Below are 144,179 nucleotides of genomic sequence, written 5' to 3'. Positions count from 1 at the left end.
GTGGTTGGGGAGGGCGTTCCAGAGGGACGGGGCTGCTGCGGCTGAAAAGGTCCCATCACCCCAGGTCCGGACTCCGGAGCTTGTGCCACTAGGCTGTGTCGGCAGCACAATCTGACTCTCACCCTCCTTGCCCAACTTCTCCCCCATACACCAGAACAGGGTTGTCACTAAATATTCACCACAAAATGTGACAACATTGAACAATAGAACCCAACTAGGAGCATAACGATGATCGAAACACACACCCAGTGTCCAAAACTCTCAACTCACTTAGGGTGTGTTCTCACTAGAACATTTGCTTCACTTGAATCAGAGTTTAGGATCAAATTCGCTTTGCTCTGCGTCGTTTGGAGCTGTGAGAACGCGCATTCGAAGTCGCTCCCGGAGCAAACAAGCAACGCATGCTCCGCTTGAAAAGGGTGGTTTCGCTCCGGTTAGAAACGACGCATCGAGGCTGTCTATAGGAAAACAACAGCGCATGCGTGTGGATCTGGATAAGAGCGGGACGAACAGGCAATCTTCAATTTTTCAGACCAATCAACTATCACTGTCTATTGCTTCGAAAGAAATAATTTGTGCAACAATGTTGCAAACTCATCCACTTGCTTCGGGTCCTGATTCAGACTTTCATGTGAGAACGACCTTACTCACAGTACATTCAGGGGAACCAACTAAATCACACGTCCTCTCTGCTCGTTGAGCAGCACAATGCTGCTCTCTGGGAGAACCACTAGAGTGGGGCGGCTGTGTCTCAGGAGGTAGAGGCTGTGTCTCAGGAGTTAGAGGCTGTGTCTCAGGAGGTAGAGGCTGTGGCTCAGGAGGTAGAGGCTGTGTCTCAGGAGGTAGAGGCTGTGGCTCAGGAGGTAGAGGCTGTGGCTCAGGAGGTAGAGGCTGGTGGAGGTAGAGGCTGTGTCTCAGGAGGTAGAGGCTGTGTCACAGGAGGTAGAGGCTGTGTCTCAGGAGGTAGAGCCGGCGTCTAATGATCGCAAGGTCGGCAGATCGGCGGTTCGAGCCCCGGCTGGCCACATGTCGAAGTGTCCTTGGGCAAGACACTCAACCCCCAAATTGCTCCCAATGAGCGGGCCGGCCGGCGCCTTGCATGGTAGCTTGCCTACCTCGCCATTGGTGTGTGAATGTGTGTGTGAACGGGTGAATGAGAGGCCGTTGTAAAGCAGCTTTGGAATAAGGCGTAGCTATATAAGTGCAGTCCATTTACTAGCATAATACCAGCTGGGGAGCAGGTCGGAGCGCAACAAACTCTGATCTGACATAATTAACACGGTAGAGGAGACGGGAGGCTGTAAGTTAATTGAGTGGGGTTAACTCCACTTTGGCAGCAGGTAAACCCACTCCCAGGGCAGGCGTACAGGTGGGCACCGTGCCCTGAGGAGGGACAGAGGCGGGTCTGTCTGGGGGGCCTGAGCAGGTCACTGGCTGGCAGGGAAGACTCAGACGGAGGCGGTCTTAGAGGCGAGGCACAGAGAGCACTCTGTCTCCCTACACTCACCTGTCTCCCTACACTCACCTGTCTCCCTACAACCATCTGGAATGCAGTACTCTCACTACACCCTGCACCTTATCAGTAGGTGTGTGTGTGTAGGTGTGTGTGTGTGTGTAGGTGTGTGTGTGTGTGTGTGTGTGTGTGTGTGTGTAGGTGTGTGTGTGTGTGTGTGTGTAGGTGTTAGTGTGTGTGTGTGTGTGTGTGTAGGTGTGTGTGTGTGTGTGTGTAGGTGTGTGTGTGTGTGTGTGTGTGTGTGTGTGTGTGTAGGTGTTAGTGTGTGTGTGTGTGTGTGTGTAGGTGTGTGTGTGTGTGTGTAGGTGTGTGCGTGTAGGTGTGTGTGTGTGTGTGTGTGTAGGTGTGTGTGTGTGTGTGTGTAGGTGTGTGTGTGTGTGTGTGTGTGTAGGTGTGTGCGTGTAGGTGTGTGTGTGTGTGTAGGTGTGTGTGTGTGTGTTTGTAGATGTGTGTGTAGGTGTGTGCGTGTGTGTGTAGGTGTGTGTGTGTGTGTGTGTAGGTGTAGGTGTGTGTATGCGTGTAGGTGTGTGTTTGTGTGTGTGTGTGTGTGTGTGTGTGTGTGTCTATCTAATAATATACTTGGAATTGCAAGGGAATGGAGTACTGTAGGATGTAGGATGAGAATGCGGGTCTTTTTGAACATTCGAATCTTAACTGATTCAGCACAGAAGCATCAGTCTCTAATGAAGCAATATCACACTGGAGGTCGTGCTGTTATACTGAATATCAGCACGGCTGTGATTGGGTCGTACCAGAGGAGATGGTGTGCTGTAAATCATGGGCAGATCCGTTTTCTCCAAACGTTCCTAGAATCTCTACTTTGACCCCATAATTATCAATTAGTAAATTGATTAATAACAGTAATTGTTTCATTTCCAAGGCCAGTATAGATCTAAAAGAAGACTAAATGTTTCCTCTCTCCGATACTGATGGACGTCCTCTGGTAATAAAATAATCCATGTCAGCACAGTGTGGTTCTGGTTGGCCCAGTGTGGTTCTGGTTGGCCCAGTGTGGTTCTGGTTGGTACAGTAAGGTTCTGGTTGGCCCAGTATGGTTCTGGTTGACCCAGTGTGGTTCTGGTTGGTACAGTATGGTTCTGGTTGACCCAGTATGGTTCTGGTTGGCACAGTGAGGGGTAGTGGTGGTCTAGTGGATAGTGAGTTGGACTTGTGATCGGAAGGTTGTGAGTTCAAATCCCGCCTGAAGCCACACCACTACTAGTGTGCCCTTGGGTAAGGCACTTAGCCCTCAGTTACTCCAGGGGGAATGTCCCTGTAATTCGTAATTGTAAGTCGCTTTGGATAAAAGCGTCTGCTAAATGGCAAAATTTAAAATTTAAAATTAATTAATTAATTAAAATTAATTAGTAAGGGAAGGATGTATAGTGGATCTGTATTTGTCACTTAGCCGTGGGCTCAGCAGATGTTCTGTCCTGCAGGTCCCTGTGGAGCATACCATCGCCCCATCCCCACCAGCCCCCCCATCCCCCCCACCCCCACCAGCCCCCCCAACCCCCACCAGCCCCCCCATCCCCCCCACCCCCACCAGCCCCCCCATCGCCCCCCAGCCCCTGGTATGGAGTAATGAGCGGGGAGCGGTGGGGTCACACTGGGATTTCAGGGTGCCAGAGGCATCTGCCCTCACTGTAGCCGTGCCAGGAGCCAGACAGTCCCAGGCTTAGGGCAGGGCGGGCGGGGTGCTGACTGACACGGCCCTGGCACCTTGCCACCACCATCACTGCCACTGGGTCAGTGTGTGTGAGGTATGCACAAACGCCTCCACGCCTCCAAGTCCAGGATTTCAAGTATTTGGTCATCCAGACCTACCGTAGCCAGCTAGCATAGCTAGCATAACTCTGGACCCTGCAATTATTCAGTAACTTTTTGTTTTTTTGTACCTTTATTTAACCAGGCGGGGCCAATATGAACTAGCCTAATTCTTCAGGCCATCAGCCACTGGAACACACTGGCCCTAGGACAAATCTACTGTCATTTACTGGGTTTTACAGGGTGGAACTCTTTAGCCAAGCATGTTAGTAAAACTAATTCTAGAGGCACTTTCAAGAAAACAATAAAAGAGCTGCTTAATACAATTAACTCTACTGAATGAACAGTAGATGATTTATCTACTGTTCATTATCTACTGTTCACAGATCTCTGATCTGTTATTTCATTTATTTATTTATTTATTTATTTTCTTGTATTCCTTTCTTTGTTATTATGATGTATGTATATAATGTTGACAATTGTCCAAGTATGATTGTTGTGTCGGACCCCAGGAAGACTAGCTAATGTCGTGGCGTTAGCTAATGGGGATCCTAATAAACAAACAAACAAACAAACACTAGCCATAAAATAAGAGGCTCCAATCACTTTAAACATTTTTTTAAACACAAATTTAATTAGATGACTGATAGAAATCCGGTGTGTAACCATGAATAGCTACCCCAGCTATCTCAGTTATCAAGTTTGTATCTTGTTGATTTATATTGATGTGTAAAACTGATATGTTGATTAATGTGTGCAGTACCTGTCAACTAAATTCTGAAATAACATTTAAAAAAAATACATTCTTAAGATTGTTGTGTTGCCTATACACCTTAGAGAGAGGGAACACATGGAAGGATTGGCCCCGTTCAGATGACAACACTGTAGATCTGAGAGGATTTCATAGATTTAAGCAATGTGGCGATAAATTCCCCAGAGCCTTTCATAGAGCATTGTGGCGTGAGCCCCGCTCATACCTACAAGTGCTTAGGGGGTAGCGCAAGGTCTCTGTTTCTACCCTGCCTGTGGCACACTTGGTGTAGCACGCCATCTTGTGGTAGGAAATGAGAACGTGTAAATAATTTTAATAATTTTGCCATTTAGCGGACGCTTTTATCCAAAGCGACTTACAATTACGAATTACAGGGACATTCCCCCTGGAGTAACTGAGGGCTATGATGTGTTGACACCAGTAGACCCACGCTGTTCTATGAACTCACCCGTAGAGGCGGGAGGGAGGGAGGGAGGGAGGGAGGGAGGGAGGGAGGGAGGGAGGGAGGGAGGGAGGGAGGGAGAGAGAGAGGGAGGGAGGGAGGGAGGGAGAGAGAGAGAGAGGGAGGGAGGGAGGGAGGGAGGAAGGGAGGGAGGGAGGGAGAGAGGGAGGGAGGGAGGGAGAGAGAGAGAGAGGGAGGGAGGGAGGGAGGAAGGGAGGGAGGGAGGGAGGGAGGGAGGGAGAGAGGGAGGGAGGGAGAGAGGGAGGGAGAGAGAGAGAGAGAGGGAGGGAGGGAGGGAGGGAGGGAGAGAGGGAGGGAGGGAGGGAGGGAGAGAGGGAGGGAGGACGGGCTCAGAGGAATGTGTTACGTCCGTAGTGTGTTTGTGTTAAAGTTCTAGTCTGTCACTGTGTGTTCTACTATAGTATATTTCTGTGTGTTCTACTAGTTAGCTTAAGCTACCACCATAGTGTGCTGTGTGGTGCTTGCTTATTAGCTTAAGCTACTGGTTGGTTTAGTCACTGTGTTGCTATTACTTAAGCGGGGTACACACATAAGGATTTTCTGGCCGATTTTGGCTTGATTTTCTCCCTTCCGACCAAAGACAGAAAACGCCCGATTATCAGATGGATCTAAAGATTTTCCTATAACAAAATCCTGTGGTGTGAGGTGTGTTAAGAGTCAATCTCTCCCGACAACCTGCTCGGAAAATGGTTGTGGCCGGCAATCGTAAATGTCAAATGTGTTCAATACTTAAGCGGGGTACACACATAAGGATTTTCTGGCCGATTTTCGGATGGCTGAAAACGACAGAAAACGCCCGATTATCAGATGGCTCTTAACATTTTCCTATAACAAAATCCTGTGGTGTGAGGTGTGTTAAGAGTCAATCAATTGTCAATTGTCAATTGTCTCTCCCGACAACCTGCTCGGAAAATGGGCGTGGCCGGCAATCGTAAATGTCAAATGTGTTCAATACTTATGACCAGAAATCATAGGGTTGCCAGATTTTTGGGTGGAATTAGCGGTTTTAGACTGTGGTTAGGGTGGAAAATGTCATTTCCATCTGGCAACCCTGCTCGCGAATCCAACTATAACGTAGCCAATCAAGAAGCGAGCTGACTTCTTCTTTTCGTTATTCGGCACTTTATTTGCCCTTTCGCACATGGTTGTCTCGTACAGGTCAGTCAGGGTACTACGTTAGATAATAATAATAACTTTATTTGTATAGCGCTTTTCCTGCAAACGTTGCGGCTCAAAGTGCTTTAATCATTATATAATCTTAATTAAATTATTTTGTAACTTAAAGGCAATATTAAAAGGATGGGTTCACGCGAGATTTCTGGCTTGGGGAACGACACTCTAGAGAGTCTGGAGTCTGTCGTAACGAAAATCTTTATGTGTGTGGGGTGCTGAAATGGGAAAATCGCCGCACACCACACACAATACGATCAAGGCTGTTCAATCCAAGATTTTGTATCTTCATGTGTGGGGTCTGTCTCAGATAAGAAATCGGTTAAGATTTTGAAAATCCTTATGTGTGTACCCCGCACTAGACCAGAAATCCTAGGGTTGCCACGATTTTTGGGTGGAATTAGCGGTTTTAGACTGTGGTTATCGTGTAAAATGTCATTCCCATCTGGCAACCCTGCTCGCGAGTCCGACTATGACGTGGATGGAATGTAGCCAATCAAGAAGCGAGCTGACTTCTTCTTTTCGTTATTCGGCACTTTATTTGCCCTGTCGCACATGGTTGTCTCGTACAGGTCAGTCAGGGTACTACGTTAGATAATAATAATAATAACTTTATTTGTATAGCGCTTTTCCTGCAAACGTTGCGGCTCAAAGTGCTTTAATCATTATATAATCTTAATTTTATTATTTTGTAATTTAAAGGCAATATTAAAAGGATGGGTTCATGCGACACTAGAGTGTCTGGAGTCTGTCGTAACAAAAATCTTTATGTCTATGGGGTGCTGAAATGGGAAAATCGCCGCACACCACACACAATACGACCAAGGCTGTTCAATCCAAGATGTTTTATCTTCATGTGTGGGGTCTGTCTCAGATAAGATTTTGGTTAAGATTTTGAAAATCCTTATGTGTGTACCCCGCTTAAGTGTGTGTGATTTTTAACGGAGGGAGTGTGTTTGTTAGCCTTGTGTTTTGAGTCACTTTAAGTTTCACTCTTCTTGTTTCATTGTTAACTGTTTATTACTTGGCTAGCTTTCTAATTTACCGTACTTCATCCTTTATTATATACATTAGATTCAATCGCTGTTCTTTTTATAAAGTACTTTACTTGTCAGTTAAAGTGTTTCACGGAAACCTGTTTTGTTGTCCTAATACAATAAATCTTGTTTTATTTATATTCTCCCATCTCCTCTGGTTCTTGTCCCCCTGGCTTTATCGTATTGTTACATCCCGTATCCCCTCGGTTGTCTGACGTCAAAACGTGACGTTTAGCAATTTCCGGGTCCAAACCAGAAATTCCCTGCACCAGAGTACCAGTGTACTAAAGCACCAGAGTACCAGTGTACTAAAGCACCAGAGTACCAGTGTAGTAAAGCACCAGAGTACCAGTGTACTACAGCACCAGAGTACCAGTGTACTAAAGCACCAGAGTACCAGTGTACTAAAGCACCAGAGTACCAGTGTACTAAAGCACCAGAGTACCAGTGTACTAAAGCACCAGAGTACCAGTGTACTAAAGCACCAGAGTACCAGTGTACTACAGCGGTAGAATGACAGTTCAATTGTTAGACTGGGATCTATTCATACAACAAGGGACACAGCAGCACTTTCCTGTTTTCCCCATATTTGTCAGCATCTTTGAGCCTCGGAAAAGCGCTATACAAATATAATGAATTATTATTATTACTGCAGCATTTCGAAGAGAGCGCCTCAGCCAACGTTGGACCCGGAAACACGTCACGACTTAACAACCGAATATGGGGTCATAACAGTCCAGGATAAGGAATGAGCCCATCCTCCAATTTCCAGTCCAGAGGGCCAGATTGCAAAAATACACAAACTATGAACACTTAACTATGAACACTTAACTAACTTCAGGGGAGAGAGAGAAAGCTTTGTCACCCATAGTGTTGAGTCTGGTTCTGAACAGGTGGAGCAGTATGGCGTGGGCAGCCCAGACAGAGTCATGTAGAGCCTTGTGTAAGTGAGGAGCAGGACATTGAAGTCAATCCTTTGATGGGACAGGTAGCCAATAAATTACACACTGACCCCACTAGAGGGCAGCAGAGTCATTTAGAATAACCGCTCATCTGCAATGCATTAGCCACGCTGTCATCAGGCCCACAGTTGTTCAGAACCTTTAATCAGAATGATCTTGATTCGTTTTTGCTATCCAGGATCAGCTGATTTTGAGTTAGGGTATAGGGGAAATCAGCCAGCTCGATCTGATCCTGGAAAGGATAAAAATAATCAGGGTCATTCTAATCCAGATTTAGAGTGTGTTCTCACTACAACATTTGCTTCACTTGAAACGGAGTTTAGGATAAAGTTTGCTTTGCTCTGCGTCGTTTGGAGCTGTGAGAACGCACATTCGAAGTCGCTCCCGGAGCAAATACCCGTCGGATGCTCCGTTTGAAAAGGGTGGTTTCGCTCCGGTTAGAAACGACGCATCGAGGCAGTCCATAGGAAAACAACAGCGCAGGCGTGTTGATCTGGATAAGAGAGGGACGAACATTTTCTATTTTTCTGACCAATCAACTACCACGTCTGTTGCTTCGATTGCGTATGTTACATGTGTCGTATATTTTTACACATTAATAGCCTTCTTATATAACGTATATCTTACACATATATTCACGTATATTTTACACATATTACACGTATATTTTTATTACTTCATATATACTTTATTAATACTTTATTATTTCATTACAAATGATCGCGGGGAGATTTTCAATTGTCGCACATGCGCAGACACACACACACGCACATGCACGCCCCCGAGGGTCTAGGCCAATCAGAGGCCTAGAAGGAAGGATCACGATTGGCCAAGAACATACTGTGATGTGATTGGCTGAGGGCCGCTATAAAACCCTGTGCTGAGGAGGGAGCTCAGTCTGTTCGTCTGTCTACCTCTCCCCACGTCGTGAATGTTTTGTGTGCCTGTAATCTGAGGACCCGATCTTTTTTGAATAAATACTCTTACACTTTGGCCAGGAGTTTTTACCTCTTCTTTGATCACTGAAACAGAGAAAATATTCTACATAAGTGGCGAGCCAGCCAGGAGAATCCATAGCTTTGGATGACCGGCCGTTTTGCAACTCTTCAAGTCAACAAAGGGTAAGTCTCTGCTGAATTCGCCAGGACAAGGCGGAGCTGTGCAAAATAGACTGTGTATATCAAATAAGCTATATTTAAAACGAATCTTGAAGTATATAACTGGGTAGAGGTTAGACAGAGAGAGCCGGGTTGTAAAACCTGTATTGGGAAAAGCGTTTTAATTGTACGATTTTTATCGTGTGTGTGGTATTGTAATTGTGGTACAGCAGAGAAGGAGCTGCTGTAGGCTTGTTTTGGGAACAAGGTATTAGCACAAAAGCTGAGGGAGAGACGTTTTTCTCAGCGGGCTAATAAATGTGGTTTGTATCAGACAATAGTCTGATGGAGTGTAAAAGAATGAGAATTCTTGGTTAATGTGGTTTGTAAGTAAGAGTTTAGTCCGTGTTTGTCAGGAGATAGCTCTATTTGATGGTATGGAATCTGAATTCCTAGTTTGAAAGAGCAGAGTCCGTGTTAGTGAGCAGAAAATAGCGCTATTTTAAAGATATACATTGTTAATTTACTTGAGAGCACGGAGGAAAAACGTGGCTTTAGTAGAAAGGGCGCCATTTTTTTCTTTGTCTGAAACGCATGTCAGACCCGCGGACACAGGCCGCTAGTTGAAAGGGCGCCATTTTTTTCTTTGTGTGAAAGCATGTCAGACACGTGGAGACAAGGCCTCTAGTTGAAAGGACGCCATCTTTTCCTTTGTGTGAATGCATGTAGACGCGCGGACACACAGAGCCTCTACTAGAAAGCATACGCCATTTTAGGAGTATTTGAATAAGATTATCTTGGCAAATAATACGTTTAACTGCCTTGGAAGATATTCTTGAAATTGCTGTGTCGTGGAATAATAATAATTATTGTGGAAAAGCAATGTTGTGTTGTGAAGATTAATCTTACAGTCCACAGCGGTTTGGTAAGTAGAACAAAGGAGTGTTGGGTGGCCTCTTCCCCCCCTTGACATCCATTTTTTCAAATACACACGCGCGGGTTTGATAGATTTCAGTACTCATCTCTTAAAAGATAACGATAAAACCATACACATAGACTAGTATCAGGGACGCGGGAAGGGGGGTGCTGAGGGTGCTGCAGCACCCCCTAGCGGCAGGCAGAAGGAGCTCCTCCTGCCTGAATTTAAAAAATAAAAATATTATTCAAACAATAATTTAAAACAATATAATAACTATTGTTGCTTTTGGGAATAAAAATAAATGTGTTTTTTGTAATAAATGTAAAAATGTGTTTGTTAGTTTTAATGTTAGTGATCACATGGTCATATCTTGCTAGGGAATCTCTGAGTTCTTTAGCAAAAATGCTAAATCAGCCAGAACAATTGAAGTGGAGTTGGAAGAAGATGCTGATGCAGTTGCTTGCTTCGCTTAACAACACTCCCATTAATGCTCTACTGTCGGACGTTGTTGAGAAAGAGCAACAGACGGCCAGAAACGTATTAGAACTGATATTCAGATCCATCCGATTCTTCGGCAGCGAAGGGCTTCCGTTAAGAGGCAATAACAATCGACATGGAGTGCTGTCTGTAATAATGGTCAACATCATGTTTGTGGACATTGTGGGACACTGTGAGCTGAGTGGAAATTACTGTAAATTCCAACACATTGTTGGTAAAATATTTAACGTTACGTCTTTGTAGTGTGTGGGTGCGTGCGTGCTTAACTATTATTGCGCGTGCATTTGGGGCCCGTCGTTATGCCACTGTGTGCGTGTGAGCGAACGAGCAATCAGCGAGAGGGAGGGAGGGAGGGAGGGAGAGAAATCGTTATAATTTTTTCCCTGGCAATTTTTTCCCCTGTAGCGTATATAGACAGCACCTCAGCACCCCCAGTCAAAATACCTTCCCGCGTGCCTGACTAGTATTGATAAAAATAGAGATATAGTGAATTGATCTCGGGGTATTTCAAATAAGTTTAAAGGTACGGTTACTCGGAAAACAGGAGTTTACACGGGGCCAGCACATTTCAAACACAGAGAGAGCACGCGGAGCGAATAGGCCCGCTTACAGAATATTGGTGAAAGAATCTAAAAGGTTAATGCATAGATTGATGTTGTGAATGACTTTTCAGTATTACATTGATTTAATTAATTACTTATCAGTTGAATTAATTATTCAGATCATTCATTTTCTGTTTCCCAAAACAATTGATTGATTCCATAAGTTTTAAATCAATGTATATGATGATATAGTGAATAATTCTAACTAATCATTCATTCCTTTCACTTAACAATTGATTTATGTATAGATTGTAAAAGTAAAAAAGATAGATTGTGAGTTTTAGGTAAGATATAGTCATTCTGTAAGACATTTTCAGTGTGGCGCCCTCTACTGGTCAAAACACGATAAGACGTTTTTAATTATTTACTGCCATCTAGTGGAAAACACGATAAGACGTTTTTAATTATTTACTGCCATCTAGTGGAAGAAACACGATAAGACATTTTTAATTATTTACTGCCCTCTAGTGGACGAAACACGATAAGACATTTTTTAAATTGTTTGCTGCCCTCCAGTGGACGGAATACGATAAGACACTTTGGAACACTGGTCCTCCATCAGTGCATCCGCCTGAGGTCGACGAAATAGTCTTTTACAATAATAAATGGATGGTTACTTCAATTAATTTAAGTAATTACAAATTAATTGAATTAATTATTCAGATTATTTCATTTTCAGTTTTTACAAAACTTTGATCAATTGGTTTATAGTAGTCTAGGGATGACGTTTTCTTTCACAGGATTACATCAATGAAGTGTAAATGACTAAGTCTAGTTGATTGTGCATTCCTTCCGAGTAGCAGGTCGATTTCTTTACAGATTGTAATTGATAATTGATCATTTTGTTCCTTTCAAATAACAAGTCGATTTCCTTACAGATTGTAATTAATAATTAATCATTTTATTCCTTCCAAATGACAAGTCGATTTCTTTACAGGTTGTAATTAATATTCGTGTTTTACATCTTTTTATTTGAAGTTAAGTTCTTTTTTCACAGTTCTGGATTAAAGAATAGCAGAACAGTTTCTATCTGAGGATTGATCAATCAAGGGGTTGTGGATCAGAAAGACTTAGAGCGTGACCTGCTTTTGTAATTTGATAATTGTGTTGAACAGCCTTTGTAGTTTAATAATTAAGTTGACCTGAACTATAATTAATATTGATTGAGCAATTAAGTGACACACATTCATACATAATAAGGGAAAAAACATTTAGATTAAAACACACACACATAGATTACATTTAAGTCAATAATACACAATACCACTGAAACAATCCGTTGTTCCGGAGTTGTAGTGTTCTGTGTGGACAGTTGACACAGTTAAGAGTTGGACTAGCATCTGTTTAGCAGATACAGCAACAGAAGGTGGGTTGTAAGAAAAGTACACCTTATAGCATATTTTCAGCATATTAAGCAGTATAAATATTTCAGACATGGGAGCCAAACCCAGTAACATTGTGAGGGCTGTTAATACAGACAAGGGAATATTAGCAAATTCATCCCCTGTGGCTATAGTGGAAAAAATGAATCCTCTTGTTAAGGAGATTAGCAAAATATCAACGAAATGGAATATTCGTTGGGCAGACATTGAACAACCATGGCCAGCAGAGGGCACCTTTGACTTACAATTAATTGCAACATTGGAGATACTTATCAATGCACATAAGGCGCATCAAAAAGGAAAGATTAGATCAGAGAAACGCAGGTTAGAGTTAGCTATTTTAGACCTCTTCAAGGTAGAGGGGCAGAAAGTAGCATTAGCTTGGAATGAGAAAACAGCTCACATGGATCCAGAAAAAAGAGATGAATTGGCCAAAGCAATGGAAGAGAAAGTGAACATTCCATTCTCACACACAGCTCCAATCTCCAGTCCTCCTCCCTATGCCAAGAGACTGGAGGACAATTCTCAGCGGATCTACCCTCAGGTCCCTGTCCTAAGTACGAGCGGAACCTTCACTATCCAAGATAAGGATGAAAATGTACTAGAGAGGGGAAGAGCGAGAGTGACCGTGGACTTCGAACCAGAGAACAGGTCAGGTGCCAAACAGAAAAAGAAGGAGGAGCCGAGGGGAAAAGGGGACGACAGGAGGGACAAGACGGATGACGGTGAAGATGGCAGTGGAGGTGATAGCAAAGATTCCAGTGATGACAGCAATGCACAAGGAGGCTACAGTGCTCCGATAAGAAAACTACTAGCCAGGGCCGAAAAGCAGGGAGGGAAAATACGCTATAAGAAGGGAAAAGAAGAAAATAGTTCTGAAGATGAGCAGAAGTCTCTGAAGGTAGGGAAGAGAAGAGAGAGCTTAAAGCAAAAGAAGAAGAAGCTGCAGGAAGACAGGGAGGAAGAGGAGGGAGAAAGGAGGGCAAGAAAACTCCGTGCGAAAATCCTAAGAAACGAAGAAGACTACAGACAACAGCTGCAGGACCTAGACGTAGAGAGAGAAACGTATCGTCAATCTCAAGCGGCAGCATCACCTGCATCCCGGTTGAACTCCCCAAGGTCCGGAGCGACACCAAGGCGGGAAGTAAAAACGGAGCCACAAGTAAGCGATTATGAAACAGCATCGGAAGAAGAGGAAACTCAGGGGAACTTCCCAGTGCTGATTCGAGGTAACCAGATGGAATATCGTCCTTGGAATCATACAGATCTGTCAGAAGTGATAGAAAAACTCCCAGTCCTGGAAGATGGTGGCCACCCCTGGACGACGCAAGTCGACGTGAGATTGACAGGAACGCACGCTGCTATGGGAGACTTGAAAAGACTCTTAGCTACCATTACAGGATTGGACACCATGCAGGAAATATTGATGAAGGCGGGACTTCATAGATATATCGATACATCCGTTTATGATCCAGAACTCTTCGCAGCAAACAGAGGCAAGCTGTGGAAGGCAATCAGAGAAACATACCCTACTCACATTCACCCAGACAATGTCATTGTGAAGCCACTGGGGGGAGATGAAAATCCCCGGGGGTTTGTTGCCCGTGTGCACTCTCAATGGAGAAGTGTGACAGGGAAGGATGCCGAAGATAACCCGTTAGAAAAAGCCATAATCAGGGAAAAGATTCAACAAGGTCTCCCTACCCCAGTTAAGAACAAGTTAGCAGAAGTGGTGGGGCTACGACACATGAGCAAGGCTGTTTATATAGACAACATAGCACACCAAGTAGAATTATTTAGAAAGAAGATTCAGACACAGAAGGCACAAGACGAGGACTCACTCAGAAAACTAACTCAAGTGCAATTGACAGAAGGCAAGAAAACCAGAGAGAGAGAGCAGACTATAGCCCTACAGGTCCCATCTCAGCCACAGCAACTGCAAATTGTCCCTCCCCAGTCATACCCACAGGGGCCACAAGGGGGGAATCCATACCCACAGGGGCCACCAGGGGTGCAAGTGGTTCCATACCAGCCATACAACCAGCCTGGCCAAGGACCACCACAAGAGGGATGGACCACAGCACCGAGGAAGATGCTAGGACCATGTTTCCTATGCGGCCAGTATGGACACTTAAAACGTACCTGCTTTAAGAAGAACCAGGGGGGCGCAGGGGGGAAACAGAAAGGAGGATATAGGCCCCCTGCTGCACCGGCTCCAGGAGTGGTGAACCCCTATGGAGGCCCAGCAGCTGCGATATAGGGGTGCCCAGAAGATCCGAAAGGGGGGTGCCAGCTGGTGGTGACAAACAGGCCTGAAGATGAACCTACAATATGGGTGTCGGTCAACCAACGTCCATTAGAATTGATGGTGGACAGTGGAGCAGCCTACACTTGTCTGAAGCCTGAAGACGCCACGCACCTTCCTATGTCTGGGAAATATGTGAAGACAATCGGATTCGAGGGAATTAAACAGCTGATCCCTACCACTGAGCTTGTAAGCTTAGAGTACAAAGGACAGAGAGCAGATCTGTCAATACTTGTATCAGAACACACGCCAATAGGGCTACTAGGGAGAGATGCACTATGTCAGTTAAATTGTACCGTGAAATGCACACCTGACGGCTGTCAGGTGACAGTGCCACAAGAGAACAGACAGCTGTCTGTCATGATGGACAACCACGCATCTATGGTATATTGGGTGGGAGGGCTTAGCCCAGACCTAATGGAACCAGCAAGGATGTGGGACAATTATATCCTGGCACACATGGCAGAGGCCAGAAGGCCTACTGATCCATTGCATTGTACACTCCAGTATTTTAGAGAAGTTGCAGATGCAACCCCAGATGAGTGGCTGAAGCATCAGCCAAAACAGGTACAGCTTAGTGCAAGTTGTATAATCCTAGGCCCTCAGGGAGTGGCTATGAAGATAAACAGTGACATTTATCTAGATCAGGAGCATAAGATTGAGGGTAGCATCCCTCATGTGACACTTATGATATCTGAACACTATAAACAGAAGCATTTAGGGGCAATGATGGCAGACTCAGAAAAAGCCAGATTTGTAACGACAAAAGAAAACCCTGCTATCTGGAGGAGCATTGATGGACAGTTCACAAAACTGATGATCTCTGCTCAAGGAATAGGACATCCGCAGACTGTGAAGCTAATGAACCAGCTAATCCTTCCTGTACAAGCTGACAGAGACCTCAGAGAAGAAATGATGCAGAATGTGCCAGCCGACCTGTGGGCAAAGAACAGTACAGACATTGGATTTGTGAAATCAGCTCGTCCATTGAGAGTTGAACTCATACCGGGTGCAGAACCCCCTTGGAAAAACCAATACCCATTGAAACAGGAAGCAATTGATGGAATTGAGCCACAGATCAAAGGACTGTTAGAGGCAGGAGTCCTGAAGATAACTCAATATCCGTTAAGCAATACACCTCTTCTGCCAGTGACGAAACCTGATGGTTCATATCGTCTGGTACATGACCTACGGGCTGTGAATGAGGTAGTTGTCAGCTATCCAGCTGAAGTTCCTGATCCTCATGTGCTGTTGACTCAGATTCCATCTACAGCCAAAGTGTTTACAGTGATTGATTTATGCGGGGCTTTCTTTTCTATACCTCTTAGTGTAGAAAGTCAAGGGTTATTTGGGTTTACCTACAAAGGTCAGCATTATCAATATACCAGAATGCCACAGGGGTACAAACACAGTCCTCATGTTTTTAATCAGGTCTTAAGGGAGGACTTAGACGGGTTAGAACAGATGATAAGTAGTACTGCCATTCAGTACATGGATGACATACTCCTTTGTGCCCCAGATGAAGAAACATGTCACAGGGATTCCGTTAAACTGTTAAAGGTTTTGGCGGAGAAGGGACACAAGGTGTCTAAAAAAAAGCTACAGTATTGTCAGGAAAAGGTAACTTACTTAGGACAATCCATTACACAGGGACATCGCAGCGTCACTAATGAACATTTGGAAGCTATTCAGAAGGCTCCAAAACCACGAACGGTTAGGGAAATGATGATGTTTTTGGGCATTACTGGGTATAGTTCAGCATGGGTGGAGGATTACACTAGACTAGTCGCTCCATTGAGGGGAATGATTAAGGAAACAGGTAGTGATAACCTCCAATCTTGCATTACTTGGACAAGGGAAGCTGATTTGGCGTTTGAGACAATTAAACACAAATTGCAAGAAGCGCCAGCTTTAGCGCTTCGAGATTATTCCAAAGAATTTGGATTGTATGTTTCTTCTTCAGCCGAGGGGAAGTATGCCTGCGCTGTTCTCACGCAACCAACAGGCATTGGACCTAGTCCACAGCCCATAGCCTATTACTCTGTCGCATATTCAGAGGTAGAAATGGGTTTCGCGCCATGCTACAGAGCAATGGCCGGGGCTTATCTTATGTACGAGAAGGCAACAACCTTAACAATGGGGTACCCAATTACCATTCTCTGCCACCACAGTCTAAGGAACCTCTTGAATCAAGGCAAGTACACTTTGACGATGCCTAGGATTAGGGATTATTACAGGATGTTGGAAAGGGAAGATGTAACATTACTAAGATGTAACACACTTAACCCAGCAGAGACCTTGCCAACCCCAGAAGATGGGGAACCACACGATTGTGTGAAGGAAGCTACGAGGTACTCTAAGCTTAGAGCAGATCTACTAGCTTTGCCTTTAAAGGAAGCTGACGTTGAGTATTGGACTGATGGATCTTGTTACCGGGTAGGAGAAAATTTACGTGCCGGGTATGCCATAGTCCGATCCCAAAATTCGGAGTTCATTGTGGAACAAGCCGAGGCTGTTCCTCAGCCTTGTTCAGCTCAGTTGGCTGAATTGATTGCCCTCACAGAAGCATGCAATTTGGGAACCGGACAAAGAGTGACAGTATACACCGACTCTGCCTATGCCCACAATGTGTGTCATTTACATGGAGCTGTATGGAAGGGACGGGGTTTTAAGAAAACTGATGGTTCGCCTATTCAGCACCACGCTCAAATCATGAAGCTGTTACAAGCCATGATGAAACCAAGGGAATTAGCCATAGTGAAGTGTGCCGCACACAGATCTGACTCATCACATGTCACACAAGGTAACAGGGCTGCAGATGATGCAGCCAAAGCTATTACAGGAGCAGACAAAGCAGGTAAAGTTCTGCTGGTCACACATGAAGTACAGTTACAGGGCATGGTCACGCTTGAGGATTTGTTGATGTTACAGAGTGAGGCAAATGCGCTAGACAAAAACCTATGGTTAACAAGGGGAGCTAGTCAGGATGACACAGGTCTATGGAGAAATCATGAGGGACTGGTTGTGGCACCCCCAGATTTATTAGGCTTACTGATACAGGAAGCCCATGGATTAGCACATGTGTCCAGGGGGGAGGTAAGACGCAAGATCACCAAGGAATATGGTTTTTGGGCTCCATATTTGTTGGAACAAATAGACCATATCCTTGGTCAATGTGTGGTCTGTTTGAAGAACAATATCAGACCTGGAATACCAGTGGGAACTGGGCATATCCCTACCCCAAACGGGCCAATGAAACATTTAGTGATTGACTATGTGGACATGATTCGTCCTGTTGCAGGATACAGGTACATGCTAGTTGTAGTAGACAGGTTCAGCAGATGGGTAGAAGCTTGCCCCACTCGAAGAAAGGATGCTCAGTCTGTAGCAAAGTTCCTATGCAGGGAAGTCATGCCTAGGTTTGGAATTCCAGATAGGATATCGTCAGACAATGGTAAGGAATTTGTGGATAAGACGGTAAAGCTTATACTACAAAAGTTGCGAATCAAGCAGAGACTTGGGTGTATTTACTCACCTCAAAGCCAGGGGATAGTAGAGAGGATGAACGGGGTCCTTAAGAACCGTCTTTCTAAGGTCTGTAAGCATACAGGTCTTAATTGGTTGGAAGGACTCCCTCTTGCATTGATGGCCTGTCGTTCCAGTGAAATTCGAGGGCTGCACTTGACTCCCCATGAACTGGTAATGGGGAGGATAATGACAGCTCCCTGTGTACGAACCAGTGGGAAAGGGCCAAGTTTGGCTCTCCTGGAGAGTGACATGAAAGCCTATGTACAGTACATGACTAACCGGCAAAAGAGTATCTCTTCTTATGTGCTCCACAAACAGGAACGTGAAGAGGAGGTGAACGCACAGGAGAGGAAGGACGCGTTGCAACCGGGTGACAAAGTATACGTGAAGGTCTACAGACGGAAGTGGCATGAGGCTCGACGGGAAGGACCATACGAGGTCGTTCGGTGCACTGGGACTGCCCTCCAAATCAAGGGGTCCCCCACCTGGTATCACGTTCATCACTGCATCAAGGCACCCAATGAGGACGATGAGGGAGAACCTCAGCAGGATGGTGAGGAGACCCCTGGGGACGAGGAAGTCCACAGCTTGGACATCCAGGCTGACGAAGATGTTGGTGAGTATCTGCGCCATGATGCAGATGATGCCGGGGGCCTCGTCCCAGACCCTGTCCAGCCCACTGATGAGTGGGCCAACGGAGACCGTGAAGGATCCAGTGACTGCGACACCCCTCTTGGGGGTTCTACCAAGCCTGGTGTTGCCCCTGTTGTCACCCCTTCCGACCCTGACAATGCTCCAGACGGAGATGTCAGCAACCCGGGCGGCTGCCCGGACCGAGGTACCATTGAGAGACACAGACCTGTCAGTGATACACCTCAACCAGACAGACCCCGTAAAACACCAAGGCCAATTAGGAGGAAACTCAAGCCATGCCGTTTCAGAGACTAATATACCCCTTAGTGTTCCTACCCCATTGACTTCTTTGGACAATGTTACACTTTACTCACACACTGTTATGCCTGGACGTCAAAGAAGAATGATCATAGCAGGTAGAGCTTTTGTTTGCCCACATTCACGTTGTACTGTTGATGATTGTTTGATCTATACCGCCGAAGGGAACGAGTGGTATTTATTGGATACTACATATGTTACACTTGATCAACACTCAAGCAACACGCAAGAAACTCGTGTGACATTAACTAATGTTGACCAGGGGTTGAACTCGTATTGGTGTGCTAGACGTGATATCGGTGAACAGGTGTCTAGTAAATCCAACAATTTCAAGGACAAAGTTTGTAGGACCAAGCCTGACTTTCCACACCACTATAGGTTGGACTGTGAGAAATTGGTGCATAAATATGTTCACGATGAGTTACCAGGAAAGGTTGAAAATGTTGCTGTGAAGGCTCCTACGAAGGCGATTGTAGTCGCTACTGACGAGTATTTGTTGTATGATTCTAATCACCTGGGGACACGGTCCCACCCTAATTCTGCCACTAGTATCATGAAAGATTTTGCTTCAAAAATGAATTATTCTGATTGCTGGATTTGTCAACAGGTCCCTGTAAGTGCGTCTGCTCCTATGTTTTTCCCCATACCGTTAACTAAAGCAGAATGGCTTCATTATAATTGGCAGGGTTTAGCCCCATTTGTTTTACAGGGCAAGAACCAGAGCTCTTCTTGTCAGCCCAGCACGATTCTGGTTCCTTTAAATTCTTCCTATGCAGGTGTGGATATTGGTGTGTTGGAACGTCTGACAGCAGCGGTTAACAAACACCATAGGCCTAGCGGTGTGGGGAAGGTTATTATTGATAGGCTTACACATTTGTCACAACCAACAGGTCCGAAGAAGATATATATTATCCAAGCTATGTTCGCTCAATTAAATGGTACTGCATTGAGTCCTCATCTGTCATGTTCTGGGAGTGTGACTTCTACACGGTGGAGGGGTTCAGTTGTTATTTCTGGATTGAAATGTAAAGTTGTTGATTGTGCTATGGTGCCTCAAATGAAATTACATGATACCAATACTACCAGACGGCAGAAAGGCACCACGCAGCTTAAAGTCATGCCTCTCGTAAATATTACAACCTGTATTGACATTCAAGTACGGCCCAAGAGCAGCGCGGTTCGTCAGTTAGGGGCCGCGTCTTGTATAGGTGGAACCATGTTCTTGTATCCTGGTACGGAGCTTCAACTCCCGGAACATGTGTTTCTTGTGTGTGATAATGATGCATTCTCTAAGCTTCCTGCTTTGATTGAGGGTGTTTGTTATTTGGCTCATCTGATACCTTTGATTAGGAAAGTTACTCGGGAGGAGATGTCTGTACTTCACAAACAAGCAACCCATCGTAGTCGTAGGGCGTTGTCTACCGCTCAGAAGTTTTTTGGCCTAATATTCCCAAGTTATGGTGTCTACAACTCTCAGACTGAATTAAGTGCCCTATCATCCGTTCTTGAGAAACACATTAATGCTTCGGATGCTGTAGTGTCTGCCCTGGCCACTGAATTGACTGAAACTAAGAATGTAGCTCTCCAAAATAGAATGGCTTTGGACATTATTTTGGCCAGTCAGGGTGGTACTTGTGCTTTGATAGGCGGTGAATGCTGCAGTTATATTTCGGATTCTGATAACGCTTTGTATGATTTTCATGAATCTAACAAGAAGGGTGTAGAGGATTTACATAAAGAACACGGTTGGAATATGTTAGATTTCTTTGATTCTGCTTTTTCAGGTATTGGTAATATGATCAGGTCCGTCGCTATTATTTTTGTTGTCATTATCATCTGTATTATGTTACTTGGTATTTTGATCAAATGTTGTGGAAAGTGTATTTCTGATGTTCCTATTAATGCTTTAATGTTGACCAACGTAGCTGATGAGCAAAAGCTGGATTCTGTTTTGCTTTCTGATTTTGTTTCCTCCTTTGATGATTTGTTTATTAAGTGATGTTTTATGATTATTTGCTTCGATTACTGTTTGTTTCTTTCTATATCATGTGATTGATGTCAGTTGAGTAGTGGTGTGGTGGTTATGCAAAGATAGGAAAGCGGTTCTGTTCCTAGCACAACGAAGAAAACGCTCTTGACTGGGAAAGGATATCAATCTGAGACAGCGGTAAAGGCTGTTCTCCAACTGGGTTCATGTGCTAGTAACCTCTGTCCCTGGCGCTTCAAGGACAAAGAAAACATCGGTCGTTGGAAGTTTCTATATTAATTTGTGCATGATGGACTGTGTTTAGTTTAATTGTGATTGTTATTTTCAAGATTCTTTTTATTGTTGGTTGGTTTCTATTTTTTGCATGATGTCTTTGGGTTCTTAATAGTTATTTTTTATTTTTTTATTTTTTATTTTTTTTTATATATATTTTCTTAGCTGTGATATGTGAGATTTGTGTTTTTGTTTTGGTTTTTGTGATCATTTAGTTTCGGAACACCCTCTGGGTGGTCCGAGGGGGGATGTGTCGTATATTTTTACACATTAATAGCCTTCTTATATAACGTATATCTTACACATATATTCACGTATATTTTACACATATTACACGTATATTTTTATTACTTCATATATACTTTATTAATACTTTATTATTTCATTACAAATGATCGCGGGGAGATTTTCAATTGTCGCACATGCGCAGACACACACACACGCACATGCACGCCCCCGAGGGTCTAGGCCAATCAGAGGCCTAGAAGGAAGGATCACGATTGGCCAAGAACATACTGTGATGTGATTGGCTGAGGGCCGCTATAAAACCCTGTGCTGAGGAGGGAGCTCAGTCTGTTCGTCTGTCTACCTCTCCCCACGTCGTGAATGTTTTGTGTGCCTGTAATCTGAGGACCCGATCTTTTTTGAATAAATACTCTTACACTTTGGCCAGGAGTTTTTACCTCTTCTTTGATCACTGAAACAGAGAAAATATTCTACACTTCGTTTACATGAAGGGCTGTGAGAACGCGAATCAGAGAAATAATTCATGCAACAATGTTGCGAACTCATCCACTTGCTCCGGGTCCTGATTCGGACCTTCATGTGAGAACATGACTATGACATCAGAGCCCTCTCTATGACATCATGTGAGAACATGACCTAAAGGTTTTGAACAACTGGGCCCAGAGGTTGTGCTTCTACCACGGATGACTGACTGTCAGCCATGCAGAGAGGCAATCAACAACAGCAGAGACACTCATCGACTGCTTCCAACTCATCTTTTCCTCATAAGACGCTAGAGGCTACGGCTGTCACTTCCTTAGGCGCCTCCGTTGTCTGAGTCATGTTTTTATTGTTTGTGTCAGCTACTCCGTTGGGCCGTGACTAAATATTCCGTTAAAACCTTTTCAATAGATCCTTTTCACCGTCGTCATGATGACTGAGAGTGATGTGTGGTGTGTGATGTGCTTGCCAAAGGGATTTGACTAATAACAATGGTATTTGTTTTTCTGCAAATCTTTCCCGGACCTATTGAATGTGACCGTGGCTGTGTGTGTGTGTGTGTGTGTGTGTTTGACTTGTACAGGGCTGAGTGTGGGAAGCTTAACCTGGACAGAAGTACCTGTACCTGTACTTAACCTGTACTTAACCTGTACTTAACCTGGACAGTGTCCTGTAACTGTACTTAAACTGTACTTAACCTGGACAGTGTCCTGTAACTTATTACACAACTTCATTTACATATGGACTAAAATGTTTAGATTTTTTGTCTGGATTGTTTGAGTTTGTACCAAAGTCTGGTGCAAATTTCACTTGAATAGGCTCATTGGAACATGACATTTACTGGACAAAATGTTGATGTGTTCAATACTTATTTCCCCCACTGTAAAAGACAAAGCAGCCCCTGTAGCGCTGAGGTCTTAGAAGCTCTTAGCTGTGTTTGGTTTGGACATGAATCACCTTGACTGCTTGTTAACACGACTTGGCCTCAGTTTAGTTTGCCTGTTCAATAGACGGCATCTGTTTGGCAGTATGCTACTGTGAGGAAGCTTTGCAATGGTAAATCATTCTATAGATTTAGATTTATAAGGCCACTTCATCTCTGTTCAGAAAATATAGTTATGACGTTTGTGTTTCTATCTGTGTTGTAATTGCAATTTCCACTCATTGCCACAGGGGGGCCACATTTCACGTGTAGCTCTTTTAACAGTACAGTAATATCAGTCTCTAACTAGTATAAGTTTGCCTCAGTGCCAACAACATCACTGACCTCCTTATCAGAGGGTAATGTTAACTGTTACATTAAAGGGAAACAACATGGGGACAGAAATGTAATGTGTTGTAGTGCCTAAAACTCACTACTGTCGGTCACAGGTCACACCTTCTCCTTTAAGAGCCAAACAAGAGCCCCGAAACATCAACAAAAGAAATATATATATATATATATATATATATATATATATATATATATATATATATATGCCCTCCTTCCGGCTGTAATAAACAATCTATGAGATATCAGTTTGAAATATAGTGTTAATTAAACTGTGTGTGGTTCTTGTTTTTTGAAACTGTCTTGATACGAATGCAGGGAATCAAACTAAAGCGCGGTCTGTGAAGTGAAGTCGCCCCAGTTTCCTAACTAAACAGAACAGTAGCCTAATCCCTCCTCATCACAACAGAGCCTCTCTGTCTCTCATCCCCCTCTCGTGCTTCGGTGCTCACATACATAGACAATTAAGTAGTGGCCGCCTCCCCCGCCTCATAGGCCCAAATCTGTGTTTACTCTGCTTTTGTCTTGTTAACGGCCTGAGATAAGCTTGTGGACATACAAACCTGACCCACCGCACAGCTGGTTCAAACTGACGAGTCAACACTGAGACGCAGCTCCTTGTCAAGGACCCCAATTACTTACTTACTTACTTACCTCTTCCTTGACTTTGGGAGAAGTGAAGACATACAGTATAATAATAATAAAAGTAAGCACCAATGTGCCATTTTGTTACTGATATCCAAGTGATTTATGGCAAGCTTTGAAACTCACATTCAAATGTGATACAGTAGTGATTTCTTGAAGATAATATCTGCCAAAATGCCATATCCTAATTTAGCAACAAAAACAGTCAAGCAGCCCATTGAAACTACAAGCAGGAGAGGCCCCAGATGTTGTCTGTTGCAAGAGAGGAACAATACTTGGGAACTCGCTGTTGGGAAGTGATGTTGTAATCGCTCCACTGATAGTGACTATAGTCTGTTGGAAGTGATGTTGTAATCGCTCCACTGATAGTGACTATAGTCTGTTGAGGGCAGATGACAGTTGGGCAGATACAGCCTAGATCTTCCTGTCTCCCTCCACCATGTCATTATGCATCTGCCAAATCAAACAAGCTCAAGTAGTAGGAAACTTTACAAGTTAACAGTGATATGATGGCCTCATCGAAGGAGTGAACTGTCATTCCCATTCACATTACTCTGCTAATGTCACTTTGCTAAATTCAAAGACACTCCAGGAACAACAAAACGCCACAAACGAACAACAGAAAATCCATATATATATATATATATATATATATATATATATATATATATATATATATATATATATATATATTGCTCTGGTAAAAACCCATTTTGGAACCTAAGGCTGATGCACATCTTCAGTGCATTGTCAGTGGAATATGTGCCGAAACAGATTTCTGTAAAAGGCCAATATTGGCAGATAATATTGGTGCTAGAGCCCTGTGATGGTCCAGTGGTCTAGCACTGCGGTCTACAGTGCACACATATGCCCATGTCTACAGTGCTCACATATGCCCATGTCTAGAGTGCTCACATATGCCCATGTCGGCATGGGTTCAGATCCTGCCCATGCTCTGCTGACATGCCCTCTCTCCTTTCCATCCCTTCACTATTATTCCCTTTTTAAAAAATGATTGGTATGATTGGTACTGCCCCCAAAAAATAACCTTTAAAAAAAAAATGATAATATTGGTATATTGGTATATTGGTGCTAATATTGGTATATTGGTATATTGGTGCTAATATTGGTATATTGGTGCTAATATTGGTATATTGGTATATTGGTGCTAATATTGGTATATGTGTCGGACTCTGGTCCAGACCATGTTCTACTGCCACCAACCTCCTCAAGACCCCCAGGACCAAGCTCCGCACCATGGGGGATCGGGCCTTCTGCTCGGCTGCTCGCAGGCTGTGGATTGCTCTCCCTGACCAGTGACCACCTAAGGGCACCACAGTCTGTGGATGCTTTTAAACGAGGCCTTAAAACCCGCCTTCTTAATAGAGCCTTTTTTTTTGCCTTTTAATTGAAAATGTTTATTGTTTTATCTTCTTATTTTTAATTGTAGCACTTTGAGATTTCTTATGTAAAGTGCTTTTATAAATAAAATGTATTATTATTAAACAGTGCAGCGTGCACTGGACAAAGGGTGTTCATACGCTCCTGTTCTGGGGAGGAAGATGACCTTGGCTATGGATGAACGTAGATTAGCTCAGCTATCCTTCCTCTCTCTCTGGAACCACCAAGTACCAGCTATAGAAGCCCATAGGGAGTTGCGCCCTTGGCTTTCCTCGTAGGATGATCTGGGTTGTGTCCCTGTGTGTAGCTGATTACACCTCCCCCCTTTGCCGTATACTTGCCGTATCTTGTACAGTGTCAGTGCAAAGCCTAACATATCTTGTGTTGTTTTTTTTTAAAGGGAAAAAAGGGGGCCATTGAAACCGACTGCTTTAGCGGTGCATGCCATGTATGCTATGTTGTGTTATGTGAATTCACCAAGCACATGTGTTTACAGATGTTGGTGTTGTTACTGTGCAGCTGTTCAAATATTTGTCTCCCAGAGGAACCAAACGACCAATCTGGCCGTTTTCCCTGTGCATGCCTAGCGTGATACGGAGCAGATGCTGCCCCACCGGTGATGACTTAGCAAGCTGGGGGAAAAGCTTTTCAAACTACCAACAGGATCACGTTGAAGGTGTTTATACACATGTCTGATACACCTGTGAGTCAGAGGGGAGGGAAGAGAGGAAGAGTTGAGTGTGGTCTGCATAGCAGTGGCAGGAGAAACCACGTGTGGAAATTACAGAGCCAAGAGATTTGCTGATAGAACATACTGATAGAACATCAACATGCTAAAAACACATACGTAACTACACATAATTATATGATCACACAGTCCTTGCTTTTGAACACGTCCTAAAACATACAGTACGTTTGTTTACAAGCCATGTACCACTAACCCACTAGCCTGAAGCAGGACGGCAGACGTCAGACGATACAGTGAATCCAATTCACAAATGATGAAGTATTTAGTGATCCTAAGACTGTTGTTTGTAATATTGAGTGGGCTCTTCAACACCTAAACCTTCGTAATCCTTCACCAGACCTGTCACTGTTAACCCAACAGACCCTGAGTGTGTTTAGAGCGTTAGAAGTAGGGTAAGAGAAGAACTACATATGACATGACGGCTTCATAAACACATGGAGGTCTTAACTGTTCGTGCTTCACCCCTTAATGCTAAAGGTTAGAGAGAGAGAGACAGAGAGGGTTAGTGTGTGTGTGTGTGTGTGTGTGTGTGTGTGTGTGTGTGTGTCTATGTCTATGTCTATGTCTATGTCTATGTCTATGTCTGTGTCTGTGTCTGTGTGTGTGTCTGTGTGCGTGTGTGTGTGTGTGTGTGTGTCTGTGTGTGTGTCTGTGTCTGTGTGTGTGTGTCTGTGTCTGTGTGTGTGTGTCTGTGTGTGTCTGTGTCTCTGTGTGCGTGTGTGTGTGCGTGTGTGTGTGTGTTTGCTGATATTGAAAGGAGCTATACAAACATACCACCATCATCTTCCCGCATGCTTTCCTTCAAACCTCGAGAACACATTCTGCATTTATTGGTGAGTTTAGAGTGTTTGGACATGCTCTCCACCTAAACCCTCCCATACGTATTGAAACCAAAGGCTGTGCTGTCCTCTGTATGCCTTGTGGTTCGGATAGGATTCAATTGAATCCTTAGAAAAACACGCACAAGCAAAGCCTCGCCCGGATCTTGTGCTAGACGTATTGCTTGAGATTACTTCAGATTACTTTCTTTAGACTCTTGTGTAGACTCTTTAGACACCCTGTATCCATTTCCATCAACAACAGAACAGGGCTTGGCCCTGACAACAGCCTGTTTTACCTCCGTAACAGTCTCACGTGTCACATCAGCAGCAGTGACTCACCTCTGCCCTTTATTATGTGGTTGGAAAACTAGGTTAGGTGTGAATACCTTCCTCTGAGATGATCTCTATACAGGTGGGAAAATAACAGACAAATGCTGATTCCCCCCCCCGAGGAATAGAAGTAACTGAATGTCCCGTAAAAGTCCTCAATTGAGAACACCACCAGCTCTTCATCAGGTCTCAAGTTTCAAGTTTTTATTGTTACGACACATTATACAGGTGTAAGAGAGTAACATCCTTAGGGGCGGTTTTATACCTCAGCAGAGCGTGTGCGTTTCATTTCGGCGTCCATGTTAACAGGTTAGAGCAGCCATACAGCCCATGTTAACAGGTTAGAGCAGCCATACAGCCCATGTTAACAGGTTAGAGCAGCCATACAGCCCATGTTAACAGGTTAGAGCAGCCACACAGCCCATGTTAACAGGTTAGAGCAGCCACACAGCCCATGTTAACAGGTTAGAGCAGCCATACAGCCCATGTTAACAGGTTAGAGCAGCCATACAGCCCATGTTAACAGGTTAGAGCAGCCATACAGCCCATGTTAACAGGTTAGAGCAGCCACACAGCCCATGTTAACAGGTTAGAGCAGCCACACAGCCCATGTTAACAGGTTAGAGCAGCCATACAGCCCATGTTAACAGGTTAGAGCAGCCACACAGCCCATGTTAACAGGTTAGAGCAGCCATACAGCCCATGTTAACAGGTTAGAGCAGCCACACAGCCCATGTTAACAGGTTAGAGCAGCCATACAGCCCATGTTAACAGGTTAGAGCAGCCACACAGCCCATGTTAACAGGTTAGAGCAGCCATACAGCCCATGTTAACAGGTTAGAGCAGCCACACAGCCCATGTTAACAGGTTAGAGCAGCCACACAGCCCATGTTAACAGGTTAGAGCAGCCATACAGCCCATGTTAACAGGTTAGAGCAGCCATACAGCCCATGGTAACAGGTTAGAGCAGCCATACAGCCCATGTTAACAGGTTAGAGCAGCCATACAGCCCATGTTAACAGGTTAGAGCAGCCATACAGCCCATGTTAACAGGTTAGAGCAGCCACACAGCCCATGTTAACAGGTTAGAACAGCCACACAGCCCATGTTAACAGGTTAGAGCAGCCATACAGTCCATGTTAACAGGTTAGAGCAGCCATACAGCCCATGTTAACAGGTTAGAGCAGCCATACAGCCCATGTTAACAGGTTAGAGCAGCCATACAGCCCATGTTAACAGGTTAGAGCAGCCATACAGCCCATGTTAACAGGTCAGAGCAGCCATACAGCCCATGTTAACAGGTTAGAGCAGCCATACAGCCCATGTTAACAGGTTAGAGCAGCCATACAGCCCATGTTAACAGGTTAGAGCAGCCACACAGCCCATGTTAACAGGTTAGAGCAGCCACACAGCCCATGTTAACAGGTTAGAGCAGCCATACAGCCCATGTTAACAGGTCAGAGCAGCCACACAGCCCATGTTAACAGGTTAGAGCAGCCATACAGCCCATGTTAACAGGTTAGAGCAGCCATGTTAACAGGTTAGAACAGCCACACAGCCCATGTTAACAGGTTAGAGCAGCCATACAGCCCATGTTAACAGGTTAGAGCAGCCATACAGCCCATGTTAACAGGTTAGAGCAGCCACACAGCCCATGTTAACAGGTTAGAGCAGCCACACAGCCCATGTTAACAGGTTAGAGCAGCCACACAGCCCATGTTAACAGGTTAGAGCAGCCACACAGCCCATGTTAACAGGTTAGAGCAGCCATACAGCCCATGTTAACAGGTTAGAGCAGCCACACAGCCCATGTTAACAGGTTAGAGCAGCCACACAGTGTGCGTGAGACGCACGTCAGCGGCACACCAGCTAGAGTCGGACTCCCGCCTATTCTTTCTGCGTGCCACGTGTGCTGCACGCAAAACTATGTGTACAAAGTACACAAAGTGTAGATGTACAAAGACAGGTGCTGGCAGTAGCAGCTTCAAAGTTAGAGCCACAGAAGACACGCAGCCAGGAGGGAAGCCTCAAGCATGGGAGCCACAGTGATTCCACCATGCACGCGTACACAGGCACACGCGTGTTCGGGGCGGCTGTGTCTCGGGAGGTAGAGCTGCTGTCTAATGATCGCAAGGTTGGCAGATCGGCGGTTCGAGCCCCGGCTGGCCACATGTCGAAGTGTCCTTGGGCAAGACACTGAACCCCAAAATTGCTCCCAGTGAGCGGGCCGGCGCCTTGCATGGCAGCTTGTCGCCATCGGTGTGTGAATGGGTTGTAAAGCGCTTTGGAGCAGCAAAAAAGGCGCTAAATAAGTGCAGTCCATTTACCATTTTCAAGGCTTTAACCCTCTCCCCCTCCGCTCCCCATGTGTCCCCAGCAGTACCTTAATTAGGCCCCTATACTTTCTTTTATTTATTTTTGGTTTCTTTTATTTTTACTACTCGAGTTTGTAAAGCGTCTTTGAGTGTCTAGAAAAGCGCTATATAAGTCTAATGTATTATTATTATTATTATTATTAATACAATTATTAAGGCTTTAGGCTTCAGTTCCTGACATTGCAGCACAAGACGATAAGGCAAAAGGCAAGATAAAATAAAGTGATAATCGTACAAGACATAAGTGAGACAATAGTCTAATCAAGTAGAATGTCATGAGTATTAATCTCGGTATATAGCATATAAGTGATGGACACAAAACAGAGCAGGGGTGTGTGTGTGTGTGGGGGGGGGGCTGGGTGGGTTGTTTGCCCTGCTGGTTAGCAGCAGGCCTGATGACTTCCCCGTCTGGTTCTGAGGTTTGTGTGTCTGAGGTTGCGTGGAAGAGGTAGTATTGAGTAAAGTGACTGTGTGCTTAAGGGTAGGTAGTCTGTATGAATGAATGGTCTTTATTGTCATTGCTATAGTACAGGTACCAAACAACGAAATTTGGGAGGGGGGGGCTCCCGTGGTGCTAGGAAAGAAAAAAAAACTAAAAAAACAAGAAGGGAAAGGAGCTGGTTTACATAAATAAAGGCTATGTACACTATCCACTATACTATACTGTACAGATAAAACGACTAGAGTTGTCATATTGCACATAGTGTTATTGTATACATGGGGTGTGCTTGGGGATGATAGTCAGTTGTCTACAGTGGGCTTGTTCATGAGCCTGATGGTCTGGGGAAGTAGCTGTTGGTTAGCCTGGGTTAGCCTGGGGGAAGTAGCTGTTGGTTTGCCTGGGGGAAGTAGCTGTTGGTTAGCCTGGGTTAGCCTGGGGGAAGTGGCTGTTGGTTAGCCTGGGTTAGCCTTGGGGAAGTGGCTGTTGGTTAGCCTGGGTTAGCCTTGGGGAAGTGGCTGTTGGTTAGCCTCTGAGTTTTGGCCCTGAGGCTCCGGTAGAGGACATTGACATTGTTGAAGAAATGTTTGCATTTGAGCACATTGAGTGTCATAGCATTTACATTTACATTTACATTTTTGGCATTTAGCAGATGCCTTATTCCAAAGCGACTTACAATCAATACATTTGAATACTAAGCATGTGAATCAGCAATCCACCATTCGTTGCAGGAAGAGTAATCTAGCTCAGGCCCGGGGCCACTGATAGAAGGAAAAACCTTCTCCCTATCGTCTTCTACTAAAACTTATTTTTATTTTATTTTTTTTTCTGGAGAAACGGAGAAACAGTACAAGGGGGGCAATAGAAGTTCTTAGGGACACAGTAGAGGGGAAAGCGGGTGTCTTTAGGAGACGTAGTGGTGAGGGTCAGAAGATGTCTCAGGAGGAGCAGTTAAGATGTAACCTGAAGAGATGGGTCTTCAGTCTACAACGGAAGATGGGTAGTGACTCAGCCGTTCTGACGGCCGTGGGGAGCTCATTCCACCAGCGGGGAGCCAGTGTTGTGAAGAGACGTGATCGGGCAGCCCGACTGCTGTGTAGAGGAGGTGGGGCCAGTCGGCCAGCCGAGGTGGAGGAGCGGAGTGAGCGGGCAGGGGTTTGGGGGGTTACCATTTCCTTCAGGTAGGCAGGGGCTGTCCCTTTAGCTGCCTGGTATGCAAGCACCAGGGTCTTGAATCTGATGCGAGCTGCAATCGGGAGCCAGTGCAGGGTGCGAAGGAGAGGGGTGACATGCGAGTATTTGGGGAGGTTGAATACAAGCCGGGCAGCAGCATTCTGGATGAGCTGCAGAGGTCTAATGGCTGAAGCGGGGAGCCCAGCCAGGAGTACATTGCAGTAATTCAGGCGGGAGATGACCAGTGCCTGGGTCAAGAGTTGCGCTGCCTCTCTGGTAAGGAATGGTCGTATCCTTCTGATGTTGTAGAGGAAGAATCTGCAGGAGCAAGCCGTTGCTGCAATGTTCTCTGCACAGGAAAGTCGGTTATCCAGGATCACTCCAAGGTTCTTGGCTGTCAGGGAGGGGGTTACAGTAGAGTTCTCCAGTGTGATGGAGAAGACTTGGAGAGGGCAGGCTTTCCCGGGGATGAAGAGGAGCTCGGTCTTGTTAAGATTGAGCTTGAGATGGTGGTCAGCCATCCAAGTTGAAATGTCAGCGAGACATGCTGAGATACGGGTTGCCACGTGTACATCAAACGGGGGGAAGGACAGGAAGAGTTGAGTGTCGTCTGCGTAGCTGTGATAGGAGAGCCCATGTGAAGAGATTACCGAGCCAAGAGACTTGGTGTAGAGGGAGAAAAGTAGGGGCCCTAGGACAGAACCCTGGGGTACTCCAGTGGAGAGGGTTCGTGGAGAAGATAGCGATTCTCTCCAGGTCACCTGGTAGGAGCGGCCCGCCAGGTAGGAAGAAAACCAGGAGTGTCTTCTTTCGTGTAACGTCAGAGGTCCAACTCGGTGTCGCGTAGCCATGCCCGCATCTCTGGTTCTAGGTCGAAGAGGCTGGCTTCTGAGGGTGGTCTATATAAGGGGCAGATGGTGATTATGTGGTCGGCGGTCTGCTCTGGGTCACCGCACTCGCATGCCGCACTGTCCGCCAGGCCCCACGCCTTCATTGATGTTTTAAAGCGACCGACACCAGTTCGTAGACGGTTCAGTGTGGTCCATTGCCGGCGTGGTAGGTCGTCTCCTCCAATGGCGCCATCTCCTGGGTCCCAGATGTAGCGGTGGATTCGGGAGGGCCCGGCTGACTCCCACTCCTGCTTCCAAGCTGCTGCCAAGAGTGTGCGGTGTCAGAGATGCCCAGGTCTGAGAGGATGGAGAGAAGGATCTGGTGATTGACTGTGTCGAAGGCAGCAGACAGGTCAAGGAGAATGAGAACAGAGGAGAGGGAGGAAGCTTGGGCAGAGTGGAGGGCTTCCGTGACAGCAGGGAGCGCAGTCTCAGTGGAATGCCCAGCCTTGAAGCCGGATTGGTGTAGGTGATCCATCCACCAAGTGATCCATCTTCCGGAGATAGTCAGTCAGTTGTTTAGATGCCGCGCGTTCAAGGGTTTTGGAAGGGAAGGAGAGAAGGGATACAGGTCTGTAATTGTGGACAGATGATGGGTCAAGGGTAGGTTTCTTGAGGAGAGGCTTGACTCTGGCTATTTTGAAGGCCGCTGGGACAGATCCTGTGGATAGGGAGGAGTTGATTAGGGTGGTAAGGTAAGGAAGGATGTCGGCGGAAATGGATTGGAGAAGGGGGGAAGGGATGGGATCAAGAGGGCATGTGGTTGCCCGCTTTGATGTGATAAGTGTGAGAATCTCATCGGGGGAGAGGGGGGAAAAAGATGACAATCCAGAGACCGAGTGTCGAGGAGAGAGTTTGGAAGGGGTGTTAGCATTGTTAGTGGGAGGAGGGAGAGGTGGGGGGGAAAAGGTGCTGCTGATGTCGTCCACCTTTTTTTCAAAGTAGGTGACAAAGTCATCGGCGGACAGGGAGGAAGGAGGAGGGGGAGGAGGTGGATTAAGGAGTGAAGAGAAAGTGGAGAACAGTTTTCTAGGATTAGAGGCAGAAGAATGTATTTTGGAATGATAGTAGGATGCTTTAGCAGCTGATGCCGAGGAGGCGTAGTTGGCAAGGAGAGAGTGATAGAGGTTAAGGTCATCAGAAAGGCCAGTTTTTCTCCATTTCCTCTCAGCTGCTCTGAGCTCTAGTCTACAAGCATGTAGCGTTTCAGAGAGCCAGGGAGCTCGAGGAGAGGATCGAGCTGGCTTCAGGGTTAGTGGACAGAGGGTGTCGAAGGATGAGGTGAGAGCGGACAGGAGGGTTGAGGATGCCGCATCAGTGGATAGAAGGGAGAGGGATTCGACAGAGGGTAGGGAGGATAGGACAGAAGAAGAGAGGGTGATGGGGGACAGGGTATGTAGGTTACGACGAGAGGGTCTTAAGTGGTTAGAGGCTGAGAGGGAAGAGGACGTTTTGAGGGGAAGGGAGAAGGATATAAAGTCTGAATAGCAAAGAGTCTGAATGCTTATGCAAATTAGGTATTTCTAATTAGCAAAAATGTAACATCATTAGGGTTAGGGTTATACATTGCGGTATTGTGTGTTTAATCAATTTTAAATTGAGTGTATAACACAACAAAATATGTAAAATGTGTAAAATGCCACTGTACAGTTATGAATGCAGCCAGGGTTTGGGCAATGCGTGTCGACCTAAGCCAGATTTTCACCTTCCATTTTTCATTTGACATTTTTTGCATTTTTTGGCATTTAGCAGACGCCTTATTCCTAAGCGATTTACAATCAATACATTTGGATACTAAGCAAGTGAATCATCAGTTCACCAGTCGTAGCAGGAAGAGTAATCCAGCTCAGGCCCGGGGCCACTGATAGAAGGAAAAACCTTCTTCTATCACCTTCTTCTAAACCTAGGTCAACCGAACTTAAACGATACAAACAAAAGTTGGAGGTAGTTTGGGTTTAGTCTCCCAAAAAATCCTAATAGTATGATAGCATTTACACAAGCTCAGGAACAGTCAATCAATGCATAACTTCCTATACGGCGAGGAACGTTACGACTCTGACACATAGTACTCACGTAGGACAAGTGAACAACCGACACAGAGGGAAAAAAAAAACACAGGGGGATATAAACAGACCAAGACAATCACTCACAGCTGTTAACAATCACAGACATTAGGACAGACAGAGAAACAAATACACAACAAAGGGGGCGCCAAAGGGTCGCTCAACAGTAGAGCGATCCCCATCCTGACACAACCCAGGTCCTCTGGTCCGACTCCTGCCTGGGGTGTCCTCGTCGTTGAGCTTGACGGTTCCTTGGGAGGATGCCATCGACGAGGCAGAGGAAAGGGAAAGGATGAGGTATGCCAACCTGGCAGCTTAAGCAGAGGAGCAATGCTGGAATGCGAAGGCGTGTCCAGTCTCCTCTGGTGATGCTCTACCATGCCTCTGATGTAGCCATCTTCAGCTGTTGTTCTACTGAAAACAAGACATGTTGAAGCTTGTTGAAGGCAACAGGCATGTAACACTGAGCCAAACAACATGTGGACAAGCCAGTGAACTACTGGGAACTCCTTGAGTTTGATGTTTCCGGATGTTTGTTTCTGCTGTCTGAGCTCTACGTATGCTGTGATATTTCGTGAGCTTAGAATGATAAGGTTCCATCTCCGTCTAGGGTAGTTTAGAATGATAAGGTTCTATCTCCGTCTAGGGTAGTTTAGAATGATAAGGTTCTATCTCCGTCTAGGGTAGTTTAGAATGATAAGGTTCTATCTTCGTTTAGGGTAGTTCAGAGATATTGAGCGTCAAAGTTTTTACATTCCATTATGTTTTGTGAGATGGAACCTTTGTATTTTATGAATTACTAACTCAAAAATGTCAACATTTTAAAAAATAACACCACACAGGCATTAATAAACACCTAATGGACCAGATTATGTAAAAAACTAAATTTTGACAAAAATGGAGATAGAACCTGATAATTCTAACGCCACGAAGTTCCGTTTTTTTTCTCCAGAAACTCTCACACCCTTTGTTTCTCAGTCCAATTGCATGACATCATTTCCAGTCCGCTGACACTCTGAGACATCCAGAATATTCCAAGCATACTGTCTCCCATCTCTCTTTATGCCTGGACTGGTTGGTGGTGCTCACTAGCCCCTGGGGGTCCTGGGGGTCTTGAGGAGGTTGGTGGCAGTAGAACGGAGGGTGCGTGAGGAGGTCTGAGGGGTATGGAGGAGTTCCTTGAGGTAGGGGGGGGGGGCAGTTCCATGAATGCACTGGTGGGTGAGGAGAGAGACCTTGAATTCGATTCTGAGGGAGACGGGGAGCCAGTGAAGTGATTTGAGGATGGGGGTGATGTGATTTGCGCACCCTCATCAGGATCCTAGCAGCCCATCCCTTCCTCAGGCGCAGTCTGACCCCATTTCATTAGTCCACCTCCTCCACCTCCACCTCCTCCTCCTCCTCCTCCACCTCCTCCTCCACCTCCTCCTCCTCTTCCACCTCCTCCTTCTCCTCCACCTCCTCCTCCTCCTCCACCTCCTCCTCCTCCTCCTCCACCTCCTCCTCCTCCTCCTCCACCTCCTCCTCCTCCTCCACCTCCTCCTCCACCTCCTCCTCCACCTCCTCCTTCTCCTCCACCTCCTCCTCCTCCACCTCCTCCTCCACCTCCTCCTCCTCCTCCTCCTCCACCTCCTCCTCCACCTCCTCCTCCTCCTCCACCTCCTCCTCCACCTCCTCCTTCTCCTCCACCTCCTCCTCCTCCACCTCCTCCTCCACCTCCTCCTCCTCTTCCACCTCCTCCTTCTCCTCCACCTCCTCCTCCTCCACCTCCTCCTCCTCCACCTCCACCTCCTCCTCCACCTCCACCTCCTCCTCCACCTCCTCCTTCACCCCTCTCCTCCTCCACCTCCTCCTTCCCCTCCTCCTTCTCCTCCTCCTCCACCTCCTCCTTCTCCTCCACCACCTCCTCCTCCTCCTCTTCCTCCACCTCCTCCACTTCCTCCTCCACCTCCACCTCCTCCTCCACCTCCTACTCCTCCTCTTCCACCTCCTCCTCCTCTTCCACCTCCTCCTTCTCCTCCACCTCCTCCTCCTCCACCTCCTCCTCCTCCTCCTCCACCTCCACCACCTCCACCTCCTCCACCTCCTCCTCCTCCACCTCCTCCACCTCCAATCCTCATCGCCAAAGTCCATTTTGGCCCCTCCCCCTCCCCAGACATCAGTCCAGACAAGTTCTACTTGTACACACATCTGGACCCATACCCATACACAGACACACACACACACACACACACACACACACACACACACACACAGATACCCATACCGTGCATACCACCATGATGTGATTGCAGTAAAAGGCGGCGGTGGTGTTCAGTTCCACTCACCCTCTAATTACGTTAAGTAGATGCGAAACCACAAACTGATCTGTTTCATGCTCGTTTGCGGGAAGACGAGGACACGGGAGAGGTGTTTCATCTGCAGCACGTGGACCTTTGACACCTGCACAGTTCACTTCCATAGTTCACTTTCACTCTTTCATAAAACATTTTTTAAAAGATTCTAGAACCAAAATGTGTTCTTCGTCTGTTGTTTACACGCGGGAGGTTGTTACATAATAATAATAATAATAATAATAATAATAATACATTTTATTTATAAAAGCACTTTACATAGGAAATCTCAGAGTGCTACAAAAAACAGGAAGATAAAACAATAAAACATTTTCAATTAAAAAGGCCAATAAAAGGCTCTATTAAAAAGGTGGGTTTTAAGGCCTCGTTTAAAAGCATCCACAGACTGTGGTGCCCTTAGGTGGTCAGGGAGAGCATTCCACAGCCTGGGAGCAGCCCAGCAGAAGGCCCGATCCCCCATGGTGCGGAGCTTGGTCCTGGGGGTCTTGAGGAGGTTGGTGGCAGTAGAACGGAGGGTGCGTGAGGAGGTCTGAGGGGTATGGAGGAGTTCCTTGAGGTAGGGGGGGGGGGCAGTTCCATGAATGCACTGGTGGGTGAGGAACGCCTGGATCTCACACGTTTCTACAACTCGTGACGTTAGAGTTATAAGGTTCTATCTCCATTTTTGTCAAAATTTAGTTTTTTACATAATCTGATCCATTAGGTGTTTATTAATGCCTGTGTGGTGTTATTTTTAAAATGTTGACATTTTTGAGTTAGTAATTCATAAAATACAAAGGTTCCATCTCACAAAACATAATGGGATGTAAAAACTTTGACGCTCAATATCTCTGAACCACCCTAGACGGAGATAGAACCTTATAGTTCTAAACTCACAAACTATCTCGCAGCTGTTTACTGAAGCAGGGGGAAACGTGTGGTATGAATCGTATGCAGCATTCCTCTGACGAGGAAACAGCTGTTTCTGTTGGTTTCAGACCATAAATCATGACTGACAAATTGCATCATTATCTGTGTGGGCCGCCCGTGTTTTTATGAATCTGCATTTCCGTAATCAACATGTCATGCTCACAGTTAGGGTTTAAGCATGGTGACTGTTTGAATGTTAATATAAACACCCACTAGTGTTTTTCTCCAAGTCATCCGGGCAGAATGCCTTGTTTGTTCTGGGCCCAGCCCAGTTCTGCTAAGCTGGGTCGTTCTGTCTTGAAAGTCCCAGACTAAATACCAGACTCTCCCTCAGTAAATGCATATGACTGACAGAGGAGTGTTTTGGCCCACTGGAAGAAAAACTACTTATAATGCCTTGTCATCCATTCATTTTAGCAATTGTTTTATTGGGATTAGTTAAATGGACTGACTTATATAGCGGCCTTATTCCAAAACACTTTACAACGGCCTCTCATTCACACATTCACACACACATTCACACACCAATGGCGGCAAGCTACCATGCAAGGCGCCGGCCCGCTCATTGGGAGCAATTTGGGGTTCAGTGTCTTGCCCAAAGACACCTTGACATGTGGCCAGCCGGGGTTCGAACCACCGATCTGGCGACCTTGTGACCATTAGACACTGGCTCTATCTCCTGCGCCACAGCCGCCCCATTAGTTAGTTAGTTATAGCTTTGTTATGCCTACCATTGAAAATGCCATTTCGTAGGTCTGCTCACCGACATGTTTACATATCCCCTGAATATTGTAACAATTAGCAGAGCCATTTTCATTTAGCAGGTACCGTAACAGATTAGCATACAAATTCAGAGATTAAGTTAGTAGGTTACAGTTCTTATTCAATTCATACAATATCAAATTCACATGCCCATAGATGATGTATGGTGAAGACCAAAATGCTAACTTGATGTTTTGATGAATGCTTATAATGACATTATCATCACTAACAGCCCCCACCATTGGCATCATCATCACAGCTAAAGTTTAGCTTTAGCCTAGAGGACCATACAGTATGTAAGTGAAAGCTAGGCATATCATCACAATGACATTTCTGAAAGGAGTGCCTTTTCTGGGATAACGATGTGTGCAGTAATATTAATTTATGCCTGATAAACCAGAAATCCAGCTTGCTATTCGTGCTAGCGTGTAATTGTTCATTTGTCATATCGTCCTCCCAGCTCCTGGAGTACAGCCCCCTAATGTGTCTCGTCACTCTGACGAGTATGAATCAGAGCCTACTGTATGTGTGTTTGAGCATGTACGGCATTTGTAGGCCCATGTCTTATGAATGAATGAATGAATGAATGAATGGTCTTTATTGTCATTGCTATAGTACAGGTACCAAACAACGAAATTTAGCAGGGGTGGCTCCCCTGGTGTTAGGAAAGAAAAACGTTAAAAAAATGTTGGTGTCAGCTTGGTGTCAGCTGTTTTGGTTGGGTCTTAATTTAGTTTGTAGTATGTGTGGTGAGCCTGTAGTATAGCTATAAGTTCATGTAATTCTATGGTCTTTATAGCCATAGTAAATGTAACTTTTTTTTACGTGTAAAGTGGAAGTAGGGGGGCACTTAAATGGTAAATGGACTAGCTTATATAGCGGCCTTATTCCAAAGCGCTTTACAACGGCCTCTCATTCACCCATTCACACACACATTCACACACCAATGGCGGCAAGCTACCATGCAAGGCGCCGGCCGGCCCGCTCACTGGGAGCAATTTGGGGTTCAGTGTCTTGCCCAAGGACACTTCGACATGTGGCCAGCCGGGGCTCGAACCGCCGATCTGCCAACCTTGCGATCATTAGACGGCGGCTCTACCTCCTGAGACACAGCCGGCACTTCAAGCGTGGTCACCTGAGGGCACCACACTGGGTTAATTGGGGCGTGACTAACACTGCGTAGGCCTAGTGTGTGCCGCCTTGACTGGGCTTGCTCTGCCGAATCTTCACCCACACAGTATCTGTGCCTAGCAGTGATCCTCTTGTCAGGACAGGCCCTTTGATAAAGGAGCTCATTCCAGGTAAACAAGAAGCTCCAGGTCCTCAAGGCTCCGTTCTGACGTCCGTTGGGTTTGACAGTAAGTAGCTCTGACGACCTCTTTGTCAGGGCTGAAGGGTTGAGTCTACGGCAAACATACAGAGGTGAAGGGGGAGGTGACTCACTAGTCTTTCCTACCACACCATCCTAGGATACCACATTGTCAGAGGCTGCATTTTTTTGCTCACGTTTTTTTGTCATGTGGCACAGATGGGATATGTAACATGTAGGTAGGTGTAAGCAGTAAAAAAAAAAGCACATTGAATCTGATATTCTCAGATCCAATTCAGGCCTCAATATCATGCCGACCTCAATCAGATACGAATCTGATATGTGTCACTTCGACTGCGGTCTAAGCGAACAGGTAGGCAGGCAGGCAGGGGTAGAGCAGGTAGGCAGGCAGTCAGACAGGCAGGGGTAGAGCAGGTAGGCAGGTAACTAACTGACCAACCAGCCAGATCCAGCCTGCAGTCGTCTGCTATCTGGGAAGTACTGTCCATCTGTTCTAGTGGGGCTCCGGATGGATCATTAACTTAGAGAAGGAGAACTCAAAGAGTTGAATACGGCGGCTCTTAAGTAACACAATGAAGTTAACACCAGGGCAGCTGCCTTTCAAAGACATCTATAAACACAACTATAAACTCTACCACTTGACATTTGACTTGTTGCTAGCTGGAGATGTGGGACACTATGAACAATGTTGAATAGTCTCCTGTGCAATCTGTCAGGATTGACCTGACGCCCCAAGCGTTATATATCAAAGAGAGGTTCAAAGTTTCAAAGTTTCAAAGTTCGAAGTTCAAGTTAATTTTTTATTCAGAAATGTAAAATATATTTAAGTACAATTTAAAGCTATATGTTTCTTAGGGTTATATAGGGTTATGGAGTATAATATATGCACTTGCATAGGTTTCAGAAAAATACCAATAATTAATAATTAATAATTATTAAAATGAAATGAAAATAGTGAATGACTATAACAACAGTTTTTTATTTATTTTTTATAATTCAACTTAAATGTTTTATAAGCCCAGTTGATTAGATACACAGAGTTACACAGACACACATACTGTAAGTTCCACTCTGAAAATCTCTATTTCATCAAGTGAAAATCATCAATTTGGGCTTTCAGCACAACAACACCTAATATATTAGATTATTATATAATAATCGATTGAATTTCTAGTAAAACTAAGATATTTTATCTACTTCATTAGTACAGCTAATTATTGCATCTGAAGGTGAAAAATTACCATGAAAAGGACCAATTACTGAATTACCATGTCTCGTTACACTGAATTACATACAGCATGTTTTATCATGGCATTGTAGTGCCAAATAAATGGTAAACGGACTGCACTTATATAGCGCCTTTATCCAAAGCGCTTTACAATGGCCTCTCATTCACCCATTCACACACACATTCACACACACAGTGCCGAGCTACCATGCAAGGTGTCAGCCCGCTCACTGGGAGCAATTTGGGGTTCAGTGTCTCGCCCAAGGACACTTCGACATGTGGCCAGCCGGGGCTCGAACCGCTGATCTGCCGACCTTGCGATCATTAGACATTCACATTCTAGTCATATTAAGTCAGGGGGGAGAACAGCTTGTTTATTTCTGTGTTTTATGTTTCATTTCCACATCAGTATTAAATGCACATGAATAACAGAGAGAACAGTCTGACTAAATGAATTCCAAAAACACATCCAAGTTAAATCTGGGCTTGACATCGAAAAACAACATTTGGAAACATTGACTATAAACTATTACACATTCAACAGATTAAATACAGCATGTTACGGTTCTCCACCTCTCCTCGCCATTTCTAGTGTGGAGCTCTGCATCTCTCTGATTAAGGGATGGATGATCTGTCTGGCCATCCTGTCTTCTTCTTGGTAGCTAAACCAAAAAATGATATGATCAGAATACAATGCAGGCTATGAAAACCTCCCATAAGACTGGTGCCTAACTAGTGGCTATGCATGCACTCACCCTGGACCGTGTGGTCTCTCCTTAGCAGTGGCATCTAGAAAGATACATTTATCTTTTAGCATCAACATTTGAGGATATAGTACGCATACATAGATAACAAATGTATTGAATGCTTTGTCTGTTGGAGACAGACATGTGGTAACAGCAGAATGGGAGGCAGGCGTTGATGGGGGTCAAGCTGATGACCTTTCCCGAGGATTCAGGGTCCTGAACGTACTCTAATCCCCTTTGTCAAACCCTCCTTTCCTCTTTGTTGTGTTCAAGCCCAACCCCCCCTCTCTAATGGGGGGCGGGGGGATAGTGTCAATAGGCTCTCTCATGTCCAAGGTCAGTATAAGCCTTCAGGGTGTGACCAATGGGAAGAAAGAAGACAACTAGAAAAGGAATTTCCTGAAGAAAATCTGTTGGGTTGCTTCAGCTGTCATTTCTATGTCGGTAGAACAAGTGCAATATTTACTGGTGTAAAGCAGAAGTAGTAGTGACTGCAGTCGTAGTAGTAGTAGCAGTAGTAGTAGTAGTAGTAGTAGTAGTAGTAGTAGTAGTAGTAGTAGTAGTAGTAGTAGTAGTAGTAGTAGTAGTAGCAGTACTACTAGTAGTAGTAGTAGTAGTAGTAGTAGTAGTAGTAGTAGTAGTAGTAGTAGTAGTAGTAGTAGTAGTAGTAGTAGTAGTGGCTTTAGTTGTGGTAATAGTGTAGTTAGTGGTAGTATTTGTAATAACAGTAGTGGTAACTCTAGTAGACGGTGGGGGTAGATAGTTGTTGTATAATTGGTTAGTTTGTGAGTGTAGGATTCCTAAATGAGTCGGGATAGCATAGAAATAATACAGTAATATCTGGCCCTCTCCATTGCTACAGGCTACATGTTAATTGTGATATCGATATCAAAGGAGCACATCGTAGCCTGCATGCAGTATGCTGCTTAAATGCGGTTGCATCATCTTGTGTAAATCTGTGTTTGTATCTGGTCACCTCCCCTCTAACACTGCATGAGTAGTGTTCTAGTCCCAGCACTGAGACACTGACACCCACTCAGTCCTACACCAGATGGTAAGCATCAACATTTCCACACAGGCAAAGCCGGTCGCATTCCTTTTTTCCGAGGCATTTGAGTAATCTGAGCAGCCTGGGACTCTGTCTGTATTGCTGAGATAGCTGATGCTATAGGTAAACTAGCAAGGTAGCTAAAGCTAAAGTTTGGATTAGATTAGATTAGATTCAAATGCATTGTCACTGCATCATTGAGTACAAACAAAATGTGGTTTGGCATCTAACCAGATATTATTAGTGCAAGAAGATTAGTTAACAAGAAGCAGTGCATCAGTGAAGATACTGGCACCCAATTCATAGAAATTATGTCAACTACTCCCAGCCTCACATCTGCCCCAGTAAATTAGATTTTACATGAGTTTTTCCACAAAAGCTATCGCTATACTTAATGACATTGCACCCGTCAAAATCAAATTAATCTCTGGTAAAGAAAGAGCTCCTTGAAGAAATGCTTGGAAAGAGCTAGACATGCTAGAAAAGAGTGTCGCAGAGCAGAACGCGAAGCAAAACTACACTTTGTGTTCACCTTGAGCTGTACAAATAACAACTGCATTCTTTTTTTCCAGATTTTATCCCTTTTTCACCCAATTTGGTATCCAATTGAACCCAACCTAGCATCCAATTATCCCCTGCCTATTGCGAAGGATCCGCCGCACGACCCTGTGGCCGGCAGTCCCAGAGGAGGCCGCCAGGCAGACTAGCTGACTGGCTCCTCGAGCCCAGCACCGTTATTCCGGCACCCCGGGGGCGCTGTTGCGCGACGGATCCTTGTCCGGAAATACTCCTATACCGCCCTCGGGAGCGGCCGCCCAATATGCCGCTCCCCGTGTGTGCCCCAGCCATATCCGGATCTGGCGAGCTGGGATTCGATCCCAGTCCCCGGTGGGCAGCTTGCACTAGTGGCCAGTGCTTAGACCGCTACACCACCGCGGGGCGTACAACTGCATTCTTATAACATTGAGTTGAATCGCGCCAGAACGTCCTTCTTCTCTAATCTCATCATTAGCAGGGATGTTAATAACACATGAGATCATAGATCAACAGGGGTAGTGGTGGTCTAGTGGATAGTGAGTTGGACTTGTGATCGGAAGGTTGTGAGTTCAAATCCCGCTTGAAACCACACCACTACTAGTGTGCCCTTGAGTAAGGCACTTAGCCCTCAGTTACTCCAGGGGTAATGTCCCTGTAATTTGTAATAGTCGCTTTGGATTAAAAGCGTCTGCAAAATTAAAATGAGATCATTTTGCCACTTTCGCTAGACTAACTAAACCCAAGGCTCAATTAGCGCCAAGCCATTCCACTGAAAATTCCACAGTTTTTTTGTAACAAAATAAAAACAATTAGACAATATATCATGACAAAAGCAGTATCACTAAAATGTCATATTTTAAAACCATGGATCTCAGGGCTCTTTAACACCTGTTAAAACCTCCACCTGTTACCTGTATTCACTACCCACAACCTTTTTCAAAATTAGCTATCTTGCGGTGGATTTATTGCAAATTGTAAATAGTTCTCTTGCATCGGGCACTTTTCCAAAAACATTGAAAACTGCCGTGGTCAAACTGCTATTAAAAAAGAGTAGCTTAGACTCCTATGTAATGTTTAAGTACAGGCCCATTTCTAACCTGCCATTCAAGTAATTGAGAAAATGGTCTATAAACATCTTAATGAATTCCTGACTTCTTGTAGCCTTCTCCATCACTGTCAATCTGTGTTTAGGCCTAATCACAGCACTGAGACGGCTCTTATTAAGGTTTTAAATGACATTAACCACAGCACTGAGACGGCTGTTATTAAGGTTTTAAATGACATTAACCACAGCACTGAGACGGCTCTTATTAAGGTTTTAAATGACATTAACTATAGCACTGAGACGGCTGTTATTAAGGTTTTAAATGACATTAACCACAGCACTGAGACGGCTGTTATTAAGGTTTTAAATGACATTAACTATAGCACTGAGACGGCTGTTATTAAGGTTTTAAATGACATTAACCACACCACTGATGCGGGGAAAGTCTCAGTTCTAGTGCTATTGGACCTTAGTGCAGCGTTTGATACTGTTGATCATGATAAACTCCTAGACAGGCTGGAACACTGGGTGGGCTCACCTGCCAGTCTTACAGTGGTTCAGGTCCTGTCTACCTGCTGTCTGTCTGTCTGTCTCTGTCTGTCTGTCTGTCTGTCTGTCTGTCTCTCTGTCTGTCTGTCTGTCTATCTGTCTGTCTGTCTGTCTGTCTGTCTGTCTATCTGTCTGTCTGTCTGTCTGTCTGTTAACACCTGTCTGTCTGTCTGCCTGTCTGTCTGCCTGTCTGTCTGTCTGTCTGTCTCTCTGTCTGTCTGTCTGTCTGTCTGTCTACCTGCTGTCTGTCTGTCTGTCTGTCTGTCTACCTGCTGTCTGTCTGTCTGTCTGTCTGTCTGTCTCTGTCTGTCTGTCTGTCTGTCTGTCTCTGTCTGTCTGTCTGTCTGTCTGGTGTACTGTCTGTCTGTCTGTCTGTCTGCCTGTCTATCTACCTGTCTATCTACCTGTCTGTCTGTCTGCCTGTCTGTCTGTCTGTCTGCCTGTCTGTGTGTGTGTGTGTGTCTGTCTGTCTGTCTGTCTGTCTGTCTGTCTGTCTACAGGACAGGGACTACTTTGTCTCAGGCGGTAACTATGGTAACTATACATCTGACCGCTCAAGCATGACGTGTGGAGTTCTCCAAGGTTGCATTCTGGGGCCTCTTTTAGTGAAGTTATACATGCTCCCGCTCCTGTCATCCCATTCAGGATAACAAAGTGTCTTTGTTGTATGTACATATGCTGATGACACACACATTTGTGTAGCTCTTTCTCAAGATGATTTTGCACCAATAGACTCCCTTATGGACTGCATTGATCGAGTTAATGACTGGACGTGTCAGAATTTCAATTAAACAATTAAACCAAAGACAAAACTTTATATTTGGAGCCAAAAAGACGAGACTTGTGGTTGATGCTCATCTAGAATCTCTTTCCAGACATTGTGAAGATCAGGTTAGAAGTCTTGGTGTCATTTTAGATTTAGACTTAAGTTTTAACTCCCACATTAAGTCAACAACAAAAACAGCTTATTATCGTTTAAAAAATATAGCGATAATTAGCGGTTACATGTCCAAGCAGGATCTTGACAATTACAACTTATTCAAAATGCTGCTGCAAGAGTCCTGACTAAAAACTAGGAAGTTTGATCACATTTCTCCCATTCTTAGATCACTACACTGACTCTCTCTATCTCACAGAATAGATTTTAAAATTATGCTCCTGGTCTACAAGTTTCTGAATGGTTTAGGGCCAAAACACCTCTTTAATATATGAATGCCTTATGAACCTGCTAGATCCCTAAGATCATCTGAGACTGGCCTTTTAACTGTGGATTAGCACCAAAAACTGGAGAGGCAGCATTTGAGCTAATGCTTCCCACGGCCCAATCCGGAACAGTGCTTTCCTGAGTCACGTATTCATATTCGGGTACATCCTTATTCGGTTGTTAAGTCGTGACGTGTTTCCGGGTCCAAAGTTGGCTGAGGCGCTGTCTTGGAAATGCCTCAGTAATAATAATAATTCATTATATTTATATATGGGAAAAAATATGGGGAAAAACGGGAAAGTGCTGTGTCCCTTGTTGTATGAATAGATCCGAGTCTAAAAAACGATTGAACTGTCATTCTACCGCTGTAGTACACTGGTACTCTGGTGGAGGGAATTTCTGGTTTGGACGGGTTCAGACAATTCATAAAAGTTAGTTTTAGTTTATTTTAAAAAAAAGAGAAAGAGATAAAACGTGCAGTATGAGAAACTATAAATACATTTCATAATTATATGCTAATATGAAATCTATTTGATGCTTTTTAAAGGCACAAAAAGAAAATATTTGGTTAGAGACTAGAACAAACCACGCCCACTTCCGGTCTTCTATTCGAATACAGATCATTGTTTTGGTTGAACGGATACAGATAATGACGTCTCTGACTCTGGTGACGTCGTAACTGACTTAGAAACATTCTATTTTATTTGGAAATTGCTAAACGTCACGTTTGACGTCAGACTTAACAACCGAATTGCTTAGGCATGAGGGGGAGGGACTATCCAGATGCTAGCTGCTGGAGGAACCCCCCCCCCAACACACACACACACACACACACACTCACACACACACACACACACACACACACACACACACACACACACACACACACACACTCACTCCCAGGCAGACTGTTTTGATACTTGATACTGTTTGCCATGCCCTCAGTTACTCAGACACAGGGCTTTAGTTCGTCACACACTCTCAGTCTTGACCCCTGTGCCGTTGTGCGCCGTAAAAACACCGTCTGACAGCAGTGAGTGTGGAGTGTGTGGATGACAAGTTGCTTCAAATCACTGATACAGGGGTGAGACTCTGAGGGTTTCATCCACTAAATGGTTAGAATTAGGATCGCAGAGAAATAGGGCCAAAATCAGTAGAGCAGGGTCGAGTGTAAAAAGTGTCATCTGACGTACCTTAACGTGGTACGAGAGACGCAGCTTTACGCGGAACGACGATAGAGTTCAACATCCAGGCGTCGTGGACATGGATTGGGACTAGAAATACACATGAACACTGAAGGATTCTGGGTAAACCTCCCCTTTAAGCTCATCTCCTCAGATCTCATCAGCATCAGTATTCCCCACTGTATCCTCCCCCTGCCAACATGGCTGCCAAATGTCCGTCGCATTAATGACTCACAGTGTTTATGACTCTCTGTTTTGGCACAGTCATGCTGACTTCACTGGAGCAGCGCACTACTAGACTACACACAGGGGAGTCAGAGGAACGGTCAGTTTCATCCTGGCCGGGGAGGATAAGGGGGAAGTTTACCCAGAATCCTTCAGTGTTCATGTGTATTTCTAGTCCTAATCCATGTCCACGATGCCTGGATGTTGAACTCTATCGTCATTTCGCGTAAAGCTGCATCATCATAGCTATCGAAATGCTCGAAGGTCTGTGATCACTTCGTAAAGACGTCTCTCATACCGCGTCAAAGTACGTCAGGTGACAGTTTTTGCACTCGACCCTGCTCTACTGATTTGGGCCCTATTTCCCCCCCTTCCGACCAAGGACAGCAAACGCCCCGATTATCGGATGGCTCTAAAGATTATCCTACAAGATTATCCTGTAGCGTGAAGTGTGTTAAGAGTCATGAAACCGACCCTTCCTCTGACTCCCCTGTGTGTAGTCTAGTAGTGCACTGCTCCAGTGAAGGGTAGTGGTGGTCTAGTGGATAGTGAGTTGGACTTGTGATCGGAAGGTTGTGAGTTCAAATCCCGCCTGAAACCGTACCAATACTAGTGTGCCCTTGAGTAAGGCACTTAGCCCTCAGTTACTCCAGGGGGAATGTCCCTGTAATTCGTAATTGTAAATCGCTTTGGATTAAAATGTTAAAGGGTCAGTTTCATGGCGAGAGTGACAGAGCATTGGGTTGAACCCAGGTGCAAGCAGCTGCTGTGTTAAGTTACACGTTGAAAGTGTTGATGGTAAAATGTTTGGGATGATGTTTTTGGATGTTCGTAGTATTTTACATTCACATTTTTGGCATTTAGCAGACGCCTTATTATATCCGAAGCGACTTACAATCGATACATTCGACTAAGTAAGTGAATCGTCAATCCACCAGTCGTAGCAGGGAGAGTAATCTAGCTCAGGCTAGAGGCCATTGGCAGTCTCCGTGATGGAAAATAATGTTTAAAAAAAAAAAAGATAGACACTGGAGAAACAGTACAAGGGGGGTAGTAGATGTCTCAGGAGAAACAGTATAGGGGGGGAAGCAGGTGTCTCTGGAGACACAGTGCTGGGGGGTAGTAGATGTCTCAGGAAACACAGTGCTGGGGGGTAGTAGATGTCTCAGGAGACACAGTGCTGGGGGGTAGTAGATGTCTCAGGAGACACAGTGCTGGGGGTAGTAGATGTCTCAGGAGACACAGTGCTGGGGGGTAGTAGATGTCTCAGGAGACACAGTGCTGGGGGGTAGTAGATGTCTCAGGAGACACAGTGCTGGGGGTAGTAGATGTCTCAGGAGACACAGTGCTGGGGGGTAGTAGATGTCTCAGGAGACACAGTGCTGGGGGGTAGTAGATGTCTCAGGAGACACAGTGCTGGGGGTAGTAGATGTCTCAGGAGACACAGTGCTGGGGGGTAGTAGATGTCTCAGGAGACACAGTGCAGGGGGATAGTAGATGTCTCAGCAGTTAAGGTGTAGCCTGAAGAGATGGGTCTTCAGTCTCTGACGGAAGATGGGTAGTGACTCTGCAGTTCTGACAGTCGTGGGAAGCTCATTCCACCAGCGGGGAGCCAGTGTGGTGAAGAGACGTGACCAAGCAGCGTGACTGCCGTGTTGGTGTAGAGGTGGTGGGGCCAGTCTGCCAGCAGAGGTGGAGGAGCGGAGTGAATGGGCTGGAGTTTGGGGGGTGACCATTGCCTGCAGGTAGGCAGGGGCCTGTTCCCTTTTGCCGGCCGGTAGGCGAGCCACAGGGTCTTGAATCTGATGCAAGCTGCTATCGGGAGCCAGTGAAGGGTGTGAAGGAGGGGTAGAACACTGTTACCCTGTTTTGTCTCCTGAGCCGAATTTGAGGCTATTCCACTCTAGACTGATTTTTAAAAATATTTTCAACCAGTGCTTGATTTGCATTTGCATTTGCTTGCCATACTGGAAATCCAAATCATACCAAATCAACCAAATCATCTAAACAAATTGAAAGAAAACAAATACTCTTTTGGGCAGGGTTATGTGTTAATGAAACTGCTCTCTCATGCTGCTTTGTCGAGAAGCTTAGTTTAAGTTGACATAATATATTCTAAATTAGAACTGTTAATGCACTCTTTGAAAGGCGATAATGTATAACAAGCCACACAGAAGCTTGTTTAGGAGGGAAACCTCTAGACATAATCGTCTTTGCGAGCCGTCATTTCAACCAGACCCCCAGACCACCCTCACCACCTCCAACCATCTGTTGTTCTGTGGGGTAGAACCGTATCCATGGCAACCCTGCACCCCTCCTTAATGGGTGGGGGGGATCTTTTGTGAATCCCGCGCACCCTATTATGACTGTAACCTGACCACTCTCAAGGATTGTGTGTGTGTGTGGGGGGGGGGGGGGGGCACAGTGGGACCTGTGCTGCCGCCCCCCCCACCCCCCCTGCTGTGCCTAATTCCCCCTCCCCCCCGCCAAATAAGGTAGCCACACAAAACCCGCCCACCCATCCCCCCCCTAAACCCCAACCTGCCCAGCCAGCCTGTCCTTGACCCTGTTGAATTTCATAGAAGTCTAGAAGTCAGTCACACGCTTCCTGAACAGCAAGTCGGAGGAGAGCTTTTAGTCCATGGGCCAGACCAGATTCTGGTGCCTCTCAAGGCGGCAAAACATGCTTATATTTTTTTTAAAGATACATGTCTGTAGATGATATTTTGGTATGATAACAATCCCTGAGAGGCAGCTGAGTCACAGTTATCAGCTCATGAAGTTAACCACCTCCCCTATGGTAAATTGCATTTTAGACGCAGGTGCCTGTCCTGGTTTAGACTCATGGTAAAGACATTTCTCAATATTTTATAATATAGTGTTTGGTATCATTTTAAAGGGGACCTTTTTAGCTTTCATTCAAGACCAGTTATGAATCTTTCTGACAAATATAGAGGTCACTGGAGCTCTTCAAAATGTCAATGACACACAGGAACATCAGAGACACAAAACAGAACATCTGAAATTTTGGTCTGGCCTATGGACTATTGTCTCCACTTGAATTCACGCGATTGTTTTTAGCTGAAACAACAAGGACAGCTCCCTTCAATAAGATACAGTTTTACATCGCTAGAGAGAAACATCTCCAATATCAACACCAGAATAAAAAAGACTCTGATGTAACACAGCATATCGATGGCCGAAACGCAAAACCTCCTATCTGCAAATGTTCTTTTGAGAGTTGCGGTGTTCACTTTGAATGACGACAACAAGGAAGGGTGCACATGAATCGGTCTGTCTGCAAAAAAAATAGGGAATTCTGCAAAAATACATTTAAATGGACTGACTTATACAGCGCCTTTATCCAAAGCTCTTTACAACGGCCTCTCATTCACACATTCACACTCCAATGGTGGCAAGCTGCCATGCAAGGCGCCGGCCGGCCCACTCACTGGGAGCAATTTGGGGGTGCAGTGTCTTGCCCAAGGACACTTCGACACGTGGATAGCCGGGACTCGAACTGCTGATCTGCCAACCTCGTGATCATTAGACGCCGGCTCTACCTCCTGCGCCCTAAATACATTTCTACCCAAAATAATAATTACTGTGCAACAACCACTGCTTTCATTTTGACAATGCAAACTGTTTGTTAGCGTTCCTCAGCAGTAACCACAATGCAGCTCTTTGAAGCAGATGAACTTCCAGTTTAGAGTCTAAGGGTGTGTTCTCACTAGAACATTTGCTTCACTTGGAATCAGAGTTTAGGAAAAAACTCGCTTTGCTCTGCGTCGTTTGGAGCTGTGAGAACGCGCATTCGAAAGTCGCTCCCGGAGCAAACAACCGACGCATGCTCCGCTTGAAAAGGGTGGTTTCGCTCCGGTTAGAAACGACGCATCGAGGCTGTCCATAGGAAAACAACAGCGCATGCGTGTCGGATTTGAATGAGAGCGAGACGAACGGGCAATTTTCACATTTTCTGACCAATCAACTACCACGTCTGTTGCTTCGATTGCATATGTTACTTCGTTAACATAAAGAGCTGTGAGAACGCAAATCAGAGAAATAATTTATGCAACAATGTTGCAAACTCATCCACTTGCTCCGGTTCCTGATTCTGACCTTCATGTGAGAAGCCTGCCTAAAACAGTAAAGGCCCGCCACAGGCTCAGTTTTTTCCCCTCAGCCGCCAGGCTGCTAAATGACTCTGGCTTCCCCCTCCCCCCCGCCCCCAAGTCTGCCCAGGACTGAATATGCACTGGACCTTTGAAAAAAACTCTGCACTGCACTTTATATATATATACCACTATCCAATGCACTGTTGTCTGTCCTGTGTTGTCCTGTTTTTGCATTTGTATTTGTTTTTGTTCATGTATACATGTGGAAAAAAAAGCATAAATGCACCTACTGTAATGCCAAAACAAATTCCTATATGTGTCAAGCATAATGGCAATAAACGTTATCTGAATCTGAATCTGAATCTGAATCTGAGAACATGACCTGACAGCTGTTCCCCTCAGGCAGCTGGGCGTCGACACAGGTGAAGAGCCCAAGTCTTCCTTTACTACCCAGGAATGCTCTGCTAAATGGAATGAGCATTTCTGCTTAATTGTCAGTTGGTCTAAAATAGACCTGCAGCAGGGCTAAAATCCAACCCAAACTGGGTTTGACCCCAGGTCTCCTTCCAGGAAGGGAAAGTGAAGTGAAACGTTATTTACATAGCGCCTTTCAGACATGGATGCAACTCAAAGCACCAGGAAGACACAAGCATCAGCCATTTCCCAGACAGACACACGTGATTTGTATTTAAGTCGTTTCACTACATAGAAACTAGCAACTAGCAACATAGATGTAGCATTGTTGTATATATTTATATACAATATATGCAACCATATCATTAAGATAAAGAGTGACCAAGAGTTGATGTCTCCTGGTACTCACTCAGACAGAGTTGAATGCGGCTGGCGAGCTGGTTCCTGCAACCAGACAGAAGGAAGATATTATTATAAGATATTATTATATTACTTTATATTATTATTATTATTATTATATTATATTATTATTATATTATTATTATATTATTGTTAGTATTATTATTATTATTATTATTATAATAATTATATTATAAGATAGAAGGAAGACTAGAAGGAGGATATTTCTATGTCTTATCAAGAGACCCAGGCAACGGTTGTCAGTTTTATTAAAGCACATGTACTGTACATTATATAAACATCACATGACTGTGAAAAAGAAAAACCAACCATCATACAAAAACATGAGGATTTCGTCCTCATATTCACATTTAATGCGGACTGTTGCAAGTTAGCCACAGCTACCCATTTAGCTACAAAATACACTGTGTAATATTAGGCAATTAGTTATAGTTAACCTCGATGAGAACAAACTGGTGAAGTCCTTTGCATAAAGTAGCTACAAAGGGGGTGGAAACAGACTTGTGAAGACGTGGCTCATAGAATGACCTGGCAGGGTATCACAGTAGCCTATTCAAGCTTCAGGTTTCAGGTTTGTGGTTCCGTCACATTACACAAGCGTAAGAGAGTGTAACAGACATTACACAAGCGTAAGAGAGTAACATTCTTAGGCTTTGGTTCCTGACATGGCAGCACAAAGACAGACAAGGCAACAAGCAGATAAAGATAAATCAACTGGCGATAGTTATGAATGAATGAATGAATGAATGAATGGTCTTTATTGTCATTGCTACAGTACAGGTACCAAACAACGAAATTTAGGAGGGGTGGCTCCCCTGGTGTTAGGAAAGAAAAAAAACTAAAAAAAACACAAGAAGGGAAGGAGCTGGTTTACATAAATTAAGGCTATGTACACTATCCACTATACTATACTGTACAGATAGACGACTAAGGGTTGTCATATTGCACATAGTGTTATTGCACATTCATTTGAAGTGTCGCAGTTTGCAGGCTAGAGAGGCTCAGGCTTATGAGACATAAGTGAGACGATTGGACAAAGTGACAAGTTGTAGGAGGACAAATAAGACAAATAAGACAGGACAGGAGTTGAGCAGTACAAACAGTTAAACAAATAATAATAGTACAAAGTAGAAATGTCATGAGTATTGCAGTTGGTGGCAGTGGGTGGAAGAGGTAGTATTGAGTAAAGTGACTGTGTGCTTAAGGTTAGGTAGTCAACATGGGCTGTGCTTGGGGATGATAGTCAATTGTTTTCAGTAGGCTTATTTATGAGCCTGATGGCCTGGGGGAAGTAGCTGTTGGTTAGCCTGGGTTAGCCTGGGGGATGTAGCTTTTAGCGGTTAGCCTCTGAGTTTTTTACATTTTACATTTTTGTCATTTAGCAGACGCCTTATTCCAAAGCGACTTACAATCAATACATTTAACTAAGCATGTGATTCATCAATCCACCAGTCGTAGCAGGAAGAGTAATCCAGCTCAGGCCCGGGGCCATTGATAGAAGGAAAAACCTTCTTCTATCACCTTCTTCTAAACCTAGGTTTTTTGTTGTTGTTGTTATATAGACACTGGAGAAACAGAGAAACAGAGAAACAGTACAAGGGGGGGGGGGGCAGTAGAAGTTTTTAGGGGACACAGTAGAGACATACCTTGCATGGTAGCTTGGCCGCCATTGGTGTGTGAATGGGTGTGTGAATGGGTGAATGAGAGGCCGTTGTAAAGCGCTTTTCTATAAGGCGCTATAGACAATAAGTCAGTCCATTTATTTTACCAGAGCTCCAAAAAACTGAATTCAGTTTTTCCTTCAGGTTTTCTTCCATTTGCTTCCATGTTGCAGCAACTCTCTGCCAGTAGTCCGACTCTGTCAGAAAAGATGATCATTTAAAAAAGAAAAGACACACATTACAACAAGCAACCATTCTACAGGCATGCGGGGCGGGGGGGGAGCGTGCGGGGCGGGGCGGGGGGGGGGAGCGTGCGGGGCGGGGCGGGGGGGGGGAGCGTGTTTGTAATGTAACGTCACATTGCGAGGAGTAAAGTATCCTTAAGTATCATTCCCAACAGAGGACAAGGTGTGAGACACATTACAATCGCAAAGGAATTCACAAATGACTAGGATGCAATTTCTTCAGGATGTTCCGCCAGGCATGTTCATTCAACTGCAAATAGGTATAATACACATTTAAATCTTGTCCATCTACAGCAGTGGAGGCTCCTCCATAGAGGTGGAGGAGGCCTGGCCTCCCCAATACTTTGAGAGAAGAGAGAGAGATTTAAAAAAGCAATAATTATATTTATTCTATTTATTTATTTATGTATTTAACAAAAAACTAAAATATATTAATATTATTTCCGTTTTGTTCATAAATCTGAATTTTTCCATGGCTTTGCAATTGTAAAGCACCTACAGGCCAGAATCCCTATCTGTTTGTATTGAGGGAGGCCAGGCCTCCCCAGGAAAGTGGTTTCTCATAGGAGTCAATGTAATGCAATTTTTTTCATGGCAATATGTGATTGGCCAAATCACTGAAAATGGGTGGGCAAGGGAGGCCTGGCCTCACCATGCATTGAGTCCATGGCTGAAAGATTGACATTTTGAAATCACGCAAGCTCTATTTAGAAGACATAAAAGAAGAAAAAAATTGGGGGAAAAAAACAAAACCAAATCATTAATCACAATTACAAATAACTAATTTAGCAGGATGACTTCTGTCCACCGCAAGCATATTGAAACCATTTCTGGAATTCGTGTACAATGACAAACGCTAAGGCTTATAACAGTGGAGGAAATAAGGATTCAGAAGGTTGGAAATTGGCCCAAATCTTAAGAAGTCGGTCTTCAAGGTTATCTGTATGTTGTATCTGTATCTGTGTGTTGGCATGGCGATCATCTCAAGAATGTCCCAGAAACATTAGAACCAGTGGGGGAGAATGTGCCAGACTCAACTGTCACACAAAGCACTCCGGCATGACTAAGGGCTTGGTCTGTGTGTGTGTGTGTGTGTGTGTGTGTGTGTGTGTGTGTGTGTGTGTGTGTGTGTGTGTGTGCGCGCGTGCGCGCGCGCGTGTGTGTGTGTGTGCGTGTGTGTGTGTGTGTGTGTGTGTGCGTGCGTGTGACTGTGTGTGTGTGTGTGTGTGACTGTGTGTGTGTGGTGTGTGTGTGCGTGTGCGTGCATGTGGACTTCCTCTGGTGTTTTGAAGAATGGAATGCAATTCCAAGTGAACGGATTTGTTGCCTTGTTACCTAGTTACCATCCCAGACAACTTTTAACACGGGCACGTTATAGAAAAGACGTTGTTGTTGACGTCACACAGATTCCGAGTTGAAGTGACGTACACTAGTAAAACACTGCAATGACACTAAACTACCACCACCACAGTGAAAACAGTGTTATCACATTAAAATATTTAAGAACCGAGAACTGAAAACTCCCTCATTTCAAGTTGCTTAGTTTGTTCACAACGACATCCTTTGTGCTTTGCTCATAATTCTTTATGTGGAGGTCGACTCCTCTAGACCATATTTCTCCTGTGTTGTTGTGGGGGCCCCCCTCTTCAGCTCTTCACCCCGATACACCGACTGACATGAGAGATGACTGCAGCAGCCTGGTGGGGGAAAGCGGAGCAGCAGAGAGGAAGGACGACATCACGAGGAAGGCTGACTCAACCTGACGCAGCAGGCCAGGGCAGGACAGGGACGCTCTCTGTTCCTCTTTTTTTTCTCACTTTTAATTGTTTCTAGACTTCACTACTGTGATAATGTGAAAGAGGCGGAGAGCCACAAACACCACAAGGGGATGAACGACCTCTGTGGACCCGGGGACATGAAGGGCAACTCCTGGTCAACGCACTTTAACCCAGTTGAAAGAAAAAGCTGCTTCAATAACATTTTACATTTGAGGAAGAAAACGTGTGTCAACAAATCCAATTCGGGTTGTGTCAAGCCTGGTCGACATTACAACATTTGACAGCTTATGGCTCCTCACCAACGTTGTATTGGCTCTCTGCAACACTGGCGGTTGGCTGTTTCCTTGTAAACATAAAAAAAAAAAAAAGAGAGATTAACATATTAGTTTGTTTGCAACATGTCAAATCAAATCAAATCAAGTTTTATTTGTGTAGCGCATTTCTCACAAGATGTGACTCAATGTGCGTCACATGATGACAGAGAGAACGCAAGCAGGCGAAGGTAACAAACCTGATGTTCAAATTGTGATTATCAGCTGAGTGTTGACTTGGCAGCTTCAAAACGTTGTCCCACGTCCTTCTCCAAGGCGTGAGCTCAGAATGATAAGGTTCTATCTCCGTTTAGGGTAGTTTAGAATGATAAGGTTCTATCTCCGTCTAGGGTAGTTTAGAATGATAAGGTTCTATCTCTGTCTAGGGCAGTTTAGAATGATAAGGTTCTATCTCTGTTTAGGGTAGTTTAGAATGATAAGGTTCTATCTCTGTTTAGGGTAGTTTAGAATGATAAGGTTCTATCTCTGTTTAGGGTAGTTTAGAATGATAAGGTTCTATCTCTGTCTAGGGCAGTTTAGAATGATAAGGTTCTATCTCTGTCTAGGGTAGTTTAGAATGATAAGGTTCTATCTCTGTTTAGGGTAGTTTAGAATGATAAGGTTCTATCTCTGTTTAGGGTAGTTTAGAATGATAAGGTTCTATCTCCGTCTAGGGTAGTTTAGAGATATTGAGCGTTCATTCATTCATTCATTCAAAGGGCTCCCTTCTGCACAGCCATGCTCACCCCTCTCCTAGTTTCTGTTTCTTCAGTGTGTGTGTTTTTGTACATTTTTTACATTTTTTACACTGGTACACAAGCAACTGAGTTATATTCCTGTCCTAGGCAATAGACAAATCTAAGAATTTGTTAAATTCTCCTCCTCAAATGTAAGGATAACAATTAGGTTCCTCAGGGGCCAGTTGTCCTTGGGTCTACTATAGCCATCTCTGCCTTAATTGTGCTCATTCTAGTGCACATTGGTAACATCTCACTTCACGCCGAGAATTTCCAACAGCTACCTTGAGTGTGAAGCTGATGTCTTTAGTGTGGATGGTAAACCCCTGGGACACCTTTTTCACGCTATTAGGAATTAGCATTGGAACTCCATATGCTGTTCTATATAAGTGTTCCGACTCATGACCCTGGAACCCTTTTTATTTCTAGGTCAAATAAAAAAATCATGATCGAGAGACAGAGCTCTAGATGGAGGAGTGTAAGTTGAGGTTGAGGTAAACTGGTTTCAGGGAGAGAAAGAGAGTGTCCCTTCTTTCTCTCCCTGAAAACATTTGACCTCAACCACAACTTACACACTTAGTCGGGACACAGAACCGCCATTGTGACTCATGTTTCAAAACAAGGGACACAATGTGTGGAAAGCTGGGGAGAAGGAAGCCCCCGCCGACATGTCGCTAACGAAAGTGTGTGGGAGGAAAAGTCTCAGATATCAACAACTTCCGAAGGGGCTACTCATCAGCTGCCACGCGTCCCATAGAAACAATGGAGATTGTACTGCCAACCAACACGACAGGCACATACAGTATGCACCGGTTTACACGTAGTCCAGGTAGCTATGTGATAACATGGGTTTAAAACAAACAACAACATTTATTTTGTAAAGCCACCGTTAGCTTTATTTGATCATTTTGGGCCTGTGTTGTTCTGTTTATTGAAATTCAATTGTTAAGTAATGTCTTAAACAATGTGTTTATTGTTTGTTTATTTACATTAAAAGGTGACCCACATTTATTTGAGCAGAATACTGTTGTTTGTTTTGCAATTAGGTTATTTCAGAAGTTGTTGTTGTTGTTGTTGTTGTTGTTGTACTGAATAGCCAAATCGTCCAGATAGCAGGCATACTATAGTATTAAATAACATGATATTTAATACTTCATATTTGATCCTATTCCCATGCTCAATGTCTAAATGCCAACACAACATCTTCAGCAACAACAACAACAACAGTAAGGCAGGCGGTTCATTTCATTCCACTGCCATCCATCACCGAGCTCCACAACGAGACAACAGACCAACAACGCGCACCGCTGGACTGGCCATACAATCTACCTGCCCGCTGGCAGGTGGGCCGCGCTAGTTTTGGGCCGGTCGGGCCGGTCGGGCTGCCCCCCCCCGCAAAAAAAAATAAAATAAAAAATCATAATAATATATATAAAACTAGCGGCCCAAAATAGCACGGCATCAACTAGCGCTGAATCAAGCGGTGGCCCCCGTTTATACTAACACATGGGCTGGCCCAATCACATGCTTAGGCCCTGCTGTCCATCGGCCCCCTCCCCCACTCTGATCCCTCGGCCGACAACCCAAGTGCAGTGTCATGTTCGTAGATAAGATAGTGAAAGGGGGTACCCAGAGAATTAGGGAGAAAAAAAGTAAGAAGCTAGCAGAGGATGCCTCAAAATGTCAGAAACTGACAGATATGTTCTCTGGATCGACTGTGAGGGCTAGGCCTACTACAGATACAGCAGCCATGTCTCATCACCGTGGAGTACGTCAACAGTGAGTGAGTACACTGGTTCACACTTGCATTGGTATACTTGCTGTCCATGTCACTTACTCCGCTCTATAGTTTTTTTTTTTTTACAAATGGTATATTCAACAGACTGCCAGCATGTTGATCGGCGGTGTCGGACCGATTGTGTTGGGCGGGTCTGAGCCACATGACAGGGCCTAATTTTTGTCCCAGTCCAGCCCTGTACGCACCTATTCATTCAATGGACATGAACAACAACTTGTACATTTGAAAGCGTCATTTATTATGAAATCATAAGCAATGCAGAAATGAAATGTGTTCGGGAGGAGATGCAGAATGCATCAGGAGGAATGATGAAGAAGAAGAAGAAGAAGAAGATGAATGAATGAATGAATGAATGAATGAATGAATGAATGGTCTTTATTGTCATTGATATAGTACAGGTACCATACAACGAAATTTGGGAGGGGGGGCTCCCCTGGTGCTAGGAAAAAAAATACTAAAAACAAGAAGGGAAAAAGAGCTGGTTTACATTCGTGCAGAAGGAGGAGAAGTTCCTCCTCTCAGATTCCGAGGAGAGGCTCCTATAGGAGGGGGAGAGGGGGGGAGGGGGAGAGGGGGGGAGGGGGAGAGGGGGAGGGGGAGGCGGGAGAGGGGGAGAGAGAGAGAGAGGGAGAGAGAGAGAGAGGGAGAGAGAGAGAGAGGGGGAGAGAGAGAGAGAGAGAGAGAGAGGGGGAGAGGGAGAGAGAGAGAGAGAGGGAGAGGGGGAGAGGGGGAGAGAGAGAGAGAGAGAGAGAGAGAGAGAGAGAGAGAGAGAGAGAGAGAGAGAGAGAGAGAGAGAGAGAGAGAGGGAGAGGGAGAGGGAGAGGCGGGAGAGGGGGGGAGAGGCGGGAGAGGGGGGGAGGAGGGGGAGGGGGGGGAGGGGAGGAGGGGGGGAAGGGGAGGAGAGGGGGAGGAGGGGGAGGGGGAGGGGGAGGGGACAGAGGGATTTTTGGGAGGTTCTTTGTCTTCCCCCACTAAGTCCTCTCGTCTCCCCCAGTATCACTGGAGCCTGGCAGAGAGGAACACATGCTGCTGCCCCATTGTCTGTCTGGAGAGACGCGGGGAGACCAGGTCCATTACACGTGTTTGGAGAGTCCAGTGCGCATTTCCCAAGGATTTGGACAAACTTGAAGGTAAAGAAGATTCCTATCTATCTATTTTACTGCCACAATTCAGCAAAAAAAAAAAAAACACCATACAACAACAAATCCCCAATCCAGCAAGGAGCTCCTCTCAACCCAGTTTGGGAGGGAGAGCAACTCCGGGCGAGGATATGTAATCTATCTATTTCACTGCCACATCTTAAGTATTTACAGCGCAACAACAAACGAGTTGCGCCTTTATTGAACCCAAACCCCGCTAACGTTTAGCTCGTCTCTGCTAAAACAGTAACTTGCAACTAAAACGGGTCATTTTTTATTTAGCCACGTTAATTAAATATCCTCGCCTGGAGTTGCTCTTCCTCCCAAACTGGGTTGTGCGAGGAGCTCCTTGCTGGATTCGGGTTTTGCATTTTTTTTGCTGAAGTGAATATCGGGGTGTAGTCAAGCCAAGGCATTACTGCTGTTGGGTTTTGCTGAGTGAAACGGCGTGTGCTTTGGATGAGGCACCGTGTGGAGGGGATGGAGGCAGCAGGCTGCACGGCTGTTCACCCCCAGCCCCCCTGGTACCAGCCTGGAGGGGGTCTGGTCAACCTCACATTGGCTTTACATTTACGGCATTTAGCAGACGCCTTATTCCAAAGCGACTTACAATCAATACATTTGGATACTAAGCAAGTGAATCATCAATCCACCAGTCGTAGCAGGAAGAGTAATCCAGCTCAGGCCCGGGGCCATTGATAGGAGAAGGTTTTTCCTTCTATCATCTTCTTCTAAAACCTAGTAGTTGTTGTTTTTTTGTTGTTGTTTTTTCACACTGGAGAAACTGAGAAACAGTACAAGGGGGGCAATAGAAGTTCTTAGGGACACAGTAGAGGGGAGAGCGGGTGTCTTTAGGAGATGCAGTGCTGGGGGACAGAAGATGTCTCAGGAGGAGCAGTTAAGATGCCCGAATAGTCCACACTTACTCCAGACTACATTCTTGCTCATAAACATGTGCCTCTTCCATACCCCTCTTATTCCCATCATGTCTCTCACATTCCCGCTTTCACGAATCCCACTGCAGAGTTTAACGTCCCTTTTACACAAAAAAAACATTGTTATTTGGCATATACCTTCTGTCATATCGGGGACAAAACAACATCTCATTTCATCCTTTCTTCACCGTTTTAGACTATTCTCAATCTTCTCATTGATAATCTGGAAATGTATTGGAGAGAAAGGTTTCAGGAGGGTTTTGGGACTGACTGACCCACCGTGACCCCATGGCAGGCGTGAACAGGCTGTTGAGTATCTATCGGTCGTCTCACAGCTCAACCAATCGTTATATACATTGTAGATGTATTATAAGGGGTTTTAACACATGTTGGACACCACTAGGCTGTATTGTGGCTTTAGGTTTCACCGGTGCCCCACACCGCCACCAGGGCCCAGTATTTCAACATGTTTAACCAGAATCTGAATCACCCGGTTTATGTTTTTGCTACCCAGGATCAGATTGAGCTGATTTTCCCAATAGCCTACTACCCGAAAGCTGTTAGATAGATCTCATCCTGTTATGATAGCAAAATAACAAGATTTAAAACATTCATCCTCCTCAAATGGACTTGTGTGCTTGATTTATCACACATTTCGGACACCTCAAATCTGAACGTAACGCCATGGCTTGGCTGATAAATTGGACCGACGGTGTAGTCAGATGTGTTCTCACAACAGGGTTAGGGTTAGTTTAGGGTAGGGGTGGGCATCGACGATCATATCATATGACTCTCATATACCACCACTATACCACCACCACTATACCACCACCACTATACCACCACTACTATACCACCACTATACCACCACCACCATAAAAAAAAAAATTGTGATCGACCAAATGTTTTATTTTGTGATCGACCAAGATCCTTATCGATCAATTATCGATCGTCGATGCCCACCCCTAGTTTAGGGGTTTCAGGTCCCCTGAAACGTCTGGTAAAGCCATGACTCCCTTTGGAGATAACTTCCTTGGCAAAGGGTTCCCTTCTGCACAGCCATTCTCACCCTTCTCCTAGTTTCTGTTTCTTCAGTTTTTATTGTTTTTATTTTTACAAGAGTAGAGTTGTATCAGGAGTAGAGTTGTATAGAGTATAAATCAATCAATAAGGAGTAGGGTTGTAGTAGGAGCAGGGTTGTAGTCTACCATGTAGCCTCTACCATCTATGTCACAGGTGCAAGATTGGGCTAGTATTTTAGTTTATTGTACTTTATTTGAGATCAAATAGCTCCACATGAAAGTCTGTTTGATTCCAGTTCTTTACTGTGAAGTCTGTTGGAGGATGGGGTGGTCGGTCTCTGCCTCAGGGAGGAGGAGGAGGAGGAGGAGGAGGAGGAGGAGGACATAGTAGTCATTATGGAAGCCTGAGTAGATGTGTCCTTTCAAAGACCCCCTTTTTGACATTTGCTTTCCCAAACGCATCCTTTGAAAGTAGGCTAATTGCCCAGATAACTGTCACTATGGACCCCACAAAACTGTATGAGATGTGTTATTGATTGGGGTAGCCAATTCCATCCATCCAACAATGTTTTCTTATTTGTGACTCTGCAGTACTTTCTCTGTCACTCTCAACAGTAAGTAGGCTAGCGACTAGGGCGCGCACGACACGCTGCCCCGCGAGGCGCCAGGCTGTGATTGAATCCCCATCTCTCTTCCCGCCAGCCAGCCCGCCCGCACTCACCACCCCTCATTATATATAAAAAAAATAAAACGAATTGGGGCGATTTCGACACGATTTTAGTACGAGGCGCTGTCGCTGACCGCTTAGATGAGGAAACATGCGGTTGTACACAGTAGGGACCAGAAGTCGTTGGAACGGGCCCAGTCCTTGTGGAAGAGCCACACAGAGCCTCTGTCATGCTCCGTCACCAACACAGGGCCGCCTGGCCACCAGCTGGGATGAGACGGCACTTCCTAGGCCGCGCGGTTGTAGGGCTCTCGGCCAACGGAATGTGTCACTTACTCTCTAAGTACAAATTGCACTTATTTGACTACTAGGAAGCGGCTGGTTGGAGGGTTTTGGGAGGAGTCGGTAGGAATGTGTGATTTAACCACTGGGGGAGGGGGAGGGGGGGGGGGGTGTCTTTCCCCCACAGTCACTAGGTCAAATTGTAGCTCTGTCAGTTCCTCTTAGCCCTGAGCTGTGGCTGGCCGTTAACCTACATTATGAGTGACAAGAGCGGGGCCATTGATTAAAGAGATAACTCGTTGTGAAAAGATCCCTCGTGCCACATAACATGTAATTTGTCACGTGAACAGAAGTGATATTGAAGAGTGATATTGAAGATTCCATGGAACACAAACAAACAAACAAATTCCATGGAACACAAACAAACAAAATGGAATTCAGACAACCCGTGGTTGATGGATGCCTTTTTGTTTTCCACTGGAGACACAAGCACATCTGTAACTGTTGGTCGTTGTTGAGGACACATGAAGGGGGGGGGGGGGTACTGACTGGGTACAGTAGTACTGTCTGACACTGAGGGAATCTCTGCACTCAGGTCATGTTCTCACATGAAAGTCCGAATCATGACCAGGAGAAAGTGGATGAGTTTGCAACATCGTTGCATAAATTATTTCTCTGATTTGCGTTCTCACAGCCCTTCATGTAAACAAAGTCACATACGCAATCGAAGCAACAGACGTGGCAGTTGATTGGAAGTGTCAGTTATGGAAGTGTCAGTTATGGAAGCGTCAGTTATGGAAGCGTCCGTTATGGAAACGTCAGTTGGTGAAGCGTCAGTTGCCGTAGTAACAGAGAAAGAGGGTGACACCTGTAGGATGAGACCACCACAGGTGAAAACAGGAAAACAATTTGTGTGTAGATAAAAATGTTCCCGTACAAGTTAACCGTTGCAATAAGATGTATAGAATTATAAGTGCAGCGATCTAAAGACTAGGAGTGCTCATAAGACAAAGTAACAGTTCTCAGCCACTCGTAACAGTCATTCACGAGACAAATAGCTTTTCTAGACTAGACTATTCTGGCAATAAAAAAGCAAGTAGGCTTTGTAGACTCTGTGCTATATTCATAGTGCCAGGAGTGGTCATATGACCATTTGTACAATTGTTTTCATGAAAAAACATGTTTTCCAAAATGATATTAGTTCTGTTTGATTGAACTGAGAACTTCTTATGAGATCCAGCTGAGGCGGTTGATTAGTGAGGAACTTAATGAAACGGTTAAGCAATTTCGTTGCGTGTAATTAAATCTAAGGAATCACATCTTGTGTTGTTATCAAGGTACAGCCATAGGGAGCAGGAAACCTCACTCTGTGTGTGGATTCAGGTTTCCCGTTAGTCACGTCTTCTCTAGGGCACATGACTCAGCAAGACGTCTGCAACCAGCACAACACAACTTCTGTTTCACGGTTGTTTGTGATTCACCCATTTCTAAAACCATTTTTTTGACTGGAGTTCTGACCGTATATTTCCAGAGACTTCCAGCGTGTGTTTGAAGCCTTTAAAGGAGACTAGATTTTTGTTATTCTCCAGCACGCTATTCTACGCTGCCTTAGACAAGGGAGCGTGCTTGTTTCAATGTTTTCTCTCTCTCTCTCTCTCTCTCTCTCTCTCTCTCTCTCTCTCTCTCTCTCTCTCTCTCTCTCCCAGTAAGCCCTTGCTTACACAAGTCGGAACTTGGTTAGATTTCACAGCTGTGATGACATTCCTCTGGTGATAAAGCATTCCAGCACTGGCGCCGATTCAACTACTGCAAAAGGTCCTTTGCTCCAGCATGTACCACCAGAGAGGGAAAGGCTGGCACCATCCACACTGCTCAAAACTGGACGGCTAGGCTAGACTTTACGCTGGCTGGTACTGCCGTCTTGTGGACATAAGTGGCATTCACCATCATTTATTTTTAGTTATTTGTGGATGGATGGAAATGCAGTAGTGGAAGTTTGAATCATTTATCATTTGCCAGCACTGGTTTAAGCAGCTATCAGATGTTTCGAGTCCAAAATATGAAGCATACTCCTAGATTAGGATTAGCCTAATATGGGATTATCCTAATATGGCTAATATGACTCTCAACTTCTGATGAGAGTAGAACTAGACTGGCCAGAGCAACATGGACTTGCTGACAGGAGATTTGATAAACAAATAATGTATAGCTTGAAATCATGCTATGAGCATGTTGAAATGCATCTCCACCATTGTGTAGGCCTACGTTTTGTTGACGGTCTTGCCTGCGATAAGTCACTAATGGCTGCTGTAGTTGCACATCTTCCATAATTAAGTTTGTCTCCTTTCATTCGGTTGTTAAGTCTGACGTCAAACGTGACGTTTAGCAATTTCCAGGTCCAAACCAGAAATTCCCTGCACCAGAGTACCAGTGTACTAAAGGCAGCACCAGAGTACCAGTGTACTAAAGCACCAGAGTACCAGTGTACTAAAGCACCAGAGTACCAGTGTACTAAAGCACCAGAGTACCAGTGTACTAAAGCACCAGAGTACCAGTGTACTAAAGCACCAGAGTACCAGTGTACTAAAGCACCAGAGTACCAGTGTACTAAAGCACCAGAGTACCAGTGTACTAAAGCACCAGAGTACCAGTGTACTAAAGCACCAGAGTACCAGTGTACTAAAGCACCAGAGTACCAAAGCACCAGAGTACCAGTGTACTAAAGCACCATAGTACCAGTGTACTAAAGCACCATAGTACCAGTGTACTAAAGCACCAGAGTACCAGTGTACTAAAGCGGTAGAATGACAGTTCAATCGTTTTTTAGACTGGGATCTATTCATACAACAAGGGACACAGCAGCACTTTCCCGTTTTCCCCATATTTGTCAGCGTCTTTCAGCCTCGGAAAAGCGCTATACAAATATAACGAATTATTATTATTACTGAGGCATTTCGAAGAGAGCGCCTCAGCCAACGTTGGACCCGGAAACACGTCACGACGTAACAACCGAATAGGCATGAGCCTCATTGATTAGAACGGTACTTGAGACCATGACATGCAGTCTTTGTTTCCCACCCAATAGCGCGTCATGCATTCACATCCTCCTTTAAATTAAGTTGATACTCTGAATTGGTCTGGTATGTAACTCAGGGCCGAGGGAGTCAGTGCTAGGATGGTTTCAGGTAGCCAGAGACTGACCTCCACATACTAGTGACTTGCACAAGTTTTCACCTCCTACACAATTTCACCTTTGTGTTGTCTCCTGAATTTGAAATGCATTTAATTAGGACTTCCCCACAGATGTAGCCTAAACAGCATACTGGACACTTTCAGCGATTGTCTTTCTTTTATTTTCTATTATTTATTTTAAATAATTACAGAGAAGGCCGTTATGCATAATGCACTCCCTTTGCTATGGCACTCGTAGGGCCCTATTATGCACTTCATAAGTCTTAAGCAATAAGACGAGGCGGTAGATCTAAACTTAAGACGTGGAGGCGTGGTCAAGGCCACTTTGCTATTATGCGTGCGGTAGTGGGCGCCCAAGACCCGGCGCTAAGCCCAGAAATTAGTCATGGGTGTGTTTTGGGCGTCTTCTCAATCAACCCAATCAGCGTGCCAGGTGCCATTCCCTTTAAGAACCGGCTGCGTTAAGTCATAAGCGCTATGCTATTATACAGTTCATAGGCGCTAGACTTCATGCACGTTTTGAAACACGAGCGAGTTTCTTAAGAAGTCGGTTGGTAAAGGTTCCAAATTATGAAAAACTAACTTTTTCATTGCTTGTGCTAGCCTATACATTTGGGTCTCTACTAACACAGAAACTGTGAACGTTTTTCTGTCGGCTGCGTCATTTCAGAAAACATTCAAGAAACCATTCAGATTTGCCTCTCTGCCGTCACACTGGGGTAGAGGGCAGTCTTGACAGCCGTCGTATTAAATCGGCCGCTGTGTTGGAACATTTCCCTCGCCGGGGTTCATCTGTCCAGTACATTTGAAGGGAAACTCTGATCATTTCAATTGAAATGGTTTTGAACAGGGGCGCTTAGGTGGCGTAGCGGGTTAAGCGTTGACCATGTAACCACAGGGTTCCAGGTTCGATTCCGGCCGGGGACATATCCTGCATGTCATCCCTCCTCTCTCTCTCACCCATCCTTCCTGTCTAAATCTTCACTGTAACTGTCAATAAAAATGAAAAATACGAGTGGGACTGCCCCACTCAGAAAGTTAGTGGGAAACACAGGGACATCAGGTTTATCATGTCATTCCCCTGTGTGTTTTTGCAATCCGCAGAAAACCGCTGATGATTTCCTGACTTGTGAAACAGCCTGTTGAGAAAAGGACTGAAACAGGGGCTTGACTGAAACATACTAGAATGCCTTTAGATTAACATTTCAGTGGTATTTTCAGCTTGAAAACTTCAATGACATGTTTTGGGGATGTTATGGAGAAAGAGCATAATAGGTCTCCATTTAAAATCAAAAGCTCAAATTCAAACATTTCTTGAAGTTGCATAATAAATTGAATTGAATCTCAGTGGAATGTATTAGTTCAAGTGATTTCAGAAAGAATCGGTCTACCCTGTTTCTGTAGGATCCCTCATGAATAGAGAATCAATTAGACGCTGTTGATCAGGCCGGAAATGATTTAGAAATTAAACTATTGCTTTGAAAGCCACCCAGGAGCTGCTTCAGTTTATGGTACACGGGTTCCCACGGGTCCTTGAAATCCTTGAAAGTTTGTGAATTTGTGAAAAGGAAATCATGGTCTTAAAAGTTTGGGTCATTGAAAGTGCTTGAATTCCCCTCTCTCTCTCTGTCTTTTTAATTGTTGTCTGTGAGCGGATAGTTCCTATTATAAAAAATTCTCATCTAGATCTGTCTCAGACTATGCCGTGTCGGGTCCTTGAATCGGAGGGAATTGAGTCTTGACAGTCCTTGAAAGGTGCTTGAATGTGATGTTTCAGAAGGTGTGGGAACCCTGTATAATGTTTTCCCTGTGTGTGTGTCTGTCTGTGTCCCTGTGTGTCTGTGTGTGTCCCTGTGTCCCTGTGTGTGTCTCTGTGTGTGTCCCTGTGTGTCTGTGTGTGTTCCTGTGTGTGTCTGTGTGTGTCTCTGTGTGTGTCTCTGTGTATGTCTGTGTGTGTGTGTCCCTGTGTGTCTCTGTGTGTCCCTGTGTGTGTCTCTGTGTGTCCCTGTGTGTGTCTCTGTGTGTCTGTTTTCACATTGTCACTGAGAGTCTCTCTCCCTGTGGTCTGTGCAGGTCTGAGAGGCGCCGTCCCCCCGACCACCCGAGAGGCAACATGAGCTGGAGTTTCCTCACGCGTCTGTTGGACGAGATCTCCAACCACTCCACCTTCGTGGGCAAGATCTGGCTCACGCTCCTCATCGTGTTCCGCATCGTCCTGACCGCGGTGGGCGGCGAGTCCATCTACTACGACGAACAGAGCAAGTTCGTCTGCAACACGCAGCAGCCCGGCTGTGAGAACGTGTGCTACGACGCCTTCGCCCCGCTCTCGCACATCCGCTTCTGGGTCTTCCAGGTCATCATGATCACCACCCCCACCATCATGTACCTGGGCTTCGCCATGCACAAGATCGCCCGCAATGAGGACGACGAATACCGGGTACCCAGGAAGAGGAGGATGCCCATCGTGAGCCGCGGGGCCAACCGGGACTACGAGGAGGCGGAGGACAACGGGGAGGAGGACCCCATGATCTCGGAGGAGATCGAGGTGGAGAAGGAGGAGGGGGCGGGGGGGTCGTCAGCGGCGGCGCCGGAAAAGCCCAGCAAGAAACACGACGGCCGCCGGCGCATCAAGCGCGACGGCCTGATGAAGGTGTACGTCTTCCAGCTGCTGTCGCGCGCCACCTTCGAGGCCTCCTTCCTGTTCGGCCAGTACGTCCTGTACGGCCTGGAGGTGGTGCCGTCCTACGTGTGCACGCGCACCCCGTGCCCCCACACGGTGGACTGTTTCGTCTCCCGCCCCACCGAGAAGACCATCTTCCTGCTCATCATGTACGCGGTGAGCCTCCTCTGCCTGCTGTTCACCCTCCTGGAGATCCTGCACCTGGGCTACAGCGGCATCCGCGACTGCTTCTGCGCTCGCCCGCGCTCCCCCCCCCCGACCCCGACCCCCCCCCACCACCACCGCCTGGTCAGTCAGCGGCCCTCCCTGTGCCGCCAGGTGCCCACCGCCCCTCCGGGGTACAGCACGGCGTTGAAGAAGGACCCCTGCGGCGGCGGGAAGCTGGGCTTCCGGGACCAGTTGGGCGATTCGGGCCGCGAGTCGTTCGGGGACGAGGCATCGTCACGGGAGCTGGAGAGGCTGAGGCGGCACCTGAAGCTGGCCCAGCAGCACCTGGACCTGGCCTACCAGAACGACCAGGAGAGCAGCCCGCGCAGCAGCAGCCCGGAGTCCAACGGCACCGCCGTGGAGCAGAACCGCCTCAACTTCGCCCAGGAGAAACAAAGCGAAAAGTGTGAGAAGGGTGAGTAAGAGGAGGAGGAGGGGAGAGGAGAGGAGAAGGAGAGGAGAAGGAGAGAGGAGAGGAGGGAGTACCGTATCTAGGCTCTGTCATGGGTCACAATAACACGAGGCCTACGGTTTTACCCAATTTTACACACACACACACAGATGCGCACACACACTCACCACACAGACAGACACGCACGCACACACGCACTCCCCACACACACTCCCCACACACACTCCCCACACACACTCCCACACACACTCCCCACACACACTCCCCACACACACTCCCACACACACACTCCCACACACACTCCCACACACACTCCCCACACACACTCCCACACACACACTCCCCACACACACTCCCCACACACACTCACACACACATACACACACACACGCAAAAGTATCGTTTTATTTTGTGTTCAATCTGTTTTTTAACGATTTGTTATCGTTATTTGTTTACAGTACGGTTGTCACAAATTGTTGCTTTAGACCTACTGTACGTTAAACATGTAACATTCAAATGTTGTGTAGTGTTTTCCCGTGCTACAGTGTTGTGTATACGTGGATGAAGCACAACTCTCCGCTGCTAGAGACTAAGCCACTAAGAATTCTCTCTCTTTCCTCTCAGGTCTCCGAGCCTAAATGGATAATCGCCTCAACTTACCAACTAAACTCTTTGCATCTGGGACGGTGAGGGGGAATAGAAGCATCTTGTTGACAGAGTGAATTATTGTGTTTGTGTGCATGTGGATGTGGATGTACTCAAGGAGGATGAACCCACACGCCTTTCAGTATTAAGGCCAGTGAACATCATCGGAAAAAACTCGCTGAATTCATGAAGTGCATGTTGCCAAGCTGTACTTGACCACTTGTCCGTCTGAAGATCCAAAGTGCCCACAAACTGTTTGCAGAACAAGACCTTTTTTCTGCGCCTCTCCTTCTCTCTCAGGGCAGCTGTGCTGTTTTGTTTCGTATTTAGTTGTCATCATCTAGGAATACAAGTGATTCCCCTGATTTGCTGTTTCTCCTCTCCTCTGTTGGATTATAATTATCTCAAGTTTGCCTTTAACCTCTTCTGGAGTTTTTACATTTCAGCCATTCCTATATTTTTAAGGACCGGTGAACAGTAACACAAATACTGTACACGTCAAACTTGAGGTTTGTGGAGAACGTTGTGTGTTTGTCAGGAAGATGGAACCACAGCGAGTCTGCTTGCTCGTAGCTGTGAACTAGCAGGCGAATGGACATGGGCGAATGGACACGGGCTATCTCTTCTTGAGCAAAAGAAACAGGTACTCACAGGGTTTTGGTACTGACTGCCACAGAGTTTGGAGGGGGGGGCGGGGGTGTAGAATGAATATGTTTGGGTGAGTCCACGTGAGCCGCGTATGTGCATCTGTTCACTATTCCGTTAATCTCCAGTAACAGCTGATAGGCTAGATGCTCACCTGTGTGGCACCCCCCCCCCCAAACACCTCCCCTCCCAAATCTGTTGCCAAGTCAGAAAACTCGCAAGTCTTTCTTTTGGGTGCCTTTTGTCCAAAGGATACAAAAAAACCTGGGTAATGCTTGAATACATGTGAATCGTGATCTTGTCTTGAACTGTCAAAAGACATGCTTTTAAAACTGGTTTCTGTTCTTCCCTTTTGTTTGTTAGACATATTATGAGTAGGTTACCACTCTTGGAAGTGCAGAAACGAAGCCTTATCGACTGCTCAGACCAGCCTAAGTGTTGTGTTTACTGCAGTTGTCTTCCTTTTGATGCTTGCATTTATTAAGGGACTCGTTCATAGTGAGGAGTCGACGACTGTTAATTGTTTTTCGTAATCTTGTTTTGTTTTTTTAGCTAGTTTTCAGGACGAAGCTCCTGAATTCTGGGTTATTTTTTCCAATTGTTGAATAGCAAAAAATCTTCCCCCTGACACTGAAACCTGTCGATCGTTGGGCTTGTTTTGCTTTTCAATGTAATTTAAAATACGGTTGATTCAGTCTGTTCATTGTAGAAGATTGTAAGAGCCTTCGATACAAATCAAATTCAATACCGCCAAACTGTTAAGAGTTGACCTATGCAGCAGTCAGTGAAGGTTGGGAACTTATCATGTTGTCATCTTTTTATGTAATGGTAAAATAAGACGATGCCTTGGGGGAAAGAACCCCTAGATAATGCCATCAGTGTATATCATATCAGCAGTGCCATTTTGTATGCTCTATCATCTCAAGTAATGTTTTTTTTTACAACTTTTGTACCCTTTTTATACTTTTGTATCAATGCTTGTTTTGTAAAATAAACTTTTTCAAGAAATTAACTTGGGAAGTGGGTTTCTTTAATATGGTTGCACTCTGCATGCGGTTAGTCCGCTCACTTGTCTGTCTTGATGGAAGATCTGCACTCTGGACTGAATGCTTCAATTTGGTTAAGTATTCATTTAGTTCATTGCTGAAGTAGTTGGCATACAGTGCCCCCCGTAAGTATTTGGACAGTGACACTAACTCTATACATCAAGATACGCTATATATCAAATACAGAATTGGCTAGGGCTGGGTCAGGTACTTTAAACTGCCACTATGAGAGTGCAAAGGGGGTCGGCAGCAGGCTATAATCCAGTTTTGTAATGGATGTCAATGTGAACTCCACCCTAACCTTAACACTAACAACATTAGCAAACTATCCCCCTATAACCCTAGGGTTAGGGTGGAGTTCACATTGACATTGTTTGCTAACGTTAGCAAACTAGCCTGCTCCTGTAACCCAGATGGCTTCCGTTTACAGCTCTGCAGCCAATCGTAATGTGTAACGTCATCACAGTGTACACTCTGTCCAAGTACAGTAGAATCAACCACCCTAAGTAGTGTACACTCTGTCCAAGTACAGTAGAATCAACCACCCTAAGTAGTGTACACTCTGTTCAAGTACAGCAAGCCAAGGCCAGTTTATTTGTACAGCACATTTCATACAACAGGGGCAATTCAAAGTGCTTTACATATATTATTTAAAAATACAGCAAGAGGAGCATAGTAAGAAAATAAAAATTACAATGAATAAAAGCAAATATAAGCAGTAAATGGTTAAAACATTTAATGTACAGTAGAACTTACCACCCTAAGTAGCCTGTACACTACTTTACACCACTCTGTTCAAGTACAGTAGGACTAACAGCCCTAAGTAATGTACACTCTGTTTGAAGCACTTATCTGTCCTCTCTGCCATCTGATACTGTACCAGGAGCTTTGTACAAATAAATCACGCCTTTATTTTGGAAAGAGATGACGTGTTTACATTTGATCCATTTAATTTGTATAGCATAGAAACACAAGATGATATGACAGGTACAATATGACATAAGGGCCAAATCATTGTTCATCAATAACATACTACGATAAAATGACACGCATACATGATTAAGATTCCTAACTAATATCATCATTGTTTCATTCTGAAGCAACATAAGCAACTGCAGGTAAACATGTATATGTGTCTAATGTGGAATCACAACAATCTTGAAAATATAGAACCACAAAATAAAACATTAAAAAAAAAATGGTTCTAAGCGTTTTTCTATCTGATTTACCGGTAGTCATTTTACAACCCCAAAAGGCACTCAAAATCATCAACTGGGGGGCCATCAATTGAGTTTCACTGTTCTATAGGCTTCTCTACTCTGCACAGGGACACAGACCCATACTCCACCATGATCACAACTGGGTAGAGGGGCTCAGTGAAGGTGGTTGTGAGTGTGAACAGGAGGGTCAGTGTGTCAGAGGAGACGCTGTAGAAGGACAGAGTGCCGGCCGGCCAGTCCAGATACACTCCTACTCTGCTGGAGGAAGGTGCAGGTAGAATGATTTTAATATCATTGTTCCTGATGATGTAATCACCAAATAAGTACTTCAGGATCCAGGATTTGTCACTGTATCCCAGCCAGGAGTCTTTACCCTCTCCTTTCCTGTTGATTCCTTTATAAGCCACTCCTATACCAGTGTACTCACTCCACTCTACCTCCCAGTAACAGCGGCCAGTCAGACCCTCTCTACACATCACCTGTGTCTCATGGTCAAACCTCTCTGGGTGATCAGGATACGGCTGCTCCTCTCCCACCCATGTCACCTTCCTGTTTTCCTCAGACAGAGAGAGCTCTCTGTGTGCTGTGTTTGGGTCCAGTGTGAGCTCACAGGCATCTGATGAGGAAGACCATTCAACTTAGTGTTAGTTCACACAAAATATTTCAGTGCCCTGAAAATATTAACTAGTTTGAGCGAATGCTATGAATATATACAATAAGTCATGGTATAAGCACTATGCAACTATGCCTCAAACATCAAAACCTCCATCTGATGTTTCTCCTCAAACATCAAAACTTACGTCTCCTGAGACGACATGTCAATGAGTGGTCACTGTGGTCCTCGCTGTAACACAAAAAAGAAACATGACATTTGCATGATGAAGAGGTTACCCAACAAGACAGAGAACCCAACAACCATATTCAGTATTTACCTGAGTCTCTCCACTTCAGCAGGATAGAATGGGTCATTGTCTGCCAGGTTCAGGTCTCTCAGGTGGGAGGTGTTTGAGTTGATGGCGGAGGCCAATGTATCACGGCTCTCCACTGTAAGACCACAGCTGTAGAGCCTAGTAAAACATGATCATTGGATAATTGAAGTGTTCACTGGTTACTGAAACTGAACTTGTGTAAAGTTTCTCTGGTGATAATATCTGTCTGTATGGATCATTTAATCATGTTTGTTCAACTGTATTAGACAGGTGCCACGTGACCTATTGTTTAATCAGGGTATATACAGGAATCTTGAGGTTAATTTCAATACCTTTCTAAGACTTTCTAAAGACCTTGTCAATATTTTTCCAGACCTCACCGCCACTTCGAGCTGTAACCGTTGACATCAGTGACACCTTTAACTTAACAGTTTTAGTTTGCAATAGACTAGACCACTATCATACAACACGGTTTCCGGTTCATCTTAGTTTTTTAATAAAACTAATAAATTCACGAACTTTTACTAAAGGTTTTTAGGACTCAAACTCTTTGGACAGAGTCCAATTCCAAAAAATACCTACAAAATTCAAGACCTCATAAAATCGTGATAAGACTTTTTAATACTTATTAAGGGTCTTGATTTTCCCAAAATGTATTTATCAACTTTTAATACTTTTCAAGGCACCGCGGATACCCTGTTAATTCATCTGAATACCAAGTAGGGGTGCTGTGCTACTGAAAGGACAATAAAGGGGCAACGCCCAAACCATCTCTCTGTGTCGACCTCCCTCTGTGCCTGAATCTGCTACATCATCATCAAGCATTTTAACCATTTATTAAAAGTATCCATAGGAGGGAAGCTGCTATGATCCAGTTCTGTCCTCTGTCAGGGGATGGAGGAGGGTGGAGGCTGGGGGTGGTGGACTCTTTCACTTGGGCAAAATGGGCCAGGGTTTGTCAAATCCTTTGTTGGGCATCTCGTTTGTTAAGTCCTGGTATATTGTGGCATTTCTTTGCTGTTTGCCATCTAAGACATGTTTAGCAGACATGTTTTCATCACACGGCGGAAGGGAATAACCAGGAAGACGTAGACAGCAGAAACAGCTGAGGCACGTGAGTTGAAATTCGCTACGTCAGTAGTTTATTTGAATGACCTGTTTCCATAAAACTTGATGTGAGTCTGAGGTGATTCGCATAAGGCACCTCAAGCGAGAGTTTCGACTTTGCGCGAATTAGAGGTGATTCACATTGAGTTTACGCGAATTAAGCCGTACAAACAAACTTTGTTAGATATTCAAAATGTAATATGTGTATTGAAAGTGAAATACGGTATATTACCCAGTATGTCTACTCACCCCAGTGTCTCCAGTTTGCAGTGTGGACTCTCCAGTCCAGCAGAGAGCAGCTTCACTCCTGAGTCTTGTAGATTGTTGTGACTGAGGTCCAGCTCTCTCAGGTGGGAAGAGTTTGAGCTGAGAGCTGAGGCCAGTGCTTCACAACATCTCTCTGTGAGCTTACATCCATCCAGCCTGAATAAGAATTCAATAAAATGATGCAGTAAGTCAATAACAGTTCAGTGTAGTGCAACCAAGTCACAACTGTTGAATGCTGTGGAGGATTAAGAGTAACCTACTTTTACATTGAAAGAAGACAAATGATTGTAAAATGATTGTATAAAAAAGGTTATGACCTTTACCCCAATGTCTCTCTTTTAACAATGGATGTGTCCTTGTTTATTACTATGAGCTTATATTCATAAGATTTTGATTTCAAACTTTGTTGATATTCAAAATGTAATATGTGGATTAAAAGTGCAATACTGTATATTACCCAGTATGTCTACTCACCTCAGTGCCTTCAGTTTGCAGTGTGGACTCTCCAGTCCAGCAGAGAGCAGCTTCACTCCTGAGTCTTGTAGATTGTTGTCCCTGAGGTCCAGCTCTCTCAGGTGGGAAGAGTTTGAGCTGAGAGCTGAGGCCAGCGCTTCACAGCATCTCTCTGTGAGGTCACATTTATCCAGCCTGAATAAGAATTCAATAAAATGATGCAGTAAGTCAATAACAGTCCAGTGTAGCCTACAGTAATAATTACAATACTGCTAAAAGATTGTAATCAGTGAGGGCCTCTCAGGCATCTCGATGGGTGGTTGGCGGACAGCGAATAAGACCTGGGCTGAGGCTGCCGCCGGTCAGAGCCTACATGAATGACCTCACAACACTCACCACGACCAAGGCTTGCACAGTACGGCTACTAAGAAAGCTCCAGGAAAACATTGAGTTGGCTCGCATGAAGATCAAGCCGAGCAAGTCCAGAAGCATCTCTATTGTCAAGGGGAAGCTGTCAGACCACCGCTTCCACATTGGCGAAGAACCCATTCCAACGGTCTCCGAGAAGCCTGTGAAGAGCCTAGGATGTTGGTATGATGCCTCCCTCAAAGATAAAGAGCAAGTAGAGCAGCTCAGGAAGGAGGTAGCCAGCGGCCTGGAGAACATCGACAGAACCCTGCTTCCTGGCAAGCTGAAGCTCTGGTGCATGCAGTATGGACTACTTCCACGTCTCCTGTGGCCACTAACCCTCTATGAAGTTCCTCTCTCAAAGGTGGAAGAGGTGGAGAGACTGGTCAACTCATATGCAAGGAAGTGGCTTGGCCTTCCCAGGTGCCTCAGCAGCATTGGGCTCTACGGCAAAGGGATGTTACACCTGCCCATCTCCAGTCTGGCAGAGGAGTATGCCAAAGTGTGCCAAAGTCAGACTGGAGATGATGCTTCTGGATTAGTACGATCCATTTGTAGCCCAAGCTGCCCCCATCCTGGCCACGGGGAGGAAGTGGACCCCATTGGCTGCAACTGAGCAGGCAAAGGCAGCACTCAGACACAGGGACATTGTGGGCCGAGTGCAGGAGGGGAGGAGTGGTCTTGGCCTCGGGATTAGTACACCGGCCTGGAGCAGCAAGGCCAATCCATCTCAGAGACGCAAGCTGGTGGTCCAGGAGGTACGTCGGGAAGAGGAAGCAGGAAGGCGCGCACAAGCTGTGGCGCAGGCAAAGCAAGGGCAGTGGATGGCATGGGAAGGAGTGGGAAAGAGGAAGATCTCCTGGAAAGATCTGTGGGAGATGGAGGCATTCAGGGCGAGCTTCACCATCAGGGCTGCCTACGATGTCCTGCCTTCTCCTGCAAACCTAAGCCAGTGGTATGGCGAAGACCCCACGTGACCTCTATGTCCAAGTCCAGCAACACTGAAGCACATCTTAGTGGGATGCAAGACCAGCCTCACCCAAGGCCGTTACACCTGGCGGCGCGACCAGAAGTGACCAGGTGCTAAAGTGTCTTGCAGCAGTGCTGGAAAGTCAACGGACAAGTGTGAACGCCCTTCCTCCCCCGTCATCCCGGTGACAGCCAGCACCATTTGTTCGGGAGGGCGAGGGTCAAGCCAGCCTCACCACCATAAGACCAGACACTGGGCAGCTGGGCAGAGCACGGGACTGGAAGCTGCTGGCAGACTTGGACAAGAAACTCTGCTTCCCAGCTGAGATCGCATCCACCAACCTGTGACCAGACCTTGTGCTGTGGTCAGCCTCGCTCAAGCTCGTCTACATCATCGAGCTCACTGTGCCCTGGGAGGGTGCAGTGGAGGAGGCCTACGCGCGGAAGAGGCTGAGGTACACTGAACTGGCAGCAGAGGCCCAACAACAAGGCTGGACAGCGAAGGTCCGCCCAGTGGAAGTAGGCTGCAGAGGGTTCGTCGCCACCTCAACGTCCAGGCTACTCAGGGAGATGAGAGTGCGAGGGAAGGCCCACCGGCAGGCAGCCAAGGACCTCTCCAGGGCTGCTGAAAAGGGGAGCCAGTGGCTGTGGATGAAGTGAAAGGACTCGACCCCGGCGTTCAAATGAGCTGATCGCATCTAGGGAGTGAACCCGGAACGCTGGGATTCACTGCTGAACCCTCTGGAGGTGTCGTGGGCTTATCAGTGAAACACTCATGAAGGAGGGCGCCCACTTGACAAACCAAAGGATGCCATCGCTCATTTGAACACCACAGAGTCTCATCGGTGACTTAAGTGTGTATATATTGAGGGATATCAACATCTAGTCCTACACAACAGATCTATGAGTTTATATTCATAAGATTTTGATTTCAAACTTTGTTGATGTTCAAAATGTAATATGTGGATTAAAAGTGAAATAGTGTATATTACCCAGTATGTCTACTCACCTCAGTGTCTCCAGTTTGCAGTGTGGACTCTCCAGTCCAGCAGAGAGCAGCTTCACTCCTGAGTCTTGTAGATTGTTGTGACTGAGGTCCAGCTCTCTCAGGTGGGAGGAGTTTGAGCTGAGAGCTGAGGCCAGCGTTTCACAGCATCTCTCTGTGAGCTTACATTCATACAGCCTGAATAAGAATTCAATAAAATGATACAGTAAGTCAATAACAGTTCAGTGTAGCCAACAGCAATAATTACAATACTGATAAAAGATTGTAATCAGTGAGGTCAGCCCTTGACCTTGTTTCTTCTCTTAACAATGTCCTTTACATTGCTTCTCAATATGAGTAGTCAACACAAACATGTGGTGGGTGAAGTTTGGGGATGGTGAGTGGAGGTTGGTGGTGGTGGGTGGTGGCTGGGGGTGGTAGGTAGAGTCTGGAGATGGTGGGTGGAGGCTGGGGGTGGTTCGGTGGAAATTGGTGGTGGAGGCTAGGGATGATGGGTGGTAGGTAGAGTCTGGAGATGGTGGGTGGAGGTTGGGGATGGAGGCTAGTGGTGGTGGGTGGAGGCTGGTGGTGGTGGGTGGAGGTTGGGGGTGGAGGTTGGGACGACCACACTAAAGTTACTCTCATTGCCAGTGCAACCAAGTCACAACTGTTGAATGGTGTGGAGGATTAAGAGTAACCTACTTTTACATAGAAGACAAATGATTGTAAAATGATTGTATAAAAAAGGTTATGGCCTACCTCAATGTCTCTCTTTTAACGTCCTTAATGTCCTTGTTTATTACTATGAGTTTATATTCATAAGATTTTGATTTCAAACTTTGTTGATATTCAAAATGTAATTATGTGGCTTAAAAGTGCAATACTGTATATTACCCAGTATGTCTACTCACCTCAGTGCCTTCAGTTTGCAGTGTGGACTCTCCAGTCCAGCAGAGAGCAGCTTCACTCCTGAGTCTTGTAGATTGTTGTCCCTGAGGTCCAGCTCTCTCAGGTGGGAAGAGTTTGAGCTGAGAGCTGAGGCCAGCGCTTCACAGCATCTCTCTGTGAGGTCACATTCATCCAGCCTGAATAAGAATTCAATACAATGGAAATGGAATAAGATGGTGAGTGGAGGTTGGGGATGGTGGGTGGAGGTTGGGGGTGGTGGGTGGAGGCTGGTGGTGGTGGGTGGAGGCTGGGGATGGTGGGTGGAGGCTGGGGATGGTGGGTGGAGGTTGGGGGTGGCTGGTGGAGGCTGGTGGTGGTGGGTGGAGGTTGGGGATGGAGGCTGGTGGTGGTGGGTGGAGGTTGGGGGTGGAGGTTGGGACGACCACACAAAAGTTACTCTCATTGCCAGTGCAACCAAGTCACAACTGTTGAATGCTGTGGAGGATTAAGAGTAACCTACTTTTACATTGAAAGAAGACAAATGATTGTAAAATGATTGTATAAAAAAGGTTATGGCCTTAACCTCCTTGACTGCGTTTACATGCACACCATAATCCTGTATTAAGCGGCTTATGCTCAATATTCCGAGTGTCATGTAAACGCATACCGAATCCGCTTAAGGCCATAAGTCAATTTGGCGATATTCCGATTAAGACCCCTGGCGTACGCCTGTTCGAATCGGAATATTGTGACATGTCAACAACACCTTAAGCGGACACCTTATGACCCTTTTCAGAATATTCAGTTACGTCAACGCTTTTTGCTGCTCCGAAGCTGCTCCAAAGCGCTTTACAGCGGCCTCTCATTCACCCATTCACACACACATTCACACACCAATGGCGGCAAGCTGCCATGCAAGGCGCCGGCCCGCTCACTGGGAGCAATTTGGGGTTCAGTGCCTTGCCCAAGGACACTTCGACATGTGGCCAGCCGGGGTTCGAACCGCCGATCTGCCAACCTTGTGATCATTAGATGGCGGCTCTACCTCCTGCGCCACAGCCGCCCACAATGCTATCGCGCATGCTTCTTCAACACTGGGTACTTGAATGAGCTGACGGATCACTGACCGAGGGTTCTGCCTTTGCAGAACATGTAGATTCATTTTTTCACGGTACACTTGTGGACTCCAAACTGGTTGGCAATAACACGATACTCAGCGCAACTTCCTAGTTTGTACACTACGATAGCCACACACATGGGAAGAGGCACTGGGGCACTTACTGTATTAACAGAATGAGACATGACCGGTTCCATCAACACACACAGTGTGTTGAAAGAGGCTCTGGACATCCTGAAGTTCTCTCCAGTCTGCGTCCGTGGACTCCTTTAGGACCACACGTTCCCACCAGTCCTGGCTTCGTACCTTCATCCACAGTCTCCGGGGGGGGCTCTGGCTAGTGTAAACGGCGTAAGCTGGAAGGTGATACACTTGTTCGCCATTTCTTCTCGCTCTTGTCTTCCAATGTTGAGGACAAAGTGGATCAGCAGGAGTGTTGGAGTTAAATTGTGGTTCAAAAGCGCAAGTAGGAGAACACAATAACGGAGGACTATGTTGGAAACAAGCATTATGGTTTAGCTGTGTTAACGCCCGCTCAACCACCACAACCAAGCTACCAACACTAACGTTACTATAGTAACAACTATTGTCCCTCCCGCAGAATCGGAATATGCCAATGAACATGTAAAGGGAATATTCCAGGTGCTACAGTGCATGTAAACACCTTAATCGGAATATCCCAATAACCCGATTATTGACCTTAATCGGATTATGGTGTGCATGTAAATGCAGTCATGGTCTCTCTTTAACAATGGATATGTCCTTGTTTATTACTATGAGTTTATATTCATAAGATTTTAATTTGATTTAAAACTTTGTTAGATATTCAAAATGTAATTTGTGGATTAAAAGTGAAATAGTGTATATTACCCAGTATGTCTACTCACCCCAGTGTCTCCAGTTTGCAGTGTGGACTCTCCAGTCCAGCAGAGAGCAGCTTCACTCCTGAGTCTTGTAGATTGTTGCTACTGAGGTCCAGCTCTCTCAGGTGGGAGGAGTTTGAGCTGAGAGCTGAGGCCAGCGTTTCACAGCATCTCTCTGTGAGCTTACATTCATACAGCCTGAATAAGAATTCAATAAAATGATGCAGTAAGTCAATAACAGTTCAGTGTAGCCTACAGTAATAATTACAATACTGATACACGATTGTAATCAGTGAGGTCAGCCCTTGACCTTGTTTCTTCTCTTAACAATGTCCTTTACATTGCTTCTCAATATGAGTAGTCAACACAAACATGTGTTGGGGGTGGAGGGTGGAGGCTGGGGATGGTAGAGGCTGGGGATGGTGGGTGGAGGATGGGGGTGGTGGTGGAGATTAGGGGTGGTGGGTGGAGGCTGGGGGTGGTGGGTGGAGGCTGGGGATGGTGGGTGAAGGCTGGGGGTGGTGGGTGGAGGCTAGGAATGGTGGTGGAGATTAGGGGTGGTGGGTGGAGGCTGGGGTGGTGGGAGGAGGCTGGGGATGGTTGGTGGAGGCTGGTGGTGGTGGGTGGAGGCTGGGGATGGTGGGTGGAGGCTGGTGGTGGTGGGTGGAGGCTGGGGGTGGTTGGTGGAGGCTGGAGATGGTGGGTGGAGGCTGGTGGGGATGGTGGGTGGAGGTTGGTGGTGGTGGGTGGAGGTTGGTGGTGGTGGGTGGAGGCTGGGGATGGTAGTAAAAGTGCAATACTGTATATTACCCAGTATGTCTACTCACTTCAGTGTCTCCAGTTTGCAGTGTGGACTCTCCAGTCCAGCAGAGAGCAGCTTCACTCCTGAGTCTTGTAGATTGTTGACACTGAGGTCCAGCTCTCTCAGGTGGGAGGAGTTTGAGCTGAGAGCTGAGGCCAGCGCTTCACAGCATCTCTCTGTGAGCTTACATCCAATCAGCCTTCATAGAAAAATATAACAGTAATACAAAATATGTAACAGTAAGATATCTGTGGTAATGGTACGATGGTTCTATGTATTCTGTTCTATGGACCTAAAACAGGTGAACTCCTAGTGCCTGTAAGTGCCTGTTATATAATGTAACTACGGTAGCTTGTATTCATCAGAGCAACACATCCGGGTACTTCCTCTGCCCTCCCGTCATGTCCACACCCCTTTTTGTGGTGGAGTTTGGATCGTTAATTGGAGAATTAGCTTTTCATTAGTCTTTTCTAAGGTTGTAATTTGAAAAGATTTTCGAGGTTTTCTAAGGTTTTCTAAGGTTGTTAATTGTTATTAAACACAATGCAGAGTCAACAGAGACATTCATAAACAACAAAAGCCAACAATTGAGATACTCACCTGGCTGTTCGTGAGACTCTGAACACTGGCAGTAGCCCCAGGAGACACTCCTCTGAAATGGAGTAACGGCAGAGGTCAAATACATCCAAGTTGCGTTGACCAGTCAGCAACACAAAGACCAGAGCTGACCACTGTGCAGGTGAGAGTTTGGCCTCTGAGCGACCTCCTGACCTCAGGTACTGTTGGACCTCCTTCTCTAGAGAATGGTCATTCAGCTCATTCAGACAGTGGAACAGGTTGATGCATCTCTCTGAAGAGGGATTCTCCCGGATCTTTTCCTTGATGTACTCGACTGTTTCCTCATTGGTCTGTGAGCTGCTTCCTGTCGGTGTCAGAAGGCCTCGTAGGAGATTCTGATTGGACTCCAGTGAGAGGCCCAGGAGGAAGCGGAGGAACAGGTCCATGTGTCCATTCGCACTCTGCAAGGCCTTGTCTACTGCATCCTTGTGGAGGCTGATGGCTGCTGTCTCGCTGATTGTGGGTGGTGTGTTCATAAGATTGGTATTGCTGTCGTTGAATGTGAGGAACACATACAGAGCAGCAAGAAACTCCTGAACACTCAGGTGCACAAAGCAGTACACTTTCCCTCGGTGCAGTCCACACTCCTCCCTAAAGATCTGTGTGCACACTCCTGAGTACACTGCTTCTCCGATGTCAATGCCACACTCTCTCAGTTCCTCCTCATAGAAGATCAGATGTCCATTTTCCAGCTGTTTAAACGCCAGTTTTCCCAGTGACAGAATGATCTCTTTGTCCCAGTGTGAATCTCTGTCATGGTCTCCAGGATACTTCACATTCCTCTGCACGGTCTGAAACACCAGGAAGTGTGTGTACATCTGTGTCAGAGTCTTGGGCATCTCTCTTCTCTCTGCTTCACCCAACAGTCTCTCCAGAGTAGTGGCTGAGACCCAACAGAACACTGGTATGTGGCACATGATGTGGAGACTCCTTGATCCCTCAACATGTGAGATGATTCTGTTGGCCATGTTCTCATCACTAATTCTCTTCCTGAAGTACTCCTCCTTCTGTGGGTTGTTGAACCCTCGTACCTCTGTCATCCGGTCAACACACTCACAAGGAATCTGATTGGCTGCTGCAGGTCGGGAGGTTATCCAGAGGAGAGCAGAGGGAAGCAGATTCCCCTTGATGAGGTTTGTCAGCAGCACGTCCACTGAGACTGACTCTGTGGCATCACAACATGTCTTGTTGTTCTGGAAGTCTAGAGGAAGTCGACACTCATCCAGACCATCAAAGACAAACACAACTTTGTATTTGTCATAGTTGGAGATTCCTGATTCTTTTGTTTCCACATAGAAGTGATCGAGGAGTTCCAACAAACTGTAGTTTTTGCCGTTGCATAAATTCAACTCTCTGAAAGGGAGTGAAAATATGAACTGGACATCCTGATTGGCTTCTCCTTCAGCCCAATCCAAAATAGACTTCTGCACAGACATTGTCTTTCCAATGCCAGCGACTCCCCTGGTTAACACATTTCTGATTGGTCTGTCTTGTCCGGGTGAGGGTTTGAAGATGTCTTTGCATTTGATTGGTGTCTCTTCTGTAGCTGGTCTTCTGGATGCTGTCTCAATCTGTCTGACCTCATGTTCGTTATTGACCTCTCCACTTCCATCCTGAATGATGTAGACCTCTGTGAAGGTCTCATTGAAAAGTTTTTGGTTGCCTTGTTCAGCTATTCCCTCAAACACACACTGACACCTGCTCTTATGGGTGAGTTTTAGTTTAAGTTGGAACTTCTCAACAGCGTCCCCTGAGGGAACAAAGGATGACAACAATGTTAAAGTATCTCAGTAACCTTTTTGTAAACACACAATCATAGTCAGTAAAAATAGGAAGAATAACTTATATTTGCACAACAAGGTTGATGTTCAGTAGATCTAGTCACATGACTTACTGACTGATAGTAGGAAGCTCTTACTCTCCAGTGTGACAGTGAGCTCCATCTGGTTCATGGCTCTCAGCATCTGTCCAGCCTCCTTCCTGGCCCCCACCCTCTGCCTCTCATCCTCTTCAGGCAACTGAAGAAGAAATGAAAACCGCTTCTCAAGTCAATGGAAAAAATCAACAAACTTATTTTTTTACAATTGTACTAAATTGTAAATAAATTGTGCAGTAGTCAAACTGTATGCAGATGTTCTCTTATCTCTTATTGTCAGGGTCCCCTCCAGTGGGGGAAATAAGTATTGACATTTCAACACTCAACATTTTGTCCAGTAAATGTCATGTTCCAATGAGCCTATTCAAGTGGAATTTGCACCAGACTTTTTGGTATTAACTCAAACAATCCAGACAAAAACATCTAAACATTAAAGTCCATATGTAAATAAAGTTATGTGTAATAAAGTCGAATGGAACAGGAAAAAAGTGTTGAACACACCAAGCAGTAGTGGCTGGAGCTAGAGCACGCCAGAGAACGTTCGATTTCAACATTTAAAGTGGTCATGCCAATTATTATAATATTTTTTATATTATTATTATTATAATCAATATTCACAATTAATTACTTGCGTTCTTATTTCTTGATAATCCAGTGTGACAACGTGCCCGGCGTTGTGTGACAATTTACTTGCTGATGGGGCAAATTGTCACAAATGCACACTCTCTATTTAACGGTCTACAGCTCTGTACTGAAATAAGATATGAAGATTTAATCAATACAAGATATGTGGCCAAGACTTCCTTCTTTCATTTGGTATGACATGTATACCATTGTGATGTATCGTGCCCAGTTAATGTTAGACATCGTGTGACAATATACCCCGCGTTTTTGTTTGTTTGTTGACCAGCCATAAATGGGCAGAACACCGGCAACGGTGCTGGACTGGTGTTTCGTCCTAAGACATTTTGCGTTTCCCTGCTTTTCATGGCCCCTGGCCAGTTTTAGGGGCTTGAAGGAGCATCTTGCTTGCTGGCTTGAGTAACGTGTCGGTTTCTTTCAAGCAAACTTCGCGGTCAAGAAGGTGGGAAGGTTGGCACTGGAGTGGCTGGCAGTGAGGTTCATATTCTAACTGCATAGGCATAGGAACTACACCGAAGTCCCACTAGATGCTTTATGGACTATAATGATAAATGCATACACACGGACACAACATTATCATTTTTTACCATTCTATTATTGTATTGCTCAATTGTATCTTGCCTAATTTTTTCCATTGCCATGAATTTTACTCTCTTGTACTTGTAATGGGACGTAATAAACTTTTGGCACACATGGCAATAAAATGATGATGAATCTTGAATTATTATTATTATTATTATTTAGCTATTTAAACGTGTCAGCCCTGCAATTTTGCTTCCAGAGGGTTAGCTGACAACCCCACTGACAGATGACAGGTAGGTAATGACAGGTAGTGTAATGGGGGAGTGGTTGTCTTGAGGGTGTGGTTGTCTTGAGGGAGTGATTAGGGTGGAGTTAACCAGCTATTGTTCCCACCCATTACCTCAGTGAAAAACGTCTCTGAAAACTTTGAGGCTGGATATCGCAGTACGGTGGTTCAGGGGGTATCACCATTAAACTATCCATGACTTCTTCAACTTGTTTCCCCAAAAATATTTTGCCCTACTTGCGGACTTTTTAACCATGCCCTGTCACATATTTGCACAACAAGGTTGATGTTCAGTAGATCTAGTCACATGACTAACTGACTGATAGTAGGAAGCTCTTACTCTCCAGTGTGACAGTGAGCTCCATCTGGTTCATGGCTCTCAGCATCTGTCCAGCCTCCTTCCTGGCCCCCACCCTCTGCCTCTCATCCTCTTCAGGCAACTGAAGAAGAAATGAAAACCGCTTCTCAAGTCAATGGAAAAAATCAATAAACTTAATTTTTTTACAATTGTACTAAATTGTAAATAAATGGTGCAGTAGTCAAACTGTATGCAGATGTTATCTTATCTCAGCATATTGTCAGGGTCCCCTCCAGTGGGGGAAATAAGTATTGACATTTCAACACATCAACATTTTGTCCAGTAAATGTCATGTTCCAATGAGCCTATTCAAGTGGAATTTGCACCAGACTTTGGTATCAACTCAAACAATCCAGACAAAAACATCTAAACATTAAAGTCCATATGTAAATAAAGTTATGTGTAATAAAGTCGAATGAAACAGGAAAAAAGTGTTGAACACACCAAGCAGTAGTGGCTGGAGCGAGAGCACGCCAGAGAACGTTCGATTTCAAAGTTTAAAGTGGTCATGCCAATTATTATAATATTTATTATATAATTATAATCAATGTGTGCACTGCCAGCGTTTTCATTCAAAGGCATGATTTGCCAGATTCTCTAGGCATGATTGTTAAAAAGGTTAGTTAATGAAGTTGAATTTGATTTTGAATTTGAAATTATAGGCCTATAGGCTACTATAACATACTTTTGATCACTTTCAAACAATAATGGAGGATATTCACTTTCACTCTCGCTGGTCACGACGCGGCCAAGACCTTCCGACGCAATGTGCGTTGATACAAATGATACAACAGATATAATAGTTATATAGATATAATAGTTATATAGATATAATAGTTATATAGATACAACAGTTATAATAGTTATATAGATTGATTGATTGATTGAAAACTTTATTAGAAGATTTGCAGAAGTAGGTACATGAAAGTACATATTACATACAAGGTCAACTAACAGGATAAAAACCCAAGAAAGCCACTGGCTTATTTCAATTGGGGTCCTTGATTCTCAATTCATCGTTACATGTAAGACCGACAAAACAAACTATTACTATCTACAAGATAAAAATACATCCATCATGGGAAGAACAATACAACAAAACATCAGGTATGTACAGCGGGTAGGACAGGTGGGGACATACACCACAGGTGGGGGCGGGGGACAAAACACAAAGTATGTACAGTGGGTAGTTCGGGTCTTTTAATCTGATTTTTGATTTAGAGGGTCCAGTTACGGATTGCAGCCTCCTGTAAATGTTTTTTGAGAGTGGTTTTGAAGGTGGGCAGTGTTTTGCACTCCTTTAAGATTATAGGAAGGGCGTTCCACATTTTTACTGCATAGTTTGCAAACGAGTTTAACCCCTTGTTTGTGGTGCAACGCGGTTGAACGTGGTTCGTGGAGCTTCCTCTGGTGTTGTATGTGTGGACGTTGTTCACTTTTTGGAAGTATGTTGACAGGTACTTGGGTGTCTTTGTGGTGTAGCGAATCTTGAAGACCAGGCCCAGTGCAAGCTGCTGCACTCTGTCAACTACTCGTAGCCAATCAAGGCTCAAAAAATGAGCAGCGGTTAGATGTGTCCTAGGGTTGAGGCCTAGCAGAAGCCTAACCAGTTTATTTTGGGCTGTCTGGAGTCTTGTTTTATGGGCCTTTGTGGTTCTATAGTACCATGATGTTACGGCATCAACAGATACAACAGATATAATAGTTATATAGATAGAAGATATATAATAGTTATATAGATATAATAGTTATATAGATACAACAGTTCAGACCAAGTCAGTTTTACGAGGCAAGCAAAGGTGTTTTCCTTGTCGTGAGTTGTTATTGTTTAGAATGGTTGCCATGGCTACCGCAGAGGTAGGCCCGGACATCCTGTTGTAACTTTATAGCTTACATGATTAACTTTATAGGTTACATAATTGATTAATATGTTACATGATTGATTGACACTTAAACGAGATTGATTAATATGTTACATAATTGATTGACAGTTAAAATAGTTATTATTAAGAGAGTTAAAAAGAAGTACATTTTCTGTTGTATTGGCCAAGAATAGGTAGAACAGCAGGTCCCAGAAGGCCTTGCGGCAAGACGTCATAGAAGTTGACAGTTTGTTGTACAGAAATGAAAGGAAAAGTGATCAAAAGTGTATGCTAGCTGATTTTTTTTTTTTCATACAAAGAACCTTTCGCTTTACAATCCGACGTCCGAGCCGTCGCTTGTTAAGTCGTGACGTATTTCCGGGTCCAACGTTGGCTGAGGCGCTGTCTTCGAAATGCCGAAATAATAATAATAATTAATTATATTTATATAGCGCTTTTCCGAGGCTCAAATACCCTGACAATATGGGGGGAAATGGAAAGTGCTGTGTCCCTTGTTGTATGAATAGATCCGAGTCTAAAAAACGATTGAACTGTCATTCTACCGCTGTAGTTCACAGGTACTCTGGTGCGGAGAATTTCTGGTTTGGACTCGGAAATGGCTAAACGTCACTTTTGACGTCAGACTTAACAAGCGGTATCGGACATCCGGGTATTTTAAGGGCCAACCAGAGCTCCAGGCCAACAATAATTCCTCCAGATAAATGCTGGTGGCAAATTACCTGAAACGGGTCAGTCGTTCGTTCAGCCGCTTGTTGTGATGTGGTGGACAGTAGCTCTCCAACCCGGAAGATGAGGAACAGAGCGGGTCTGTCGACGGGTCCACTCGTTTAGCTCACCCCGGGCAATGCCCCGGCGCCGGGAGGGGCGGAGTGGCCCGAGATCTATACCGCTGTGTCACATGTGAGAGCACTGGCGGACTCATGGGGGGGGGGGGGGGGGGGGCAGGGGGGGCGACCGCCCCTCCTGGTGCCCCCACGGTTGAAAACCGTCTCTCTAAAGTGCCATTTTGAGTGGAGAAATTAGAGGATGTGCCCTATTGGTGCCCTTCCAATGGTCTAAACTTGACCATGGGCACTGATGGGATCCCATGTTGTGCAGTAGGTGCCCTTTTTTCCTTTTCGCCCCCCCTGCCCTTCAAACATCCTGAGTCCGCCACTGTGTGAGAGTACTATATTGTATCACTAACATACACTATGTCCTTTATATAATAATAATAATAATAATAATAATATTTATTGTTTAATGTTAAATGTGCAACAAGAGGAGAAAAAACACTGGATAAGGTATACACCAACATCAAACGTGCTTACAAGGCTAGACCGCTAGCTCATCTAGGCATGTCTGACCATGTGTCAATCCTCCTGATCCCAGCCTACACTACCATGAGGAAAAGTGCTCCCATCACCACTAAGACTGTCAGAACCTGGCCAGAAGGGTCCGCTCCACTGCAGATCTGCCTAAATGACACCTCATGGCAGGAATATGAGCATGAGGACCTGGAACAGTTCACGTCGTCGGTTCTGAACCACATAGTGAACTGCACCAACTCAGTCACCGTGGACAAACGGGTCCGGGTCTACCCCAACACGAAGCCATGGATGACTGGGAAGGTCCAAAAACTGATCAATGAGAGGGACAACGCCTTTCTCGCAGGGAAGGGCACACTGCTGTACAGCACCACCAGGGCTAACCTAAAGCGCGGCATCTGAGAGGCCAAGGCAGACCACAGAGAGAAGATTGAGGAATGCTTCCTGAGCAACGACTCCAGGCGGATGTGGCAGGGGGTTCAGCACATGACAAACTTCAGAGCCAACAGGCTCACAGCCGCAGAGGACGACCCCCTGCTGGCGGAAAAGCTGAACTCCTTCTACGCCCGGTTCGACGAGGGGCGTACGGAGGTAACCACAACACAAACACCACTCTCTCCAGCTCTCAGCAGCCTCACCCTCACAGAGCATGAAGTGAGACGCGTGCTGAAGGCGGTGGACCCCAGGAAAGCCTCGGGCCGGATGGTGTCCTGGGACGGGTGCTGAGGGACTGCGCCGACCAGCTGGCCGGGGTTTTCACCAACATCTTCAACCAGTCCCTGTCCCAGGCCACCATCCCACCCTGCCTGAAAACCTCAACTATCATCCCAGTCCCGAAGAAAAGCACGGTGAGCTGCCTAAACGACTACCGCCCGGTGGCACTCACACCAATCATCATGAAGTGCTTCGAGAAACTAGTCCGGGCCCACATATTCACACGCCTCCCGCCCAACCTGGATCCATACCAGTTCGCCTACAGAGCCCACAGGTCCACAGAGGACGCCATCGCAACGACTCTCCACGCCACTCTATCCCACCTGGAGAGGGGAAACAGCTACGCGAGACTGCTCTTTGTGGACTTCAGCTCTGCCTTCAACACCATCCTTCCAGACAGGCTAGTGACCAAACTACTAGACCTGGGACTATCACACTCTATATGTGCATGGATCAAGGACTTCCTGACCGACCGCCCCCAGAGGGTGCGGGTGGGCTCCCACACCTCCACAGCCCTCAGCCTCAGCACTGGGTCCCCCCAGGGCTGCGTGCTAAGCCCCATCCTCTACAACCTCTACACCCACGACTTCACCCCCGTCCACCCCAGCAACTCCATCGTAAAGTTTGCAGACGACACCACCGTGGTGGGCTGCATCACGGGGGGGACGAGGCGGCGTACAGGGATGAGGTAGAGCAACTGAGCAAGCTGTGCAAGGTTAACAACCTGCTGCTGAACAAGTCAAAGACCCAGGAAATCATCGTGGACTTCAGGAGGAAAAAGTCCGAGATCCAGCCCCTGCTCATCGACGGAGAGAGCGTGGAGAGAGTCTCAGCCCTCCGATTCCTGGGGGTGCACATACAGGATGACCTGTCCTGGAAGAACAACACAACAGCCACCATCAAGAAGGCACAACAGCGGCTCTACATCCTGAGAGTCCTCAGGAAGGAACACATCAAGCAGGAGATAATGTTCGCCTACTACCGCGGCGCAGTGGAGAGCATCCTCACCTACGGCATCTGCAACTGGTTCTCCAGCTGCACAACCGCGGAGAGAAATGCGCTACAGAGAGTCGTGAGAACAGCCCAGAAGATCACCGGCGCCCCCCTCCCCTCTCTGGAAGAGCTGTACAACACACGCTGTCTCAGGAAGGCCTCCAAGATCTCCAGAGACCCAACCCACCCTGGGTACGAACACTTTACCCGGCTGCTCTCGAAAAGGCGGTACAGGACCATGGCCGCAAGGACAAACAGACTGAAGCACAGCTTCTACCCCAGGGCCATCCAGGCCCTGAACACAGCAAAGACCTAAGTTCTGGGCCCTGGACAGTCTGGACGGATTGATGGCAGCTGCTGGACTGAAAAAAAATCAGGTGTAGTGCTGAGGCACAAATATGTACATTTCTAGCCTGCAAACTGCGACACTTCAAATGAATGTGCAATAACACTATGTGCAATATGACAACCCTAGTCGTCTATCGGTACAGTATAGTATAGTGGATAGTGTACATAGCCTTTATTTATGTAAACCAGCTCCTTCCCTTCTTGTGTTTTTTTTTTTTTTTTTTTTTTTCTTTCCTAGCACCAGGGGAGCCACCCCTCCTTAATTTCGTTGTTTGGTACTATAGCAATGACAATAAAGACCATTCATTCATTCATTCAATAATAATAATAATAATAATAATAATAATAATAATATTTATTTGTATAGCACTTTTCCTGCAAACGTTGCAGCTCAAAGTGCTTTAACATATCCACATAGCATACAAATAATAATATAACAATTGTAATCAATAAAACACACAATAGCAATAATATAAACTACATAATAAAACAAGAAGAGTCCGCCAGTGCTCTCACATGTGACACACATAAACCATACAATCCAAGGGGGCATAGAACAAAGATAAACAAAATAACAAAATAATATAAGAATTACTATAAGATTTAAACATGTAAATACATAGTATTTATACAGTAAATATACAGTATACAATATATACAAATATATAGATTCATCAACTAACATTAAAAGATATATTTAGAAAATAACAGTCATTAAAAAGACAATCGTTTACACTTGACTTTACACATCCACTAGGTAGAAGCAGATCCCTGCCATCGAGAATCATCACAACGTCATGACTGCAACTTATTTAGGGGAGATAATCTAATGGCATTTAATGAATACTGGGTGTGTACAGAGTGAAATTGAGGATGTTCAGACAATTAAATTCACTTGGACTGATCAAATCCATTGATCACATTAATAATCAGTCTAGTACAGGTCCCAGAGCTTTAGAATGGTGATGGTGAGGTAGCACTCGGCTGTCTGTCTTATTAAAACAAAAACATAAGTTGTACTCCCTCAGTCTATGCATGTGTTTGACATAATTACATTTAACAGATTTATGAAACACAGGATAAGATGTAAATTCCTTTGTGCAGGCACGTACGTGAGAGTGGGGAGGGGGGGGCTGGGGGGCTGGGGTTAGGTTTAATTTCAGACGCATCATCAGTAGTGTTCCTCCAGGTCATGGGGTGTTTCGGCCATCAAACTATACACCCTCGCCAGAGGTGGCCAGCTCAGGGGGATCAGCCCCGAACTTGCGTCAATCCTAATTCGTCATGAGAATGGCTGACGTCTCATGAGACTATGCAAGGCAGGGGCGTCCTTTTCCCTGAGTCAGGCCTAAGCTGACCGCATACCTTCTGGTTGGCTACTTCGGGGCCCAGCAGGGATCTTTCCTTCTCATAAAAAGCCACTGGCTGCTTCTTTCGGCTGCTTCCGATGCAGCTTTGATTGCTGAACGCAGGCTTTGGCCTCTGATTCCCAGGTCTGTAAACAATCTGGTGGTAGATCTTGTCACAAACCCTCTGCACCCCACCTCCACTGGGCGGACTTCAGTGTTCCAGCCGTGGTGTTGTGCTTCGGCGGCGAGCTTAGCATAGCGTAGATGTTTCAGCTCGTAAGCTTCATCCACTGCGTCCTCCCAGGGTACGGTTAGTTCAATGATGTACACCTTTTTTAGAGAAGGGGACCAGAGAACCAAGTCAGGTCTCAGGGTGGTTATGGCGATCTCTTTAGGAAACACAAGCTGTCGTCCAATATCAGTCAGCATCTTCCAGTCGCGGGCCAACCGTAGCTGGCCTCGCTCAGATGGTGTCGAGCTGCTCCTGGTAACCTTTGCCCCCTCACGGACAAAGGTAATTGCCTGTTGGTGGTTGGATGCTGATGGCGGTAGGGAGTTGGTGGCAGCTCGTTTGTCCTCCAGGGTGGATGCAATGATCTTCAGGACTTGGTTGTGACGCCACGTGTAGCGTCCTTGGGCGAGACTAGTTTTGCATCCTGAAAGAATGTGCCTGAGGGTGGCTGGCGTGGAACAAAGGGCACACCCCGGGTCTTCACCATACCACTGGCCAAGGTTAACTGGTGTTGGATGGACGTCGTATGTAGCTCTGATTATAAAGCTCAACTGCCTCGCTTCCATGGCCCACATGTCCTTCCAGCTAATCTTCCTCCTCTCCACACTGTCCCATCGCGTCCACTGTCCCTGCTTGGCAAGAGAGACTGCCTTGGCCCATCTTCCAGCCTCCTCCTGATGGCGTACTTCCTCCACCACCATCTTCCTCCGTTCTGGTGCTGTGGCCTTACTCCAAGCAGGGCGAGCAGCTGTTAGCCCGAAGCCTCCTCTTCCCTGCTGAACATACTCCACAATGTCAGCATGTTTGAGGGCTGCTGTTGCTGCAGAATTTATGTTTGATAATAATGTTATTGATTTAAGGGCTTGCAAAGGGAATCAAATATGCTTAAAACTGTAAGGGTGACTGTGATTGTAATATGATAGACATCTGTGGTGTCCGGACTGGACTTGTAAGTAATAATAGTAGATCGAGAACGTGGTCCATCAAACGCAGGTTTATTCTTTACAGCATGAGTATGGCAGCCAACTACCCAGCATACACTTCAACTTCCTAGTTAGTCTAACACGTGATTCCGTCTTAAAGGGCAGGACACAACATTTCCCCCTTTCTGGAAAAGAGTTACTTGTACTAACAACAAGGCAAGCAAAAAAATGAAATGGTAGATTCAGCATGTATAAACAAAACAATATCACATTACCCAATCAATATCACATAAGGAAACTTAAATATTATTAATCTAGGTAATGACAGTCTAATACAATAACAATAGACCAAAGTAGTGCAAACAGTATAAGTGCAACAATCCCCATACAACAGGAATACAATTCAACAACTGTCAGTGACCCATTATTAGGCTATTCAAGAGACATAGTCCTTTAGCCATCCAGACCTCTGGATATTACGTCTAGGCCTGGGTGAATGATCAACCACAGGCTCTACAGTGTCTCCGTCTGTGGTTGCGGCAGTGTCTGGGAAAGCAGTGAGATGAGAGGCATTCCAAGTCTTTCCATCACTCAGAATGTATGTGCTGTCCCCCACCTTCTTGCTTATGGTGAGAGGATCACTGTACCTTCTGTGACCTTTCATCACATGCAGAGGATTCTTAACCCGCACTTTGTCCCCTTTTTGAAAAGCAGGAGGACGTGCACCACGTTTGGCATCAGTGTAGGCCTTCATCTTGCGCTGTCGTTCACTGACTCTGTGGCGAATGTTCATCGTCGCCGGAGTACACTCAGGAGCAGGAGGTAACAGAGTCAGCTTGGTTCGCATGGGCCGACCGTGGAGCAGTTCAAAAGGAGATGAACCAGTAGTGGCATGAGGAGTGGCACGGTAGACCTGGAGAAAGTCTACCACAGCTGGTTTCCAAGGCTGATGTTGCTGAATGGCCAGCTGGATGGTTTGTTTCAGCACCCGATTGAACCTTTCTATGGCCCCATTAGCAGCAGGGTAGTAGAGAGAAGATCGGCTGTGTGAGATTTGTCTGTCTTTCAGGAAGGATGTGAATGATGCAGACGTAAACTGCACACCGTTGTCAGTGACAATGTTCAGCGGGTTCCCATGCCGGCTGAACACAGATGACATAAAGGCAAGCACAGTGTTAGTAGTGATGTCTCGGGTGAAGGCTACCTCAGGCCATTTACTAAAGTAGTCAGTCATTGTAACAGCGTATCTGCAGTCTGGAGCAGCTGTTTCGAATGGGCCGACTATATCCATGGCAACCTTTTGCCATGGCCCATCAGGAAGTGGTACAGGTTGCAGTGGACCTGGACGTGGCTTTGCTGTCTTGTCATTTGACTGGCACAAGTGGCAGGCACGGATAGCACTGAGCACCTGATCATCCATTTTAGGCCACCAGTACAGTTCACGAAGTCTCTGTTTGGTCCGCACCACTCCTTGGTGGGACTCGTGAGCAATGGAGATCAGTGCAGGGCGGAGAACGTCAGGGACAAGCACTCTGGAGCCTCGAAATATGAAGCTGTCCTTCACAGACAGTTCATGGCGGAGTGGGTAGTATGGTAGCAAGACAGGGTCGAGACCTTTAGAGGAAGGAGGCCAACCACTTGAGATGATGACGCGGAGCATTGTGAGCTCGGGACATGAGGCACAGGCAGAGTCCAGGTCAGCAGCAGAGAGAGACTCACTAGTAGAGGTGAGAAGAGCAACGTACTCCGTGTCGTCGTCAGCCGGAGCAGATGCAGCAGGCAGAGGTAAGCGAGACATGCAGTCGGCAGGTGCGTTGTCAGAGCCTGGACGGTAGGTGACATCGTAGTTGTAGGACATGAGACGGGCAGACCATCTTGCAACACGTAGACCAGCGCGACCGACACCCTTTGTAGTCATCAGTGTCGTGAGCGCTTGGTGGTCCGTCTTCAGAGTGAAACGGCGTCCCCACAAGTAAGTGCGCCACCGCTCCACAGCCCAGACGCAGGCCAGGGCTTCCTTTTCCACAACAGCATATTTGCGCTCAGCAGCAGAGAGAGTTCGAGATGCAAACGCAACAGTTCTCTCAACGTTGTCAGGGCCCACTTGTGACATCACAGCACCCAACCCGTAGTCAGATGCATCTGTAGATATGATAGTGTGCAGTGCAGGATCAAACAATGCTAGGGCTTGGCTCTTTACCAGCAGTTGCTTGACCCTTTCATAACTGGCTTGTGCTTCGTCAGTCCACTGAAATGCACTGTCCGTCTGTCTCAGGCATGCTCGCATAGGTTCCACCACAGTGGCATGGTTGGGCAGGAACTTAGAGTACCAGGAGAGCAAGCCGAGGAAGGAACGCAGTGTAGTAGCGTCAGTGGGTGCTGGAGCCTCAGCGATGGCCTGTATGCGTACAGTGTCTGGAAGCAGACCATCAGCAGAGACAGTGTGACCCAGGAATGGTAGACTGGGCTCACGGAAACGGCATTTGTCGTTATTAAGCTGCAAGCCAGCAGATTTCAGACGTTGCAGGGTAACTTTAAGAGCCTCGTCATGTGTGTGCCTGTCACTGCCATGTATGATGACATCATCAATGTAGTACTCCACACCCGGCAGGTCAGCGAGAATGATGCTCATCATCTTCTGAAAGGCAGCTGGCGCTGATGCCAGTCCATATGGCACACGGCAGAACCGATACAGTCCATCATGGGTGATGAATGCCGTTAGGTCGCGTGACTCCTCAGCAAGAGGCACCTGGTAGTAGGCGTTAGCCAGGTCAATGGATGAGAAGATGGTGGAGCCTTTCAGGCTGGAAAGGAGCTCATCCATATGAGGCAGTGGAAAGGCGTCAATAATGACCGCCTTATTGGGCTCACGCAGGTCGACACACATCCTTATTTTTCCAGTCTTCTTTTGTATGACGACAATGGGGGACACCCAAGCAGAGGCGTCGACAGGTTCGATCACTCCAGCAGCGAGTAAGCGCTTCAGTTCATCAGAAACTGCGTCTCTGACAGACAGCGGTAGCCGGCGCAGCTTTTGGCGTACCGGTGTGACAGAGGAATCGACCTTCACGCGGTGCACAAAGTTTTCTGCACACCCTACAGCAGCGGGAGCAGATGCAGTAGTGCACTGGAGCACAGGAGTAGGCAGAGATGCAGAGTCATTAGGAGGCACCACTTTGTTGTTTGCAATATGCACACTTAACACAGTCATTAGGTCCCTCCCCATCAGTGAGGTCCCCCTCTCCACAATGAAGAAGGTACCTGGAGCAGTGCGGCCATGGAGAGAAACATCAGCAGACATGCACCCCAGCACTGGAATGCTGGTTTTAGAGTAAGACACCAGCCTGGCAGTCGGTTCAGTAAGTGGAATGTTTTTAAAGTACTGTGCGTAGATGCTCTGTGGCAGTATAGAGACAGATGAACCAGTGTCAACCAGCAATTCCACTTTACTGGACTGTGAGTGTTCTGAAATAATCTCCACAGTGCATGTGATCTTATCACTATTACGTGCAGAATGTTCAGTATATAACACTGTAAATTCAGGGAGATCAACCTCACGTACCTCCTTGGTGTGTGTCTGTGTACTGCGACACACCTTGGCAAAGTGACCCACTCTGTTGCATTGTCTGCATGTAACTGATGCAGCTGGGCAGTTAGTTGCATTAGCTAAATGTCCATCTGATCCACAGCGGTAACATGTTTTCCGCTGTGAAGCCTCCCTAGGCTTTGTACGCTTACCCCACTGTCCCCCTGTTCGTTGTGGAGTGTGCTGCACCGCCTGCACAGATGCAGCCCGCGGCTCACAGAAGGCCTTAGCTTGCTCCGTAGCAGCCTCAATCTGTGTAGCAGTTGTCATGGCCCTTTCCAGTGTAAGTTTATTGTCCATCAAAAGTCTTTCACGGATCCGCGGGTTGTGTAGATGTTCCACTAGCTGATCACGGATCGCCTCATCCGCACGATCGCCATAGTCGCACGTAGCTGCAAGTTCACGTAGTGCAATCACATACTGAAGGACCGTTTCATTCTGCATCTGTACTCTCTTACGGAAAGCATGGCGTTCAGCAACAGTGTTTGTCTTGGGCACAAAGTACTCCTCCAACACAGTCATTGCAGTATCGTAATCTGCACCTGTGTTCGGGAGCGAGTAGAAGAGACGCTGTCCCTCGGTGCCCAGGCAGTGTAGTAAGACGGCTCTACGCCGTGCAGCAGGCCAAGCATTACCGCTAGCATTGATGACCAGCAAATAGTTCTCAAAAATTTGCCGCCATGTCTTGAATGGAATGGTGGGCTCACCAGGCGCAGGCAGGAAAAAACAGGGAAACGGCACGTTTACAGCCATTGTAAAAAAACTAGTAAACTCCGATTACTCGTCGCCAATTGTGATGTCCGGACTGGACTTGTAAGTAATAATAGTAGATCGAGAACGTGGTCCATCAAACGCAGGTTTATTCTTTACAGCATGAGTATGGCAGCCAACTACCCAGCATACACTTCAACTTCCTAGTTAGTCTAACACGTGATTCCGTCTTAAAGGGCAGGACACAACAACATCATCTGTATGTGATATTATAAGTTTGTCTAATGGTCTGTTTCTTTGGTGGTTTTATCATCCCTGCATATCAAACATCAACACCTGATGAATAAAGTCCCTGTTACCTGACACCTGTGAATGAGTGATTCATTCATTTATCACCAAGGGTGAATAAAGTCGCCCACATTGTCAACATCCTAGACTGCCAAGGATTCATAATTTATGATGCATCATTGTGTAGCCAATCAAAGTGTTGTTGCTAGGCAGATACCACATAAAACGCTGGACACTGGTGGTGAGTGTTCCGAAAAGCTTTGGCAGTTGGTTGTAAAAGTCCCATCGCTGTGTGGGCATGATTCGCGCGCGTGCATGAGAACATTTCGCACTGTTATTTTGGAGACCCCCACAAAGCTCAGCTGATAACTCGAACCCTGATTAAAAGCGTTTGCTAAATGGCAAATTCTATTCTATTCATATCAGAAATGGACACAACAGTTGCATTTATTTATTTATTCATATATGTATTTGTTATAGTCTACTAGACACACCAACATTTAAGACCACATATATGGCCACATACACATCGTCACAGCACCTTTATTGAACAAGACATCACAGATGACGGTGGGCTTATTGTATTTTGCCCCAAATATCTGACTTGTGAATCAGTGGACACAGCCGCCATACCATGACCTGACCAGCAGATGGCAGTATAGAGCTGCTGTACCAGACCTGACCAGCAGATGGCAGTATGGAGCTGCTGTACCAGACCTGACCAGCAGATGGCAGTATGGAGCTGCTGTATCGACTGCATCGGTAGATCGACACTTTTCCCGACACAATAATTGTGTTGAATGTTTCGTTTCCCCCATTACTAGTTAATACCACTATGCCATTGAGACCATGACTGTATGTAGCCTGCTGCTGATATCACCACAGTAGTGAACATTCATTTATTAAAATATGAACATATAACAATAAGTAGGGGCTAGTATGACCAGTCAGCAATTTCTTAGTATGACCAGTCTATTCTTGACCAGCTAGCATAACAAACAGTAGCCAACCATCTGCTATACTTACAAAAGGCTACAGGATGTGGCAGCCCTATAAGGACCGTGACATTAGTACACTTGAGAGGGTGAGAGATGTTCTTGCCCCAGTTTGTGACCATGGAAACAGAGGTAAAGCAAGGAGAAGCTGACAGTCTGAACCAGGAACAGCTCATTCTGACATGATATGATTAGATTAGATTAGATTTATTGACCCCACACCACTGTACAGTATACCTATATACCTACAACACCGTATAACACAGACAACAACAGACAGTACTACACATGACAGATACACAAGTACACACACTCGCAGTCTGTTATTTAAGGCAACAACGGCTGCGGGGATCAGGCTTTTGCCAAAGCGAGCCCTACTGCACCTTAGTGTTCTGTACCTACGCCCGGATGGCAGTGGGGCGAGGTACAGGTTGAGCGGGTGGGTGATGTCCTGTTCTATTGTGGTTGCGATGCGTAGCGATATGGAAGTCTTCTTTATTCAAATATGAAATGAATGTGACTTTTGAACTGTATGAATTGTTTTACTTGAGGCTGAAAGGCTTTTAAACACATGCTGTATATGTGTAATTACACAGAAAATGAGATACAGGTTGGGGACTCTTATCTATTCAAGATACTCATGGTCGCTGGGAAAAAGGCTATCACAAGGAAACGGGGTACGGAAGACCTACCTACTCAGGCCCAATGGGTAGACAGACACAGTGGGGGAAATCCATGTTATGGAAAGACTGACTCACAGACTACGACTTTTAGGACCACAGATGGACAACAAATGGATGAAGTGGACTCTATGGCAATTGACACAGACATGAGACATGACAGCAGTAGCTTTTTCTTTTCCTTTTAATGTTTTTCTTTTGTTGTTTTTGTTGATGTTGAATTGTTGTTCTTGTTGTTGAATAAAAAGAAAATTGCAACAAAAAAAAAAACATGCTGTGTCCCAAGCAGATACTGTGTCATCCCCAAGACAGGACCTGCTGCAGGGATCAGAGTCTGTCTGGAATAAACCACTATCTTCACACCTGCAATAAAAACCATGCCATCAGTCAGTGGATATATAGGCACTATCTGGCATGATTACATAAACCGTGTTAGAGTTCATGCCCAGTGACAACATCGATTAGATTAGATTGAACTTTATTGTCATGTGCAAGAGTACAAGTAATCAGACAACGAAAAAAAGCCAGTCGACTCACACAACCATGCCGGGACCCCTGAGGAGGCTCGTCCCTCTGTACCTCCTATGCCTCTGTGGCCGCCTGTGCCAGGGGGAGGACGGCGTCCACCAGGAGGACTTCATGCTTTTAGCAGGACCCCTGACCCCTGACCCCTTCAGAGACCTGAGCTCAGAGCCGGACCCTCCGGGCTGCAGCCCCCCCTTACCCGCAGCCTCCATCAGAGACCACTTCCAGCACCTCCAGAGGAGGGGGATGACTCACTTCAAAGTGCCCCTGTCCTGGGCGTATCTCTTGCCCACAGGTGACCCCAAACAGCCCTATCAGCCTGCGGTGACCTGCTACCGGACGCTGCTGGGGCAGCTGGTGGAAGCAGGCCTCCAGCCCCTGGTGGTCTTGCACCGCTCGACAGTGCCAGAAGCTCTCAGATCCAGGTACGGGGGCTGGGAGAGTCCTGGGTTGCTGGAGGTCTTTGAGCAGTATGCTGAATTCATCTTTCTGACATTTGGAGAGCTGGCACACTCCTGGGTGACACTTAGTCACCTCCATGAGCTCAGGGGCGCTGCAGGACAGCCTGCAGAAGAAGCTCCTCCTGCGTTCCAAAACGCCCTCCGTGTTCATGTCAACATCTATCACCTTTACCATCACCTGTTTCCTGGCGCAGGTAAGACTTATTAAATATTAAGGAAGACATAATGCACTCAACCAATAGTGTAGCATATAGAGCAGAACAAGAAATTGCTAATGAAATGAAAACAGCCACATAGTCAAATGGGTTATTTGACTCAACATGCAATAAAACATTTGCATCACTAATGATATTGTGTCATTTTTTATCATGTGTTTCTGGTATTAAATTAGCAGGTAAAACCCAGACATTCTATGGGATCTGAATCATGGCTAAATGTATCAGTGCCTGACAATGATGTGTTCTTAAAAATGGTTTTACCATAATTAGGACAGGCAGAGAAGGGGGAGGAGGAGGAGGTGTGGCAGTTTTACTACATCTGTTCTGCTGTCCTCCACTCTCCCAAAGCAGAATGAATGAATGAATGAATGAATGAATGAATGAATGAATGGTCTTTATGAATGTTTAGTCCGAAGGCTGCGTTTTGGAAATAAACCTAAGCTGTCTGTGGTAGAAGTGTATCACCGTCACCCACCTGCTGCTCATAGTGAAGATAACTCAGCTGCACCTCTATCCTCCTTTGTACATTCTGAAGTAGTAATTATAGATATATAATATAGATTTTAAGCTAGACTGGTTTAGTCCAGACCTCCTCCAAATGAACACAGCCTAATTTCTAGAACCCAGATAAATCCACCCTGCTATTTACGTCCTAACACACATAGGACTTATATATACAACGCCTATAGAAAGTCATCATACCTCTTCATTTTTTCCATATTTTGTTGTGTTATAGACTCAATTTAAAATGTATAAAATAAAATGAAATGTTGTCATCGACCTACACACAATAAGGACAAAGTGAAAACTATTTATTTTTCTTAATTTCTGCAAATATATAAAAATGTAAACACAGAAATACTGTACCTCATGTGCATAAGTGTTCAAACCCTTTGCAATGACACTCTTAAAATGAGCAGAAATGCAAAAATGTCATCCACAAATCACTCAATAAGTTGAATTGAGTCAATCTTAATGCAAGGATAATAGTTCATGTAATTTTGGAATCAATATCTTTTTTTATAGGGCCTCTGATTTGCATAGGAATCAATTACACTCTGTGTAGATTAGGATGTCACTACAAACTGAGCAAATGGAGAGGAACAAAACTGCTCAGGAATGCTGAGGCCTGGGAGACTTACACACATCTACCCTGAGGCCTGGGGAGACTTACACACATCTACCCTGAGGCCTGGGAGACTTACACACATCTACCCTGAGGCCTGGGGAGACTTACAAACATCTACCCTGAGGCCTGGGGAGACTTACACACATCTACCCTGAGGCCTGGGGAGACTTACACACATCTACTCTGAGGCCTGGGGAGACTTACACACATCTACCCTGAGGCCTGGGGAGACTTACACACATCTACCCTGAGGCCTGGGGAGACTTACACACATCTACCCTGAGGCCTGGGGAGACTTACAAACATCTACCCTGAGGCCTGGGGAGACTTACACACATCTACCCTGAGGCCTGGGGAGACTTACACACATCTACCCTGAGGCCTGGGGAGACTTACACACATCTACCCTGAGGCCTGGGAGACTTACACACATCTACCCTGAGGCCTGGGGAGACTTACACACATCTACCCTGAGGCCTGGGGAGACTTACACACATCTACACAGTTGAGTGGTGGAGGGGAAAAAGCCCAGTTCATGGGACAACATCATCTCAGTCACTCTACAAAATTGGTCTACAACCAAGTGGCCAAAAATAATCCCTTAATGGAAAAATAATCTATCTCAGATCCATAATTGTGTTTGCAGCAATGAATTCAAATGATACAGCAAAGAAAGTGGCTGAAAATGTGTTTATTTGGTTTTACTACAAAGCATTAAGTTTAGTGCAAATTGAGCACATCATGCAATACAGTTTCTGCACCATCTCTCGTGTGAAGAATAGTGGTAGCTGGTAGCTGCATCGAGTTATGGGTGTATTTGTCACTGGCAGGGACTGAGGAGTTGGGACTGATTTGCTGAGTTGGTAGTGACATCCTAATCTACACAGAGTGTAATTGATTCCTTTGCAAATCAGAGACCCTATAAAAACAAAGCTATTCATTCCAAACTTACATAAACTATTATCTTTGCATTAAGATGGACTCAAATCAACTTATTGAGTGATTTGTTGATGACATCTTTGCTTTTAGCTCATTTTAAGAGCAAAGGGTATGAATACTTATGCACATGAGATATTTCTGTGTTTCAATTATAATATACATTTGCAGAGATTTCTAAAAAACGTGTTTTATGACATTTTAAATTGGGTCTATAATGCAACAAAATGTGGAAAAGGTGACACTGTTTCTGCAATGGCCATGTTCTTATCTTATCTTGTGTTATCTGTCAGCCATCCCATAGTGTGTCTTATCATTAAGGACTGCAGGTTTATATTGTGTTTTTTTCCGTATCTGTTGCGATTACTTGCTTTTAAGTGTTGTCAAGGTTACGGTCAGGATCAGGATCTGGGGGAAAGAGAAGCTCTGCAGAGAGAGAGGATTTACCCATATACTGCATGACCTGAGTCACACACACACGCACACGCACACGCACACGCACACGCACACACACACACACACACACACACACACACACACACACACACACACAACATTGGTAACCCAAGTTACAATGACATAATTACACTCCTCTCTTTCAGCTTGTGGCCACCACTGCCTTTTAGACATTGATTAGTTCCTTCTTCAGCCACTGTTCAAACATACAATCTTACATGACTTTGGCTTATTAGCTTCATCTATTTTCCATCCATGTCCCTGTCCAACCAATGTGGATCTCCTGTACCCTCCAAGTAACAAGACCTAACCCTCACCGGTGACGTGGGCTGGTCAACCCTCATTAGCCTGCAGCAGTCTCCATGCACATTTTAATTTTAATTTTATAATAATTTTGCCATTTAGCGGATGCTTTTAATCCAAAGCGATTTACAATTACGAATTACAGGGACATTCCCCCTGGAGTAACTGAGGGCTAAGTGCCTTACTCAAGGGCACACTAGTAGTGGTGTGGTTTCAGGCGGGATTTGAACTCACAACCTTCCGATCACAAGTGCAACTCACTATCCACTAGACCACCATTACCCCATGCAGCCGTGAGTTTGACATGGTTGCATGTTCCTCTCAGGGGGACGTGTCTCAGTTGGGCTCAGGGCGAGTGATGTTCCTCTTCTCCAAAGCGAGGCTACCGTTATGGTAAGTCAACTCCATGCAAATGTGTTTTAACTGTTGTTATACAGTTAACAGTTAGTTCCGACTAAGTCATTTGATTGGACAAGAGGCATTCCATGAGTGCCGATATACAGTATAACAGCACTGGGACTTTTAACTGTATGTATCACTCCGCCGCACAGGTATTCTATTGTTTGTGTCCGGGTTACTAGGCAACAGTCCAGTTGAAGTTCAGTATCGGAACAATTTTTTTGTTGCCGGAGCCAAAATAAATGATTAAATAAACAAACAAATCATAATCTGTTGTTGTTTATTACTGTTAACTAATAAATGGCTCTTGTAGAACTGTTAAAAAAGTATAAAAGCAATATCACACTTGATAGGCCTGCGGCCTCGTACCTTCGACCGAATCACAGCCGTGCTGATATTCAGTATAACAGCACGACCTCCAGTGTGATATTGCTTAATTAACATGTGCACTCAACCCAAACATGCATACAGTATGTGTGGAGCCAGTAAGAACTAATCATTCATACGTATTTGGACTGTTGTGCTAACTGCACTTACGTTTAACACTTAACAGATGTGCACTTATTAAGAGTGGTCATGTGGCCTGGGGTGGTCCAGTGGTCTAGCACCGTGCCCGGTCTACAGTGCACCACATATGCCCATGTCGGCATGGGTTCGAATCCAGCCCATGCCCTGCTGACCCTCTCTGCTTTCCTGTCTGTCTTCACTGTATCTGTCCAATAAAATGAAAAATATGATTTGGACTGCCCCATTCAGAAAAAAAAGAGTGTTCATAAACTGATGACCAATGCATATTTATAAAATATCCAAGAGTATATACATAGGCCTACTGATGATGTATTTATGTAACGGTTTTTGATGATGATGCATATTTCCACTTTAGGGGTCCATAGATTTCATCTCTGTGGAAATGGAGTACAACTCTGAAACAAACCTGGCTGAGGAGATGCAAAGCGTCCAGGTAACCAAGTCTTGCGTAGTCTGATAAGTGTCAGTGTCATTTATTAGCTTTTTACCAGAATAAAAAGACACACTTAAAATAAAGAATTGGTCATAATTATGGTTTTTAAAAAAGGTGGGCGAGGTATAGGTCAATTCAAATCAAATGTTATTGTTCATGTACACAATATACAAGACACAGAGAAATGAAAATTATTTAGGCCTAGCAACTCCACAATAATGCAACTAACAGTACAACTAACAGTACAACTAACAGTACAATGCAATAATCACAATAGAACAAACAAAGTACAATAACAAGCATAAGGTGGCTCAGTAATAGCAGCATAAAGTCAACAATAAGCGTGTGAGTGCGTGTGTGTGTGTGTGTGTGTGTGTGTGTGTGCGTGTGCGTGTGTGTGTGCGTGTGCGTGTGTGTGTGCGTGTGCGTGTGTACGTGTGTGTGTGAGTCTAGGTTTATGATTGACTACGGTCAGGGTTGAGGTGAGGGCTAAAGATAGCATGGTACGACACTTCTGTCTAGGGAACCAGCTAGCTACCTAACCATACCACCTAGCTACCTAACCATACCACCTAACCATACCACCTAGCTACCTAACCATACCACCTAGCTACCTAACCATACCACCTCTGACCTCTAAAATACATTGGTATCTATAAAAGGTTGTTGGCATCCGTTCCTAACCTAATGTGTATAACAAAATGTCTCTATACGTGATGTTATGTAGACCCATGGGCATCTTACCCATGGAGGAGGAGGAGAGAGAGGAGGAGGGGGTGAGAGAAGGAGAGGAGAGAGGAGGAGAGGAGAGAAAGGAGGAGGGGATGAGAGGAGGAGAGAGAGGAGGAGGGGGTGAGAGGAGGAGGAGAGAAAGGAGGAGGGGGGTGAGAGGAGGAGAGGAGAGAGGAGGGGGTGAGAGGAGGAGAGGAGAGAAAGGAGGAGGGGATGAGAGGAGGAGAGGAGAGAGGAGGGGGTGAGAGGAGGAGGAGAGAGAGGAGGAGGGGATGAGAGGAGGAGAGGAGAGAGGAGAGAGGAGGGGGTGAGAGGAGGAGGGGGCGAGAGGAGGAGACACAGAAGGAAACACAACACAGGATGTGGGACATAACATAGCATGACATCAACCAGGGGAGAATGAATAGAGGGAGCCTTACTCACAGCCACGGTGTATTCAATTGCCAGTATGTCTGTATATTTTCCGGATTTTTCTATTCATAACTTTTACTTAGTTAGCAGGTAGCATAATGAGAACATTATTTTGTGTCATTCATTGAATCAGTGTAAAGTAACTGCAATTCTATTTCCTTTAATCTAATCTAATCTAATCTAATCTAATCTAATCTAAAAACATTAAGATGACCTCGGATGCCGTAAGCGCAATTCTACAACACCATAAACCTGTTTTACCTTCGTCAGTTGCACGCCAGTCAACATTGCATCAGGAAATCTATTACCTCTATTACCACGCACCGTCCTACACATACATACATACATGTACCTGTTAGTGATGAAATACATTTTCACATTTACATGTTTGGCATTTATCAGACGCCTTATTACAAAGCGACTTACAATCAATACATTTGACTAAGCAAGTGAATCATCAATCCACCAGTCGTAGCAGGAAGAGTAATCCAGCTCAGGCCCGGGGCCATTGATAGAAGGAAAAACCTTCTTCTAAACCTAGGTTGTTGTTGTTGTTTTTAAAATATATTTAGACACTGGAGAAACAGGGAAACAGTACAAGGGGGGCAATAGACGTTTTTAGGGGACACAGTAGAGGGGAAAAGCGGGTGTCTTCAGGAGACGCAGTGCTGGGGGGCAGTAGATGTCTCAGGAGGAGCAGTTAGTTAAGGTGTAACCCAAAGAGATGGAGGTCTTCAGTCTACGACGGAAGATGGGTAGTGGTATTAGTGAAATACAAGGTTATAGCGGCAACTAATCACCAAATGCATGAGCAGTAAGAACACAACAGCAGACCTCTGGCCCAAACAGGAAGCTTAGGCGGACAGGAAGCTGAGGCGGACAGGAAGCTTAGGCGGACAGGAAGCTGAGGCGGACAGGAAGCTGAGGCGGACAGGAAGCTGAGGCAGACAGGAAGCTGAGGCGGACAGGAAGCTGAGGCAGACAGGAAGCTGAGGCAGACAGGAAGCTGAGGCAGACAGGAAGCTGAGGCAGACAGGAAGCTGAGGCAGACAGGAAGCTGAGGCAGACAGGAAGCTGAGGCAGACAGGAAGCTGAGGCAGACAGGAAGCTGAGGCAGACAGGAAGCTGAGGCAGACAGGAAGCTGAGGCGGACAGGAAGCTGAGGCGGACAGGAAGCTGAGGCAGACAGGAAGCTGAGGCAAACAGGAAGCTGAGGCAGACAGGAAGCTGAGGCAGACAGGAAGCTGAGGCGGACAGGAAGCTGAGGCAGACAGGAAGCTGAGGCAGACAGGAAGCTGAGGCAGACAGGAAGCTGAGGCAGACAGGAAGCTGAGGCAAACAGGAAGCTGAGGCAGACAGGAAGCTGAGGCAGACAGGAAGGTGACCAAAGAGGCAGAGCAACAGGTGCACACAAGTTCTATAGAGAATCACAGGTAATCACTAATTGTTCACAGATGGTGAGTGGCTTCCCCCCTGTCACATCATGAAGCCCTTGAATGACCCTAACGCTAACTAAACAAGTGCTTTAAAGAGAAATACTGTAGTAGAAATATGACTACAACTTACTTACTTACTTGACTTAAACCTTTGTATTCCTTGTGGAACATAGGCCATTGATGAACTGTAGTTGACTACAACTTAACTGTCATAAATGCCCTTGAATGGCCCTAACCCTAACCTCTATACCATGTTCTAGAGAGCCAGTGGCCAGATACCCATTCTGATTTACAAGATGAATATGAAAGACTGCTGCTACAACCAGTTCAAGCCGCTCAGCAACATCCTGCAAGGTAAATCCAGCGCTACTACATACTGTACACTGAATGTCCACATCCACACATCATACACACTGTTTAGACAGCGATGTTATAATATGACTACAGAGCCCTCTTGACTGCAACATCCCAGTCAGGGGAGCCAAATCAGAGCCAATGAAAGCCCAAAATATCTGTTTGGTGTTGATCTATCCCACATGCTACCCTCCAAAACGAAACCTTTATATAGTCCAATAACAATTAAAAGGACTTTGAAGCAGGGCTGGTTGTTAACATGGTTTGCGGGACAGAATTCAGCAAATTGCTTATCTGCAAGGCAGGCAAGGGGAAGGTCACAAGGCATATCAGGAGGTTTAAAGCTCATCTCATATAGAGATCAGATAGAGTTCAACTGACTTATTTGGTCAGTTTGCAATCAAATGAATTACTATGAGGTTAAAGTATTGATTCTCATCTCTTATGTGATGGTATTTATGTACAAATTGGTTTCACGATTTAGATATGACAACACTTTTTATACATAGTCCCCCTATTTTAGGGCACCAAAAGTAATGAAACTATTTCTGGTGTGGGAAGTTCGAATTTTGTCCCACTCAAAAATGTTGTAAATGTAGGCACTCATTTACAAATTCAATTCGGTTGTTAAGTCTGACGTCAAACGTGACGTTAAGCAATTTCCGGGTCCAAACCAGAAATTCCCTGCACCAGAGTACCAGTGTACTACAGCACCAGAGTACCAGTGTACTAAAGCACCAGAGTACCAGTGTACTAAAGCACCAGAGTACCAGTGTACTACAGCACCAGAGTACCAGTGTACTACAGCACCAGAGTACCAGTGTACTAAAGCACCAGAGTACCAGTGTACTAAAGCACCAGAGTACCAGTGTACTAAAGCACCAGAGTACCAGTGTACTAAAGCGGTAGAATGACAGTTCAATCGTTTTTTAGACTCTGATCTATTCATACAACAAGGGACACAGCACTTTCCCGTTTTTCCCATATTGTCAGCGACTTTGAGCCTCGGAAAAGCGCTATACAAATATAATGAATTATTATTATTACTGCGGCATTTCGAACCCCAGCCAACTTTGGACCCGGAAACACGTCACGACTTAACAACCGAATAGGTTTAAAAATGTGTCCAATATATAAATCCAATAAAACAAATAGTCTGGTTGTTGAGAATAAATGACCAGTGGAAAACACTGAGCTTAGCCGAAACAGCAGTTTGTTTATTACAAACTTCCCAGAATGCAACAGACGAGTTGGTCTGGAACACAACTGAATGAGAGTGGCAAAATCACAGATGTTTATAGGGGGGAGCTCCTTCTATGCTGTCATTCCTACTTTTAGATCACCATGTTTGTCCCTCCCACCATCACAGATGTTTGTACATGAACCTATTCAACTAGACACATCTTGGCACAACTTTTAAGGCTGGGTGTCGTCCTAGCCGTTCTTACTGTAGACAACTAGCCTCCCTGATGACGTTAGATGACCCCTACCAACAGCATTCTCTCCAGTGGTGTAGTCTAGTGTTTTCTAGTGGGTATCACTGGTGTAGTCTAGTGTTTTCTAGTGGGTATTATATTGTGATTTTCCCCTCCCAGCCTCATATTGTTCATTTCGGAACCCCATAAAAATACATCTGCGCTCCCTGTCTAACGTTATATATCTAACATTACATGTTATGAGGCTGATCTGTGCATGATAGTGCTGCATTTTGACATATTTCATGTCGCATCTCGCCCCGTTGATGGTATATGAGCTATAGTCAGTCCCAATGGTCCAAAAGTCAAGTGCTTCGTAACACAGACGGGGTGAATTATTTTATGAATGAAAGTGAAAGTTCTGTCACAAAACACCGTTACGTGTCCTCACACATTTTTAAGTGGGTATATGGAAATCCTTGGCCTTTCCTAGTGGGTATATGGCGTAGGCCTGCGTATCACTAGGCTACACCACTGATTCCCTCCCAGCGATGTACAGTGGTGGCTTGGAAGGAGAGATCGGCATAGAAAGAAAGAGTTACTGCAGTTCTTTTCAAATCCATCCTATGGATAATAGGTGTGTTAGTATGGATGATTTGAACAACGACCCACTGTGTATGTTCTGAAACCATTACAGTTCTGAGACACAAAGATCTGCACATTTTGGGATGTGACTTGGTTGACTTGTTTGGGGAGCTGGATGTCGTGGATACTCCTGATAGGTAAACGATTCACTTATTAAAATGCATCAAGAAATTATAATTGTGATGACGCAATAACACAAATCAGAGATTGGGCTAGATTTATCTCTATATTCGTATCATTGCATCTATACCATACCTCTGTATTATTTGAAATTAATAACGTTATAATAATAACGATCTTAAAGGACTTAGAAGATGAAAGTATTAGAAATTGTCATTGCTTTTAATTCAGTATCCGTGCCCGCCCAAACCTGCTTATAATTTCTTGTTATTTTGTATTATGTATCTTATTGGAAATTGTCATTGTTTTTAATTCAGTATCTGTGCCCGTCCAAACCTGCTTTTAATTTCTTATTTCTTATTATTCTTATCTTATCTTATTATCTGTGTATTGAATGGATGCCTGTGTCCTTGTGCTGCCCCCTCTTGGCCAGATCCCCCTTGGAAAAGAGATTCCTCATCTCAAAGAGGTCACCTGGTTAAATAAAGGTAAACAAAATTAAAAAATAAAAAAGAATTGTCTTCACCTCTCTCGCCTACAGTATTAAAGAGCATACTGGAGACACACGCTCCTTAGAGAGAAGCTACCAGAGTGTGTGGGATAAGTTTGGCTCTCAGACCTCATCCGAGCGAGACGTCTTCCTGAACGAGTCTTTTCCCGACGGCTTCCTCTGGGCCGCTTCCAGCGAGTCCTTCAAGGTGGAGGGCGGCTGGTCAGAACACGGGAAGGGCGAGTCCATCTGGGACCGGTTCGGCCACGAGGGCCGAGCCTTCCAGAACCAGACGTCCGACCTGGCTTGCGACAGTTACCACAAAGTGGACTACGACGTCTACCTGCTCAGGGGTCTCCGCGTCGACGCCTACCAGTTCTCCATCTCCTGGAGCCGACTCTTCCCCTCCGGTCGCCGGGAGGACCGCTCCGAGGAAGGAGCGCTCTACTACGACAAGCTGCTGGACGCTCTGGCGGAGTCTGGCATAGAGCCCGCCGTCACCCTGCATCACTGGGACCTCCCTCAGGTGCTCCAGGACCTGGGAGGCTGGACTGCCGACTCGATCGTGGACGCTTTCAGAGACTACGCCGACTTCTGCTTCTCCAGGTTCGGAGATCGGGTTAAGACCTGGAACACCTTCGGCAGCCCCTGGGTGGTGAGCCACGCTGGGTACGGGACGGGGGAGCACCCCCCCGGGAGGAAGGACTACGTGGTCAGCTCCTACCAGGTGAGTGGTTTGGCCAGGTGTGGCCACAACAGCCTTCCACTTAACACTAGAACAGCCACGAGGGGTCATTTTGACAACATCCCCCTGTGAGTAAAGAAACGTGTTACACTCGATCAAATTTCAGGACCCTCCTTTCATGACTTTTCCTAGATATGTGCGTTCTACAACCCAGTGTACAACACCAGTATCCTTACATTTTCAAAATCACATCAGGTTAAGCTAATATAAAGCTATTTGCCGTTTTTCTGTGTAGAATCAGAATCAGAATCAGAATCAGAATCAGAAGACTTTTATTGCCATGACATGTAAACATGTTAGGAATTTGGTTTGGTACCATGGAGCACGGTTTACAGAAGGACAGGTGCAAGACAGGACAAGACAGTGCAAACCAACATCAAAGTGCAAGAGTCATAATTAATATCAATATAAAGTGCAGAGATTCAAGTGTTCAAGTGTTCAAGTGTTCATATCCAGACAGTGCAAAGCTCTCTGGGTGGGGTTGGAGGGAGGGTAGATAGATAGGGGTCAGGTCAAGGGGGGGGGGGGGCCAGCGGCATTTAGGAGCCGGATGGCTGTGGGGAAAAAGCTGTTGGTATGTCGGACCTTCACAGTATTTATGGACCGCACCCTCCTGCCTGAGGGGAGCGGGGCGAAGAGACCGTGTCCTGGGTGTGCGGGGTCAGCCATGATCTTCCTGGCCCTCCCCAAAGCCCTACTTTTAAACAGGGCCTCAAGGGGGGGCAAAGGGCAGCCAATCACCCTCTCCGCCGAGCGTATCACCCGCTGCAGCTTGGCCTTGTCCTTGGCCGCTGCAGCGGGGAACCAGATGATGATGGCGGAGGTGACGATGGACTCAATGATGGCCGTGTAGAAGTTCACTAGCGTGGTCTTACGAAGGTGGAATTTCCTGAGCTGCCTCAGGAAAAACAGTCTCTTCTGGGCCTTTTTTGTGAGGGCGTTGATGTGGGGCCCCCACTTCAAGTCCCGAGAGACTGTCACCCCAAGGAAGCGGCATGACTCCACTGTGGTGACTGGAGTGCCTCCCAGTATGATTGGAGAGGGAGGGGGTGGGTTCCTCCTGAAGTCCACTATCAGCTCCACTGTCTTAAGAGCATTTAGCTCCAGGTTGTTCCGGGTGCACCAGGAGACCACCAAGTCAATCTCGCTCCTGTAAGCAGATTCATCCCCCTTGGAGATGAGCCCTACCAGAGCCTAGGAAGCAGGCTCTTTTAGTAGGTAAAAAAGGTTCTAGTGTTAATATAAAACAAGCAGAAACTAGGAGGGCTTTTAGAGGACAGAGCTTAGAGCTTACCTCTGGAGTAAGGTGAACAGATAGGAAAGCCTATTTTTTTAGCCTACTTTTATTCTTTTTATTTTTCCTAGAAGATTGAGATTGAGATTGAGATTGAGATAACGTTTATTGCCACTATGCGTTACACATATAGGAATTTGCTTCGTCACCACAGCAAGTGCGTTTATACTTTTTTCACATATCAAAAAACAGGACAACACAACAACAACACAGGACAGACAACAGTGCATTGGATAGTGCGGTATAAAGTAAAGTGCAGTGCAGAGTTTTTTTTTTACAGAGTCCAGTTCAGTCCTGGGCAGACTTGGGGGCGGGGGGGGGGGGGAAGCCAGAGTCATTTAACAGCCTGGCGGCTGAGGGGTAGAAGCTGAGCCTGTGGCGGGCCTTAAGTGCCTTAGGCAGCCGCAACCTTCTTCCAGAGGGAAGCAGGGTGAGGAGGCCGTGGCCGGGGTGGAAGGGGTCAGCCATGATCTTCCTTGCCCTCCTCAGAGCCCTGGTGTCATGCAGGGAGTTGAGGGAGGGCAAGGGACAGCCGATCACCCTCTCTGCTGAACGTCGCACCCGCTGCAACTTGGCCTTGTCCTTGGTCGTTGCAGCAGGGAACCAGGTGATGATGGAGTGGGTGAGGATGGATTCTATGATGGCCGTGTAGAACTGGACCATCATGGACCTCGGCAGCCTGAGTTTCCTCAGCTGCCGGAGGAAGAACATCCTCTTCTGGGCCTTCTTTGTGAGGACCTCGGTGTTCTGCTCCCACTTTAGGTCCCGGGAGATGGTCATGCCTAGAAAGCGGCATGACTCCACGGAGGCCACCGGGGTACCTCCCAGCGTGATGGGGGGGGCAGGGCTGGGCTAGAAGTTCCTAATCCTTTTTGTTTGGGGGGGGGGGGTAATGATTATTTAATGATTGTTTGATGTTATTGATGTTATTGTTGTCTTGTATGTTAATATCAAAGAACCATGTTGGAAATAAGTGTTCACACTTTCACATGTCATCCCTTGGATTACTGTTTTTACTCGATCCATGAATAAACTCAATCAATCAATCAATCAACACTTTCTAAGTGAACATGGCAGTCATCAAGTCCTGCTTCACCACTATGTTCTGCACATACAAGTGGACCACCACAATACATACAGTATATATGTATATATATATGTTGTTCGCATATGCATTTTCTGTAATGTTTCTGTATTTTGTTGGTGCAATCACAGAGTGCTTTAAAACAGCGGCTGGTGAAAGTTTTTCTTTTCTGTCGCCTGGTTAATGAATTGAGTTCCATTGTCTGAACAACCCCCCAACTGATAGGCGACTCACAACATACTGAAGTCCCACGCAGAGGCCTGGCACGTGTACAACGACCGGTACAGGAAGCAGCAGGGAGGGAGAGTCGGCATCGCCCTGAACTCCGACTGGGCCGAGCCGCTGGACCCCTCCAGGCCGCAGGACGTAGCCGCCGCGGACCGCTACCTGCAGTTCATGCTAGGATGGTTCGCCCATCCCATATTTGTGGACGGGGACTATCCGGCATCGCTCAAGACTCAGATTGAGCAGAAAAGACTCGATTGCTCCTCTGAACCGGCCAGACTACCTGTCTTCACTGCGGCAGAGAGCCGGCGAATGCGTGGAACCGCCGATTTCTTGGGGCTGAACCACTACACGTCCCGTAGGGTGGGCGACGTCGCGGGTGGGTGTGTCCCTGGCCCACAGGGGGTGGGAGACTTCCAGGCCCACGTGGACCCGGCCTGGTCCCCTACGGTGTCTGAGTGGATCCGTCCTGCGCCGTGGGGCCTACGCCGGCTACTCAACTACATCTCTGCAGAGTATCTGAAGGTCACCAGGGTGCCCGTCTACATAACGGGGAGCGGGATGCCCACAGGGTACAGTGCTGCAGACGCTCTCAACGACACGGAGCGCACGGAGTACTTGAGAGGCTACATCAACGAGGCGTTGAAAGGTACGTTTCTTTTACAGTAATTTACAGCAGGATGTACTTTTGTTTGTTTGTTTGTTTTATTTCGCACACATTTAGAAGGTACACAGTGGACGGAGAACACAGCAAGTAAACAGCAGGAGGAGGAGGCAAGACAACCCAGAAGGCCGATGTGGCGCCTCCACCTAATAATCACCCAGAGTTTTATAAAGAACACAACAATAACATACAGAAACATAACATAAGTACATAAGAGTGATGGCAAACTAGTAATAATAATAATAATAATAATAATGCCAAAATATGAATCAAACAGCAATGCCAACGTAAAAAAAGACAATGTGAATGTGTGATTATGTGTGATTACTTCATCTCCCAAAGCATTATTTTATACAAAGTATTATGATATGCTACTACACCTTCTTCATTTTGTTGTAGTGTAAGCAAAGTAGAAGTTATTATTAGTGTTATTGACATGTATGCTTGTTTAGTGTAAGCAAAGACAAGGTAACCCCTCCCTCCCCTCCCTTCCCCCACCCCTCCCCTACTGTTGTCTCGTGTCCTGTGCTTTGAGTTGCATTCATGTACGAAAGGCGCTATATAAATAAAGTTTCACTTCACTTCATTTTGACTCTTTTGGTTGTTTTAACAGCGGTCCGTCTGGACGGGGTGGACGTGCGGCGGTTCACGGTGCAGTCGCTGACGGACGGCTTCGAGGGGCCGCAGGGCTACAGCGAAAGGTTCGGTTTGCACTACGTCAACTTCGAAGACGCCAACAGGCCCAGAACCCCGAAGCGATCCGCTTATTTCTACTCAGAGGTCATCGAGAGGAACGGGTTTCCTAATACAACGACAACAGACAAAAGTCCACCGGAAAGTAGTTCCAGAGAGTTTCAAACCGCTACGCTGCAGCGTCGCACTCCTTTGCTGCCACCGTCTGAAGTTCCCTCCAGGTCAAAGGTCGTCTGGGAGAAGTTCTCACGCCAGTCCACGTTCGAAAGGAAGATTTATCACTACGGCACCTTTCCTGAGGGGTTCCGTTGGGGCGTGGCATCCTCAGCCTATCAGATTGAAGGTAGCTGGAACGTGGACGGGAAGGGTGCAAGTGTGTGGGACACCTTCACCCACCAGCCAGAAGACAGCATTACTGGTAACGCCAATGGCGACGTGGCTTGCGACAGCTATCAGCGGTTGGACGAAGACCTGTACATGCTCAGGGCGCTGAAGGTGAAGTCGTACAGATTCTCTCTATCCTGGTCCAGAATATTTCCCAACGGCTATAAGATTTCCCTGAACCAGAAGGGTGTCGACTACTACAACAGGCTCATCGACGGCCTCCTGGCTTCTAACATCACCCCCATGGTGACGCTCTACCACTGGGATCTACCCCAGGACCTGCAGGACATCGACGGCTGGGAAAACCTCCAGATGATCGACATCTTCAATGACTTCTGCGACTTCTGTTTCGAGACCTTCGGGGACAGAGTGAAATTTTGGTTGACTTTTAACCAGCCCCATACAATCGCGTGGTCAGGATATGGACTCGGGGAGATCCCACCGAATGTCAGGAAACCTGGGGATGCGCCGTACAGGATCGCACATAACCTCCTGAGGGCACACGCAAAGGCCTACCGTACTTACGACGCAAAGTATCGCAAACCCCAGGGCGGCCTGGTCTCCCTCGCCCTTAACGCAGAGTGGGCCGAGCCCAGAGACGCCGCTGTCCCCCGGGAAGTACTGGCCGCGGACCGCGCCCTCCAGTTCCAGCTAGGTTGGTTCGCACACCCCGTCTTCAAAAACGGTGACTATCCCGATGCCGTGAAGTGGCAGGTGGGCAACAAGAGTGAGCTCCAAGGCCTGGCAGAGTCCAGGCTCCCCGCCTTCACTGAACAAGAGAAGGCCGACATCAGGGGTACGGCTGACGTGTTCTGCATAAACACTTACACAACCAAGGTGATCAGTCACGCCACCACAAGGCTCTCTCCCCAGTCTTACGACGACGACCGGGATCTTAGAGAGGAGGAGGAAAGCGACTCCCCCACAACGGACGTCGGCGTCCGGAGGGCCGTAGCGTGGGGCCTGCGGAGGCTCCTCAACTGGATCAAAGAGGAGTACGGAGACCCGGAGATTTACGTTACAGAGAACGGAGTAGCTACGGACACAGGGACCACTGTGGACGACACCGACAGAATATTCTACTTCAAAACCTACATCGATGAGGCTCTAAAAGGTACGGTCTATTTAATTTATTTTATTTTATTTTACTATATAACTATTGTATATGTAAAAAGTGTAATTAATATGGATATTTATGACAAAAACTCACCACCTGAAATCTGGTCTTCGGCCAATAGAATTGCATGCTTGCAATAACATTCATTCTGAATGGGTACCATGTCAATGTAGACCTTATTAACACTACGACCGCCGCGGATCGCGACCTTATTCAATCGCGATGAGGTGTGATTCAGCACTATGATAGTTTAACATAGAGAAGAGTGTACTGACGCACAAAGATCGCTGGAGGGCGATGTCACACAAGGCCGTCTGCCAGGCTCCGACGCCTTTTCCCAGAATGCATTTCGCACCGGCAAGCAGAAGGCGATTTGAATCGTCCATTTTTTTTCAAAAAAAAAAATGCTGTAATTTTGCCTTTACAAGTGTTACCATGTCATTTTATGAAGTTTTAATATGTTTTCAGGTGAGAAAGTACCAATATATATTCCAAAAATGTGTCCAGTTTATCAAAATAACCCGTATATCTCCTCTGACGATTTTCGTCGTCGAATTCGCTAGCATGCGTTCGTAAATTCGCCCTGGAAATCTGGTTAGCACCCATGGAATGCCTCTTGTCCAATCAAATTACCTGGTCCCTTTATGACGTTGAACCCGGTGTGCGCTCCGGCGCTCTCATAGCGAATTTACGAACGCACCCTGCGGTTTCACTTTCAAGATCTAATTTTTTTGCATTGGAAAACACTTACAGAGTGAACTGTCATAATGAAAATATGACAAAGCCATTTGACTATCTTGTTCATAAACAATGGTGTCAGGACTTTTCATTTTGATGCCACTGACAACTGTTGTGCAAATGTTAATAGTGATGTGAGAAATGCACCAAAGCGACTGAGAAAACTGTATTATACACAACAGTGTTGTGTTGTGTATATGTGAGTGAGACTGTGGTCTACAGTGATATACAGAAAAAACATTATATACAATATTATACATATATTTTTGTTGTCAGGACTTGTTTAGTTATTGTCATTTCGCAGAGTCACCTCAATAAAGCAAATGAACAAATGGAACATTTGCGAACAGTTCTGTAACAAAACGCTGTTACTTTTCCTCACACATGTGTAAGTGGAAATCCTTGGCCTTTCCTGTGGTCCTCGCAAATAAACCAGAATAACTCGTTTCTAAAGTCAGTTCCATTCACTTGATATAATGGTTGAAGCATGGGGGATGGTAATCTTATTCTTCTTGATAGTCGCAGATCAGCCAAACAAAGGATTTCCATCCCCCACACCTCCCAATTGTGGCTTGTTTTTCCAATGAAGCCAACAAGGTCTTTGAATTTAGCCCTGCCATGACTAATCTCAAGTATATTGCAGGCAATAGACCTCCATTTATCCCTATACTTGTAGGGCAACTTAGAAACAATAAGCCTGAGGTTTGATGGGCTATCAAGCTCTTCCAGATAGTGCAAGTCTTGCATGGCATTGTTGCATCCTCTCAAATACAGTGCATAGGCCTGTAGTGACTTTCCATCTTCAGCCTTTATGCTTGGCCAGTTCAAGGCTTTATTTATATATATAATAACGTATGCATGTATGTAACGAGACTGCGGGAGTTTTCATTACTAACGAATGAAAGTTGATTATCATTATTAAAAAATAACTGTAATATATATTGCAATGTTGTCCCTTTCACACATAGTTCCAAGTAATTTCCTTGGAATCCCAAGCTGTGTTGACCAGGTATCGAGACACAACAGCAGGGGAGGGGTGGGGGAAGGGAGGGGAGGGAGGGGTTACATCACCCTCTGTAGAACATCTTCTATCTAATCGGCGCACTGTGCTAAAATGCAATGCAAACAAAACAACACAGGACAGACAGCAGTGCAGTGATGCGTTTTATATTATATTCTTTGAACAACAGAACGGGACTGGCGCCAGAAACTGCCATAATATACCATACATATATCTGCCATATATCGTACCTCCGTTTTATATTGAGAAATATGATGATAAATACATATAGGGCGGAGGTATGCTATGTGGTGTGTGGCTAGATATTTTCATGTAGCACTGTGACTGCGGGGGAACCCGATGTCTTTGTTCATTGATCGGAAACGATCGAGAGCCATCAACCCTCCCCCCATCAAGCGCATGTCTTATTGAGTCAACACGAGTTGACTCGCTGGAACGAGACAGACTGATACACACCACACCTCTGCCATATCATACATCGGTCCCACATGTATTTATTTACCATCATATTTTTCAATATAAAACAGTATGATATGGCAGATATATATGGTAGCCTACATTGCAGTCGTCCCGCAGTTCTAGTAGATCGCCGACATCATGTTATTTGATGTACATTTCACGGCAAGATAATTCCGATTTGTGGCAAACACCCAACAATTGTTCGTTCACTAAACATTATAACATGAACACAGTTATAGCACCAGTTCCTAGCACCTAGTTTCCTAGCACCAGGGGAGCCCCCCCTCCCAAATTTCGTTGTTTGGTACCTGTACTATATCAATGACAAATAAAGACCATTCATTCATTCATTCATTCAAACAATGACAGTTACAGTCTCGCTCAAACTGTAGCGAGATTAGGAGACTACTAATTGAGAAAAAGAAAAGAAAATACATGAAAGAAAGGAGAGAAAGAGTACAGAATGATAAATCCGCTAATGTGTGTAATGAAAAGTGTGACAATGTTGAAAGACATGATGTCATAATCAAAATATAAAACCTGGTTGGATAAAATAAGATTCTGTTGTGATTGTGTTGACATTGTTGTGATGTCAAAAGAGATCTTGGTTATGTAATGTGTAAAGTGGAGAGGAGATTGATCGGAACTGCGGGAGTTTTCATTACTAACGAATGATGGTTGATTATTATTATACAAAAATAATAGTAATAAATATTGCAATATTGTGTTATCATAGTTATGAGCTTCACAGTGATAACGTCTGTTTATTTGTCGTGAACTTCACGCCGGCCGTGCCCGTAACATCAGCAGACAATCGACTGCTGTAAGCTTGTAAGCGTTGAAACCTGCTTGGCAGCTTTGAAACCCGCTTGGCAGCTTTGAAACCCGCTTGGCTCGCTCATGAATTGGCAGCTATTGTTTGCTAATGGGAAACGATCAATAAGATTACCCTCCCCCGTGTATCAACCATCAAGTGATTGTAACTCACTTTAGAAACTAGTTCTTAGCCTACACGTTTCTTTGTCAAATACATGCTCTGCATGTTTCTCTAAAATGCATAAAGTTCCTATAAGCAGAGAAGTGGGGAAATTATTAGAGCAATCTGATATGAAGCTTGAGTCAGCTGAGAACGAACTATGGAACAGATTAAATGCTATATATGGAGAGGAGATTGATTGAGACAGCGGGAGCTTTACTAATGAATGAAAGTTGATTATCATTATTAAAAAAGAATAGTAATAAATATTGCAATATTGTGTTATCATAGTTATGAGCTTCACACAGTCTGTTTATTTGTCGTGAACTTCACGCCGGCCATAACATCAGCAGACACATGAACACAGTGAGGATTCAAACCAACAAAAATAATTAATACACATCATTTCATTTATAATGTGCAGTAAACAAACAAAATAATGTATACTCTCTGCAATTGGCTACTATACAATGGTGCCAAAATCAACTATCCAAATATGAATCTGCGTATATCTATGTACAACCTTGATTGAACCAAGATTCATAGACAGATTGTCCCTTTTGCATATCATCATAATAGGCATTCGTGTCATCATGTTCTTTACACATTACATAACCAAGATTTATTTTGCAATCACAACAATGTCAACACAATCACAACAGAATCTTATTTAATCCAATCAGGTTGTATATATAATCTATATATATAATCTATATATTGGTTTCAATATACCTCCATAGCAGTCTACAGTCTAATTTAGCTATATATATAATTACATTATGAGAACATCAGTATTTTTACGCCTTTGGTTGTATTGTCTGAACGAACATTGATTGGGAGACATACTGTACAGTTTATCATTTTCATAACTGTCTGCACATATACATATCTTATTTTGATTGTTATTGTAGCCTATATATAAACACAAATATCAGTCTTATGCACTGTGTCTCATTCAGCACTGAAGCCTGAATTTGAGCACAGTGTGTGCCCCCTTGCTACCTCTGCTGATATAAAAGAGAATTGCAGGCTTGGAGAAAAAGATGGCAGCCACAAATACACAGACACACACAGAAATACTGCTAAAACGCTTTATACTAACTCGATTTTGAAAATGTAAAAATGCTGGGTGGTAGAACGCACATATCTAGGAAAAGTCATGAAAGGAGGGTCCTGAAATGTGATCGAGTGCAAAGGTAGAATTTTTTTTGTACTCACTGGTGCTGTTTAACACCTCACGGCTGTTCTAGTGTTAACCAGTCATCAAAAAAGTGGGACAAAAGTTGTTTCTAATTCAAAATGGCAGCTTGCAGATGGAAAACTAGTTAGCTTTTTCCATTATTAATAAGACGTTAAACAATTTCTCAATGGAACTAGCCTGTTTCAAATTAATTGCTGAAATTTAGCCTAGCCTAGCGATGTGTAAATGTTTGTTGTTAGTTACCTTCTGTCTGGGAGGCTGTTTGAATCCAGCTAATTTGATTGATTTGATTAGATTTTTATTAGGAATTGACATAGAATCATTTACACATCATGACACTAAGTAATGTCCAGAGGATAGCACTTGAAAGCATTATTTAAAACACTTTTTTCCAAAGTGGTCCTAAAATGAATGAGAATAAAATGAGAATAAAACAAAACATCACACAGCATAAAACAGCATTAAAAACAGCATAAAGACAGCTTAAGAACACAGCATAAAAAACACACATTAAAACACACAACATGGAAACATAGAAAAATGAAACAAAACAAATCGGTTAAGCTAAAACTGGCCTTGTTGCCACAGGAGGTGCAAAGCTACGAAATGCATCTTTAAGGCGGTTTAGTCTTGACAGTCTGATAACTTGTGCTTGTTGGTGTCCATCACAATTAATGTGCTTGTTAGCTAGGTGCCAAACGTAATATGTAATATGTAATATGTAATATTAATATGTAATACAGTGTAATGTTATCAAAATAGTGTAAAGTTATCCAAATACAATGACTCTCAGTATCCCCCCCCCCCCCGTGACACGACTTTGCACGACTGCTGGTTGCACATCCCTGGTCAATGTGATCACTCTTTAACCTTTGCACTACTGATGTTTACAATACTACCTTTGCACATACTGTATTATTGCACATTGCACACACCTCTTTGATATAGCCTCTTTTTATACATCTGCACATTACATACTGTACATAAGCTACCTTAGCTGTACATAGCTCATAACTGTATATACCTCTAAACTTACATTCATGCCTTATTCTACCTATCAATATCAGTGTCATGTTTTTTTATATCATGTTCTTATATCACTATTTGCACTTCTGGTTAGATGCTAAGCTGTATTTTGTTGTCTAGTACTCTGAAATGACAAAGTTGAATCTAATCTAATCTAATCTAATCTAATCTAATCTTTATGGAAGTTAATTATCAAGACCATTCAGGCTGAGTTGTGTGGGAGTTTTTTTGTAAAAGAGAGGAGGAGGAGACCATAGCTATTGAACAGTTGTAGGAGTCTCTAGGCACAGAGGACTGGCTTGAACAGAGCGTTTATTTCGCTGACGTGCTGGCGGAATTCTGTTCCGAAAATAATAAACACACACAAACAATACTAAACCCTTTCGGGATTGGCTCGCTCGTTTCGGCACAGTGTCCGTCTCTGTCTGTCTCTCTGTCTCTGTGTCTGTGTCTCTGTCTCTCTGTCTCTCTCTCTGTCTCTGTCTCTCTCTCTCTCTCTCTCTCTCTCTCTCTCTCTCTCTCTCTCTCTCTCTCTCTCTCTCTCTCTCTCTCTCTCTCTCTCTCTCTCTCTCTCTCTCTCTCTCTCTCTCTCTCTCTCTCTCTCTCTCTCTCTCTCTCTCTCTCTCTCTCTCTCTCTCTCTCTCTCTCTCTCTCCGTCTGGCAGGTTCTCTCTGCCTCGTTCACTCCTGGGGGGTACAAACACACACAGGTTAAAAAGACCGGCTGGATGCTGAGGCTGATTGCTGACACCTGTCCGTAATCAGCCCCGTCATCCACCCTCCACCACAGTCTGGCTCCCCCTGCAGGCCAGAACGCGCCATGCTCCCCACAACAGTGTTTTTTTTTTTTTATCTATGGAGGAGGCATTTGAGATAAACGGTTTGGATAGTCACATTTAGGATGAGAACAACAAAAATTTGAATAAACCGTTCGCTAACTCTGTGTTCCATGTGCTCATGTTATGTTGCTTGTTGTTTCTGTGTTGTCTGTTTCTCCCATATTGTCAGCGTCTTTGAGCCTCGGAAAAGCGCTATATAAATAAAATGAATTATTATTATTATTATTATTATTATTAACCCTTTGCTTACTCTCTTGTGTCGTCTTAGCCCATGACCTGGATGGTGTGAAGCTTAGAGGATACACTGCCTCGTCTCTGATGGATTCCTTTGAGTGGCTCAACGGGTACACAGTGGGCTTTGGGCTCCACCACGTGGACTTTACCCACCCGAGCCGCCCCAGGACACCTAAGCGCTCAGCCCACTTCTACCACCAAGTCGTGAGGGACAACGGCTTTCCCCACCCGGAGGACGGCACACCCATTTATGGAAACTTCCGGAAGGATTTTATCTGGAGTACAGCTACAGCCTCATATCAGGTTACTGACTGCTCATTGCTATGATTTCTGAGCTCATGAACAGCCTTTAAAAACACTATTATAACCAGTTGGCTCCTAACTGCCATTTTAGTTGGTATGGTCCTCGTAAAAAAATGACAATGGCTGATAAAAAAAAACTGTTTGTGCCACTTCCTATTATATTATATTCAGAAAATACTCCTATAAAGGGTTGCATGACATGTTTAACTAGAACAGCCACGAGGGGACATTTGACCCCTGTGAGAAAAGAAAAGTGTTTGTATCTTTGCACTCGATCAAATTTCAGGACCCTCCTTTCATGACTTTTCCTAGATATGTGCAGTTCTACCACCCAGTATCCTTACGTTTTCAACATCACATCAGGATAAGCTAGTATGAAGCTATTTTGCCGTTCTTCTGTGTAGGTAGCAGGCTTAATTTACAAGCGGTCGGTTGTGTGTCAATAGCAGCTTGAGCGTTGTAAAGAGGGGGTCATTTGACTCTCGGCTCTCTTAGTAGGTAAAGAGGCACGGCTGTTCGAGTGTTAACTTGTCCCTCAGATCAGCAGACCAGCTGCTGCTGGTGGTGCCCAGAACCAGGCTGAAAACCAGGGGGAACAGAGCCTTTGCGGCTGCTGCACCTAAACTCTGGAACAGCCTCCCCCTCCACGTACGGGCCGCTCAGACCCTGGAGATTTTTAAATCTCTCCTTAAAACACACCTGTTTTCCCTGGCCTTCCCCCCCCACCTAGCTATCCCTGGTCCCTGGCTTTTATTATTTTATAGTTTTCATTGTAGGTCCCTGGCTCTTATTGTCTTATTGTTTTATTGTTTTTAGTCCTTTTATCCTCTCTTTTAATTTTACCGTATTTTGTATTACATTGTATTGTGTCCATTGTGCTTACTTATTTCCTGCATTTTATCTATTTTTTACTGTGAAGCACTTTGGCTCAGCATTGCTGTACGTAAATGTGCTATACAAATAAAGTTGACTTGACTTGACTTGAAGGAGGACAGGAGGAGAGGAGAGAGAGGAGGAGAGGAGAGGAGAGGAGAGGAGAGGAGGAGGAGAGGAGAGGAGGAGGAGAGGAGGAGGAGAGGAGGAGAAGAGGAGAGGAGAGAGAGGAAAGAGAGGAGAGAGAGGAGAGAGAGGAAAGAGAGGAGAGGAGGAGAAGAGAGAGGAGAGAGAGGAGAGAGAGGAGAGAGAGGAGAGAGAGGAGAGGAGGAGAGGAGGAAGAGAGAGAGATGAGAGGAGGAAAAGAGCAGCTTGAGCGTTGTAAAGAGGGGGGTCATTTGACTCTCGGCTCTTTTAGTAGGTAAAGAGGCACAGCTGTTCGAGTGTTGACTTGTCATTTCTGGTTCTCCAGATCGAGGGTGGATGGAGAGCGGACGGGAAGGGCCTCAGTATCTGGGACAAGTTCGCCCACACGCCTCTCAGAGTGTTCGACGACGACACCGGAGACGTCGCCTGTGACAGTTACAACAGGATCCAGGAGGACGTGGCGATACTGAGGAGGTTAAAGGTCACCCACTACCGCTTCTCCGTCTCCTGGCCCAGGGTACTGCCCGACGGCACCACCGGACACGTCAACGAGGCCGGCCTCGGCTACTACGACAGACTGGTGGACGCGTTGCTCGCCGCCCACATCCAGCCTCACGTGAGTTTGGCAGCAGCGCCGACGGCCTGTGCTGTTTTAGCTGCACTGGCGAACTCAGGGGGGGTGCCTGGTGCCCCCATGGTTGAAAAAAGTCTCTCTTAAGTGCCATTTTGAGTGGCAAAAATGCCCTTTTGAGTGGCTAAAGTGCCCTTTTGAGTGGCGAAAATGAGAGGACGTGCCCTATTGGTGCCCCTCCAATGGTCTAAACTTGACTGTGTGCCCCCCCACAGTTGAAAAACGTTGCACTAAAGTGCCCTTTTGAGTGGCAAAATTAGAGGATGCGCCCTATTGGCTGTCCTTACAATGGTCTAAACTTGACCATGTGCACTGATGGGGTCCCATGTTGTGCAGTATGTGCCTTTTTTTTTTTTTCGCCCCCCCTGCTCTTCAAACAGCCTGAGTCCGCCACTGTTTAGCTGTATATGTGACACGTGATGTTGGGATCTGATGTAATGATCGGACTTTTCTTTCAAAAAATGTGAACACATTTCCACGTTGTTGTAAATCAATGACACATCGCTAGTCAACTAACACAGCTTGTTCTGTGAGCCTGCTAACAATGTAAAGTAGTGTTGTAGTTAACTAGGTAACAATGTAAAGTAGTGTTGTAGTTAACTAGGTAACAATGTAAAGTAGTGTTCTAGTTAACTAGGTAACAATGTAAAGTAGTGTTGTAGTTAACTAGGTAACAATGTAAAGTAGTGTTGTAGTTAACTAGGTAACAATGTAAAGTAGTGTTCTAGTTAACTAGGTGACAATGTAAAGTAGTGTTCTAGTTAACTAGGTAACAATGTAAAGTAGTGTTCTAGTTAACTAGCTAACAATGTAAAGTAGTGTTGTAGTTAACTAGGTAACAATGTAAAGTAGTGTTCTAGTTAACTAGGTAACAATGTAAAGTAGTGTTCTAGTTAACTAGGTAACAATGTAAAGTAGTGTTCTAGTTAACTAGGTAACAATCTAAAGTAGTGTTGTAGTTAACTAGGTAACAATGTAAAGTAGTGTTGTAGTTAACTAGGTAACAATGTAAAGTAGTGTTGTAGTTAACTAGGTAACAATGTAAAGTAGTGTTCTAGTTAACTAGGTGACAATGTAAAGTAGTGTTCTAGTTAACTAGGTAACAATGTAAAGTAGTGTTCTAGTTAACTAGCTAACAATGTAAAGTAGTGTTGTAGTTAACTAGGTAACAATGTAAAGTAGTGTTGTAGTTAACTAGGTAACAATGTAAAGTAGTGTTCTAGTTAACTAGGTGACAATGTAAAGTAGTGTTCTAGTTAACTAGGTAACAATGTAAAGTAGTGTTCTAGTTAACTAGCTAACAATGTAAAGTAGTGTTGTAGTTAACTAGGTAACAATGTAAAGTAGTGTTCTAGTTAACTAGGTAACAATGTAAAGTAGTGTTGTAGTTAACTAGGTAACAATATAAAGTAGTGTTCTAGTTAACTAGGTAACAATGTAAAGTAGTGTTGTAGTTAACTAGGTAACAATGTAAAGTAGTGTTCTAGTTAACTAGGTAACAATGTAAAGTAGTGTTGTAGTTAACTAGGTAACAATGTAAAGTAGTGTTCTAGTTAACTAGGTAACAATGTAAAGTAGTGTTCTAGTTAACTAGGTAACAATCTAAAGTAGTGTTGTAGTTAACTAGGTAACAATGTAAAGTAGTGTTGTAGTTAACTAGGTAACAATGTAAAGTAGTGTTGTAGTTAATTAGGTAGCAGTGGGGATCACTCAGCCAATCCATTGCGTTGTTGCAGTATTTTGACTTGACTAGCGAGTTTGTGTCGTGGTTCTCAACAACGTTGAAACGTAGTTCCGTGTTTCAAAAGAAAAGTCTGAACATTTTCATTGGTTGCAGACATGCAGACCAAATGATCACATTGTGTCACATGAGGGCATCTGGTGAAAAGGGGAACAAGTCGCCAACCGACCAAATGTTCGGACGTTTATTTAGAAAAATGTAAATACATTTCAACGTTGTTGATTCGGTTTGATTGAGTAATCCTCACTACTACCTAGTTGTTATACAGGGCTCTCAAGTCTCACGCATTGGGCGTGAGACAAGGTGTGGCGTGTGAGCGTGTGAACGGGTTGAAATGCTTGTGTCTCACGCCCAATGCGTGAGACTTGAGAGCCCTGGTTATAGTTAATAAAAGAATAAAAGTCTGAACATTTGAGACACTACTGTCCCTATCAATGAAAAGAAAAACATTTGTGGGACTGCCCCACTCAGAAAATATAGCTTAAAAAAAAGAAAAAGAAAAACACAGAGATGGAGCGCACCGGATGAACCAGAAACACCCGTTAAGCCAATTCTATACTTTTGGCTACCCAGCCTAAAACAGGGGGACTATGCCTGTTAAGTGTTGTCATTCCTGAATGGTGAACCAACGGTGTACACAAATACCATCAAATAAACGCTGAGAATCTCTACTTTAACCTCATAGTAATTGTTTGATTTATTGTAGAGCCAAAGGAAGAACAAATGCTTCACTGTCCCATTACTTACGCAGGGCGCTGTAATTATTGCACTAAAAGAATGGATTTTAGGATTCATGTATTTTACACTCTACCACCTCTGGTAATTGTTTTTGACTAACAAGGTCCGATTTTTCTATAAAGATGTTCTTTAACAATGTGCCATAGTGTCAACTAAAGCAAGTAAGTGTATGTATGTATGAATGTATGTAAGTCTATGTTACGAGTTGGTTCACTGTGAGATTATCATCTATGTAACATATGTATGTTCACCACGATCACCCTATTTTTGTTTTACTTTTCTATGCCCAAGGTGAGGCCAAAGATCATTTTTGTCTAAATTCGTCTGGACAATATAGTTCTATTCTATTAGTCCTCTCGGCCCCTAAGCCAGCGCCCTCTGTTCCCCTCTACAGATCACTCTGTTCCACTGGGACCTCCCTCAGGCCCTGCAGGCCCTCGGGGGCTGGGAGAGCGACGCCACCGTGGACAGGTTCAGGGACTACGCTGACCTCATCTTCAGCCGCCTCGGCCACAAGGTGAAGTTCTGGATCACCATCAACGAGCCGTACAACGTGGCCATGGTGGGCCACGGCTACGGAGCCGCCGCCCCAGGTACTGAGCCTGACTAACACAGCAGAAACCAGGTACTGAGCCTGACTAACACAGCAGAAACCAGGTACTGACCTGACTAACACAGCAGAAAGGTACTGACCTGACTAACACAGCAGAAACCAGGTACTGTGCCTGACTAACACAGCAGAAAGGTACTGACCTGACTAACACAGCAGAAAGGTACTGACCTGGCTAACACAGCAGAAACCAGGTACTGTGCCTGACTAACACAGCAGAAAGCCATGCGCATTTCTTCTAAAATCATCTTAGAGACGACAATCACTATAACTGATTTTTTTAAATTATTATTACTCCTTTATTTAACCAGGGTAGTCATATTGAGACAGTAGTCTATCTATCTATCTACCTACCTACCTACCTACCTACCTCTCTCTCTCTCTCCATCCATCCATCCATCCATCTATCTCTCTCTCTCTCTATCTATCTTTCATACTTTGGTGGTGGCTAACTCCTCACCCGTCCAAACTCTGGGCAGGTATCAGCTTCCGGCCGGGCACGCTGCCTTACATCGTGGGCCACAACCTGATCAAGGCCCACGCCGCGGCCTGGCACCTGTACAACGACACGTACCGCGCCACGCAGGGAGGCGTCATCTCCATCACCATCAACTCTGACTGGGCGGAGCCGCGGAACCCTCACAAGCAGGAGGACGTGGACGCAGCCCGGCGCGTGGTGCAGGTACGGGTACACCTGGTACACCTGCTACACCTGGTACACCTGTCAGAATGGTAAACGGTAAACGGACTGACTTCTATTATATATGTTACAGTACATGTGGGAATACGGTACATGTGGGAAAACTAGGGTTAGGGTTAGGGTTAGGTACCGTTTTCCCACATGTACCGTAACATATATATATATATATATAATATATTATATAGCGCCTTTATCCAAAGCGCTTTACAACGGCCTCTCATTCACCCATTTACACACACATTCACACACCAATGGCGGCCAAGCTGCCATGCAAGGCACCGGCCCGCTCACTGGGAGCAATTTGGGGTTCAGTGTCTTGCCCAAGGAAACTTCGACATGTGGCCAGCCGGGGCTCGAACCGCCGATCTGCCGACCTTGCAATCATTAGACGGCGGCTCGACCTCCTGAGACACAGCCGCCCCGATAGACTAGACTGAATAACACGAGAAATGATCATGAGAAACTAGCATGTAACAATACAATGTTACAGAGCGACATAGCAAGTACACATTAGATGATGAGGGTATTAAAAAAAAAAAAAAAAAATCAATCGATTCAGGAGTTTACCATAAAAACATTCAAACGTTTTCATGTGGAAAAACATCTCTTTTTCTGTTTATCGAGAAATCACTATTCGGTTGTTAAGTCTGACGTCACGCCTGCACCAGAGTACCAGGGTACTAAAGCACCAGAGTACCAGTGTACTAAAGCACCAGAGTACCAGTGTACTAAAGCACCAGAGTACCAGTGCACTAAAGCACCAGAGTACCAGTGCACTAAAGCACCAGAGTACCAGTGTACTAAAGCACCAGAGTACCAGTGCACTAAAGCACCAGAGTACCAGTGTACTAAAGCACCAGAGTACCAGTGTACTAAAGCGGTAGAATGACAGTTCAATAGTTTTTTAGACTGGGATCTATTCATACAACAAGGGACACAGCACTTTCCCATTTTTCCCATATTGTCAGCATCTTTGAGCCTCGGAAAAGCGCTATACAAATATAATGAATTATTATCATTACCACGGCATTTCGAAGAGAGCGCCTCAGCCAACGTTGGACCCGGAAACACGTCACGACTTAACAACCGAATAGAACGAAAACAAATCTGTGGAATGGTACCTTCTATGACATCACAGTGGTCTGTGGAATGTTACCTTCTATGACATCACAGTGGTCTGTGGAATCTTACCTTCTATGACATCACAGCAGACTTAACAACCAAATTGAATCTGGTCTGTCCTGCTGCAGTTCTACATTGGCTGGTTCGCCCACCCTATATTCAACGGAGACTACAGTGACACGATGAAGACCATCATCCGGGAGAGAAGCCTGGCTGCTGGCCTCACGAAATCTCGGTAAGATAAACTATTATATTGAAAAATGAGATTCCCCTGGGAATTATGTTAACAAAACAGCACAGAGAGAAATATTCCGTGCTCCACACAACAGAACCTTAGAAAGAAAAAGAGAGTGAAGTGAGATGGTCTAATGTAATTTATAATTAATATAATTTTGCCATTTAGCAGACGCTTTTAAGCCAAAGCGACTTACAATTAAGAATTACAGGGACATTCCCCACTGGAGTAACTGAGGGCTGAGTGCCTTACTCAAGGGCACACTAGTAGTGGTGGTGTGGTTTCAGGCGGGATTTGAACTCACAACCTTCTGATCACAAGTCCAACTCACTATCCACTAGACCACCACTACTCCTAATGTGACCTTGTTTTAAAGGCTCCCTGAGTTCACCCCGGCAGAGATCCTGAGGATCAGAGGCACCTACGATTACTTTGGGTTCAACCACTACACCACTATCCTGGCCTTCCCTGTGGAGTACGGGAACCTCCAGCACTACGACGCAGACAGGTAAACCTCCACTATGGTACAGACAGACAGGTAAACCTCCACTATGATGCAGACAGACAGGTAAACCTCCACTATGATGCAGACAGACAGGTAAACCTCCACTATGATACAGACAGACAGTTAAACCTCCACTATGATGCAGACAGACAGGTAAACCTCCACTATGATGCAGACAGACAGGTAAACCTCCACTATGATGCAGACAGACAGGTAAACCTCCACTATGATGCAGACAGACAGGTAAACCTCCACTATGATGCAGACAGACAGGTAAACCTCCACTATGATGCAGACAGACAGGTAAACCTCCACTATGATGCAAACAGACAGGTAAACCTCCACTATGATACAGACAGACAGGTAAACCTCCACTGTGATGCAGACAGACAGGTAAACCTCCACTATGATGCAGACAGGTGAGTGTTGAACCCTCAGGTCACATTAAGCCTGCAGGTACACAGATAATCTGGACCATTTTGGCCCCATTTCCCCCCTTCCGACCAAGGATGAAGATAAAAAATCTGTTAAGATTTAGAAATCCTTCATGTGTGTACCAGGCTTTAGTGATCAGAGTCTGCTGCGTAAGACAGAAGGCAGAAGTTAGTTCATCTGGGGCGCAGGAACGATTGAATTAGTTCATCTGTCCTCTACCATATTCATTAGGGGCGCAGGAACGATTGCTGACCGCATCTGGTTGGACTCCGGTTCCTCCTGGCTGAAGGTCTCTCCGTTTGGATTCCGGAAAATCCTGAACTTCATTAAGGAAGAATACGGAGACCCACCCATCATCGTCACGGAGAACGGGATCTCGGAGCGAGGGCCTGTAGACCTGAACGACATCCACAGGTCCTACTTCTACGAGGCCTACATCAACCAGCTCCTCAAAGGTACTAAACGCTAACTATTCAATTCGCTATTCGTATTCTCTTTTATTTTATTTTTTTTGTCCTGAAATAGGCAAGGCAAGTTTATTTGTACAGCACATTTCATACAACAGGGGCAATTCAAAGTGCTGTATATACATTATTTAAAATTACAGCAAGAGGAGCATAGTAAGAAAATAAAAATGACAATGAATAAAAGCAAATATAAGAAGTAAATAGATAAAACATTTAATAATGCAATAGTTAATGGAAAAAAGACATTGATAGAAGTGTTTGTGTTTAATCTTAACTGCTGCAAAACATGAAGGTTTTTAGCTTAGATTTAAATATTTTAAGGGTTCGGGCCTGTTTGATTACAACCTAAAACCTTCGCTACATTTGGAATTCTTTCTGCATTTACCTCTGATCTGCTGAACAAACGATGGTGATCACAATCAAACTTTCCGACTCCAACTCGTGACGTTAAAATGATAAGGTTCTATCTCCATTTTTGTCAAAATTGATCTGATCCATTAGGTGTTTATTAATGCCTGTGTGGTGTTCTTTTTTTAAATGTTGACATTTTTGAGTTAGTAATTCATAAAATACATACTCATACATACAAATGAGTTCCATCTCACAAAACATAATGGAATGTAAAAACGTTGACGCTCAATATCTCTGAACTACCCTAAACGGAGATAGAACCGTATCATTCTAAACGGAGATAGAACCTTATCATTCTAAACGGAGATAGAACCTTATCATTCTAAACGGAGATAGAACCTTATCATTCTAGACGGAGATAGAACCTTATCATTCTAAAATGACGGAGATAGAACCTTATCATTCTAGACGGAGATAGAACCTTATCATTCTAAACGGAGATAGAACCTTATCATTCTAAGCTCACCAACTGTGGTTGCAGCGTACCTGCTGGACCAGGTGGATATCCGAGGCTACACCGCGTGGTCTCTGATGGACAACCTGGAGTGGGCCACCGGGTTCTCGGAGAGGTTCGGCCTGTTCTACGTCAACCGCTCCGACCCGGGCCTCGCCAGAGTCGCCAAGACCTCGGCGGCCCGCTACGCCGCCATCATCAGCTGCAACGGCTTCCCAGACCCCGCCCACGGGCCGCACGACTGTCTGACCCCCGGGGATGAAGGTAGAGTCACCTCCTCTACACTGGTGTAGTCTAGTTGTTTTCTAGTGAGTATCAGTGGTGTAGTCTAGTGTTTTCTAGTGAGTATCAGTGGTGTAGTCTAGTTGTTTTCTAGTGTGTATCAGTGGTGTAGTGTCGTGTATTCTTATTGATTATGAATCAGAGAACAGTTAGTTTAAGATAATTTAATTAGTTACAGGCAGGTTTATACATTACATCTGTTCCCCGTGGATCCTGGGCTGCAAGAGCGCGCTTGTCGTGTCTCTCTCCCCGTTCCCCTCCAGAGGGGAGGGGCCAGCGTGCATGTGTGTCCCTGCCCACCCCCCAAAGGTCCCTGCTGGTCATCTGTGTCCCTGCATGCCCTGGCATGTGTGTGTGTCTAAAACATACCACATATTCATACATAGATCATACATACTACAGAAATATACTACACATCCCCCCTCGGACCACCCAGAGGGTGTTCCGAAACTAAACTACCATAAAACAAAAACAAAAACACAAAACCCCACAAAACATCCCAAAATTTTTTTTTTTTTTTTTTTTAAAATAAAATTAAAAATTAAAAAATAAACAACAACAGACAGAAAAACTACACCAACACACAACACAAGAAGCACAATAACACAGACCAACCCAGGACCAGTATTAGGAACCAAAGATATCATAAACAAAAATAGAAAACAACCAATAATAAAAAGAATTTTGAAAATAACAATCACAATTAAACTAAACACAGTTTATCATGCACAAATCAATACAGAAACTTCCAACGACCGATGTTTTCTTTGTCCTTGAAGCGTCGGGGTCAGAGGTTACTAGCACTTGTACCCAGTTGGAGAACAGCCTTTACCGCTGTCTCAGATTGATAACACTTCCATAGTCAGGAGCTTTCCATTTTCGTTGCGCTAGGAACAGAACCTCTCTCCTAGCTTTGTATAACCACCACATCACTTCTCAACTGACCTCAATCACACGATATAGAAACAAACAAACAATACACAAATAATGACATTCAGTTATCATAACACATAATTCTCCAACAGTAAGCATAGGACAAAGGGAATGCATTAATGCATAGATCTTCACCTCAGGTGAGGACTAGTCTTCTGAAAAGTTCATTAACGTGGACTGAGTGACTGATTTTCCAAAAACAGTCAATGAGGCCCTGCCTCCTAAGAAAGTCAAAAATCATGTCTGCTATAATAGGTGCTCCTATCTTGGCAAAATAAGTTTCCCATGCCCCTAAGACCGTTTCCAGCCATGCTATCATCTGCTGTCCATTCCCGTCGTTCCCTTTGATCTGCTGCTTCACTACCCTATTCATAGTCTTTAATCTTTTCCTAACTGGTCGTCGTCCGTCAGTGTCATTGAGGTTAAGGCAGCCGCCTGGTCCCCTCCCACGCTGATCAAGGTCTGGGGAGTCGCCCTCAGCATCATCTGAAGCATGGTGCAGGCACTCGCCAGCATCCCCAGTAGCACAGGTGTCCAGGCTTTGGACACTCCCAGGCTGGACCTCCAGACTGTCAGCACTCTCTGCTTCGTTGGTTTCTGGTTCATTGGCATCTGGACAGCTTTCCACTGTCCCCTCGGTTTCAGGCACTGCCGGTAATGTCACTGGCTGTAACACTGGCATTGCCACTGGCTCTGGCAACACCACAGCATCTCCTCGTATTTCCTCCTTCTCAGGTTCTCTGGGGACCTCGGCACCTGTTGGCACAACATCCTGCCTACTCTGTACATCCACCCCCCTGTCCACCACCCGTGGCCCTATTGGGGTAGGGATATGCCCAGACACCACTGGTGTACCCACTCTGATGTTGTTTCTCCAACAGACCCCACATTGACCTAAAGCATGGTCAATCTGTTCCATCAAATATGGACTCCAAAACCCATATTTCTTGGTAATCTTGCGTCTTACCTCCCCCCTAGCCACATGTGCTAATCCATGAGCTTCCTGTATTAACATGCCTAATAAATCTGAGGGTGCTACAACCAACCCCTCATGATTCCTCCATAGACCTGTGTCATCCTGATTTGCCCCCCTTGCTAGCCAAACGCTCTTGTCTAACGTAGTTACTCTACTCTGTAACATCAATAAATCCTCAAGTGTGACCATGCCCTGTAATTGCTTTTCATGTGTGACCAGAAGACCTTTACCTGCCTTGTCTGCTCCTGTAATGGCTTTGGCTGCATCCTCTGCAGCCCTGTTACCTTGTGTGACATGTGATGAGTCAGACCTGTGTGTGGCACACTTCACTATAGCTAATTCCTTTGGCTTCATCATGGCTTGTAACAGCTTCATGATCTGTGCGTGATGCTGTATAGGCGTACCATCAGTTCTCTTAAAACCCCGCCCCCTCCATACAGCTCCATTAAAATGACAAACATTATGTGCATAGGCAGAGTCGGTGTACACTGTCACTCTCCGTCCGGTTCCCAAGTTGCATGCTTCTGTGAGGGCAATCAATTCAGCCAACTGAGCCGAGCAAGGCTGAGGAACTGCCTCAGCCTGTTCTACAATAAACTTTGAATTTTGTGCTTTAACTAAGGAATACCCAGCGCACAACGTTTCTCCTACCCCGTAACAAGACCCATCAACCCAATATTCTATATCAGCTCCCTTTAAAGACAAAGCTTGTAGGTCTGTTCTATGCTTAATCACTCTGGCTGTCGATGGAATCTGAGCACCGGATGGCACCGTCACCTGACAGTCGTCAGGTGTGCATTTTACTGTACAGTTCAATTGGCATAGAGCATCTCTCCCTAGCAGCCCTGTTGGCGTGTGTTCTGACACAAGTGTTGACAGAGTTGCTCTCTGTCCCTTGTACTCTAAGTCTACAAGCTCAGTTGTAGGAATCAGCTGTTTAATTCCCTCAAATCCGATTGTCTTCACATATTCTCTAGACATAGGGAGGTGCGTGGCGCCTTCAGGCTTCTGTGTCACCACCAGCTGGCACCTCCCACTCGGATCTTCCGGGCACCCCTATAGGCCAGCTGCTGGGCCTCCGTAAGGGTTCATCACTCCTGGAGCAGGTGTAGGAGGGGGCCAATATCCTCCTCCTTGGCTCCCCCCTGCGCCCCCCTGGGGCCTGTTGCAGCAGGCACAGGCTAGATGTCCATTCTGGTCACATTGGCATGGTTCTAGCATCTCCTTCCCTGCTGCTGTCCATCCCCCTGGTGGTGGTCCTTGGCCAGCCTGTGTGTACATCTGGTATGGAACCGCTTGCACCCCTGGTGGCCCTTGTGGGTATGGATACCCCCCTTGTGGCCCCTGTGGGTAGGACTGGTAAGTAGCAGGATACCCCCCTTGTGGCCCCTGTGAGTAGGACTGGTAAGTAGCAGTCTGCACTCCAGGTGGCTGTTGCTGTGGGGCTAAAGCCTGCACTCCCTCTATGTTCCTCTCGCTTTCAGTCAATTGCAAATGAGTCAATATTCTGAGGGATTCTTCGTCTCGTGCCTTCTGTATCTGAATGTTCTTTCGATATAACTCCACGTGATGAGCTACGTGGTCTATATAAACAGCTTTGTTCATGTGTCGTAGCCCCACCACTTCTGCTAGCTTATCCTTAACTGGGGTAGGAAGCCCTTCTTGTATTTTTTCCCTGATTATGGATTTTTCTAAGGGGTTATCTTCAGCGTCTTTCCCTGTCACACTTCTCCATTGAGAGTGCATACGGGCAATATAACCCCTGGGATTCTCATCCCCCCCCAGTGGCTTCACAATGATATTGTCTGGGTGAATGTGAGTAGGGTAGGTCTCTCTGATTGCTTTCCACAGCCTGCCTCTGTTTGCTGCGAAGAGCTCTGGATCATAAACTGATGTATTGATATATCTATGAAGTCCTGCCTTCATCAATATTTCCTGCATTGTATCCAATCCTGCAATAAAAGCTAAGAGTCTTTTCAGGTCTCCCATCGCGACCTGCGTTCCTATCAGTATCACGTCGACTTGCGCCGTCCAAGAATGTCCTCCCTCTTGAAGAACTGGGAGTTTCTCGATCACTTCAGACAAATCTGTATGATGCCACGGATGATATTCCATCTTGTTACCCCGAATCAGCACTGGACAGTTCTTTAATGTATTTGATGACATTCGGTGACAATCTCCCTCTTTCTCCGGGCGTCTTCTCCCACCTTTCCTTTCGGCTGTGGCTATCCTCTTCCTGACCTGCGCGTTGTAGCCTCCATCTGCATTGTCGTCATCACTTGAGTCTGCACTGCCATCTTCGCTGTCATCTTCCTCGTCACTCCTGTCGTCCCCTTTTCCCCTTGGCTCCTTCTTCTTCTTCTGGGAATGATCCTCCAGTGCCTTAGCATAGGGAGGGGGACTGGGGGCAGGACACTGAGCTATTTTCTGTCCCTCTACCTTAAATAGATCTAAAATAGCTAACTCTAACTTGCGTTTCTCTGATCTAATCTTTCCTCTTTGATGTGCTTTGTGCCCATTGATAAGTATCTCCAATGTTGCAATTAATTGTAAATTAATGCTGCCCTCTTTCGGCCACGGCTGTTCAATGTATGCCCAACGGCTATTCCATTTCGTAGACATTTTGCTAATTTCCCTAACAAGAGGATTCATTTTTTCCACTACAGCCATAGGGGATAACGTAGCCAACATTCCACGATGTTCACTAATATCTTTTAACAGCTTCGTGGAATTCGACCCCATTCTACTTGGCTCAATATGCTGACAATATTCTATATTAGATAAGGTGTACGCTTCTTACAACCCACCTTATTTTGTCTTGTTTGCTAAACAAATGCTAGTCCAATATAACTGTATTGACCATCCCCACAAAAACCCTGCAACTTCAGAATAACAGACTTGCCTCTTGTGTATGTCAGTGCAGTATTAACTTAAATCTAATCTCTGTGTAAGTACTTTATACTTAAATGTGTTTCCTAATTGTTTATGAATGTGTCACTTAATTACTCATTCAATCCTAATTACAGTTCTGGTCAACACAATTATTAAATCACAAAGATTGGTCAACACCTAAGTATTCACTGATTTACAAAAACCCTTTTACTGCTTAATTATCAAATATGTACTATTCTGCTATTCCTTAATCAAACACTGTGGAAATGACCTAACTAAAATAAAAGATGTAAATTACAAATATTAATTATAACCTGTAGAGAAATCGACTTGTTATTTGGAAAAGAATGAATGATTAATTATTAATTACACACTTAAAGAAATCGACTTGTCATTTGGAAGGAATAAAATGATTAATTATTCATTACAATCTGTAAGGAAATCGACTTGTTATTTGAAAGGAACAAAATGATAAATTCTCAATTACAATCTGTAAGGAAATCGACTTGTTAAGTGAAAGGAATGAATGATTAGTTAGAATTATTCACTATATCATCATATACATTGATTTAAAACTTATGGAATCAATCAATTGTTTTGGGAAACAGAAAATGAATGATCTGAATAATTAATTCAACTGATAAGTAATTTTATTAAATTAATTAAAGTAATTTAATATAGAACAATCATTTAACCATCTATTTATTAATGTATCGGACTGTTTCATCGACCTCAGCTGTATCTCCCTGAGGATTTAGTGTTTTAAAATGTATTGTCGTATTTCGACCAGCAGATGGAGCTGTGCTCCGGCTAACGCGCATCGATTGCGCATGCGCCAACTCTTAGCCAAGGCTATGAATGTTTTAACCGTAACTCTAAACTATTTAAAACACCCCGAGATCAATTCACTATATCTCTCTCTCCAAATTACTACACAACCTATGTGAAATGATCCGTAAGAAATAAGGAATGTAATTAATCAGTCAGGTTCCTTTCCAAAGGAATGCTTTCCAAAGGAGTGCCTGTTTGCAGAGGCAAGAAGAGGGGGGCTACAACCCGTCTCCCCTGAAAAATCACCGCGTGTTTGTAGCCTGCTCCAAAACAATCTCTCCAACACAACTTGTTTTCATAAACGATTACTTTTCACGACACAGCAACATCAAGACTATCTTTCAATCCAGCCCAACTACTATTTATCTCATTCAAATATTCTACGTTCACGTTTCCCTCACAAAGATGGCCTCTGTGTGTGTCCTTTAGACTCTCTGACCCACTGCAAATGGCGTCTAAATGCAAATGGCGTCTAAACTCCGCTGAAAGTACACTGCACGTTTCCCTCATAAAAATGGCCGCCCACACAATAGCGTCCTCTCACACAGACAAAGAGAAATGGCGTCTACAGTTCTGCTCATATGTTTTTCACTTCTACAATATAAAACAGACTACCCAGTCCTCCAACACATAAACACAACCTCACCGAATTTTACACAAACACACACACGATATTCCAATACCGTACAAACAAATCACATACCATTAAACACTATATTTTACAAAAAACGGGCTACAAAGTCCGGCTCTCACAATCCACCCATCAAAGATTTATGAAAAGTTTGCATCTATTCCAACAAGATTACCGTTACACAGATTCTTTTGACTATAACTTATCTGAGATTTACAGTTTATTTTAAACACACCAATCGACTAGAGAGAGATTTCTGCAGAAAATCTACCTTCTTTGTTAGATTGAAGTTCGCAAAATACTGTAAATTAAGTTACATTTATCTCCGTCGCTTGCTCGCCATTTACTGTCGTGTATTCTTATTGATTATGAATCAGAGAACAGTTAGTTTAAGATAATTTAATTAGTTACAGGCAGGTTTATACATTACATCTGTTCCCCGTGGATCCTGGGCTGCAAGAGCGCGCTTGTCGTGTCTCTCTCCCCGTTCCCCTCCAGAGGGGAGGGGCCAGCGTGCATGTGTGTCCCTGCCCACCCCCCAAAGGTCCCTGCTGGTCATCTGTGTCCCTGCATGCCCTGGCATGTGTGTGTGTCTAAAACATACCACATATTCATACATAGATCATACATACTACAGAAATATACTACAGTAGTCTAGTGTTTTCTAGTGTGTATCAGTGGTGTAGTCTAGTGTTTTCTAGTGTGTATCAGTGGTGTAGTCTAGTGTTTTCTAGTGAGTATCAGTGGTGTAGTCTAGTGTTTTCTAGTGTGTATCAAAGGTGTAGTCTAGTGTTTTCTAGTAGGTATCAGTGGTGTAGTGTCTAGTGTTTTCTAGTAGGTATCAGTGGTGTAGTCTAGTGTTTTCTAGTGGGTATTATACTGTGATTTTTCCCTCCCAGCCTCATATCGTTCATTTCGGAACGCCATAAAAATACATCTGCGCTCCCTGTCTAACATTATATACAGTATATCTAACATTACATGTTATAAGGCTGATCTGTGCATGATAGTGCTGCATTTTGACATTTCATGTCGCATCTCCCCCCTTTGATGGTATATGACACTATAGTCGGTCCCAATGGTCCAAAATTCAAGTGCTTTGTAACACAGACGGGGTGAATTTTATGAATGAAAGTGTGAAAGTTCTGTCACAAAACGCTGTTACGTATCCTCACACATTTTTAAGTGGGTATATGGAAATCCTTGGCCTTTCCTAGTGGGTATACGGCGTAGTTCTGCGTATCACCTAGACTACACCACTGCTCTGGCGTGTCAGTCTAGACACACGTGGGGCCTGTGCATTTGGGATACAAGAGACTTGGGCCCTTTTTTACAGAATATCTCTTTATGCAATATTATATTTAACACTAGAACGCCCCCCCTCTTTACAATGCTCAAGCTGCTATTTACACACAACGACCACTAGTTGGCCGCTTGTAAATTAGCCTGCTTCCTACACAGAGAAACTGCAAAATAGCTTTATATACTAGCTTATCCTGATTGAAAATGTAAGGATACTGGGTGGTAGAACGCACATATCTAGGATAAGTCATGAAAGGAGGGTCCTGAAATTTGATCGAGTGGAAAGATATAACATGTTTCTTTACTCACAGGCTGTTCTAGTGTTAACCATTAACCATTAACCATGGTGAGAAAGTATAGTATTCACAGTAACATTAAGCATTTAGAAGAATCGTGAAAAACATAAAACAGAGGGAGGACACAAAGCATAAGACGACACACACCTGTCGCTCTTTAGAGAGTGATCTTGTGAAGTCATTCAAACGATCGGGGGTTTGTGTGGTTATTATCTTCAATGGTATTATTTTGAGTGTCAAACCTTTTTCAGAAAGCACAATCAAAGTGAGTCATGTTGCCTGACCAGCCCTTATCTACCTGCTGTCTGTTCAGTCAGTATTTCAGCTGTCCGTTCATTATAACGCAGTGGCTACAGGTACGGACACTTATATAAAGATATTGTCCACTATTCATCCTGTAGTTGCTACTTTCTCAGTCTACCGATTACTGAGGCAGTGTGGCGCCGCTGGCGCGTAGCACATTTGATTTGGTAATTATGGGTCAGGGTAAGGAAGGAAGGGTCAGGGTAAGGAAGGAAGGAAGGGTCAGGGTAGGGAAGGAAGGAAGGGTCAGGGTAGGGAAGGAAGGAAGGGTCTTACTGAGGCAGTGTGGCGCTGTGGCTCCCCCTGCAGGTCGGAACGCGCCATGTTCCCCACAGGCGCGTAGCACATTTGATTTGAAAACCACTCTTGGTTAAGTCTAGGGTAAAGACTATGGTTAGGTATAGGTTTACAATTGGTTATGGTTGGGGTTAATGGTTAGGGTTATGGTTGGGGTTACGGTTAGAATTAAGGTAAAGAGTAGTACATACATGCTATGATAAATCTGATATACGCATTTGTACCTGTTGCCACAACCTCCTTGTAAACATACTTGTCTGCTCTTCATTCCTTTACCACAGGAACGAGTGCACCACCCACCACACCACCCACCTTACCAGGCAACACCTTTGTGGGTTTCCTGGGGGCGGAGCTGTCGTCTGCGGATGCCGAGGTGGCTCTCTACAGCGTGTTCTCCCTCCTCCTCGTGGCCGCCGCCGCCGCGGCCCTCGTCATGACCTACTGCTTCAGGAAGACAAAACAGAACCAGGGACAACAACCAGCCTCTGTGGAAGACACGAGGATGGAGAAAACACAGCTTTGAGGTCCTGTTCTCTTCATCTGTGGGATTGGCAGTTTGTTTTCTGTGATTTTTGGAGGCCATTGTTTCATTGTTAAATTGTACCCTATTACCCCTCAGTCACTGTTTGAAAAGCCAACCCTTCAGTTGAAAAGCCAATCAATTACACAAGTTGTGAAAAACTGTTTGTGTCCTTAGTCCTGCGTGTTGCCTCCCTATCACTTTTTTGTAAATAACTGTCGTGCTCCTGTCCTGTCTGACCAATGGAATGTTCCAGTCTCATTCACTGGCACTTCATGAGGTCACTGCGTCAGTTAATAATATTGCTATGTGATACAGACTTGCCGACATAATTCAATGTTGTTCCTCACTGACTCTATAATTCGTACATACAGTATAATTTAAGAAAATGTTCAGGTGCAATTTACTTAATTTGACCTTTATTACAATACATTCATTCATCTAATACCAACAGTAGGTGGCCACACTGCAGTTGAAATACATTTTACAGTACATTTACATGTCTGGCCTTTATCCAAAGTGACTTACAACAAATACATTTGACTAAGTATGTCAATCATGTATCCATCAGTCATAGCAGGAAAAAGGAATCTGTGCTCAGGCCCAGGGGCCACTGGCAGTCATAATGCTAGAAGAAGGAATAGAGAAACTGTACAGGAGGGTAGAGGGGATGTAGGGCCCAGATGTTCTGGGCCCTGGACAGTCTGGACGGATTGATGGCAGCTGCTGGACTGAAAAAAATCAGGTGTAGTGCTGAGGCACAAATATGTATATTTCAAGCCTGCAAACTGCGACACTTCAAATGAATGTGCAATAACACTATGTGCAATATGACAACCCTAGTCGTCTATCTGTACAGTATAGTATAGTGGATAGTGTACATAGCCTTTATTTATGTAAACCAGCTCCTGCCCTTCTTGTGTTTTTTTTTTGTTTTTTTCTTTCCTAGCACCAGGGGAGCCACCCCTCCTAAATTTCGTTGTTTGGTACCTGTACTATAGCAATGACAATAAAGACCATTCATTCATTCATTCATTCATTCATGTAGAGGTCTCAGGAGGGGACGTAGAGGTCTCAGGAGGGACAGTTAAGGTGTAGCCTGAAGAGATGGAGGTCTTCAGGAGGGACAGTTAAGGTGTAGCCTGAAGAGATGGAGGTCTTCAGTCAACAGTGGAAGATAGGGAGTGACTCTGCAGTCCTGACAGCAGTGGGAAGCTGGATGGTGAAAAGCCAGTGACCGGGTAGCATGACTGCTGCATCCACGTAGAGGCGGTGGTGGAGGAGGAAGGTGGGAGAGTGGCCAGGTAGAGGTGGTGGAGGAGGAGGAAGGTGGGAGAGTGACCAGGTAGAGGTGGTGGTGGAGGAGGAGGAAGAAGGTGGGAGAGTGACCAGGTAGAGGTGGTGGTGGAGGAGGAAGGTGGGAGAGTGGCCAGGTAGAGGTGGTGGAGGAGGAGGAGGAAGGTGGGAGAGTGGCCAGGTAGAGGTGGTGGAGGAGGAGGAGGAAGGTGGGAGAGTGACCAGGTAGAGGTGGTGGAGGAGGAGGAGGAAGGTGGGAGAGTGACCAGGTAGAGGTGGTGGTGGAGGAGGAGGAAGGTGGGAGAGTGGCCAGGTAGAGGTGGTGGAGGAGGAGGAAGGTGGGAGAGTGACCAGGTAGAGGTGGTGGTGGAGGAGGAAGGTGGGAGAGTGACCAGGTAGAGGTGGTGGTGGAGGAGGAGGAAGGTGGGAGAGTGGCCAGGTAGAGGTGGTGGAGGAGGAGGAAGGTGGGAGAGTGACCAGGTAGAGGTGGTGGAGGAGGAGGAGGAAGGTGGGAGAGTGGCCAGGTAGAGGTGGTGGAGGAGGAGGAGGAAGGTGGGAGAGTGACCAGGTAGAGGTGGTGGAGGAGGAGGAAGGTGGGAGAGTGGCCAGGTAGAGGTGGTGGAGGAGGAGGAAGGTGGGAGAGGGACCAGGTAGAGGTGG

At 45.2% G+C, this 144,179-nt stretch overlaps 3 protein-coding genes across 3 annotated transcripts; 2 read left to right on the top strand and 1 right to left on the bottom strand.

The window, feature by feature from the left end:
- Positions 1–59,711: 59,711 nt before the first annotated feature.
- On the top strand, positions 59,712–71,465 carry gjc4b (gap junction protein gamma 4b). Its single transcript, XM_080526701.1, has 3 exons — positions 59,712–59,837; positions 68,018–69,246; positions 69,868–71,465. The coding sequence occupies exons 2-3, from the start codon at positions 68,058–68,060 to the stop codon at positions 69,879–69,881; spliced, it is 1,203 nt and encodes a 400-aa protein (XP_080382827.1). The 5' UTR covers positions 59,712–59,837; positions 68,018–68,057; the 3' UTR covers positions 69,882–71,465.
- A 1,339-nt stretch (positions 71,466–72,804) lies between these two features.
- LOC308153195 (uncharacterized protein) lies at positions 72,805–97,746 on the bottom strand (the record flags this gene model as incomplete). The annotated part of the gene is made up of 15 exons (XM_080526281.1): positions 72,805–73,415; positions 73,600–73,643; positions 73,732–73,866; positions 75,085–75,258; positions 75,577–75,750; positions 77,942–78,115; positions 78,829–79,002; positions 80,810–80,983; positions 81,613–81,786; positions 82,188–83,955; positions 84,124–84,223; positions 85,852–85,971; positions 92,679–93,163; positions 95,358–96,734; positions 97,377–97,746. The coding sequence occupies 15 exons, from the start codon at positions 97,744–97,746 to the stop codon at positions 72,874–72,876; spliced, it is 5,985 nt and encodes a 1,994-aa protein (XP_080382407.1). The 3' UTR covers positions 72,805–72,873.
- Positions 97,747–100,441: 2,695 nt separating this feature from the next.
- On the top strand, positions 100,442–142,226 carry LOC308153194 (lactase/phlorizin hydrolase-like; the record flags this gene model as incomplete). The annotated part of the gene is made up of 16 exons (XM_080526280.1): positions 100,442–101,078; positions 101,373–101,401; positions 108,126–108,219; positions 110,332–110,416; positions 110,941–111,616; positions 114,238–114,886; positions 115,515–117,092; positions 123,623–123,891; positions 125,237–125,527; positions 128,416–128,614; positions 129,111–129,313; positions 130,582–130,688; positions 131,065–131,196; positions 131,860–132,083; positions 132,988–133,224; positions 141,985–142,226. 16 exons carry the CDS (start codon positions 100,442–100,444, stop codon positions 142,224–142,226), a joined length of 5,652 nt encoding a protein of 1,883 aa, XP_080382406.1.
- Between the last annotated feature and the right edge of the window lie 1,953 nt (positions 142,227–144,179).

The sequence above is a fragment of the Nansenia antarctica genome (assembly GCF_963989245.1).
Source record: "Nansenia antarctica genome assembly, chromosome: 3".
NCBI classification, from domain to species: domain Eukaryota; kingdom Metazoa; phylum Chordata; class Actinopteri; order Argentiniformes; family Microstomatidae; genus Nansenia; species Nansenia antarctica.
Note: the sequence above shows the minus strand (reverse complement) of the source record. Positions and strands in the feature narration are given on the sequence as shown.

Excerpts from the sequence above, each read along its gene's own strand:
- gjc4b (XM_080526701.1), top strand. The coding sequence starts at position 68,058 with ATGAGCTGGAGTTTCCTCACGCGTCTGTTGGACGAGATCTCCAACCAC.